Source organism: Phodopus roborovskii, unplaced genomic scaffold, assembly GCF_943737965.1.
Source record: "Phodopus roborovskii unplaced genomic scaffold, PHOROB, whole genome shotgun sequence".
In the NCBI taxonomy this organism is placed as follows: Eukaryota; Metazoa; Chordata; class Mammalia; order Rodentia; family Cricetidae; genus Phodopus; species Phodopus roborovskii.
The window spans coordinates 42,541,085-42,685,263 of NW_026126418.1; the positions used below are offsets into that span (position 1 = coordinate 42,541,085).

The 144,179-nt window shown below is 38.0% G+C and overlaps 1 protein-coding gene and 1 pseudogene across 3 annotated transcripts; one reads left to right on the top strand and one right to left on the bottom strand.

Moving 5' to 3' along the window:
- Positions 1 to 23: 23 nt before the first annotated feature.
- LOC127222108 (60S ribosomal protein L22-like 1) lies at positions 24 to 422 on the top strand (annotated as a pseudogene).
- Positions 423 to 23,415: 22,993 nt separating this feature from the next.
- Positions 23,416 to 95,689, bottom strand: Tank (TRAF family member associated NFKB activator). 3 transcript variants are annotated; one of them, XM_051184587.1, is made up of 8 exons: positions 95,554 to 95,689; positions 67,366 to 67,513; positions 50,872 to 50,977; positions 49,110 to 49,222; positions 33,334 to 33,404; positions 32,651 to 32,766; positions 26,961 to 27,514; positions 23,416 to 23,895 (listed from the first exon to the last, which is right to left on the bottom strand). In XM_051184587.1, the coding sequence occupies exons 2-8, from the start codon at positions 67,462 to 67,464 to the stop codon at positions 23,719 to 23,721; spliced, it is 1,236 nt and encodes a 411-aa protein (XP_051040544.1). In that variant the 5' UTR covers positions 67,465 to 67,513; positions 95,554 to 95,689; the 3' UTR covers positions 23,416 to 23,718. The 3 variants fall into 3 exon arrangements, with proteins under 3 accessions (XP_051040544.1, XP_051040543.1, XP_051040542.1); XM_051184586.1 differs by lacking the exon at positions 95,554 to 95,689 and adding an exon at positions 85,400 to 85,552; XM_051184585.1 differs by lacking the exon at positions 95,554 to 95,689 and adding an exon at positions 84,381 to 84,542.
- Between the last annotated feature and the right edge of the window lie 48,490 nt (positions 95,690 to 144,179).

The following is a 144,179-nucleotide window of genomic DNA, read 5'->3' on the forward strand; positions in this document are numbered from 1 at the left end:
CAAAAAACTAAAAGAAGCTCTTCCAACGGCCGCGGGATAAAATGGCGCCGCAGAAAGACAAGAAGCCTAAAAAGTCAACTTGAAGGTTTCATTTGGACCTTACTCATTCAGTAGAAGATGGAATTTTTGATTCTGGAAATTTTGAACAGTTTCTGCGGGAGAAGGTTAAAGTCAATGGAAAAACTGGAAATCTTGGAAATGTTCACATTGAACACTTGAAGAATAAAATCACAGTTGTTTCTGAGAAACAGTTCTCTAAAATGTACTTGAAATATCTTACCAAGAAATACCTTAAGAAGAATAATCTCCGTGATTGGCTTCGTGTGGTTGCATCTGACAAGGAGACTTATGAATTTTATTACTTCCAGATTAGTCAAGGTGAAGATGGGTCAGAGTCTGAGGACTAGTTGGCCTTTTTAATGCTTAAAGATATTTTTTGATAATACTTTGGAAATAATACATACAAAGTAGCATTTATTTTCCTTTCCCCCTACTCTTATCCCTATCTACCTTTATCCTTTCTTTCTTCATTCTTTCTTCCCCCCTCTGTCTCTGTCTCTTTCTTTCTTCCTTTGATGTTATGAAACATAGTTTTGCTGTGTGGCCCAGGACAGTCTTGAATTCCTCATCTTCTTGCTTCTGAGTGCTAGGATTACAGGTGTGCACAATCCTAGTCCATGACTAAGATTACAGACATCCTCTAACACAGTACATAAAAATTCAATCTATTAAGGAAGTAATAATGTACCAGATGTAAAAATATTCATTGTAAATATAATATTCAGTGTAAAAAATATTCATAGTAAAAGTTGGAAATAACTTAAGTGTTATTCATCAGGAGACTGATCAGTTGGTATGGTGGCATACATTTGAAATTCCAGTATTTGGGAGGCGATGTAGGTACATAATCCAATTAGAGAACAACCTTGATTACACAGTAAATACCTGGACAGTTTAGAACATAGCAAAATTTGTTTCAAAACAAGACAATGTCACCAACAAAGGGGAAAAATATCAACACAAATCAAGCCAGAAGATTAATCAATAAAGTATAGAACATCCATAAAACAAACAAACAAACAAAACACTAGTACTAGCCATAAAGAATTATGAAGATTAGGGGCTGTTAAGTGGAAATCCTAATGGATTTGCAGGGAATAGGGTAAGCTGTTGGTTAGGAGGAAGCCACTTAGTTAGGGTTTCTATTGTTGTGATAAGATGCCCTGGTCAAGGCAATTTATAAAATAAAGCATTTCATTTGAGGTTTACAGTTCCAGAGGGTTAGAGTCTATGACCCATCATGGTAGGCAGGAGGCAGGCAGGCAGGCACGGTGCTGAAGTAATGGGTGAAATCTTACATATCGATCTACCAGCCTGAGCTGACTGGAAATGGTGTGGCTGTTCGAAGCATCAAAGCCTGTTTCTAGTGACACAGCTCTTCCAACAAGGCCACACTTCCTAATCCTTCCCAAATAGTTTCACCAAATAGGGACGGAGTATTCAAATATATGATTCTACAGGGGCCATTGTCATTCAAACCACACCCCCTCTAAACAAGAAGACATTTGCAAGGGCTGTTGTCTACTAGGACTAAATGATAAGACTCTACTGCTGAAGACACTGCACACAATGGTAACAAGACTTAATGGAATCAGCTGGAACTGACATAGAAACCCCTTACATGCTGGCTAGCCCTTGTAGTGCTAGGGGATACAATACAGACTGCAGGGGGAAAATTATTGACAAATTTTACTCAGTTTTATACCCTGTGTGATAGCCTACTGTCTAGCCAGTGAAGAAGTGTCCCTTGGTCAGTCAGTCAGTAGTGGGGATACCAACTACTCTGACTAGGTTTGAGACCCACTCCACAGGAGGTAAGCCATGTCTGATACTGTACATCTGGCCCAAAGCCTGTGACTGGGACACTCATAGTCCCTAGTAGGAAAATGACCACGACTGTTTTGTTAGGTGATCATGATATGCCCAACAAATTTCCGTTTAACTAATTGTGCTTATACCTGTAGATTAATGTTACTATCGGTTTTGGCCAGAAAAAGCTGCTTGGGCAGTAGACAGCAGTAACCACAGTGACCAATAGTTGCTTAAAGTGCTGAAAATAAGGAGCTATTTATTGAATGTTCAGCCATAAATGGAACTTGTTTGTCACTGTCTCAGAGGCTCAAGGAACAGTGCAGAGGACAAGGTGGCAAAAATGTAAGAGCTGAGGGAAGGAGTGGATAAGGTTAGAACTCTGTCTTTGAAACACAACATTGTTATTGAGCCCTTAATCTCACAGTTGTGATTACTGGCACAAGACCTGCAAAAAGTTGGGCCTGTCAATATCATAGGAGAGTAGCTCAAACACTCACCCTCATTCTAGGCAAATAACGGAAGGAGCTTAGGAGGCTTAACCCCTCCATGATATCCCCTACGTAGGTAATGATCATTGAAGGGTGGGATTTCAGGGTTGTCATAGTTGAGGTTTCTATTGCTGTGAAGAGACACCAGGACCACAGCAACTCTTATAAAGGAAAGCATTTAGTTAGCGCTGGCTTACAGTTCAGAGGTGCAGTCCATTATCATCATGGCTGGGAGCATGGTGACATGCAGGCAGACATGGTGCTGGAGAAGTAGCTCAGAGTCTTACATCTTGCAGGCAACAGGAAAGTATCTCAGTGTCACTCTGGGGGGAAGCTTGAGCAAAAGAGACTTCAAAGCCTGTCCCCCCACAACAATGACAGACTTTCTCCAACAAGGCTGCACCTACCCCAACAAAGCCACCAATTGTGTCACTCTCTTTGGGGTCCATTTTCTTTCAAACCACCACAAGGATATAACCACTGGCAAAGAGGAAGCTTGTGCTCTTATAAACAGTCAAAAAATAAAGATAAAAAAAATGAAAAGGAAGGAAGGAAGGAAATAGGTAAGACAATAGGGACCAGAAGTAGGAAGAGGAGGGGGTCAGTGGGAGAGGAATATGATCAAAATGCATTTCATACACTATGAAAAAAACATAATGAAATCTACTGCTAGAAATAGGGAATTATGAAGGTCTATATTTGCAGACACTGAAAGAGTAAGAGTAATTATATATCAAGAGACAAAGGAATCTACAAAACTATGCATTCTTTCATTTTTCCAAGAATGTAAAATATGTACTAATAGTTTTGTTAATTAATTTATTTTATGTATAGGAGTGTTTTGCCTCTATATATGACTGTGTACCACTTTTGTGCTGGTGTCTGATCTGATGATACCCTGGGACTTATAAACAGTTATAAACAGTTGTGCACTGCTGTAGGGGTGATGGAAATTAAACAGAGATCCTTTGGTGGAGGAGCCAGTATGTTTGCCCCTCTGGACCATTTCTCCAGTCTCTATAAGTAATTCTCAAAGAATGGGCCACATGTGACCTGTAGTGGTTTGTTGCTATTTATACTAAAAAGGACAAGTTACATGATTGATCTTCATATAAGAACACACAATGGTGTTATCTAGAATTTGGGAGGCTAAGGAAGAACAGTGAGAAGTTCTAGGCTAGGCCAGACCATATAGTGAGGCATTTCCTAAAAGGAAGAAAGGAAGGAAGGAAGAAACAAGGAAGGAAGCAAGGAGGAAGGAAAAAAGGAAGGAAGGAAGGAAGGAAAAATGGGCTGGAGAGATGGCTCGGAGGTTAAGAGCACTGGCTACTCTTCCTAGAGGTCCCGAGTTCAATTCTCAGCAACCACATGATGGCTCATAGCCACCTATAAAGAAATCTGGTGCTCTCTTCTGGTATGCAGGCACATATGGAGACAGAATGTTGTATACATAATAAATAAATAAAAATCTAAAAAAAAGGAAAGAAAAAGTTATTTGAGGGCTGGAGAGATGGCTCAGTGATTAAAAGCATTGATAATTGCTCTTCCAGAGGACCTGGGTTTGAATCCTAACACCCACATGGAGTTTCATAACCATCTGTAACTCCAGTCCTCTGGGCTCTGATGCCCTCTCTACCCTCTATAGGTAGGGTATCCATGTTGTGCATGGATGTACATGCAGGCAAAATAGCCGCACACACAAAGTGAAGGTCAAAAAATATTTGGATGCTTTTTGTGATTAGGACACATTTATAGTTAGAGATGGTAGCAATAAAATACTTGTTTTTGAAAATAAAAAATAACCATATAAAAGAAATATCATCCATAAATATGAGAAAAGTCTGCAGGCTTCAAAATAGGTCATATCTGTTATTTTCTTTTCTGGGTTCTCATAAATAATTCATGGGAATCCCATATATACTAATTTTTTCTTCATTTCTTCCTTTAGAATATAACAGGTATTATTTCTTAGCCCAGAATATTCCTTGTAATAACTATTTTCTCAAGCCACATTTATACAATTAAAAGTTTACCTCTAAAGGAAAAGTTATATTGACTAAACTTAGAATATTTCTATAGAAATAAGTCATTTTACCTTAAACTTGAACTGACATTACTTTCAGGTTGTTTTTAAAAATTAAAAGTTCAAAACATGTAAACATAAATAGTTTACTTAGAGTATATATAGATTAAGAAATGAGAAAATTGTTTTTCATTAAGCAAGTTAGTTCACAAAGGACTATATGTCTCCTGTTTCTAGATATCAAACTGCAGCTGCAGATACAACACAGAGATAAACTTATAAACTACAGAACTCATATAGGACCTACATGAAGAAAGTCTCATGCCTTTACTTAAGACCATACATTAAAAAAAAAAAATCTTTTCAAAGCAATTTTATTTGTTTATGTGTGTGGAAGTTTGGTCTGCATGTAAGTTCGTGCACCACCTATGTGCAGTGCCCATGGAAGCCAGGAGGGGGCATTGAAGCCCAGGGACCGGAGTTACAGATAGTTGTGAGCTGTCTATGGTGCTGGGAATTGAATTCAGATCCTCTGGAAGAGCAACCAGTGTCTTTAACTGCTGAGCCATCTCTCCAGCCCCAAAGACCGTGTGTGTGTGTGTGTGTGTGTGTGTGTGTGTGTGTGTGTGTGTGTGTGTGTGTGTGTGTGTGTGTGTGTGTGTGGTTGTTGTTGTTGTTGCTATGCTGTGTGATACATATGAGTATGCAAGTGCACATGTCCATGACAGCCCCCTCAGAGACTTGAGAAGGGCATATGATGTATCCCTTTACTGTTCTTTGCTTTATTGCCTTAAGGAAGTCATCTTTGCTGAAATGGAAACACTGGGTGATGCGGTGGAGGTGAGTTCTTAGGATCCACCTGTCTCTTTCTAACTTGTGGTGGGGTTATAGGCACGCATACCTATGTTCAGATTTACATGGGTGATAGAGAGCTGATTTCAGGTCTTCAAGCTTGCACTGTAGGCTTTCTCACCCACTGAGTCATCCCCCTATCCCCAAGACATGAAATGGATTTATTATGAAGATAATACAGACTTTCTTTTTTGAGACAGGGTTTCTCTGGACTGCTTTGGAGCCTGTTCTGGAACTAGCTCTGTAGACCAGGCTGGCCTTGAACAGAGATCCACCTGCCTCTGCCTCCCAAGGGCTGGGATTAAAGGCGTGTGCCACCAATGCCTGGCCCGATAATACAGACTTCTAATGAAAACTTCAGGCCATGAAGAAATTAAATGAGAAACATTATCCTAAACTATATCCTCCCTCTTCAGTTCACCTCCTCCCCAGAGAGATATGTAATTAGAGATATGTAATTAATTGTGGTAAATTATGTAGAATTTACTGCTTTAGTCATTTTAATTACACAGTTCAGTGCTATTCACACTGTGCATTTCCAGAACTTTTTCATTTTCTACAGCTGATACTTGGCACCTGCTGGACAAAGCTCTCCATTCTCCTTTCACCCCAACCCCCCAAACCCTAGAAACTGGCTTATTCTAGATTACTCAGATGAATCAGAGTGTGTAGCACTTACCCTTTTGTGCAGACAGTGTCTCATGTGACCCAGGCTGGCTTCAAGTTTTCTGGGTGTCAAAATACAACCTTGAATGTCAGATCCTTCTGCCTCTGTGTGCTGAGCATTGGGATCACCTGTATGTGTCACTCTTCTGGCTTTGTGTGATCTGGGGATTGAGCAGAAGGCTTCTTGTTCATGGAGGAAGTGTTTTACCAACTGAGCTACATTCTCAGCCCCAGATTTATTTTATTTGTTTGCTTGTTTTTTGAGGCAGAGTCTCACTATATAGCTCTGGCTGTTCTAGAACTGGCTAGGTAGACCAGGGTGATCTCAAACACAAAGAGATGCTCCTGCCCATGCCTCTGCTGGGATTAAAGGCCTGTACCACTATACCTGGCCCTCCACTCCAGCTAATTTTCTTTTTTCTTTTTTAGAGACAAAGTTTCTCTGGCTGTCCTGGAATTCTCTAGGTAGACCAGGCTGGCCTTGAACTCAGAGATCTGCCCAGCTTTCTGAGTGCTGGGACTAAAGGCATTCACCACAACACCCAGCAAGCTTTGACTTTTAAAATATCTGTTAAAGCTTGTAAAAATAATGCTTTATCATGGCAGAAAATTTAAAGTGTGTAAAGATACTTTATAATAAAAAGCAAAAGTTCCTCTTCTCCACATAATATTCATTCCCATTGACCACAGGTAAACATTGCTATTAATATTTTTGGTCATTTCCCCAAAACTTCTGTAGGCATCCATAAGGCACATGCTCACATGGCACACAGGAACGAACACTCTCTGCTTTTTCTGCCTCTTTTACATTATGAGAGATGATGTTATACATACTGTTCTTCACTTAATATATCTTGGGCATTTTTCCATAACAAAACATATGTTCTCAAGCGAATCTTTTTAACTCAGTAAAGCAATTCTGCAATGCATGAAAGAATAGTCAAGAGTGACAAATTCTGAAAAGCTGCTTAAGAAGGACTCTCAATATTAGATGGAGGAGTGGGTAATTAAAAGATTGTGACAGCGGTGGAGGGCTAGAAGGTGGGACAGAAGTTAATCTCGGGAGGAGATCCTGAACCATAAAAGCTTTTGGTTGGATTGTGAAGTCTTTTAAAATCAGTTGGCAAAGAAGATTACCATTCAAAACCCCACACAGAAATACTAGATTAACAACTGAAAAGATAAACTCTCACTTGATGTAATAAACCAAAATTAGTGTCATATTTGTTTAAAAAAAGTCACTATTACCAATCTTTCTCTCTCTCTCTCTCTCTCTCTCTACACACACACACGCGTAGAGAGGAGAAAATATAAAGTGAATAACCATTCATGAGGACATTTTCTAAATGTAGAAGCCAGGTAGAAATGAAAACAATTGAGAAATTGACAATTTAAAAATAAAAGAGTTAATAACAAAGTATTATAAGGCAAAGATTTAAAAGACACTTATAAAATGCATTTCACTATGTTAAATAACAAATAGTGTAATGTGGTTTTCTCACTGTTCTCATATGATAGCTCTCATAATTAAAAATAATAACACCCAGTAGAAAAAAAAATGGATGACATACAGGAATAATGAAGTTACAGAGCAGAGAAGGAAATGGTCAAGGCACTTGAAGCACTTGCTTTTTTATTTTAATATCTATATATTTTTAACAAAATGAAAAAGAATACCCTATTTTTAGGTATCAGTTTGCATAAGGCTAACCCCAGTGAGGTTCAGTGCTGTTGAAGATATGAATACATGGACATTCACATATGTTTCTGTTTTTGGAAGACTTTTCGGTTTATGTACTGAAGCAGGTAAAACAGAAAAATGATTTAAACTTTGAAATTCCAATTTTAGAAAATTGTGTAAGAGAGATAAATTACAGATATATCTAAGTATTTGCTTACAAACAGCTTATCATAGCTCTGTTTACAGCATAAAAAAATTAAATGGGCTGTGTGTTTGATGGTGGTGGCAGGCCACTTGCCTAGCATGTTTAGGTCCCAAGTCCTCAACATACAGATACATGCACACAATAAAAAAAGATAACATACAACATAGATGAACTTTATTAACCATAGTTTAAAAAAGATAATGTGTGATTATTGTTTTTTTTATTTTTAAATTTGTAACTTACATGTAAGTATCATACATATTTATGAGGTATCAAGTTTTTGTTTTTGTTTTGGTATGTTTTATAACTTGTTATTTTATTAAATTCCACAATGAACATGTACTACTTTTGTAATAAAAACGTAAAAACAAAAAATTTAAACCATGTGGCATAGACATTGAGATGTATGCTTTTCCTTCCAGTGACTGGTTGCTTTGCCGTATGTTGGCAGAGCCCCAGCTGAGCATCTAGGCACTTAATTTTAAAAAAATGAAACAAATAAAACACCAGATTAATAACTATATGTTGACTTTACAAAAACTAGTACTAGTACTAGTATTCCTTCATTTGAAAAAAGTTACAAATATAAAATAAATGGTATTTTCATTTAAGAAATGATGCCAATGGCTGTTATAATGAAAACAATTCAATTAGCTTTAAATGCCTTTCAGTAGAGATTAGTTATCCTATACCTACCAGATTATAAATAATAATCTAGTTTCATTTTAAACAAAGCCTACAAATAAATAGAATTTTATAATTTAACAATGAACAACAGATTATTTACATATTTATTTAATCTTTTGAGACAGTGGCTCATGTAGCCCAAGTTGCGCTTGAACCTGCTATATAGCAAGGATGACCCTGAACTCCTGATCCTCCTGCTTTCGCTCCCCAAGGGCAGGGATTATAGATATGTGCTACTGTGCCAGGTTTTGCTTCTTTAAAATGAAAAAAATCTAAATATTTTCCTCCATTATTATGCTAGGGACAGGAAACAAAGTGCATGATAAAGAATGACAAATAATCTCCTAGGAAATGTTTCATATGTAATTTCTAGAAAATGCTGACTTAATAATTTAAAACATATATACTTGTTAAAATATAATACAATGATCGATTCTGTGAACTTAATAAAATATTGAGTTTGTCAAGTGCAAAACCTCTAGCAAAAATTACTCACTCTTGATTATACATCTTCATATCCCTCTTACATTAACAGCAAAATCAATTTTATACAGTTCTCACATGATTAATTAATAGCTTTAAAAGTCTCTTAAATAGCGAATATTGGATTCTGGTCTTAGATACAAGTGGTTTGGCTGTCAGTGTAGTGTCATCAATAACTTCCATGCCATGTAAACAGGAGTAGTAAACCCCAAACTGTCTGAATAACAAGTGTAACTCATCAGTTTCCTATGAGCCCGCCTTTCAATCTCATGAAAGCCTTCTCAAAGACCAGGTGTTTGTTCCCAGAGGAGAAAACACTGCCCTCCAGTGGCCTCCAGTGGGGAGATAGAGAGTCAGGTACCATGACTGCAGGCATTTATGTGAAATGTAGTGTATTAATCTAGTCTCACTTCTGGCTATATTTATTCTCTACAACCAAGCCTAAGGACAGACTCTCCTAAATGAATTTTAATATGCCTATAGTTTTTCCAGTAGCGTAGCTGCATTCACTACTGTTAAGTAGACGTATTGCAGGCTTTTTGACCCCCAAGGCTGACCACATAGCTGACTATCACAATTAGATTGTGCTAGCCCCCTATAGTTTCTCACTTCCCAGCGAAGTAAGAAGAGATTTCATCTCGATGTTTCCCTTGTTGGCCAATTTTTTAGCTAAAAGACATTTAAAATTGTACAGCAGGCAGAACCCCAGGGGACTGAACAGTGTTCCAACATCCTTAAAGGCTTCCCATCACTTGAAAAACCAAATTCTTCCTCCTGTTTCTTAAACTAACCAAAGTAGGCAAAAGCAATCGTAAAAGTCTTTGTGTCTAGCATTGGAGCTTTCTCATATTTCACACCATTATATAAATGTCACTCTAACCTATATGTATCACAAATGCTACGCTAAATTAGGGCCAAATTTGCAACCTAGTTTAACTGGGTTTCCTCTTTTTGCAAATGCAGTTTTTGTGTCTGCATTTAGCAATGCATACAAAACTGTCCTCGTAGCTAACTGCTTCGAATTGCTAAATCTGAGGATGGATGTGTAGATCGCTCGTCTTCATGCATGTGCCAAAGCTGTGCTGTTTCTCATCATAGGAATATTTCCTGATCAAATGGACCTTGACTGTGGTACGAATTCATGGACCGGGAAAAGAGTTTTCAAACCTTCTCCATCCTCTGCACTTCAGTGACCACCATGGAACTGTGGCACATAAAGTCTTAGGGGCTCATTCCTCACTAGCTTGGCTCCCCCCTCCCCAACAAAACAAAGGTGGTAATGCTGGTCTCCTAAGGTGGCTGTTAAAATGGAATTAGGGAATGTAGGTGAAGTGTCTACCACAGAGAAAGACTTCTGAGACATTATTTGTAAGGTCATCTCTTAGGCTAATAGTCTACTATTAAGTTTCCTAGGGGTATGATTTCTCTAAGCTAATCCCCCTTTATCATATTAAGTAATGGATCTTAATTTCCTTTACTGTCTAGCAGTAATGTTATGAGTCCTGCAGATATATTCTTTAAAACAAAAACTTGTGCAGAAGAAAATATTTTTAACACCATATTGTTCAACTATAGCACCTTTAAATAGGAACCGTTTTGTTTTTGTTTTTGTTTTTTTTTTCTTTCTCCCTTTCACTCACACAGAAGGTCGTATCCATTATATATTCACCTGCATTCACAGAGCCCGTCAGAAGTTTTGAAATAACAAACAGAAAAATTATAACTACTGTGAAGGTACTATAATAATTAGGCTTATTTAGTACAGTGCAGTGGGTTATATAGTTTCTGTACTTGAGAGTACAAGATGTCAACACTACACCTGTTCTCATTACTTCTACATACAGAATATATATTTCAGAAAGAAAACTGGCTTGTTGCAGATTAACTCACTATCCTTTGAAATGATGGAGAAATTGTACATTTTTGAAGAGACATCTTCTTTTCATTAGCTGTGACAATGGCTGTTTCCTGAGCCATGGTCCTGTAACAGAACCTCCTCCCTCTTCAGCATCAGAAGGTGACAGTGGTATCTTTCTTTTTTTGATACATTCCCTGAATGTTGTCTTCACCAATTGTGACATCTCACCAATAATATCATTGTGATGCTTGATGTTAAACAACAGACACTTTGACCACTCAAAGTGTCTGGCCCGGAACTCTGGTTCCTCCCACCTCTCTCTCCAGTACTGACATGGGTGCATGCTGCCATATCCAATCCCCAAAGAGGATCTTATAACTTAGAGTCAAATTGCCTATTATTTACAACACCAAGATATACTGGTGAATTGTATGCAATAATGATCTGAATTCTTTTAGCTGCAGAATGTTAAGTATTATTGGAGGACAAACCAATGGAAGTACAGGTAGACAGTGCTACATTGAAGCCTATATACTGACATTTTCATATGTCCTTAAATGTGAAGGACGCTGGGGAAACAGCTCAGCTCAGTGTCAGGCACATGGTATGTGTGAAGCCATGAGTTCAATCAAGCACCCAAAAAATGGGAGGGAGAGAGGGAATAACTTCACTATGGCTAATCTAAATTACTGCCAACAATCTGATAATTAAACCTATGAATTTATGATAAACATTCTGAATTTTAAAAAGTATATCATAATTGCAACAGCATCAAAACAATCTAAAGTCAGACACTTTTTCTGTATATAATTATATTATTGTAATTCGCTACCTTGACAGATGACAATTTTAGAACATTCTAAATACAACTTCTAGTATATGCACTAAAATAAAATGTAGCAGATAGACAACTCACCATAATATAAGTAACACATTCAAATTTAGTAATTTATTTTCCAGGTGGAAACCAGGCTTCTTGGAAGACTTCACACTATGCCAAATGGTCTGATTTCACCATAGAGGTAGGCACAAGGGGACTAAATTTACCTCTGTGTAATTTTTGTTAACTACATTTTACATGCAAATGTATATACAGCCATGCTAATGAAGTTATAGAGAAAGTTGGCAATCCCATTTTTCTGTTTTATTCAAAAGCAACTTTTCAATGACTTTCTCGCTTTTCAAACCTTTCTTCATTTAATCACAAGAAAACTGAAAAGCCTAACAATGCCTTTAAATTGGATCATAAATTAAGAAAAACAATAATGATGCATAAAATTTAAGCTCAGTAATATAATTTTTTCCCTATACAGTTTAGTTTTCTGGACATAGAATGCTTCAGCTGAGATCAGAGAAAGGTAGTCAGATCTAAAACCCTGCAATGGACTGGTTCATAGACTGATTCCCTTCAGAGGGACAAAAAAGGTCTGTGTCCCACACTACTTTCAATGCTTATTTAATCATTATCCCAAATATTTTTCTAGAAAATGTAAATAAATATATTTAAATTTTACATGAATATTTCCTATGAAAACATTAGCTTTTAGGTTTAAAGCCTGTATTAGCAATGAAAGTGTACAGTATCCTTTCAATTGGAACATTAGTAACCCAAAATTTGTCTCATATTAGAAGTGTCCAAAAAAATGCAAGAAGATAAAGCTTTGTGAACTAAACACATTTCATTTGCAATAAAGTAGAGCGCAGAAGTACAGGTGCTCAAAGGAGAGGAAGAAATTATACTTTTGAGGCTGCTTTGCATGCTACAGTCAGGTGAGGACACATTCTCACCTCCTAACAGCCAGGAAAATGGAGAAAGAGAAAACTTTCTCTCCTAAGGGCGATCAGGATTTTGACTTGAGTTCTAAACTTCCAGAACTTGGACACACCAAAGGCCCAGAACAACTCAGCAACAAGGAGACCTTCAGCCATAGAAGTGTTAGAATCCAAAAGATATGGGGATGTGGTTCTTGGGTGTTGTACTTGGCTCACATGCCTGAAACCCTGCAGAGACATTTGCTGGTCACTCCACTCTCACACTAGGAGAGAGTCAGAATGAAGAAAAAGCATGAAATGAAAACTAAGTTCTGGGGAAAAGCCTGCTGTAAGGAGTGGTAGGCCCTCCTAAGGGGCTTAGGTTGCAGACCCACTTCTAGTCATAATTACTGTATCATTTTATCAGGGAAAACAATGTACTTTCTCTCTCTCTCTCTCTCTCTCTCTCTCTCTCTCTCTCTCTCTGTGTGTGTGTGTGTGTGTGTGAGAGAGAGAGAGAGAGAGAGAGAGAGAGAGAGAGAGAGAGAGAGAATTGCATTGGGGTGGGGTGGGGGAACAAGGGTGATACAAAATTTAACAAATTGGTTTTTTAAAGAAACATTGAGTGTTGTGTTTATGCATGCTGGGCAACAGAACCCATAAACCTTGCTGGATTGCTGCAAACTGCTGTGGGAAGCATACAAATGGCACTGCTGTCAATGGGAGGAAGAGACAGACAGAAATCAAGGGAGGCAAGCAGCACCCCAGGATGTGAAGTTTGTTCCCACTGCAAGCTGTAGGGGAAGAAGCTAACACCAGGAACAAAATGTCACTTCACAAGGGTGGATGCAGAAAGCCCTTGCTTTGTGATGGCTGTGTATTGGAAGAACGGTCAATGGGAATGACTTAACGTCCTTCCTTCCCTGCAATCAAATGTATAAGGTCTTTTTCAAAGTTATTTTTAAACTTCTTGTTTTAGAGCTCATTGTGTTTCACGAAGCAGGCAAAACTCAGGAGCGACAACAAAGACTTGATAGAGAGAAGAGAAGGCAATAAAGAGCCAGCCCTCTCCAGAGGGTAATTAATCCTTAGTCATTCATCTTAGAAGTCCCAGTTACAGGGAAGGTTAATGTGCAGGTAACTCTCTCTATTTTCTTTAAAATTTTTTTAAACATTTTTTTTTTTTTTGCAGAATGTTATACTATTAATTGCCAATTTGCATATGTGTGCAGCTGCTGTTTTGGCTCTGAACTCAATCCGATAAGCTAGCTGGAGGTATCGCAGAGCACTTGGCAGCTTTCCTATTTGAAAAGAAAGCCTCTCCCACCACAGAACAGCTGATCGTCTATCAGCGATAGACCCTGATGGCGTGAATTACAATTACACTACTTTTCACACTAAATCTGGGTGATAGCTACTTGGAAAGAAGTTTCATCATTTTTTACCACAAACTGGAAAAAGAATTACATGGTCATGCTGTGCTTTTAAAGGCAGTTTGGTTCACTTTTGTCTATTTAACACCTAATTCCAAGAAGTCCATAGGCATCCAGAGATCTGAATGGTGTGTAATGAATTCACTGTTTAGATGGAAGATTTTTAAAATCTACCTCAAATTACATTTATTAACAAGGCGACCAGGAAGTGTTAAAGTTGTTAGACGCTTCATTTATTAAATAATTTGTGGGTATTTTCAGTTGTCATATCTAGAGTCATGGGGTTTGCTTATTTTTTTTTTTTTAATTAGCAATCCAAAACAATGCTTCTGCGATTTAACAATTCATCACACAGTCTCGGGCTCATCAGTTCAGCTGTTAATATTAGATAATTCGGATAGTTATTTTGATTTGTTTGTAAATGACTTGGGTTGCATTGTGCTGTGAGGAAGACTGTAGCAGCCCAGGCAGACCCTGAGCTTTCCAGTCTTGCCAAAGACAGCCAAGCGCCTCCCAGACAACGATTTGGTGTGTTCAGTTTGGTGAACTAGGGCGAGGGGCAGGGACACAATGATAACTTGACTTCTCATGGTTTAGTTTACTTCATTATCAATGTACATTTCCTTCTCTTTGGAAAGCTGCGGGAGGCTCTCACTGTAAGAGTGTATTTTATTAGACCCCGACATCGCTCTCATTTTCTGGGACTTTAGAAAAAAACTGACTGTTCCTCCCGCAAAACCCCACCAATCTCAGAATCTGTGATAGTCCCGGGGCCTCCTTGCCTCAACTCCCCCTTGACTCTCCTCCCTCCCATCTTGACATTCAAATTAAATTAAAAGTTAAACCCACCTCAAGCGGGCGGAAGTGGAGCACACTAATCCTGACGTAGTTAACCTAAGAGAAAAATAGATCTGGTTTTTCTTTTTTTAGTCGGTAGCTTTATTAGATTTCGCACTCTCACAGATTATCCGAAGACTACCCATTGATTGATCGCCCGTAGAGCTGCATTTGGTGTAAAGAAAAAACTCACAGCTTTATTGGCTCCCAGGAGACAAAACAAACAGAACAAGATATTCATATTAATGCAAACAATGCAACAAATGAGGGAAAGAATTGCGGTGCAGCAGCCTGGACAAGCCAGGCTACAAGGGCCCGGGCACCTCGGCTCCAGTCCAGGTCCTTGGCATCTGAGCTTCACCCACCGAAGGGCAGCCGGCCTAGAGATAGTCTCCAGCTCAGGCCTCGGGAAGGCCTATTAGACCCTCAACCCTGCAGTGACAAACTGGATAGGACTTTAGGTCTTCTTCTTGGCTTCCTGCTTTGTTCTCTCCACAGACCCAGCTCCTCAGCCTCAGCTTTGCTTTCCAGCTGGTTCAGAAGTGAGAGTCAAGAATGCTTGGGTGTCCCTCCCAACCACCTGAGGCCACAGGAAAACAGACTGGAAAGATGCTAAGAGCTCTGAAAGCAAGTGTTGGGGTACACCCTTCTCAGAGCTCACCTTCCCGTGGAGAAGATTATTTAAACTCTTATAGAAACAACGCAGAGCTTTGTTTGATCAAAAGCAAGAGGAATAGTGTGTACAGCACATCTGTACGGGAGAGGTCTGGCTGTCTGGTAAAATTTTAGATTGCACATCTATTTCCCCAGACCCTCAGGGAAGACTATCTTAAGACCTGGTTGGAGGTCTTTATAATCCATGTGATATTAAAATAGAGTTGCCAAATAGCTTGGGGCATACTTGCCCATGTGTGTGTGTGTGTGTGTGTGTGTATTTCATTGAGCAGTCTGTATTTTTATTGGCTAAATCTACACAACTCCTTTATTGAAGAAACCATCCTGGTAGGTATCAAGGATTGTTCTGGGATGCAATCCTGACATTGTGTACCCCTTTACCAGCTCTTTCCTTTGAAAATTAGTTGCCTTTATCCCATAGTTGTCCAAGTAGAGAAGATGATGGCAGCTCTGATGGGCAGCTTGGAGAAAGCAGAGTCACTGTCGCCTCTTTATAAAGAAAGGGACTAGGATCCCTTCCCTGTGGCTGTCGGTTCTTACCACATCTGTGGCCATTACAACAGAACCCTTGTCAGCACCACATGCAATTTCCTAACCCTTTGTACAGAGCATCATTACCTTTTAGCGTTTATTGTGAAAGAACACAAAGTTGGGGCTTGGAAACCTGCTTTTAAAGTTAGATCTAAGGTTCTAATCTAGAAATAAAACTCATTTAGAAAGGCTTTCAAAATGCCTGTAGTAAATCCTCATGGAAAAGGATGTCAAACAGCAGAGAGGCTTTGTGTGTGTGTGTGTGTTGCTGTAGGGAGGAAGCCTACTGCTTGCTACTTACATTTCTTTCCCAGCCCCTGGTTAGGAAGAGCTTTCCCAAGCAAGCTTTGTCACCCTTCTGGCTTCTTTGGTTTCCCAGTGAGCTAGCCTGCCTTTTAAGCCAATTGCTCAAAGTTATATGAATACACCCACACAGGATGCCCCTTTCTCACCGACACTTAGTGCTATTTAACAACTGCAAATGGAGAAACTATTTGTCTAATGAGATCTGTTTTCAGAGGGAAGATAATGTAAGGTGGAGACCTCCCCCTGAGCTGCAGGGCCATCAAAGACTGGGAAGGCCAAGTGGAGCCAAGTGCAACCTTTAGCTGGAGAGCACATTTGGTTTCAGAATATGCCTAACTTTGAGCTCATACAGCTTTGCTTTCTTGTCTTTCTTAAGGGGACTATAACCCCTGGATCAGAATTCAGATTATCGGAAGTTAGCATTATGGCTTGGGAGTTATGGTGTGGGTTAACTGAGTATTTTAGAGGCACAAACCCTTTGTATGTTTTTTTCTTCCTGAAGCATCTCAAATGGCAAAAGTTCAATCCAATACTTTCTCTTTTCTCATCCGAGCCAGCCTGAGAAATGCTCAACACTGAGCAATGAAGGTGCCTCTTCTTCCAACAGAGATGCACTGAGGCACTTGTAGGATGGTGGCTAACTCACAATACCTGGACAGCAAACCTCACTCTGCTGCTGGTTCCCCACCCTACCCCTTACATTTAGCTTAATTGTTGGTGCCTTTGAATCAAAAGGCTTTGGGATGGAGTTAATTTCTTTATGAAGCCCAGTGTAAAGTCAGGGGGAAAGTACACTTTGGGTATGTTTGTGTGTGTACATGTGAGAGGGATTTTATAGAAAAGGCATAGCTTGTTGGTCTAGAGAGCCTTGGTTGAGTTCTAGCTGACTCAAATGCTGTGAGAGACTCCTTTATTGTCTTTGGAGAAAGTGTTGCCTCTACCCCAACATGGAGAAAAACGAATTGGGCCATCTTATAGGCGTTTTTAATGTGAAAACAACTATTCTTTGAATTGAGTGATAACATCTTTTATATACTCTTTCCAAACAAAGAATATCAGTATACCAGTAAGTTAATTTTCCAGTGTATTCATTATAGAGCCCTAAATAAGAAAGGACACACACTCACTCCAGATTATACAGGTTTTCTAGACATCCAGGGGGCATATTCAAATGGTAGTGATGTGTGTGTGTGTGTGTGTGTGTGTGTGTGCATGAGTGTGCACATGGCACTGGTTACCTATGAAGGGATTCCATAGTGAGGTGCTGAGTCTCTGCAGAGGTATGACTGACTTAAAGACTTCCGCTGCCTTTCACAAATAGACATGCCCCAGATTCTCACCTCTATCCTAGCTTTAATCTGAGGCCAGTTGAAGAAAACTATAAAGCAACAAGAGCTGAAGCTAGGTAGTAAATAGACACGGCACCATCATTCTGAACATCGGGGCACCTTGAAGTGTATGAATTCATCTAAGAAGTGTTCTGAGGCTGGAGGAAGTAGGCACTAAGTGCTCTTTGTTGCAAGTAGTTGCGGATGTGAGCTAGAAAGCTAGCCCTTGCACATGGTATTGATGGTGTTAGGTGATGTCTCTTCATTTGAGGCCTTTCTTGAACAATAATCTCCAATAGTCTTTCCCTAAACAGACTTCATTCACATTCTGAATCTGGTTTTTGTCTCACACATACTAAATTTTACAAAACAGAAAGAAACAATAGAGCTTATTAGGAAAAACTTGTCTTGAATAGTAAATTAAGCATAATGGAAACAGGCACATGTTGTAGCACAGTTCCCCCCTTTCTTACCAATCGAACATTTACATCTTTTTCAGTGCTGTGATTTTCCCCTTAAGTCTTAAGCTGGCACCACACTTGCAGCAAATGAGACTTACATCATTTGTATCTACAGAGAGAAAAATCTTTGTAAGACTGACTGCATCCCAAGTGCAGGGCCTTCCAAAAAGAGTTTTCTGCACTTATCCCTACCCTGTGTTAGTCATCCTGATTGTGGCATTCTAAGAACTTACAGAACTAACTCATTTTGAACACTGCAGATCAGCTGTCAGTGACAAGTGGTTTTAAAGTATGCCTTGCTGGCCAACGCATGTAAATTCCGAGGTACACCTGACTACATGCTTTGTTATTAAAAGATATGCCCCAGGTGGAGGCATTTTCAAAACCAATATATTTGCTTTATAACTGGTGTCAAATTGATGTATATATTAAAAAAAATCTTGGAAAATGATCTCAAAAAGGAAGTAACAGCCCAATGAGCCATATGTTCAGGGAAGCTATCAGGTTTCCATTGGGACCAAATTTCACTTCACCTTTTTGTCCTTATGTGCAAATAAAAACTTATCTGTAAATATGCCATTCAAACAGCCATGGGAATTTGTGAGGTCTAGGGGCTGAGAGGAAACTATCCTAGGTCCATAAAACCCAAGCCCATGGAAGGTAAACAATTTTGTTGGCTATTTGATATGCATAAGGCAATGGGATCAAACTACATTAATTCACACTTTCTAATACAATGCTTCTATAGAATTAGTTATCGAAGAAAAGGTTGATAAATAGTTAATAAATAAATTGTGATGTCGATGGAACGGCTGAGCCTTGGTTTACATTAATGGATGTAACTTTTCTCCTTGCTGTTTGATGGATTGCTATTTTAACAGATTCACGGATTTTTCCCCCAAATGCAGGCTAGCAGTATAGCACCAAAAAGCCTGTGATGGGCTAAGGGCAGAGGTCTGTTCCATGGTTATCCAGAGGAGAAACCAAAAGTATTTCTACTCACTAACACTTTATAACACTGTATAACTCTTTTCAGGGATTTTCAATTTTAAAACTTTTCAACATTTTAGTTGATCCTAATTAATAATTTTGCATCTATTAATTTTTTTGCTAAGCTTGGGCATATTCTAAAGGAAAAATGACTTACATTAAGCACTTGTGTAGCTTTCCATATACTAGGAAAACACGAAGCTTCACTCAAGCCACTTGATTTTATATTTATGTTCTTTTACTATAAGTCATTCCAACTGAAGGGGAAAGGCAATAATATAAATGAAACCTTGTGAATGCAATAAACCTCTGCGCAACTACTTGCATCGAGTTACATCAGGGTAAAAGTTAGTAGAAAAATAAAGTTACACTGTGTGGATTATCTTTCAGAGCTTTACTTTTACTTACCATCTATGGTTAGAAGAAAGTTTTATCATGTTAATTTAGGCACCTGGTTTGCAAACTAGCACAGCGCCTTAGGTGACACTGCCTTCTCATCCAGCTCTTTTGTTTCTAGGTTCCGGCTAAGCTACTTTAGCCAGAGTGACTTCAATGTGTTTAATTCTAAAAACAGTTGATGAAATGGTAGCTCATGTGTTTTTCTGCTCAGCCATCAACTCTGCGGGTCAAAGGGTCCGCTATGAAACCTCTGCAGGCTTCCCAGCGGGCCTCAACAGGTATGGCTGATTTCAGCCGGGATTCAGTTTATGGTGGATTCTTAAGAGCTGCTGTTTTTGCCCAGATTCTCACAGGCCAGAATACTGGGCCAACCGACCACGGAGGGACGCCGTGTTCAGGCCCCCGATATCTGCTGCCGCCGGAGGTTGAGGGAAGGTTGTCCCCCTTTGAATGGCGTGCGCCGTACCCACTGTGGTCCTAGGTGTTTCTCTCCGTGGTATATGGTGCAGAAGCCCATTTTAGCCTAGTCTTGGGGTCAGGAGGTCAGGCCTTGGAAGTACAACTCATCCTTAAGGCCCTCTCCGGCTTATTAAAGCGCACGCTCGCAGTCGTGCGCAGGGCCGGGTGTTGGGGTGCGAGGGTCACAGCCCGCAGCCTTTGGGGGGCTTGACCTCTCCAACAGCTCAGGCGAGCGGGACGCAGCAGCTCGCACCAGGGCTGGAAACCTATAGGGTGAATGTTCAGCTCCGGCCAGGGAACCGGGGGAGGGGTGCGGCTGCCCTGGGTCTGGCTTTGCTTTTCCGGCTCTTTCTTGCACCCGGTGGTGTCCCTGGGTCTCGGACCTCCCTCCGGCCTCCTCGCTGTCCCGCGCGAGCGTTCCCCGGCAGGCCGGCCCGGCAGGCGTGCGCCGCGAACTTGGGTCCCCGGCGCCCCATGCGGGCTGCGCTCGGCCGGCCAACCCGGGTGAGGCTCGCCAGCGGCGGGGAGGACGCGCGGGAAAGCCAGGGAGCGGGAAGCGGGCGGCGGCGGGCCCGCTGGAAAGGAGGGAGCGCCGCAGGCGGGAGGACGTCGCGCGGAGGAGGGAGCGGGAGGAAGGAGGGAGCGCGGCAGGCAGGCGGAGGGAGGGCTGATTAGCATGCAGCAGCGCTCGCGCGCCGGGCTCCATTGTTTTAACACCTCCCCTCTCCTCCGCGCCAATCTGTCACCGTTCAGCAGGCGAACGCTGCTGCCTCAAATGCTGCTCTTCTCAAATGAGACGGATAATTAGTTGCCCCGCACGAATGCCGCACTCTTCTCACCCCTGATTGCTATCACCTTCTTGCTCCTGGCAGTTTTGACACCTCGTAATCAGCCTGCTGCTTTTCTCTTTTCTTCCCGACTTCTGCTTCCCTCCCCCCTTCCTTCCTAGTTGATTTATTTATTTATTATTATCATTTTAAATGCAATCTCGGTGCCTATTTGGACGAATGCTTCGCCGAGTTAACCTTGCATATACGTGTGTGCCTATATATGCATATGTAAACTAGGGTGTGTGTGTGTGTGTGTGTGTGTATGTGTGTGTGTGTGGTGTGCGTGAGCAGGGGGCGGGCTGGCAGTTTTGCGGGAAACACTGCTTCCACGCGGAGAGAATTTTCTCCTAAAGATATTTTTGGGACGGGAGGAGTTGGGAAGAGGGACGGGAGGGAAGAGTTGGGGAGACCTCAATTAATGCTTTAAAGATCTCTTAGAAATTAACAAACTGGGGAGTCTCGGAATCTGCTGTCAGAAGCGTGTTTTCCCCTCTCTCCTCTAACAAGCACTGACAGTCTAATTACTGTAGCTACAAGCAGCTGTCGAGGCAGCAGCCCGGGAGCGAAGGCGCCACGGGATGAGCGCTCACCACCGGCCCCAGGGCCCAGCCGAACCCGCCGAACCGCGCGGTCCGATTCCGGAGGACGGAGGGAAGAGCGAAGCGGGCACCCCGCAGCCCCGCCGGTGCTGCCAGCCCAAGGCCGGCCTGCGAGCCAGCCAGCAGACTCCCTTATTGTTTCATATTTATAAAGTCTTTACCTTGAAGGTTAAAAGATGTGAAGAAGAAAGGAGGGGACTGAGGTGGGGGGGGGAGTGGGAAGAAAATCTTTTAAGCTTCCATCCATCCCTTTTTACCTCCTCAAGCTCTCCCTCCCCCGGTGTTGGTAAAATAACCACGCAACCCGGGGCTGAGGGGGCGGGGTGAACCAGGCTGGAGTGTAAGAAAGCAGATGTCCCCGCTGGCAGCAGCCTCAGCCTCCGGGGAAAGCTGCACCGGGTGGGGGGGGGGGCATCCCGAGGACATTCACCTCCCACTCCTCAGGCTTCCCGCTCACAACTGCCTCGCCTCGGCAGGGGTAGTTTTCTTTTTTCTTTCTTTCTTTTCTTTTTTTTTCCTTCAGACTCAGCGTTTTGAGCTTTCTTACCTGGGAGCTGTTCTTACCCGACCAGACTTAGCAGAAGCCTAAAGGCAGCCTGGGCACCAGCTCAGTGATAAAAAAGAGGGACAGACTTGGCTATTCTACCTTTCGAGCTGAGGCTCCTGCCAACCTCTACAGAGCAGGGCAGAAGCCCCCTCTCTGGCGGCCAAATAGGGTCTCCGCCCTAATAACTTGGAGCTTAGTTACTGTTGGATAGCCAGAGAAGAGGATAGTGGACCACTCTGAATCACTTTCTGGGCGCTAAGAACCACTTACAGAGGTTCTTTTGGTTGTCAGCAAGCCAGGGAGATGTCAACTGTGTGAGAGCAGAGGGAAAAAAATCCTTTCTGAGAGGCAGTGGGGTATATCCTGACTGGTACATACTGGGAAGTTCTGATGTGTGTGTGTGTGTGTGTGTGTGTGTGTGTGTGTGTGTGTGTGTGTGTGAAGAGGGAAGAAAGGAGTCTTTGGATAATTGTCTAGGCATTTCCATGCAGCCTGGTGGCAACAGAAAAGATGTACATGCCTCAGAACCCTTCGCAGTGAATACCTAATAACCGCTGTGTCACCTTGGTGAGGAAGATGTCAATGTGATGTGCTTGGCACCTTGAGAAGTCGAGGTCCCTGCCACTCTCATTCTTCCACTGGGTACTACTGGGTACAGAGGCCTGCTCAAATTCCCCCTCGCCAAGCCTCCACTATGACACATTGCTCAAGGACAGTTACATTTCTGTTGAAAGCTACAAGTCGATGCTTATTCATAAAATGCAAGCCGTGTCTCACCCATTTCTAAAAACTGGGGTTGGTGGGTGGTAGGAGAAGCCCAAATGGCAAGAATCATGAAGAATGAAAGGGAAGTCTCATTTTGAACAGTTTTGCGTCGATGCACACTTGGTATCCTCTCTCAGATGTCTGGAGACCAGTGGCCATCAATCAGGCTGCTAACAATGAATAGCAAATTTCTCAACACGAATTTGAACATTTCTAATCTAAATTAATAAATATGGATTCCCCTTTCAGGCTTTTGCATTTGTTCTCAATAAAATGAAAAAATTTTGGAATGCCTAGTTTGAAAGATCATTTTAAAATTTAAAGCGACCTATTTATTAATGTGTAATACATACTGAGACATGAATTTTATGAACATTCCCCAAATGTCACTTATCTACCTCAGAAAAAGAGAACACTTTTAATGATCACAACATAAATTTTAATATTTAACCCATTTAATCATGCATCTATACACACAGTAAAAATTAAAACCATGTGTATTATTTTAAAAAAGATCTACAATGTTTAAATAATTTTCATTGGGCAACTAATGTCTGATTTGGCATTTACTTAGGTGATTATATTTTCTGCTATTCTCTGTAAATTATATTATGTATTTTAAAAGAACATTATCTATAGCATAAATAATTTAAAAATTCAAGTGAAATCCTATACACAATACCCTATAAACATTTGGCACTACCAAATTTAATAGATCTCATGAGTCAAACAATAATAGGTATTTGAGACATAAATTATGATTATGTAACTAAGTCACATGCATAATTTTGAATTATTGTAACAATAGTATAAACATGAATAAAATGAATTAATTTTACACAAAATGATCTCAAAAGCTAAAGTAACAGGTTTAGAAAAAAATTCAAATAGCTGTGACCCTGAATTTCTTATATAAACGAGCAAGCATTCTCTAGCATTACAAATCCAGAATCATCCCAGAGAACATGATATATCTGTTTTCAGATGTGACTCAAGTCTCCCCATTAAAGTGTGAATTAAGATGCCGGAGGAAATCCTCCCTGGATGTAATGGACGGTGGGAAAAGCTTTTGACAGAATTCGCACACTTGAGCTTTAAGGCATTCCGAGTCTGCACCAGTTAGTACCACTAAGTCACTGTCTTGGTTAAGAAAGGGCTTCCAAATGGGCTGCAGGAAACAAACAAAAACATCTTTTGTTACTTGTATTTAAAATCAACTTGCATCGAATTTCAAATCCAAATATTTGAATGCCTTTTGTATGAGCTTATATCTGAAATTATCTAATGTTAAAGCAGACTTCTTTTTCAGAATGGGCACAAATGAACTACATACTCCTGAATTTTATCTTTACGTGTTTAAAATTACTGCAGTTTAACACCAGCAGTCATACTCAGTTATCTCAAAGACAACAGTTTTGAAACAATGGCCAGTACTTTAGACTTTATGAAGTTCTGTATTTTCTACTTCACAACAGGAACCTTAAACATGTACAAGGTGATCCAAAATACAAATAAACAAATCACATATAATCAGCATTCTGATTTTTTTTTTCAGAAAAGTTTCTTTTAAACTACTATACAAATTCTATTTGTCAGTTGAAAGTGAATTCAAATATTAAATCACTCTACAATATTTAACCTGAGACACATTCTCTTGATTGCTTATTTTGCCTGTTTTATAGTTTGGCCTCACTATTTCTTACAGATGAATAAAATAAATACCCATCAATAGTTGTCCAATTAAAGAACTATGGAAAGTTGTAATTAAACAGGACCAGCTCCAGTGTACTTATTGGCAAATAAAAACTTGTAAATACCCTTTGAAGAAGTCTAGAATACTACTACATAGGAATTAGTTTAAGAGTAGCTATTTAAAAATGATGTTGGCAAAAATACCTAACTTTTCTAAACTGTATAAGCTGGATTAATAAAAACTTATTCTTACTTTGTTTGAAACAGGTAAATTACCCTGACATAGCTAAATTAAGAGAATCACCCCATAAAACCACTTAAAGAGATTCCTTTGTGCTCCAATTGCTAATGTTTTTAATGAAACACAGCTTAGTTCGGCACCTGACAGTGTTTATGCCTTTAACTTCATTCTACTCAGCTAAGTATTTACATAAACAGTATTAATTGAAGTATCTGGTTTCAAGGCATCTTTGTCTAATAGTGAGCACCACAGGACAGCTGTGTTCAGCAGTTTTAATATATAGATTCTGTTTAGGTAGCAAGACACATCAAAGCGTTAGTACAGACACCTTAGAATATGGGCTTAATTTTTCATGGGAAATGATTGTTGCCACAAAACTAAAAATATTTAAACTAAATGTCATAAAATTTGGGGCAAAGTACTTTTTTGTTGAAAAATTTCCCTGATGAGAGAAGAGCAGTAATAATTATAAATGGAAATTAGTTAAGAGTTAATTAGATTCAAATGTTACTGGCTGTAGTTTAATGAAAAAGTAAAAAACACTCTAATGCAAAGCTGTCGTGGCTAGTAATGAAATGATTACTTTAAAGGTATTTTTATTAAAATTTATAAACCAGCAAGAAATTAGCTTAAAAGTGAACCAGTCCCTAAATTTGGTAAGTCAGTCTTTCAGTGACAATTTACTTTTCAAATCTGACAGTAGCTTTTGGTTCAGATTTGATCTGTTCTTGGAATTTAATTAGAACCTTGATTACTGACTCAGCAAAAGTAAAAAAAAAAAAAAAAAAAAAAAAAAAGGAAATCCACACTGAACAAAATAGGCTGATATAGATTTTAGTCTTTGCTATGAAAGCTGAAGCGAAAGATATGTAATTGGTAGTGATGATTAATATAAAGTTAAAAACAAAGTATGCAACCAAAACTTCCTTTCTTACTATCTGTGGGATCACTCAAGAATTGTACCCATGGGCTTCGTTAATACAAAAGGGTAATGTTCAAAAAGACTCATTTAAATAAATATTTTTGCAAACTACAATTGTAATGTGGCCTTTAAACCAAACCAATTTCTTTGCTTTTTCCGCCACAACCTTATGCCCCATGTCTTGTGACAGCTCAACACCAATTCCCTTGCATTTTTAAAGCTGAATACTTTTCCATCAAGTTGTAATCACATACCAGCTGTTTCCCTTGCTGCACTACAGCAAGTAAACGTACAATGCAGGGTGCCATCTACTGAAACATGAGTGCACAGACTGACTAGGAAAAGGACCAGCAAGAGACACAATGGAGGGAGAGTAGCAAGAATTAGAACTGATGCAGTTCACAGCTCCACAGGAACTCTACTAGCAATAAATGAAACTGTTTAATTGTTTCATTTGCTAGCAACTGTAGCTGGTATCATGATGTGAAATAAGGTACAGGGTAGAACACAGAGAGTTAATAATTAAGACTTGTCAGAACCCCTAGTTTTACCTACTATTGAAACATACTCCAGTCTGACTGTTCCTCCCTTACACACTGTTTAAAGGCTTACAGCTGCTAAGAATACTTTAAGCCAAAGGAATTTTTCTATATGAAAGAAAATCAAGTATTCATAAGCTCTAATGAGGACCCCACCACCCCACAAGCTTTTGTTTACTTTCATTTATCTTCAGGAATTAAACAAAATTTATTTTTCTCCCTAACAAAAAATCTTTCTGTGAAAAAAACCTGAAAGATAGGGTGTTAGGATTAGACTCATGGACTATAAAGCCTTCATGCTTCACAAATAGTAAATAGACATTTGATTAACTCATTCATATGAAGCATTTCAAGTAACTCACTATTTGGAAAAAATGTATGTCTGTTTAGTGTCAGGCACACTAAACCTTACATTAGTGTGTACTACCCTAACTGAGAATGTAACAAGTAGGCTGAATGACAGTTTATTTTTAATATTTGGTGCAATTATCTACTTATGGGAAATTACACTGTTATGTGTACATGTACAAGTTTTTAATATTTGTTTCACATTATCAAATTTAATAATCCATCCACTAGAATGCTGATATAGACAAGCTGTGACTGAAGGACTAAGCATGTAAAGCCATGCCATAAATCATGACAGATATTTATCATATTCATATTCAAAATTCATATCCTTTATTACAGAGCTTACATCTTTTACTGAAAGCCTCAACTATGGATAGTCATTAATTTAAAGTGGATGTCTGGAAACTTAAAAGAGATTCGTATCTGTGCATGTATGACAAAATGTGTGTTCACACATAATAAAATATTTGTTAATGCAAAACAGTTACCTGCTGTGGTCCTCGGACAGCTTTTCCTGGGGAATCCAGTGAGGGAAGAGGTGCGTCAGGCGGGTCCTGAAGTGGGAATGTATTTACATAGAACATATTATGGTCTCCAGCTGGCAAACACGGAGCTCTAAGATTTGAGGGTTTTGTTTTGTCAGTTATTTTAAGGTTTTGTATAGTTGAAGTTATGGGGTCAATTCCCCGAATTTCAAATAAAGTTTCTTCTGTTTTACCAAAGTTTCCTGGGTTGTCTCTGACTTCCATATTAAATTTGCCCTGGCACACTGCCTCAGATGTGGCAGGAGTATGGATGTTCGGTGTCTCTGGAGTGCTATGTAAGAAAGTAGAGTCATTGTCCATAGGTGGAAACTTGACATTGAACTTAGAAAGTGATTCCAAAGAGGTGTCTTCCTCATCTCGGCCCAGTCCTCTTGGTGTAACAACAGACACGATACATGACGTACCTCTGTTTGTAGCATCTTTAGCCTGGGGCTTAAACAGCGCTTCTTGTTTTTCTGTTTTATCAGTACACTGTACAGGCACAGAGCACTGTGTGTCTGCAGGAAAAAGGATACAGAAGGGAAACAGTCACGCTCAAATCATTGAAAAAAAAAAAAAAAAGCTGAAACAGCTTTAGGCAGAGGACTATTGTTTTATATACCAACTGAAGACAACTGGTATTTTTATGTTTGCTCCCATCTTCTACAAGGATAATAGCAGTCCCCTGCAGGTGAACCAAACAGCATAAAGGCTGCAACTTAATTGCTTTGTTTTCTCCTAGGTCTTCCACTATATGCTTTGCATCTTGTTCTTAGTTACACTGCTTTACATTTACAAAAATGCTTGTAGCTTATATATTTTGTAACAAGCCACAATTGTAAGTTTAAATACATATATGAATAATTAGAACATTTATTTACTACATGAATAGGTTAATACTTTCCCATAATATCAATGTGTTACTAGGTATAAGTCTAATCAGCTTAGTCACTGTCTACACTTAATGGTGTCAGAATCAGGAAAGAAGAAGAGTGGAGGCAAAAAGAGGTTGGCATCTTGGGATGCGCTTTAAGGAATTACATGTGAATATGGCTGGGCATGGTATTGCACACCTTTAGTCCCAGCACTTAGAAGGCAGAAGCAGGTGGATTTCTGTTGAATTTCAGGCCAGCCTGATCTACATAACAAGTTCAAGGATATATGATAAGACCCTGTCTCAAAAAAAAAAAAAAAAAAAAAAAAAAGAAGACAAGAAAAGCTATGTGTATATGTCATTTTCTTATATTTAGAAAGGCTCTTTAACTAACAAGCAGATGTGAGTGAGGAAGGCACCAGAGCTGCTTTAACCCATTCATCTAGAAGCTTTTCTTCAACAAGATCTCTAGGCTATCGTCAGGTGCTGACAAGAACTTCTGAGGAGTCAGAGTGACACGGATCACAGCAAATTAAATGGAGATATGAGCTGCTAAGGAAAGACAAGAAGTCAGCAAATGCTGGCAGTATGGGAGGAGACCAGTAAAACAAAAAGGCAGGCTTATGAATTCAGAAAACACTGTAGTATTGAGCTGAAAGGATGGCTTGGTGCTAAGAGTACACAATGCCCTTCCAGGAGATGGGAGTTCAGTTCCCAGAACTCACACTGGTGGTTCACAACCATCTATAACTCCAGTTCCAGTGGATCCTATATGTCTGGCCTTCACAGGTACTCACAGGGGTACCCATGTCCATACCCACATACCCATGGTTAAAATTAAATCCTTAAAAAAAAGAAAAACAGAAAACAAACTAATAACAAAGGCTATATTTCACAGTACCAAAACAAACAAACACCCAACAATTATCGAAGCACAGTCCATATTTATGACCCTGAGATACTGGATAAAACAAAGTTAGGTTCCACAATGCCACTTCAAGAAGCCAATGTGATTTACAGTGTGTCTGGTTGTTTGTTTTTGTCTTTGAGATGGGGGTCTCATGAGCTCAGGGTGGCCTGGAATTTCCAATGTAGATGAGGTTAGTACTGGACTTCTGACCCTCCTACTTCACCACCCAAGGGTTGGAATTACAAATGTGCAGTACTATGCGTGCAGCAATGCATTTTATTCAATGGGTTAATAGTCATTAGTGAAGTCATACATTCACAAATGAAGACTTTACCCATGAAGCAGGCCTAAGAGCACAGGGTACACATAGCACTTTCCATAGTCTGTTTATGTTAGCAGCATTCAACAAATGCCAACTTCTTCATATTCTTTTCATCTTTAGGGTCATATGGCACTTCTCTGTCGCCACAGCACATTGTTTGGATATGGCGTGTATGTAGTGCAGTGCCTCCGCCTTCTTGAGTTCACTCTGTAGCATTACATACACATCTACATCTCTCTCCCCTTCTTTCCCTCACACTGCCTCATTATGGCACCCAGGTTTACCCCAAAGCTCTCAGTACTCCAGCCCTGGCCTTGCTAGTGCTGTGGTTATAGGCATTACCATGTGTAGCTCTTTGCCTAACTCTTACTTGTCCTTCTCACCTTGACCTAGACATTGATTGTCTGGATGGCTCTCCCATGATGCGTACGTACTCTGAGGACTGAACAGCCTTATATATGTGAATAGACTTCCCTTCCCCCATTAAAGCAGGTTTCTATGACACCCGAAACCATGTTCTGCTCCCCATTTTACTCAGATATCCCACCTACTGCCTGGCACACTTATGATATTGTATTCTTTTCCTCACAGGACCTAGAATTATAACCCACACTTACTAGATTTTCTGGCTGTGACTAGAAATAGTAAAGGGACTGAGACCAAACTCAATTGTTTTGCTAGATTTCTTTGACCTCTGAGGTTGACAAAGTCCATTCACCCTCAAGTAGTCACTTTTCTTGGAAGTACAGTTGAGGGTGGCAGAGAATGCTAGGAAACGGGAGTAAAGCTCTGCAATACCTGAGAAGGAATATCTTCTCAACTCATTCTCAGGAGAACAAGGTAAATGTTTTAGAATCTGCAGCTGCTGCTAATGGCAACGGCTATTAACACTGATAGCACTTCCATGTGCCATGCACTAACTGTGGTATGTACATTAATTCACTTAATACTCAAAGTAACGCCAACTCAGGCACTATTATTATCTCTAATTTACATGTGAAGGAATGGATATGGAGAGGTTAACTCCATGGCTACTTCCAAGGCTGTGCAGCTACTGATGCTAAATCTGGCACTTAAGCCCAGGTAGTCAACTCCAGAGTGTTGTCAGAGCCGTTATGCTAAACTGAACACGCTGCCTTCTACACGGAGAGAATCAAGCTGGCAGAGCTGTGCTTGGAGTGACTTTCTTAACAGCTGACCTAATCCCCCTTCAAAGCAAACAGGGAAATATCAGTCAGCTGTTTGAAGTAGGCTGATATCTTTTTTTGGAATAGCTAGCTGGTATATGAGCTTAACCACATTAAAGTAATTTGAGTTAATCTGTACCTGTGGTAAGAGTAATAATCAAAGATTCCTACTAGAAGTCTGAGCTTAGATAAAATCAAACAACGTCCATGAAACACTTGTTACCCCAATACCACACTGAGAGACACAAGCCAGTGAGCACGTAGCTTTTATACTTTGTTTCAATAACACTTATTTTTTGCAAGGAAATTGAGTAAAATGAAAAAAAAAAATTAGATTTCCGAATTTATATACAGTCTGTTTAGACTCCTTTGGCAAATTATCATGAATACTGACAAAAGAGCTAATGATTGTCTATAGCCTAATTCTAAATTCTTCTTGTCTGATAGCCAATGAAATAGGACCTGGAGTTTAGACTAGTAACTCTCCCCTAGGAGATACTAGCTTAAACATACAGTTCTACCTTTATCCTTTCCCAGAGTTCCTGCCCCGAGTGAACGACCAGAAGAGACATGGTAACGACACATGTATCTGGAAACCCTGCACAGGTATATGTTTCTAAACTGTGTCTTTATTCTTTCCCCTAATATACAGCAGTAGATAGCATAGACCTATACTGTCAGGGCATAATATTTAACATCTTGTGTTCTGTTTGGACCAAGCAAAGCTTTATTCAATTTAATACAGATCTAAAATATTGCAAGAATAATGTTTTACTTATTTGTGACACAGTTAACATAAAGCATAAGAATAATGTTAACCAGCTTCTGTGAGGAAGAAATTGAAGTTAAACACTCAGTGTTCAGGTTGACAGATACATAGTAAGAGTTAGACTTATGCAATTTAAAAATGGTCAAAGTATTAAATAATTGATAATGGGTTATGTTCTCTGCATAACAAAGAGTGCACCACTATTACAATGTCGTGATAAGATGCTGATGTTCCAAGAGCATGCTTCTGAATTCTAGACACACACAGCTAGCCTATTTTAAGTGAAACTGCTTATTTCTACTATCTTTAGTCTCTGTGGAGGAGCAATTGCTCATGGGCATTACAGAGATTAAGATGGAAAAATTAAGAGTTCTTTTTGAGAAGATTGGAAAAAAGCAAGCAGGGACATACAAATTATATCTATAAACAAAGGTTGTTTTCCTCTCCCCTCACCGTTTATTGGAAATAAATGCTGGTAGTGGCAAAAAGAGAACTTACACTATCAATGATTTTTAATGCTACAATGTGAAGGCCACAGAAAAATAGGAATCTTCAATTAAGGACATGCTAGTCATCATTATTGCAACATCTCCCAGAGTGAAAACTGTTAATCATACTGCTAGGGAACTGCCTGTAGAATATCCCAAATCATGGATAAAAAGAGAATCTATCATTCTAAATGATCGTTTTGACTATCCTTTTGTTTACTGAAGTGTCTGGATGCTAGATTTAATTTCTGTCATTGTGTTATTAACATTTAACTACTGAATCAACTACCAAAATGTGAGTTAAAAATACCCCAAGAGCCAACACACACACACACACACACACAGACGCACACACACACACAGACGCACACACACACACACACACACACACACACACACACACACGCACGGAGGCATATGGCTCAGGCCTACAATTCTAACTCACTGTCAGGTGGATTGCTGCAAGTTTGAGGCCAGCCCAGTTGACATAGCAAGTTCCATGCCAGCCAGACAGCAGGCTGAGACCCTACCTCAATAAAAACAAAAACCCAACATGTGTGCAAAACAGATGTTCCTGAGTGATATTTTATACTCGATTTTTACTTTGTGCTGCCAAGAGAACAGGTTCTAAGTAAATGTGCACTCCACATTTTTATTCTTGAACTAGCTTATCAGAAACTATAACTAGTGTTTAATGACATTTCAGGCAGAATTTAGTCATAAACAAATGTAATGTTATAATTTTAGCTCATATTTAGTTGTGTTGCTTTAAGGTTACTTAATGACATGTGAGTTAATGTTTAATATGACCCCCAAATAAAAAAAAAAAAGAGATGTATCCTATATTTTCAAGATGTTATTTCTTACTAACATGATTGATAATTAGGTTATTCAATTAAATCTATATAGCACCATATACAATGAAAACAGTGAAAAAGCAAGAATTCTGTAATTATAGCATAGAATTTAATAGCATATATTTGTTCAACCACAAGGGGCAAGATGCAGATTATTCACTTTTCATAAGCATTTGGAAGTATTTTTACATCAAAAATTAAATTAATTTCAACCAGCATAATTAGTACAAGATAAATTAAATCTTACCAGTTGCAATATCTGGTATATTAAGTTTGCTTAAGTGGTCTTTCTGTGCCTTTGCTAGTAAGCATATCCTATGAAATTCTTCCTTAAGGTCCCAGAAAGTCTTCTCTATATTATCCCTAAAAACAAATCAGTATTTTAAAATGTAAGGTTATAACTTCAAATGATTTTTATTGTAATTAAATATATATACAGCATAGTTTTTATGAATCACAGAAATATAGAAAAGTTAAATGTTAAAAATAAAATTTAAATTTATAGAAAATGTCCTAAAGACAATTCTAATATTTGAAAAGCTAAGGACAAAGCAAATGAAAGGTCTAGTTCATAAATGCACTGCGTGTTAGTGTATCTACTTATTCATATGTCACACTGATGTTCTCTGTAAACATCATAAATAGAGTATTAATTACTCTTCACTCCGGTTCATACCAGGATTCATCCATGTCAAACAATATGGCCACACTACAGGGCTTGTTGAAACAGGGGACTCTTGAGAATTTGGTTTCTTAGGTCTAGTTTTGTTTGTAACTGTGATGTAGTTAGGCCATTTTCATATGTGGGTCCACTTCAGTGCTTAACAGTCAACTATTCTTTTACAACTGTTAAAAAATGTAAAATATACAAAATTCTGCATATTTTAATATTCTTAAGTCTTGAGTTGGCAGAGAGGGATCTAGAACCACCTTTCGTGATGTACAGGGAGGCTGAGGTCTTTTGAGGGTTCTTTTCCAGAAGATACTTCTTGTCTTCTCACCTGAAGATGAAAAGAAATGACCACACTTTACATGTTTCCAAATTCAAATGAGAAAACACAGTACAACATTCACCTAATGAAAACCAATCACATCAATGTTTGTGTGCTCTCTCATACACAGTACAAGCGGTTTCATACACATAAAAATATAATAGGTCTTTTTTTCTCTAACCAAGATCAAGAAAAATGAAAATAAAAGAATAAAGTATTTTCAGTAATTTCTTTGATTACTGTCTATACTAATGGCAATTAAAGGACTTTTTCATATCGAGCTAATCAAAATTATTACTCTGATCACTAAGCACCTCTATACCTAGAAACTTAGGAGCAAAATATTTCTGACACTTTTGTCCTTTGATACTAATAATGGCCTATATATGTAAATCAATGCTTTCGTCTTTTGTTATAGATTTTTTTTAAAAAATAAGAAATGCAACCGTAACGTGAGAAGTAACCAAACTACAGCTCCTGCTTGTTTAATAAGCATCTAAAAGGTTTATAAAGATAATGAATTATGTATTTGGGCTGCATGGATACAAGTCCTTGCCTTTCACTCCCACCTTGTGGCTTATACTGGAATTACACATATTCTGACACTGAAAACTGATATCCATAGAACATATTGTAGCCATGTATTCTGTGGCTCAGAGTTAAAAATACACAAAAATCTCATATCTGGTAAGCTCTTTGTGCTTTCTGAAGCCATAAGCCAACAAATTCTGAAATCTGAAGAAGTCCTAATATTATATGCTTATACATTATAATTTAGCCCAAACTGTATAATTCTTAAATTCAAATTCAAGTCATTTTTACATTTATTTATTTTGTGTGTGCATGCAGGAACAACTGGCAGGGGTCTGTTCCCTCTCTGCCATCTGGGTCCTGGGAAATGAATTCAGGTCTGCATGTTTAGCAGCAAGTGCGTGTACTCACTGAGCCATCCTGCCAGCCCAGTCTTAAGTAATTTTTGGTTTTATTCAATTAATGTCACCACTAGCTTTTAGTGAAATATTCACTTTTATTATTTTTAGTTATGTGTAGGTGTGTGTGTATCTGTGCGCATAAAGGCAGTTGTCCATGGAGGCCAGATGCCTCAGAGCTCCTGAAGACGAGCAAGTGCACTTAACAGTTGGGCCATCTCCTCAGCCCCCATACCAAAACTTGTACGGTATTATCAAATGTACAGTAAAAAGTCAAAGGAGATGTACACTATGATAACAACATGCTTGATCATTTAATATTAAATTATTATAAAAAGGGATTATCATGAATGGAACAACTTCCTTTTAAAAATTGCCACTACAAATTTGCACTAACTATTTTACTAGGTACTAAAAAGAACCCCAAACAATGTTTAACCTAAAACTGAAAGTAAATACAGAAAGTGGTAATGACAATATCCTACTTTCCAAACCCCGATTTTTACATAACCAAGAGTGGCTGTTTCTGAGGTTAAAAGAATATTAAAAACCACTGGGACTGACAGGGAAGGGGTGAAAGAAAAGGTTATTAAAGAATGATAAAATTTTGTTTAGCTTTTTACTGGTGCCAACCTTCCCTGATGTCTAGGTTTGATAACATGAAAAAAAAAAAAAAATCACTGGGTGTACTGGCAGGGGCAAGGGAGAGACTCAGGTAACTAAGGGATTTCTATTACATATATAACAATGAAAATCTTTTAGTTTGGGATTAAAAAATACAGCTTTTCCTAGTTTAGTTATTATTATTGTTAAAGAAAAAGCATTACCATATCAATAGTATCCTGCAGTTTCTACCATTCATACTACATCTGTTAATACGTGGAAAGTGAACATCTTTCTCCTTGAAAAAGGCCTGGAACTCACTGTGTAGTCTGTGCGATCAGCCCGTGTTAGCCTCCAGAGGGATGGGGTTACAGTTGTGTGCCACTATCTCCACCCCTCATCTGAAAACTTTAGAATCCCCAGCATTCAATGAAGAATTTAAAAAAGGAACCTTAACATTAACTAGAAGATAAAAACACGCATGGTTGTTGAAGATGCTCTGAGGTAGGGTAAAGTTAGAATGGGCACAACATGCTAATGCCATTTTCCACTAGAACAATATGACACAACTTTCTGGAGACAATCATTTATTTTTGAAAGGATTTAGGACTAATGTAGTTGATGGCAACTTCAACACTTTCCTCAATACAGACTTTCTTTTTAATGTTTTCCCTCCTGCTACTTCCCTCTCCCTCTCTCTCTCTCTCTCTCTGATGGGGTTGTCTTACACACTTAGGTTGCCTCACCTCCCAACTACAGGGTTATATGTATGCATGCACCAGCACATCTTGCCTTCATGTTATCCTCCTTAATGATGGATAGTGTTTGCTGTATATACTAAAGAGGAACTTAACACCAGAAACATGTAACTTGTATTTTTCCTTTGAGTCTCAAATATTACTAAGAGGATTTTCCACTGCAGGAAGCTGAAATTATCTTAATTTCAAGTAAGAAAGCAAGAGAAATATGAACATTTCAAGAGATTTTATGTGTCAAGTCATTCAACAAACGAATTTATTTTGAGACGTAAAAAATACAACAGCATGAACTATTTCAAGCTCTATGCAACCAGTGTATGTAACTAGTGAAGTGAATGCTAAAGGAAGGCTTATGTGTCATATTCACTCTACATAGAGGTAAGCCCTCATACGGAACCCATTAAAATTAAACCCATGATCCTGAAATGCCCTTGTGTGTGGACTGGGATAACCTTAGTGTTAACCAATTAGTTTTTCATAGGTGGGGATCATATAAACATGTATGTCAGAGCCAGAGTATTTGGTAACACTTAATGAGGAAAAAGAAAACATCAGCTACTATTCCATTAGTCTAAAATCCAGTTTATTCTTCTTGTAAACATAGTGGAAAATTAGGCTAGGTATATGGCTCAATGATAGAGCAATTACCTAGCATGCTCAGAACCTGAGTTGTGTCCCTAACACTGTAAAAAAGACAATAAAGGTAACTGAAAATGTGTTTCAGAAAGTACTAGATATCAGCCCTCTAAGGAAGAAATGTAAACTGAGCCACGTCTGTAATCCTAGTACTTGGAAAGCTGAGGTAGGAGGATCTTGATTCAAAGCTAAGCCAGGCCATATATAAAGAGATGCCAGAGTAACATGACAGGCATTGCTAAGTATGTCACTGGGACTTATCCTCCTACCTCAGCTTCCCAAGCGCTAGAATTATAGGTATGGCTCAGTTTACATTTTGAGACAAATCTTACCTTTGTTATAGTTGGCATAAAAAGAAAGTATTTGTATATTTTCTCATATTTAAGTAACCAAAACCTTAAAAGGCTAATTTTATTTTCACTTATTTATTGTTGGGGATTGAGCCAATGACCTCAAAGTATTCTAGGCAAGTACTTTACCACCAGTGAGCTCTATCTCCAGCCCTAGAAAACTACTTTTAAATACAGGAGATAAGTTCTCTGTGATATACATAGCAATGACTGTTACATTATGCAAGTTTTGCATGAAGTATTTCCTCTGAACTTTAGTTGGGGTCCATGCATGCAAAAAAAAAAAAAAAAAAAGTTTACTTTTAGGAGCTTGGGCAACTCAGTGGAGTCAATACTAATTCATATCGTTTCTGAATTATGTTCAAGAAGATTGTTCTTTTAAAACAGAAAGAAGAAAACTACTTTTTTGAGGGGTAGGGTGGGGTGGTTTTTCAAGATAGGGTTTCTCTGTGTAACAGTCCTGGCTGTCCTGGAACTAGCTCTGTAGACCAGGCTGGCCTTGAACTCACAGAGATTTATCTGCCTCTGCTTCCTGTGTGCTGGGATTAAAGGCATGAGCTACCATGCCTGACCTTTCTCTCTCTCTTTCTTTTTCTTCTTTATCTTCTTTTTTTTTTTTTTTTTTTTTAAGAGAAAGTCTAACTAGGAGTTGGCTGTATAGACCAAGCTGGTCTTCAATTCCCAGCCAGGGTCTCTTCTGCCTTAGCATCCTTAGTACAGGGATTCAGGGATTACAGTTCCATGCTACAGATCTACTTTCACTTTGAGCAATGTAAGTTAAAACACATGCCAAAGGCAAAGGGAGGGTTTGATAAAGGATGTTAAACTATGAGGCTATAAATGTGAACTGGGTAAAACTCAGCATGGGAAAAAGGAAACATGAGTTGGAAAAAGAAACAGAAAACAAGGCACTTTCATAGAGATTTTTTTTTAAATTTAAAGAAATATTAAAAAGACCAACTGAGGGTGGGATATTTCCATGTTTTTCAGATATAGTGAAACAAAATTCATGGCGATGTCAATTATCAGATTTAACTGAACTAAGGAGAAAGCGAAACAAGAGAATTAAGACCCAGAAAATAGAACCAGAAAAAAAAAATACATAAAATGCAGAAAGCAATGAGGTAATGAAAGCATAAAAATCAGGGAATTGTAATTAATCTGCACAAATTCATGCACATGGAGAATCTATGCCTCTTGTCCCCTCACTAACATCCCTGAAAATACAGCACAGAAGAGGAGCAAAATACCAAGAGCTTGGTCTGTTGCACACTAGACAGTGCAGTGTGCTAGGCAAACCCATTGCCAGTGTGGGAACAATTCCAGGGCAGAATGGGACTCATCCCAGTGTTCTGAAGGAAATGGCAGGAAAATAAATAATATAAAAATAAAATTAAACACCCTAATTACTTCCAAGTTCTTTACAGGGTTCTGGTTTAATATAAATCCACCAAAAAATATCTATCAATTCAATGCTAAAAAAAAAAAAAAAGCTTTTAAAAAGTTAAAAATATTTCATCTGTATATAACTAGTATGATTTCAGATCTACTAACATCACCTTGAAGATTAATACTTTTCTATTACCCCATCTTTTAAGTCCTTCACTTTCCATTACATATTTTATACATCTTTCTGAACTAATTTTGTTTAAAAATATTTTATTATTTTATGTGTATGGGTGTTTTGCCTATATGTGTGTCTGTGCACTACATCCTGGAGCCTTTGGGGGCAAGAAGAGAGCACTGGATTTCCTGGAACTAGAATTACAAGTGAGTTGTGAGCTGTCACGTGGGTGCTGGGGATCAGATCCAGGGCCCTCAAGTGCATAGCCATCTATCTCCCCAGCCCCTTAATTTACCTTCTTAAGGAGTACAAATATTTATTCCTGGGGGGTGAATTCTCATGCAAAATAGAGACTACGAAATTAAGTAAACACTTTAAATAAGATTTCTCATACCCCTCTCCCAGATGCTCCCTTTAAGTTATCTGGGAAAACCCTTTAGCTATAATTTAATGTACACAGTACTGTGATGATTCATCTTCAATATCAATTTGATTGGAAACACAATTCTGAATGTGTCGACAAGGGTGTTTCCAGAGAAAGTAAGGAGAGACTCACCTTAAATGTGCCCTCCCATCTCACAGGCTGAGCTCAGAAACTGAATACATGGGAAGAAGAACAAAGTACCAGCTTTCACTGCTCCTTGTTTCCTGAGTACAGATGCAGTGTGACTGGTACCAGGCATGTATGTGGTCCACATGCAGGCAAGACACACACACACATAATAAAAACCAATGAGTTTCAGAGGCCTGACTATTATTTTGTGAATTAACTTTAAAAAAAAAAAGTGAAATGATTTCAATTATGTTGATGCAGAAGAAATAAAAAACCCAGGGTTGATGCTTTATTCTATTGTTAATGGAAAATGTACATTAGATGTTAATATTTCTATATTTCTTTTTTTATTTGGACAATTAAAAACGGTGACCTAATAATAAAAGATGCCAACTCTTTTGGTGGCAAAAATATTCATTTTTGCATTTTACATTTAATAAAACCATGCTCAAAATACAAAATAAAAATATTTAAAAATTTACAAAGAATATGGAAATATGACTAATGGCAAAGAAAAGAATCTTTCAGTGAGAGTCTGCTGTCATAACATAAACTAGTAAAGCAGGAGAGTCAGAGTGTAATGCATTAGGTACAAACAAAAACTTAGGTGAACCTTCAAATTTTAGAAACATCATTGAAAGGATTACAAAGCCCTTAAAAAAAATGTCAAAATACCACATTAGGAAAAGTGCTGGAGACCCTTTCGTTAACCAAAGCTAAGTGACTCTTTGCTATTCATTTCTGATATACATACATTCTCCTTTAAAAATTTTATTACATTAATTTATATATTGTGTGTGGTGAGACATGTGCATGCATGCCAGGGCAATCCTCTCCTTTCACTAAGTGGGTCCCTAGAATCAAACTCAAGTCATCAGATTTGGTGGAAGTATCTTTACCCACTGAGCACCTTGCTGTCCCATTACATACACTTCTAAATCCAGGACTGTGTCCGCTGAGCATGTATGTAGCTCTACCCTTGAGCTACACACCCCTAGTCTCCATACTTCTACTAGATTACAGGAAAAAAAAATCATCATGTGCTATGTACTTACTACAATGGGTACAGAGATGTAACTGGAAATAACTAATAAGTATCATTTAATGTATAAAAATTATCCAATAAATGTGAAAAGGAACAATGAGAATACATTGTGACCTTCATGAATTCTTAAAGTTGATGAAATACTAGAATATTCTTAGTATTTCTCTTACTGAGGAAAAGGTAAAAGTGATTTTCTAACAGGAAATTACAATCTGTTTTAGCCAGTGAGTCTCAACATAGAATTCAGGACCCCTGTGAGTCCCAAGATCCTTTCAAGGACCTGTAATTGGAGAGAGATATCTGACACAGGCCTTGGGCATCCTTGCACATGTCAAGAAGAAAAGGCTCCGACAATTCTTTATTTGGACATTTTTTAGGATCATGTTTACAGAGAACTAATTTGAAAGACCAGATAGCTTCCCAAAGATCCAGCTGAATTGGAGCATGTTATAAAGTGCTGACTCCCTAAGCTAAACATTCCTTTCTACTAACGTGGTCCCAGGCATCCATCCATCTGGGTTCTCCTATGTATACCTCCTCCTGCCCAGGTGGGAACAAGGCAGACATATTCTTGCTTGCTATTTTACAGCTAATAAAGACATTTTTTCTCTGACATGGTCTACGTTTTCTCTTGGCATCTGCAAAATGGTTAATGATTAGACTTGCATAATGCCATCCATTAGCTAAACTACTCTCACAACAGCATTGAGATGGCATTTGCAGTGTTTACTGTATTGGCATTTATACTGATGGTACAAAAGCAGCTGTGATTGAAACTGCTGATGTTATCTTGAAGTGCAGGGGTTGTCTTGGGGAAAAACTTGTGTAATGTTTGAGTTGCAAGCTGAACTAGTCACTTTTTTTTTTTTTAATAGAATGCTATTTTCACTTCAAAGAATGAATGACACGCAGGCTATGGTTATTCAGACATTTTCTCAAAAGCAAATGAAGCTAGCCTGTCACTTTAAGGAAAACAAGTGACAAGACTTGTTGCCAATAATAAAATTTGAGCTTTCAAGTGAGAATTAAAATTTGGAAAAGTTGTACCTGTTATAGTAAGCTTGACAGCTGCCCAATAGTTAAAAGGCTTTTGTGGTGAGCTTGACGATTACATTAAATTTGATTTTTTAATATTATCTAATAAGTCAACACTTGGAAGATCTATACAGTTCAGTAAACCCATAATCTCCAAATGGCTAGCTCATTATGTTATAAAACAACACGAGTAAAAAGACAGTCAAAATGAAAGACAGACCACTGGGTTTTAAGTAGGTGAGGAGTTCACTGGCTTCAGATAAGTTTAAGAACCTGGGTCAGTGAGATGGCTCCAGAGGTAAAGGCACCTGCCACCAAACCTGACTACTGGAGTTTGATCCAGACTCCTCCTGCAAGTTGTTCTCTGACCTCGAGATGTGTGTGAACACAGATACTGACGAATTAAAAAAAAAAAAAAAGAAAAAGAAAAGGAACTGCCTCTTATCAAATAGTGGTGTATTACAAAGAACAATACCCACAACTGTTAAAAGCTGTCCTTTTTCAGCCATGCTGTATATGTGAGGCTGGATTCCTAGCATATAACTCAAGGAAGAAAATATAAAACAAAACCAAAATATAACAAACTGAATGTAGGTGTATTCTATAACACTGAAAAATAATACATTCAAACTAAATGTGGAGAGCTTTTAGGATGACAGATTTTAAAACAACAGAAAGAGAAACTAGATTGCTTTGCAGGGAGAGGGGGTGGCTGTTTGTTACCTATTGAGGTTGTGAGAAAAAAAAAAAAAAACCCAGCCTTTTCATTATTTAGCATGAGAAACCAAGACTGGAAAGAATATGCCAATTCCATTTTGCAGGCTTCAAATTAAAAAGGGGAGGGGGAGATGTGAAAAAAAGAACAGTTTGGGGATATAAGGGGAGAAAAGACAGCCACACTAAGCATACTCAAATTTACCTGAAAGTTAGGGAAGATGCCACTTCTCATTTTCTTTTTCTAAAAATTGTGTGTGTGTGTGTGTGTGTACGTGTGTATAGTTGCATATATGTATTATACTAATTTAAATTTTTAAATTTAAGGAATTTATTAAAAAGCTTTACATTTTAACATTTTTCTTAGAATTTGTGATATTTAATTCTGTAACTCTGGAAAAACTTTGAACATTAATGACTGAGTAAAAATAAAACTGGTTCTACCCTTAGAATGGGACATTTGCTTATATTGAAAAGGCAAGGCCTATCTAAATCAGAGAAATCTGTCTCCCCTTCATGATGAACTACAACTGGAAGATGAAATAAATCCCTCCCTCCTCATGTTGCTTTTGGTCATGGTATTTATCATGGCAAAAGAATGCAAACTAATAGAGAAATGGCACCAGGACCATAGATAGGGTACTGCTGTGACAGACCTGACCATGTTATTTTGGTTAGAATTGTGGTAGCATTTGGAACTCTATGCTGTAAAAACTACCGAGTACTCATAGCTTAAAAGGAACCTAAGTTCAACGTATGTGCACACAATGGGGATGGGGGAGGAGCAGGATGCATTTTCACATCATTTCATTTCTTGTTTATAAGTTTGTCAACTTTTAAAACTGCTTATAAAAAAATCAGTAACAACATGCATTGTTTTTTTTTTTTTTTCATTCTCCAAGCACTGCCCATTAACATTCTCTTAAAAGTCTATATTCGTGTAACAATTTTTCAAATTCTTAAAATCGTGGTATTTCTTCCCATTTGACTGGGGGACTAACCCTCTCCCCTACCCCCACCATTGACATTTTCCTTTATAGATTGTAACCTACAATGCTTGTGATACTTAGAAGGGAATACTGTGGAAGTAAAGGTATGTGACTAGTGACTAGGTCACAGAAGGCACTTTGCACTCTACTCTTGGATCCCTTACTTGGAGGAAAGCTAGCTGCCAGGCTATGAGTAGACACCCATATGGCAAAGCCTCCTGCCAAAAGTTGTGTGAGTGAGCCATCTTGGAAATGTATCCTCCAACAAGAGAAGCTTTCAGCCTGCAACCCTTGCCTACTCTTGATTTCAACACATGAGAAATCATGAGCCACAACTACCTAGCTAAGTCACTCCTAAGTTTCTGATACACAGAAATTGAAAAAATAACTTATTTTTATGTTATTAAGTTATTAGTAAGTTTAGGGTAACTAATTATATGACAGACATTGTAAAAGATATGTAACTAATGTGATGGACAAGAGGTGAAACCCAGTTACTAAATTATATTAGGCACATTCTTTCAACTCTAAGTAGAATACTGAATGTTATTTAATGATAGGGCCTTGTTGCTTTGACCTTTTAATGACATTTTTAGAAGAGAATGGACTCCTGCACAGTCTCTGTATAGGAATAGCATGAATACAGGCTATAAATACTATTTCTGTTGATTGGTTGAGTGATCACAGTCCTGGAGACTGAACCCACGATGCATGCATACTAGCCAAGCACTCAACCATAGAGCTAAACCCCTAACTCAATTTTAAATTTTCTTAGTCAAACATTCTAAAAAGGTCTTTCCCCATGTATCTCTCATTCCTTTGCTTCATGTCTCATTTCTCTAGCTGTCTACACAGGTGCCACTTGCCAAAGTGTCCAACAGCCTTTCCCCGCTGCACATTCTCACAGAAATAGTTCAAAGGAAACAAATCTTCAAGTCATCTATCAAAAGAAGGACAAAAGGACTCTAGGTGGTTAGTAGTAAATCCTTTTCTTACCGTTTAAAGTCATTTTTGTTAACTTACTAATTCATACAGAAACAAGGCCAACTGATTAGGAGTGTAACTTCTAGAAATAATATTAGTTTAATTTAAGTATTTAATTTAATTTAAGTATCAACATATACATCCTACCCATTCCTCTATGCTTTCCTAGTCTCATCATACAGATGTGTACTTTTATGAAATAGCAACTAAATGTGGACTGATTTCATTTTGAATAAGAAAAAACCTAATATAACAAAATATTTCAAAATCTATTCCTAGGAAATATTTTCTCATCTGTATTATCTAAATGTGAATATAATTATAACTTCTTAAGTACAGATCAATACTTACGCAAATGCAAAAGGTTTTAATTTCAATTGCTTGATTAGCTAATATTTTATTAACCACTAATAGTTAAGACTATTTTATAGAGTCAGCTTTCAAATATGTAATAAGTCTAAGTTATCCTTAAAAGCACATGGTAGAGCTACAGTAATAAAAACAAATGATACTGGCACATAAACAGACATGGAAACCAATAGAATAAAACAGAGACCCAAACATGAGTACTCTTAACTACAGTCATATGATATTTGGCAAAAGCAAAAAAACATACACGAAAAAAGACAGCATCTTTAGCTGGGCGGTGGTGGCACTTGCCTTTAATCCCAGCACTTGGGAGGCAGAGGTAGGTGGATCTCTGTGAGTTCCAGGGCAGCCAGGGCTACACAAAAAAACTCTGTCTCAAAACACAAAACAAAACAAAAAGACAGCATCTTTAACAAATGGTGCTGGGAAAAACTGATGTCCACATGCAGAAGAATGAAATTAGATATCTATCATCCTGAAAAACAAAAACAAAACCCCAAATAGATCAAAGACCTCAAATCTGAAACTTGAAACACTAAAACTGCTGGAAGAAAGTATAGGTGGTAGCCTATAAGGTATAGGTATAGGAAAGGACTTTCTGAGTTGAACTCAACTTGCTCAGAAATTATGGCCAACAATTGACAAGTGGGAACTCATAAAATTAAAAAGCTTCTGCATAGCTAAGAAAACAATCAAACAATCAAGTAAGAGATGAAATCCACAGAATGGGAGAGTATTCTTGCCAGTATATATCTGACAGAAGATTAAATCAAGAATATATAAAGAGCTGGAGAAAAAGAAAAACAGGAAAAAAAAAAAAAAAGTCAAGGGAACAAATGACCCAGTGGACTAGTGATCTAAACAGTTTCCACTAGAAGAGATAATAACGCCTAAGAATATTTCAAAAGGTACTTGTTACCCTTGGTGATCAGGGAAGTGTAAAATGAAATTACTTTGAGATTTCATCTTCCCCAGTCAGAATGGCTAAGAGCAGCAAAACAACTGACAAAAAATGCTGGTGAAGTTGTAGTGAAAGGAGAGGCCTCACTCGCTGTTGGCAGAAAGGCAATTGGTGCAGCCATTCTGGAAACTAGTATGGAGAATTCTCAAAGAACTAAAAATAAGCCTACCATATGTTCTGCTTAACTACTGCTTGGCACATACCCAGAGGACCTGACATCACAGATACTTGCTCAGGTACGTTCACAGCCACCCTATTCACAAAGCCAGAAAATGGAAACAACTTAAATAACCTTTAACAACATAGATAATGAAAACATGGTACATATACACCATAGAATACTGCTCATCTATAGGAAAAATTAAATCATGAAATTTTCAGGTAAATGAAAAGTCCTAGGAAAGATTACACTGAGAAAGATAACTAAGACCCAGAAAGACAAACACCATGTTCTCACTCATCTTTGGTCCCTAGCTTCAAATCCTGAGAAGGGAGTATACAACGTGGAGTAACCACAGAAACCAAAAAGTACAAAGGAATCATTGTGTGTGTGGGGAGGCAGTGGGTAGAAGAATACAGGTGATATGAAATGGCAAAAGGAGTAACAGGGAGGGGAGCACAACAGAGGGAGGAGAATTGCGGACAAATAACACCAAGACTGTTTGAGACAGCATCAAGGAATCATAATATTTTATATTTACCTAAAATTTATATGGTATATAAGTATATATGCATACATAATAATATTCATACATACTGAAGGAAGGTAAGCCATGTGGGCTGACAATGCTTCCCTCAAGAGCCACAAACTAAGAAAACCCCAGCACCAGCTATAAGAAACCCTCCTTTTGAAAGGTTGGTTAGGATAGTCCAAGTGACTCCCCAAACAATACAGATGAAGCCCTTGGTTTTCTCTCAGGAGTTGAAGGTGGGTTGGAGACACCTCACACTTAGGACACTGGACCTGGAATTCAAGCTGGATCGCACCTGAAGGCCTCTTTCCTCTGGTCTCACTTCCCTGGCTCCAGAATACACAAGATGTCAAGGGAGGGATGCAATTAGATAGCTGTAATACCTATGAACCATGACAATTACCATCATGGCAAGATATACATAGAGGTTCAATAAGGGGCATTTACATGTCAGTGGCAATCAACAGTTGTATAATAGGACTTAAGGCCTAAGAAAATCATGCCTGGTACTGGAAATCTAGCCAGCTTCCTGGGGCTAGTGAGGTCATGGACCTCAGACCACAATAATTCCTTACTACATTCTAAGTCTTATCCTTATACCCACAGGTAAGTAAGTGTAGGTACCATAAATCAAAGAAGCTTCTCTCTACAGCAAATGGAAACCATCACAGCAAACCACAACATAGTAGGGATCCCAGCCCTGACAGATTCCTCTACATCACTATTCCTGCATCTATGGGAGAACATAATGGAAGAGGGGGTGGAAAAACTGTAAGAACCAGAATAGCAGAGAGTCAGCTGTGAAACATCTCTCCTACAAATGGATGCATAAATAAGACCAGAACAATGGCAGACCAACCTACATGTTAACTTGTGAAGGAAAATAGTGTGGGGTCCCACCCCTACACAAAGAACTAGAGACAACTAATGACTGACGAAAGAGGGAGAAATAGCCTTGAGCTCTCAGGGATGAGTTCTGTTATTGGTTGTCCAACTCAGAATGGTCAGCTCTGAAACCATATACACACAAAAATAAAAATAGGTTCAGCATGCTGTGTATGTATGTATATCTGTATGTATGTGTATATATAGTCAAGGAATGTATATATGTATATGTATGCATATATATATATATATATATATATATATGTAGTATATAATAGTAATCAAGGAAAAAAAGCTATCAGCTTAAGAAAGGGGGTTCACAAGAGTGGTCAAGAGAGGATAGCTAAGAAGGGCTGGAAGGAGGAAAGTGATGTAATTAGTTTTAATTAGAAACATTTTGAAAAGAAAAATAAATATGAATATAAAAAAGAATAGATTTCTTGTTTATGTATTCAGTGTTCATTAGCCCGTTGGATTAAGATACATAAGATAAATTTAAAATACAGCCTGATTTTATTTACATTAAATGGTTACAGCACAAGAAAATGAAATTCATGAGCTATTCAAAGAATTAAAATATGTACATCACATATGTCTCTTGTATTAACAAGGATAATGATGATAAATCACTTTGCTCCTTACCCAGAGCTTATTTCTTTGGGCCTTTCCCATGGTCTGTCCACAAATACAGTGTAACTGGCACAGAATTATTAATTCTTTGGAAATAAGCTAGCCAAACAAAGGAAGTTGATGAAAAAAGTAGAAAACAATTTAAATCTAAGATCATTTGTCTGATGGGAGATGTCATTCTGTAAATATGTTTTTCTTATTGGTTAATGAATGAAGCCCTGTTGGCCAATAGGAAAGTAAGATAGGTGGGACTAGGAGACAAGGAGGATTTGGGGAGAGGTATGAGGAGAGTCAACATGTAGGACCAAGAGCGCAGAGGTCCGAATCCTCTCTCTGGTAAGACCATGTGGAAACACTTAGATTGATAGAAATGGGTTAATATTTAAGACAGAGCTAGCCAATAAGAAATGCTAGTAACAGGTCAACAGCTGTATCTAATACAGCATCTATGTGTGTTATTTGGAGCTGACATGGCTGTGGGACCAGGCTGGCAAGAAAACTACTCATAACATTTGTCTCACCGTCCACCTCAGTTTAAAGTTTTATTGCTTTGTTAAAACTTCACTTCATTAAATGGTCATGATACAAGGGGATGGGGAATCACTAGGGAGCCTAGAGAGATGGCTCAGTAGAGTGCGCAGGTGCAATCATGAGAACTGGAGGTCTGCTGCTAGTACTCAAAGAACAAGCACAGTACCTGCAACCCTAGTACCAAGGGAGGTGGAAGGTGGCCTCTGGGTCTTTTTGGCTTCCAGCCTAGCAGAAAATGCAAGCCCCAGATTCAGGGAAACACCACTCTCCCCCTGCCTCTGGAGCTGGGGAGATGGTTCGGTGGTTAAGATCATTTGTTGCTGTTTCAGAAACCCAAGTTTGATACCCAGGACCTATACATAGTGGTTCACAACCATCCTTAACTCCAGTTCAGGGGATCTGATGATCTCTTCTGACTTCAATGGGTACCAGGCATGCATGTGGTATATACAAAGGCATGCAGGCAAAATATTCACACACATAAAACACAAATAACCTTAATAGTGGCAAGGAGTTAATAGTGTAGAATACTTGGTACTCTCTTCTAGCTCTTGTATGTGTGTAACAGGCACACACACCCATACACAATAAGGGCATACTAACGTGCAGACATACACAAACAAATCTTTAAGAAAAACACTAGGAAATATGAAGCTTAAGCTTTATTTTAAATTAAGTAATTCTACACAGGAGGATATGTCATGTTTACAGACATAGAAAATTGTTTAGAATTTTAGTGGGAAGGGACTGGAGAGAAATGGTTCATCAGTACATAGTATGTACTACTCTTACAGAGGACCTGAGTTTGGTTCCTAGCACCTACTTCATATAGCTCACAACTGTAACTCCAGAGCAAGGAGATTTAATGCATCCAGCCTCCATGGGCATCTATAATCATGTGCATGTATCCACATACAGATACCCACTTAAAATTAAAAACAGTAACATAGGGACTAGAGAGAGCTAGCTCATTGGTTAAGAGCACTACTGCTTTTACAGTGAATCTTGGTTTAGTTCCCTGTACCCAAACAGTGGCTCACAACCATCTATAATTAGTTCCAGGAGATCTGATACTTCTTCTGACCTCTGAAGGCATGGATATGGTGCACACATATATACACATAAAATTAATTAAAAATTTTTTCTTAAAAAAAGATTTCAGTGGCAGGTCACTGCCTAAGAAAGATGAAACAAGGAAGATATACTGTATATCAACATTTAATGCTGATTTCTACAGAAGCAATGTTAGGGCAAAAAAAAAAAAAAAAAAAAAAAAAAACCAAAAACCAAAAAACAACAAAAAACAAAAAAACTAAAAAACAAAACAAAACAAAACAAAAAACCAAAAAACAAAACAAAAAAAAAACTATCTACCTACTTTCTTCCTATAGTCTGCCCACTCAAATTGTGAGAGCATTCAGCCTAAATAACCTGTACGTCTGTGTAGCCTAACTCTCTTAATAATGAGTCTGACAGTACTTCCTACCTTTGACTGCTTATTTCTCAGTGTTCCTAGCTTCACTTTATCATGTGGTTCATCAAGAGTCAAATTATTCTTCCTTCTTTCACTGTCTTCAAGCAAATAGCCATAACTGTTATCTGCAAGACAAAATACTTGTACATCAGTTCAAAGTCCTGAAAAGGTAATTATAATAAAAAAATGAAACCAGGCATAGTGTCGCCTGCCTTTAATACCAGTCCTAGGGAGGCAGAGGCAGGTGGATTTCTGTGAGTTTAAGGCCAACCTGGTCTACAAAATGAGTTCTAGGACAGTCAAGAGTTACACAGTGAGACCTTGTCTCAAAAAACCCACAACCAAACAATGACAAACCAACAAACCAATCAAACAAATAAACAAAAATAATCAAACAAAACCAAATCTCAATAATTTTAAAAGAATAAATTATAAGCTCTAGTTTTATAATATTCAATGTTTATATAATATTTACCTTGGCAAGAAGTTGTTCATTTAGAGTTTTTCCTTCCCACTAAACACTTATTTTCCCATGAGTCAATGGTAAAAATATACAGAATTCAGAAGATTAGAATTAATTAAGCTCCTTACATTTTACTTTATCAAAAGTTAAACATTTTTAGGGCCTTTTTTTTTTTTTGAGGAGTGGAATGGTGCCCAAGATGCATTAGCTAAGTGTCCCACCACAGCTACACTCCCAGGCCAATTAAACTTTTATACTTTTTGGTATGCATTTCTTATTTGAGACAATTATACTTAAAAAACAAAACAAAACAAAACAAAACAAAAAAAACCTCTTGCTTATAGAACATTAGAAAGGAAGCTATGACAAAAAGAAAAAGGAACTGGAGGCTGAAGAGAGCGCAGTGGTTGAGAGCACCTGACGCTCTTCTGGAGGACGTGGGTTTGCTTACTAGAACCCCCATGGTGGTTCATGACCATCTATTAACTCCAACACCCTCTTCTGGTCTTGGTGGGTACAGGGCACACACACGTGACATAGACACATAAACAGGCAGACAGGCATAAATAAATAAAAAAAAATTTTAAATTATTAAAAAAAAAACAAAAAAGCTATCTAATTTTTATCACGTGTGAACTACTCTTATTGACATTGTGGTTTATATTTTATATTTTTTTATTCTACATATAAACTCAAACAATGCTTTTCTGTACACATGAAATACTTTATATATATTTTGTATCTTACTGTCTTTACTTTGCTGCATATCATGAACATATTTCCTGTTGGTAAGTTAACAACTATTATCACTGCGTTCCTTGGCTATACAGTTGTTCACTATAACTTAACTTTTGGATACTGTACCTTTTTGGATTATTGATTGGTTCATTCAAAGGGCATTTAAAGGGAGAGATGCACAGGGCAAGGAATATGGAAGGGCACAAAGCTTCTGTACCTTTCTGGGCACAGTACATGATCAGATATCTGGAAGCTCAGATGTCTTAGATACTCTTAGGGCTTCTATTTTCATCTCAAAGGCACAAACTTTTTAAAAAGCTTTTTGTTATTCATTGGCAAAGTGCCTTCAAGGAAGTTTTCTCAATCAGGGTTTCAGCCTATAGAATATGTGAGTGCCCACTTCCCCATGTCTTACAAGTTTCAATTAAATAAACATGATATATAGCTGTACTATGCTTCTTGCATCAGAACCACTTTAAAAACCAAAACAAAACAGAAAAACTTAAATTGTACCTTTTCTCTAAAAAGTTTCCAGAAATACATTTTAAAAGGAAGAAAGGAAGATAGAAATACCTCGACAAGAATCCTTAAGTAGCTGTGATTTTAGGTTGTTAATAAGAGTTTGTTGAGATGACAGCTGTTCTTGTTGCTCACGTATTCTTTGTTCATAGGTCTCGGTCTAAAGAAAAAAAAACCCAGTTAGCCTGAGAAACCATTTCCTGTCTATTGATAACTTACCAGTTACTGACTGGCTCCAGGGATTTACTTGGGATCATTATCATATCATATCATATCATATCATATCATATCATATCAGTAGAATACAACTTTTAAAAATTACCTTATTTAAAGATTTTAGTCTAGAGTTTTCTTGATCTTTCAGTAAAGACAAATATTATAATTTGAAATTCAATACTTGTAAATGAGAAAAAAGCATGAATGGTTAAGTAGATGCCACATTAAAATTACACTTTTAAAATACATACCAGTCTTAAACTTTTATGTCTTTAAAATAAGCACTGAAATTAATTTTTAGAGTACAAAATCACAAAAAGAAGTAGCTAGAAGTAAATATAATGAAAAGCAAAGGAACGAATATAAATTCTAAGAACGAATATAAATTCTAAAAGAATAGTAGCCAGAAACAAGAACACAAGAGTTCATTTTTATTATATAAAACTATTATTTATAGATTTTAAGTGATAGAATCCCCTTGTATTTTATAATATTGGCTGTGAAAACAACAATGAAAATGACATATGTATTAGAAGTATACACATATAGATGTGCCAACCTTCAAGAGAAATCTGAAATTGTTGTATCACAATTAACTCATTAGTAAATTCTTAAAAGCTATCTTAAGAAAGCATAATATAAAAGTCTTTGCTGCTTTCTACCACTGGAGGAACAAGTGACTAAATATAAATTTCTTAAAATATGAAAAGGGTTCTAATAATTACAGCAACCTTTGGTATATATTAGATATTTAATTTCTTTTATTGACTAAATCACAAGTTCACAATTAATGAAGTTATATTATTTTCAGATCCCAAGTAAGACTAAAGTTCTTTATAAATAAAGATCTGTTCCTTAAGTCTCAAATACAACTTTAAGAAATTAAAGAAAAGTAACACACTCAAATAAAAGATGGACTTTTATACACAGGACACTTTAAATATGAATAACTGACAGGGCAGGCAAGTAACCACACTGGCATGTTAGTTTTCTCTGTTGTGTGGGGGGAGTCTTACATAACTTGACATTCCCCCCACAGGACTCCCCAAATGTTGTTAAATATATGCTGATTATTATAAGCAGAAGAAGGAACCAATGATGAGTCTAAGCCTTATAGAATTCAAGCCCTAAATATCAAACCCTAGACATTCAGAACCAAGCATCCTGGAATAAGACATCTTATTCTTTACATACATTGGCACCAAAGTTGCTGGAATGAGTGTGGTAAACTGACTACAAAAATGATACCAACATTACAGTTAATTCTTGATACCTTAAAATTATCTGGGCTATGTACTCTTCCTGAGGTGGGAGAGTCAGCAATATGTTAAGGTCATCTAAATATACTTTATGCATTTAGGATACTTTTATTTCAAAGAACTCAAAATTCTTCATAAACATCAGTAAGTAATTTCTTTTTTTTTTTTGACATCAACCAAAAAACATTTATTGCATGAAACCAATAAAGTATTATCCAAGTTAGATAAGTAGCTATGTATAATAAACTAAGAGAAGTAAGTATTGATTCTGTATTTGTAGTGAAAGTAAATACAGGGAGGATGTCACAGTTTCCATGGTGTAAATTACCAAGAGGCTATATGGATAATGGTCTAAATATGATCCTTGAAAGAGAAATAGAAAAGGTGAAATACCAAAGATATTTAGGTGTGTGGGAGCACACATAGCTACACTTTAACTTTCTGCATGTGAAAGATGATAAATAATATTAAAAATGCACAATAATGTAACATAAACATTACAACACACCTAATATTGTCCTGTTTATTGTTTGTATTTCAAATGATATCTCTGAAAAAAGTCCATTCTACTCTTTTATGTAGTATTCATCTGTATAGGGAGTGTGGTTTTTCTGCCCGCTGCCTGGTCTTGTCCCGCCACCGCGCCAGCCCCAAATAATGCACAGAGACTCTGTATTTGATACAATGCTATTGGCCAGGTGCTAGTTTCTTATCGGCTAGCTCTGTCTTAATTATTAACCCATTTCTATGTATTTCCACGTGGTCTTACCGAGAGCAGAGGAATGGCGGTTCTGTTCTCTCCAGGCTCTCCATCCTGACTCCTTTACTACTTCCTATTTCCTCCTTGTCTCCTAGTCCCTCCTATCTTCCTTTCCTATTGGCCAACAGTGTTTTATTCATTAACCAGTATGAGAAACATATACAGAATGACATCTCCCATCACATCTGGACCTCAATTTATATTAAATTTATTGATGAGATACTAAGAATCAATTTAGGCTAAGAAACAATACTAAAACCAATGTGAAGAGAAACTTAAACAGTACTCTCCCTGTTCTTTTCACAAGGGTTTATTGCTTCTGAGGAAAAGCATGACTAGAGCTGGAAAATGGAAAAATTCACTGTATTCAATGATTATAAGTAATTTCAATAATTGCCTCATTTTCACTATTATCACAATGGTTATATAAATCCTATTGCTGTTTAGTGAGCAAGTAACAACTTTTTAAAAACCTAGTTAATTAGAGATAGGCTGAGAATAAATGTCTAAATTATTCAAGTCTCAGCCCATTCTTCATCTATTATGCTCCCTCCCAAATTTTAGTGAAGAAACCAAAAGACCATGTATGTTCATTTGGAATCAACTCAGAACACTTCTGCCAATTAATTTTCATCTTCCTCTCTCTAGCTTAAAGACACACTTCAGCACATCTGCTTATAACATATTATAATAAATAATGTATTCAATAGCTGGGAAAGTTAATATGTCAATGGCTATTTCACACAGAAGTCTTGAACTATTTCTTAAATCAGATGAAAATGTATTTTAATGCCAAATCTGCTTAAGTGTAACTGAACAAATAGAGCATGTCCTGTACTTTTCATTTAGTTAAGGTGTTTATAGTATTCTAGTCTGTCTACATATCTGATGGGAAGAGAATATTTGTTACTGTAATCTCTAGTATCACATAGTGTCTGGCATATACTGAGATGCTCCATACATATTAACTGAATAACAAGCTAATTAAATTGTTAATGAGTTATCTGAGAAATAGATATGCCTTCAAAAATGACCTGAAGGAATGGAGAGACAATGACCTGGCTTTTGATGCTTGAAAAGTAAGTAAAACAAGTTTACTTACATTAAAAAAAAAAAAACAATCAAATTATGAATAAACAAATAGCATAAAATTTTTCTAAAAGATCAGAAAAATAAAACAATGCACAGTCACAGTATTCAAAAATATACAATTACAAAGCAAGTGGATTCCAATACTATCAAAGACCCTGCAAACAGAAAACTCACTAACAACCACATTGAAAATGTACAACAGTAATGTCTTGTCAACACTTCTGTACAGAGCACAGACATGACAGCTAAAACAGACAGAAGAGAAGATGCTTTTGACAGCCAGTGTGTGTGAAGGATTCTTTGAGTCAGATGGCAGCAACAAGTTACCAACTAGGAGATCTGCATGACAACTAACCATCCATCTGTACCAAACACCATCTGGCCAAGATGACTCTGGCTTCTGTGTACTTGACACTCCTTCTAATTCCAAAGTCTAGCAAAACAAGTGGTTGATCAGAATCTAAGAAGTAAACAGGTATACAGGTATGTCATAAAGGATTGTGTATGCCTTCTTAGTGTTCAACGGCAAACCAGCATGACAGAGATCAAATGAGTAAAATTATATGTCATCAATTTATCAAAAAGTGTTATTCAAGCATACTCTAGAGTATCATTAATAAAGCAAAAACCTCATCTTAAGAATTATTCTGATCCTGGAGAGCTGGTTCAGTAGTTAAAAGCAAAGCTGCTTTTTCAGAGGACTTGGGTAAGGATCCCAGCATTTACATGGCAGTTCATCACTAGTTCCAGGAAATCCAATGCCCTCTTCTGGTCTTTGCAGGCATCAGGCATGTGTGTGATGCATAGCTATATATGCAGGCAAAGCATCAACATGAAAAATAAAGTCTAAAACATTAAATAAAAAAGACTTGTTCTTTTATTAATGAAAAACATTCAGCCTTTCCTCTTCAAAACTAAGATACCATATTTCCAATAATTTTGGACATACAGCTGTTCAAGTTTTCATAAGTTTCATAAATATTAAGATAGAGTTCTGTTAACTTAATTTGTCCTATGACAGACATTGGATGCTCTAATTTGTCATCTTTCCCAAGATGTTTACTTCCTATATTGGGAGAAGACCTTCAATGTTCTTAAGCCATCTATAATATTTTACATTGGTTAAGTATTGTTTCTTCTCATCTTCAAGAATTAATCCCAATAGTCTGAAAAAGCACTATGGCTTTCTTCTAATGATTTTTACTACGGAATTAATAAGAGTAGAGTGGGTAAAACAGTCTCAATTAAAAAAAAAATTTAAATTGCTCTAAGATTAATGGATAGGAAAGCTTTATTGAAGGCTGTTTGCATAAAAAGCTCTCAATAGAGAGTGCCCCAGTTCATATAGGAAAATAAATATTACTTATACCAATATATAGCAGTTTAGACAAAAGCTAGTAATTTATACACAATCTATTTTTAAAATCTATCATACAAAATTTAGTAAACTGAGTATAAATTTTACTTTTTTTTTTAAGCATTCAAGAGCATATAATTTGGCTTGCTGTAGCTCTTTCTTTGACCATTTTTTTTTTTTTTTTGGTGTCCTATTTTAATAAACTCCCTACCCCACCACCCATTAGATAGTAGGACTTATCTAGAAAAAGTTAGACAGGTCAGGTTATCAATTTGGTTATTTATAACTAGTACTGTCATCCATTTCTCAGTATGATAAGTGGTAAACTATGAAAAACTATTTTAAGGTTTTGGTTCCAGAGTGGGAGTGTTCCTGCCAGGAGCTGGAAGTACAGACATCCCCCTGGCCACTTTGGGCTTCTGATATCCTTAAGCCATCAGGCTAAGAAAGGACTAACAATGATAGGTAGGTAATTGATTCAGATTATCAAGGTGGAAATTGGACTACTTCTCCACAATGGAGGTACAGGGGATCCTTTAGGGTGTCTCTTGGTGCTTACCTTGTCCTGTGATTAAAGTCAATGGGAAACTACAACAACCCCTTTAGGAATGAAAGTATTGGTCACTCCTCCAGGAAAAGAGCTAAGACCTGCTGAAGTGCTTGCCAAGAATGGAGGAAATACAGAATGGGTATTAGAGGAATATAGTTATAAATAGCAGCTAAGGCCATGTGACCAGTTGTAGGATGAGGATTATAATAGAAACGAGTGGTTCTGTCATATTTTATAAAGAATGCATTTGTACAGATATTTATGTTTCCTTTACTCAGTTTTTCAATTATGTTATGCTACATCAATTAAGAAAATATCAATGGTTACATGTAAATTTGAGATACTAAAAGAATGTCCCTCAAGGGGACATTATAATGTATTTGTGGTTGTATGAGGGACAGTTGTGTCATGTTAGGTATAATTATTATCTGGTTATTGTTTTCATTTGGGAATTAGTCATAACGTAAGGAGATACGATTGCATGTCAAGTTGACAAGTAGACTTGTGATGGCTATTCTGGGTTGTCAACTTGACTACATCTGTGCCCTGGCCCATGGGGTCAGTCGACGGGGATCCCGAGGGAGGGGGTGAAATTAAGAGACAAGGGACGTGAGAGATGGAGACAAGACAGTAAGTATTCTGATCAAATCTCTTTTAATGAATATAATACCAGGGTATAAGTAATGGAGAAATGAGGGAATGGACCAAAGGGAGGATGTGAGAGAGGCAGGATGCCCTTCCAAGCAGAATGCAGCTGATCTGCTATAAGATAAAATGCTATATGATAAGCCTGCAGCTGGAACTCTTTCAGGATCAGGCTGCACCATGTTTAAGGAGAGAACAGTCATAGGAGAATGGAAAATTACCAGTATGTTAGTATCTAAGAGAGTAGTAGGAAGGATGGCTGTTAAGATGCTAACTTTGCTCTGGGGTTCTCCACAACACCTGACTAAAAAACACACATCTGTAAGTAACTAAACACAAAAATGTAAGGGCACACTTCTAATCTGGATTTTTGAGGTGGGAAGACTCACCTTTAATCCTGCCAGATCTTTTGAGGTGGGAAGATCCATTTCTAAATCTGGGGCATACCTTTGCTGGAAGCCTATGTAAGGACACAAAATAAGGAAGCTTTTGCTTTTTGCCTGCTTGCTCTCACCTTACTTTGAAGCCCATTCCTTCATTGGCATTAGAGTCTACTTCTTCAGAATGCCAGTGTACACTGAAAAGCAGCTGAGATATCTGCCTTGTGGACTGAACAACTACTGGATTCTTAGATATTCTGTTTATAGGCAGCTATTGCTGAATTAGCTGGACCAAAGCCTCTACGTCATTCTATGTATTTATTCCATAAATTCAGTTACTCTAGAGAACACTGACTATTACATTTTATAATCCAATTTTGAGCCCCCACCTCACACACACTTTAAGATCTTAGCTTTGATTAGAAATAAAAATAAGCCAGATATGGTGGTTGAGAATTTAATCTCAACACTGGGGAGACAAAGGCAGGCAGATCTGAGTTCAAGGTCTACATAATGAGTTCCAGGGCAGCCAGGGCTACTTAGCGAGACCCCCATCTCAAAAATAAACAAAAATAATTTTTACTGGAGTGATAGAAATGGCAAATATAAAATCCTGTTAAACATTAACCTCTTTGTAAATGTCAAGCGAAGTCTCTCCATATTATTTAGAATTGTGGGAGCTGTACTAGTGAATCTCCACTAGGGGGATGGGTTTGGGTCACCATACAGTGGAATTGTCAGGGTAGAGGATCCACTCAGACTCCAGACTGGGAAAGTGTGTAACATTAGCCTGGGAGAATAAAGGTATGTCATCTAAATCAGGAGATCTGTAGACAGAAAAATGGTACAGGATTGCCTAGAGTCTTCAGGGTCCAACCTCCATCCCAGGATATATAGAAGACAAGACACGAAGATTCTCATGCCTCATGATTTAGTCTTTGCCCTGATGTGTTTTAGATTTAATCAGAACCTGTTATCCCCTTTTAGAATGGGAATGTCTATCCTATACTTGCTTTTACCACTGAATATTTTAAAATTTTTGTTTAATGTGTAAAGGTGTTTTGCCTGCCATGTATTTCTGTGTATCATGTGCATGCAGTGTCATGAGGGCCAGAAGAAGGCATCAGATCCTCTGGAAGAACAGCAAGTGTTCTTAGCTACTAACCCACATCTTCAGCTCCCAATCATCATCATATTTTAAGTATATAATTAGTTTCATTTTATAGGCTTACAGCTGGTAAGGGATGTGTTACAGGATGAACTATACCATGAGTCTCATCTATATCTGATTTAGATATTTAAGCAAGATTTTGCATGTAAGATTTTTAAAGCTGTTGTTAGCATGCATTAAGCCTTTGGGGAATGAAGATACATGTTAGATACATGAATTTTGGAGTGGGGATAACAGGGGCAGAATGGCATGTTTTGAGTGTGTCCCTGCAAAATTCATGTTGAGGAGGTTAATGGGCCACAAAAGGTTGTCAGTAATGGTATAAAGTCCTTTAAAAGAGCTTAAAATATAGTTCAGCTCGTTTACCCTTCAGTAACTTCAGCTTGGGTTTATCCCTCAGGGAGGATACAGATAATAGGAGCTACCTTCAAAATGGCCAATGGGCCCTCACAAGACACTTAGAGATGTCTAAAAGTTTTGACAAGATATTTCTGAGGACTGAAATATGTGAGGAAAATGTGCAGATATTTTAAATTATAAGGAACAGAAAATTATTTTATGCCTCAGAATTGACAATGTCTATAGAAGCAAGACTTACAGCAGATACCACCAGTAGCTTCAGTAGAAAAAACACAATAAAATGTTTTATCTGCTCTACATAGAGAATGTGTTGAGGGCTAAAAGAAAAAAAAAAGTAGCGTGTTAAATAATGAGGGTATTTACATCTTAAGTGAAAGTACTTTTCTGTTATAAACCTTTCAGTGCTCTTAATTGCATATGTACTTAACATTTAACAGAAGTACTTCAAAATATGTTTTTATTTTATATTTGTGAATATTTTGCCTTCATATATGTATGTGTACCATAAGCATGCCTGGAACCTGCAAAGGCCAGAGAGGGTATCAGATCCCCTGAAAGTGGAGTCACAGAAGCTGTAAGTTGCTATTTCTGGGAATTGAACCTTGGATACCCTGCAAGAGCCATAAATGCTTCTTAATTTTAAATCTTGAAACAAGGTCTCTAGCCTAGGTTGTTGTAAACCCACTATGTACCCAAGGATAACCTAGAACTGATCCCTGGTTTCTACCTCCTGAGAGCTGAGATTACAAGCATGCACCACCACAGCTTGTTTATGTATACACAGGATATAAGTGTGTAGAAAAACTATTCTACCACCTAAGCTACATCATCAGCCCATGGGGGTCTTCTGTAAAAAGTAGTACCCACAACAAAGTTCTTTCATGCGCCAGATGAATTAGCATTGGCCTTTATGAAATACTGCTTATTGTTGTATATTAGTTACCAGAGAGCATGGCAGAGTCCCTGAGATAAAAAAGAAACATGGCCAAATTTAGTCTTACTTGTAGTCTTTAAGCTCCTTGCTTAACAAATTGGATGACTTTAAATTCACCTTTCCTATACTATAAAGAAAAACCAACTCATGAAATAGCACCTGGACAATTTTTGAATTAAAAAGACTATTTCCTTTCTATGGAAGCCTGTTATTATTTTTTTTTTCTTTAACCAACACTGAGCAAGAAGAGACAAATTTTACTTCACATATTTCTTTTCAACAAAGATATTATTTATCTTCTGATCAGATAATGAAAAGAATCTTGGAACATGTAGTAGAGGTCCACTGTAGGACACTTTCTATAACCCAGTATTTATGATTTATAAATGGCAATCAGCTTTAAAAAATACAAATGTTTTGTTTTATTCCTGATTCTTCTGGAAAGATGGTCAAGAAAATTTACTTTAATCTTTCTTGAATATATTTAGTTTCTCATACAAAAACAGCAGAAATCGGTGACAGGCAACTTGGTATGCATAATAAAATGATTTAATTTCACATGTTATGGAATACTATAGTGTTTAAAACTCTGTATATAACATCATCATAGCCACTGATGTGCAAGGACTGCTCATTATTCTCCATATCTCCTCTCACTCCTCCTTTTTGAAATACAGTATTTTAGCTGGCCACATGGCCACTATGCTAAAGGATGACTTAGTAGCCTTTATTACTATTGGGTGTGACCATATCACCAAAATCTATGCTCTGCTATGTTTCTTCTCCACTAGGAAAAGAACCAATTCCAAACACACCATGCTATGCTAGGATGGTAGCAGCACAAAGGCAAGAAAAATGCTACAAAACGCCCTGTCATTCTGAATATGACCTTACTTTAGAAGTCATAAACTTGATTGCTGTAGACACTGATTTGTCCAGCTCTTACAACTTATTTTGGGTCTGTCTTTATATATTTGATTCTTTCGTGTGGGAATGTAGGCCTAAAACTTCCCAGCTTCTCATCTTGTGAATGTCTCTCAACAGGTCAAATCTGTAAGCACAAAATTAGAAAGGGCAGCTGGGTTCATTCACTTCTCTGAATCATTGGTTCTACTTTTTCTCTTACTCTGTAACCATTAAAACACCACCTTTTATCACATCAAAGTCACCTCTTTGTAGACGAGCACTGATTTGCATTCCTAAGTGTAACTTTACTTCAAAAGCCCATTTTCAGCTGCTTGCTGAGAATCTTCCCTAGCTCATCTGCTACTACTTAAGCTCCATAAGCTAAACAAATAAAACAACAACCCCCTTACCACTATCAACAGAAATATAGTATTTTGTATTTCTGAGGACACACATTCCATCTTCAAACTGCCAAGACTGAAAATCTTGGAAGTGGTAGATCATTTTTAAGACCCTAAGTTTGACTTCAAAGTTTTTGCTCTTATTTCAGTATTGAAGTTAGAAAACACATACCAATTTTATTACTATAAATTCTAAATGAGCTTGTTTTATCTAAAAAAATTCAATATTACATCTTAAAGTATATAGAAGACAGAAAATTAGTGAGTTAGACTTGGCAATTTATAAAACAAATGATCACATATTCCCCATGGAGGGATACTCTCTTAGCCTAGATACATGGGGGAGGGCCAACCTGCCCCAAATGAAGAAATAGACTTTGATGATCCACAATGGAGAGCCTCACCCTCCCTGGGGAGTGGATGGGGAATGGGATGGGGGAGTTGATCAGGGGCATAGGAGGATGGAGGGGGAGGAAACTGGGATTAATATGCAAAATATGATTGTTTCTAATTTAAATTATATGTCTTATGTATGTATGTATGTATAAAGAAAATCTCCAAAATGCTAAAACATACATGTCAGCAACAGCTTTTGTCTGAGAAACACATTTTTTGCATCTAAGAGCACACTGATTCTTGGCATGCTAAGTCAGAGGGAAATGAACTGCACAACAGCTATATCTACCTCAAGGGTATGGAGTGTGCTTTTTCTTAAGACATAAAGCTTGTTCTATCCCCATATATTTTTCTAGGTATATTTCTCTTTCTTACCCCTGGTGATTTATTGAAGAAAACATTGTATTCCCTTACAAACATGGTTTAATGACTGTAGTATCTTTACATACAATTGCTTCTAATAAAAATCTCAGTAATGGGGATACTTTGCATCCTTCAAACTTCTTGGAAGCTCTTTGGGTTCTCTTGCACCCCCCCCCCCACTTCAGCTGCTAAAAATTCACATTGTAGACTTTCTTGTTTCATGGGCTGAGCTCTGCTATCCGTGGTACATACGTATTTCCCCAAAGACTGTTACAGGAAAAGTTAAGTTTAAAAAAAAATAAACAAGGTCAAATATGAAATCCAATGCCAGAATGGCTGTTTTATTATACTACAGATGATTTAATGGCTAATATATTTCAATTTTATCAGCTGACATATCACTTCAAAATGAGGACAACTGGATTGTTTTTCAATGATACAAACACCTCAAATGAACCTGCATAAATCCACAAGATTGATCAATAAAGTAGGATATGGGACAACAAAAGGACAAATGTTATCCTAGCCTATCATTTTCAGTTCTGGACCATCCACTTACATGAAACACAAGGCATTTAGTTATATCACTGTCATTCTCGCATATTCAACAGCTTTGGTTGCACACAGCTTCTCTAAATCCCATTAGTCTTACCATCACTTTAGGAAGTGTTCTACTTCCTCAACCCATGCTAGCATCTACTTTTATGACTTGAGAAGACAGGGGATCTGAACCATCAATATGTGCTAAACTGGTAATACAGTCTTTTCACTCTCACAAATAACCTCAGCCATCAACCGCTTTCTTGTTCTTAGTAGCGCCTTTGTAGTTTTAGCCCATGTCTCAGAGTACATTTATATCACTTCTGTTTGTACTTACACTCCTTTTACTCTCGATTCTGAATTAGCACCTTAATATATAAGCACACCACTTAACTCTGGATCTTATCTACAGCTGCTGAAAAACAATCAGCAAATATATAAACTGTTATTACTAAAAACTCAAACTAATTTGAAGGTAACATCATTTTTCTTATTTCTTACTCTTAGATCAATTTATCTAGAAGCTGACATAGGAAAAAAACCACTCTTATATTACAATCCCTCTTTTCTCTACCACTTCCTCCAACACCTACATTTATTTTCGCGTGTGCGCGTGTGTGTATGTGTGTGTGTGTGTGTTTCTTTCTCTGTTGTTCCCTCCAATCCTAAGAGATTTGTTTTCTATTCCTGGTTGGTCTCTAACCTAAGCTCTGCATTTTCAAAAACAATCCAACTAGCTGCCTTCCTCTTACCTTCTTTCTTGTACTTTAAATATCTGATGCCCTGCATCAGCCTCTTATACCTCACAGGGACTTCGCTTTGTTAGTTGACAATTAGTAAAAATAAGAACAACAAAAACCTTACAAAAAAAAAAAAAAAACCAATTTGATATAATACGAAAGTAATACATGCTTCCTGAAATAAATAAGCAAACAGAACTTGAAGAGAGGCAGAGGCTACTTTTAAATTTAAGACGATCCAGAAATTCCTTGAGGAGGTGGCATCTGAAGAGAGATCTAAAATCAGTAAGGAAGGAAACCACCTTAGGAATAGCAAATGTAAAGGCCCTAAGGAAAGAATATGATTTGAAAAGCTTCAGAAAACGTATGGTAGGAAGACTGTTAGGGAATATAGTGGCAAGAGAAAAAGTATCTTTTGGGGGCTAAATGTGTCTCTGTACTGACAGGCAACAGCGGGGGCTTTTGAATTTTGAATTTATAGAAATAATTGCAAACTTTTGAGGTGGAGTATAATATAAATGCAATTTAAACAATCTTTTTCAAAGGATCATTCAGACTGTTGTACAAGGAACTGAATATAGGACAGCAATTATTCTACCTCTCTCATTCAATCTCTGTCTCTCTTCATTGATCTTACCCTAAAAAGCAAAAACCAAAACTACTTCTCTAGCCTTCACAAACTTTTGCATCATGTAGTTTTATGTCTTTTCCTTTCATTTTCCAGTTCTCAGTTTACTATGTTCCCCTCTCCACTAACAGCCCCATTTCAATAACCTCTCTATATAGCCAAACACAATGCCACCTTCTGATGTTCTCTTACCAGGTCTCTTGGCTTCCTAGTTGTTACTAACTACTGTACCCTTCCTGAGACCCCTTTCCAGTAGCTTCTATTACATTGTTCTTAAGTCTCTTTAATGGGCTCCGTTTTATGTTTCCCCTTTAAAATCCTGGTGTTTAATGCATCCCTGTGTCTCTGAAATTGTTTAAACTACATCCTAATTGTCAAGTCTTGCTTCTCTCCCTTTCACTCTAACCTACTTCTGTTCTTTAAATATTCCTTCAAGCTATACATTCTAACTGAGAAATGCCTTTTAAAACTACACAATCTCCTTCTAGCTATAGCCTCTGTCTTAGTCACTGCTATATTACTATGAAGCAACACTATGATCAAGGCAACTATTATAAGAGAAAGCACTTAACAAGGGGCTTGCTTACAGTTTGAGAGGGTTAATCCATTATCATCACTGCATGAAGCATGGCAGCACGCAGGCAGGTACTGGAGCAGTAGCTGAGAACTATATTCTGATCTACAAGCGGAGAGAAAGAGAGAGAAGCAGGGGAGAGAGAAAGAAGGAGTGAGGGAGAGAGAGACTGACTCACTGACTCTGGGCTTGGCATGGGCTTTTGAGACCTCAAGCTACCCCTACACACTTCCTCCAACAAGGCTACCCCCTTAATTCTTCTAATACTTTCAAATAGTGCCACTTCCTGGTGACTATGCCTTCAAATATATGAGCTTGTGGGGACCATTCTTATTCAAACCACCACAGTCTCCAACACAGAACTCCTTGTAGGCCTACCCATCAGTGGTTCAACCATATGTTCCACAGGTCTAAACCTAAGCATCAGAACTAAATTACACACCTCATTTTCCAATAACCAAACTCTACTTTCTTTATCATCCTTGATTTTAGTATCAGCATTAAACTAGACATTCTAGGGTCAATAAGTGACCCACATTCGGTGCCACCTGCTTTCCATTTTATCTCCTAAACAAATTTTAGATTGCTAGTGGTGCACATCTTTAATCCTGGCACTTGGGAGGCAGAGGCAGGAGGATCTTTGTGAGTTTTGAGGCTAGCCTGGTCTACAGAGTGAGTTCCAGGACAGCTAAGACTGCTGGCTGTTACACAGAGAAGCCCTGTCTCGAAAAACCAAATAAGTAAACTGAGAACTGGGAAATGAAGGAAAAAGACATTAAAAAAAAAAAAAAAAAAAAAAAAAAAGAAATTTTAGGTCTTTTTAAAATTCATCCATAACTGCTAATTCAGACCTTCGTTTTGAATTCTTAAAATGAGTACTATTCATTGCTAAACTAAGGTACAATAAATGTACATACTTACTATCCAATATTAGTAAGTGTTTAATATATTACACAGTTATTAATATGTGCATTAATGTACATTCTGGAATTTATAAAGCATGACTAGATAGATGACTGCCACATTTTATATAACTTGCACTTAGAATGTATTTAACATGTCTTCAGTATGTTTGCTGAGCTCTTTGTCAGTGTTAAGACTTTTCTAAAGCATTTAATTCTTCAGTAACTTTTGACTGAATAAAGATACAATACATACTACTTAGGCATATTCCTCATGATGAGGCTGTTATCTTTGCAGCTTCTTTTCCCATAATAGCTCATCATCTCATCATTCTTAATGGAGTCATAGGACCACCCTGTAGGACATGCAAGGTACCAAACACTCCCTCACTTCTGTTTTACATAGACACACAGATACAGATAGAAGAAATGTGTGTGACCCCTATCTCCTAGCTTACTATGCTCATCCTAATCTTAGCCCATATGTGAACTCATATTGTGCTGACCTGACTCAGAAAGGAAGAAATAGATGCCTCTTCTCTGGGCCACACACTACCTGCTTGATCTTTTTTGTAATAACCGAAAAGTCAGATAATAGCCAGTGAGCCTCTTCTGTTTTTTAAATTATATAAGAAATAAGCATTCTATTTATTACCCATTTGAACTTTTAAAAGTTCCTAAAGACAGTGTTTTATTTATTTTAGTATTCTCAAAACTTCATCATATTCTTCCATAGTTCTAAGATACCCTAGAACACAGATAGACCTGTTAAGTCTCTTAATGATCCTAATTGTAAAGTAGAAAGAATAAAATTTGGGTGTTTTTGTTTACTTTTTTGCTAATTTAAATATTTTTGAAGACCCCATCATAACATGCTCGCCTTCCTTCTAGCTATTTAAAATGAGGAGTCTAGAGTCTTTAGTTTACTCAATAACAGTATTCTTTAGCAAACTAAGAGAAGATTCACCAAGAATAAAAATGGCTTTTGTAGAATTCATGGAGGTATATATAGAAATGTTTAATAGTAGCTGACTACCTAGAAAGAAAGAAATTTTGTAAATGACAAACTGTATTTATTGAACGAACAAAGGACTTCATGGCTAGCATATTTCTTTATACTTCAAAATTTTACGGAATAACATTTTCTTCATATGAATCTGTGTGTGTGCATGTGGAGGCCTGAGATAGATGCTCAGAGTTTCTTCAATCACTTTCTACCTTATTCACTGAGGCAGGGTCTCTCCACTGAACCTAAGAGCTTGCCAATGTGTCTAGTCTGACTTTCAAGAGCTGGAATTATGGGCAGATCACTATGCTCACCTAATAGCTACATGGGTTCTGGGAATCAAATCTGGCCCTCACGCTTTCATGGCAAGTGCTTTAAACCACTGAGCCATCTCTCTAGCTCCTCAAGGAAAATTTTAAGCACAGGAATCAATATAAGATCCCTTATCTTTGACTGGCAGTGGAGGAATAAGTTAACATTCCTCCTAGTAGATCGTTTGGCTGTTATTTTCATAAAGGCCCACTTGCAAAATTGGTCCTCTTATATTTGGGAAAATGGATTTTAAAAACATTCCTATGTGGTTAAGACTGTAACTGCTGAGTCAGTCTATTTAGACAGCATAATAACATTTATGGTAGATCTAATTTCCTTGAGTTTGGACTTTTGGATGACACAGTGTATTATGAAGCCAGCTCTGAATTAAAAAATAACAACAAAACCCAAATAACTGTGAATCGCAGGTGGAATTTCTTATGCTTTACACACACGTGACAGAACTTGGGAAGCTGGAGGGAAAGTGCATGGTGGAAGACTGAACACAGATTCCTCTAGACCCTTTTACGTATCTTTTCTATGAATCCTCTGGTTATGGGCTTATGCCACATCACTGTAAAAAACAGTTAACTGTCATAAAGAATGGAAGATGATAAATTAATAACAAATTTAGTTCCAGGATATGTTAAAACTTAAGTCCTCCTGTTACCCAAATGACAATCTGAAAAAATGCAAAGAAACAATGCAAAACTGAAAAGCAGCGATAAAGATCTTTCAGTAATAAAATGACTTTATAGTTATTATTTTCAAATATAAAAGTAATAGTGACATTTAAAAGTTATATATGGAGAAACAATATTCTATCTTACTTAATCATAATCATTTTAAAATAAATCCATCAAACCAACCTCTCACATAAGACACAAAATGTTTTTAAAAGATAACAAATAAAAATCTCAATGTCCATTCATTAACTACACTCTTGTGTTTTAATAATTATAGTTCTCCAAATAGTTTCCAACAATCTAACATTCTCAGTTGTCACCCTCAATTTACCATAAAAAATAATCAATTCTTAAGTCCCAAACCACACACCTTTTGCTGTAGTTCTCTTACTGCTGAATCTCTGTCCATACACGCTTGTCGGAAGGCTTCGTATGCTCTATTGAGTTGCTCTCCAATGTTTTTGTCCATTCCTCCTTGTCCTGTAGCATCACTATAAAGGATGGTATGAATGCCAGCCCTGGAAAATAGCACAACTTAGATATTAAAGCTATACACATTTTTAAAATGTTTCCTAAAAAGAGTCCTATAAACATAACACTAGGTGATATCAAGGTTTATAAAAACAAGTTTTACCTGAAACATGACATAAAATATGAAACCTATGATGTAAAGTAAAATATTCTTTACTAATATTAGTTCCTAAATCATGGTCCAGTTCATAAAAATTCTGCTTTGGAAACAGGAACCTGTAAATATCATCTATAAATGGTACAAATGGAGAAATATAAAAGAGCATTTAATTATTAATACTTTAATATAAAAATGTACAACATGATTAGTAATGCGAGAAGGGACTTCTTTTTACTAAATGGATTGTTACTTCTACTTATAAGGTGAATTCTTGCTACACTGATTTAGAGCAAAACTAAATAGATAATAAATGTTTGTGGATGGAGTTCACACTGTTGTTATCACAGAGCAATTAAAATGTGTGAAAATGCTCTTATTTTAGAACGCAATCTAGGGAGCGCGGCTGTTGGATTGTACATTAAAAAAAGAAAGCTCACATCCCTTCAGTCTCAGCTCTACTACCTATTAGTTCCCTAACTTGCCTGCTGCTTCTGAACTACAGATGATTTTCTCTGAGGAGGTGATTTGGTTTTATCATCTCCGTTTGCCTAACAACTCTAATACAATCCTTGGCACTGAGAACAGAGCTCCTTAATGATTCTGACTTTTCCTGTGCAGTTATAAAAAATACAACCCAGAACCTTTCTTTCAGGATTTTCTAAAAGCCACATAATTCTCTATTGGTTTTAAGGATAGCCTGCTTTTTTTGGGGGAGGGGAATCTTTATAGTCTTGAAATGTTAAAACATTTATTTTATGCATGTCTATGTGCATGTGTTCACACACAGGTGTCACAACACAGCATATATGTATAGGTTAGTGGACAACTTGCAGGAGTCTGTTCTCTCTCTCTCTCTCTCTCTTTTTTTTTTTTTGCTATGTGGGTTCTGAGGATTGAATATTTAATCATTATTTAAATATAATTCATATAAAACAAAATCTAATATTTTCAAGTACATACCAGGGCATTTTACTATGTGGTACAACTGGTACAATTTTATGAATTTTTATCCTTGACAGAAATACTGGATCTATTAAAAGTTAACATCAATTCCCAACCACTCCCTCTCCTAGCAAATAATTGGTTTATTTGAATGTATTTGCCTCTTTATAACATTTTATATAAATGAAATGATAATGGATGGGGGTTAATCTAACATGTTCAAGATCCTAGCTTAGCCAATAATTATACAGATAGATAAATAAATGTAATATAAAACACAATATTTAATGTGTGCCTTTTTTCACATAAGATATTATTTCTGAGGTTCATCCATGTTATAGAATACAACAGCAAATTTGTTCTTTTATACAGCTGAATATATTCCAAATATTGTATATTCACTGAATGGATATAAAACATTTTATTTATCCATTCCTCAGTTGCTGGATAATCAGATTCTTTATACTTTTAGGCTACCATGAATAAAGCTACTACGAATATTTGTATATACATTAAAATTTTTAAAATTTATTATTTTATGCTTAAGTGTTTTTTCTGCATGTATGTCTGTATAACACATACATGCTCAGTGTTCAGAGGGCAGAAGAGGTCATCAAATTCCCTGGAGCTGGAATTACAGGTGGTTGTAAGCCAGAAGGTGGGTGCTGGGAATAGAACCTAGGTCCTCTGGAAGTGCAGTCAGTGCAGTGGTCTTAACTAAGGAGCAACCATTATGCTCCAGCCCCCTGTGGAGGGGAATTCTAGGTCAAATGACAATTCTAAGTTTAACTTTTTGGGGATTGCCAAATTGTTTCCATAATGGCTGTGCAATTTTACACTTCCGCTAACAATGCACAAAGGTCCCAATTTTTCTACATCCTCACAACACTTCTTATAGTCTATTTTAAAAAATGTAGTTTGTCATGACATCTGTGAACCACAACAATGACCACCATGGCAATAATGGCACTCATATGTTGGAATTAATGAACAATTGCCTAATTGGTATTAGAAACCTAACCAGCTTCCCTAGGTTAGTGAGGTCATGGATCTTAGAGGAGAACATCCTACCACCACTTTACTAGGCCAGCATAATTCCCAACTACATTCTAAATATTATCCTTATACTCACAGTTGAGTGTAGGACCCACCCTCATCAGGGAAGCTTCAGCAAATGGAGACCATCACAGAAAATCACAAGTGGACACAGAAATTAACAGACAATTGGGGATCACTGGTGGATATATGTACAGCACAACTCCTGAACCTAAGGCTCAAAGATCATCTTGAAAGACAGGACAGAAAGATGGTAAAAGCCAGATGAGTAGGAAGTCTGCTGTGAGACTGTGCCTCCTAGAAATAGCAGCCTAAACTAAGATCTGAACAACAACAGAATCAATAGACATGCTTATGCAGAAGGGGGAAAATCTCCCAGAGGTGGTGTGTGTGGGGTTTTCTGTACAACCCCTAGGCAAAGAGTTACATGCAATTAATGATTGCTGAGAAACTGGGGAGAGTCAATACACACATCTAGTCTGTGACAGACAAAAATATGGATACCATCAAGGTTCTTCAACTTGGTAAATCAATGAGTTCTACTGTGGTTACTTACAGGAATACGGGTGAGGGGTTACTTAAAGGCATAGAAATGACTCAATGACACCAAAGCCTATCCCAGCATGGATGATAACTCACAAAAGCTAGAAACCTGGTGCATACTGTATAGCCTATAGGAAGCTCACCAGGTTGGAAGGCGTCCCCTCCAGGTGGCTCAGCTGGTCTGTGAGAGAGCAAAGCAAACACCATGACAGGCTCCTAATAAGCAGTTTTTAAGAAAGCCACCAACAAAAACCAATCACTCAATAATGCCCCTGACAACAGGGATGAGGGGGACTGCAGTACTAAGCCTGAGAAAGTCGCCTGAAGTATCTCATGGCAATGACAAATAGGAACAGATCGTGGGAATTGTCCAAACATGCTCTCAGATGGAAGAATTGTAGCCCTAGCCATTCAGAAATGTACTAATATAACTGCCACTTGCTTAGGCCAATCATAGATAGGAGCCTGTGTGCACCACTCAGGGGCATCACCATTTTGTATAGGTAAATGGTACCAGATTGCTTGGCTGGTCCTGGCTTCTTCTAGGCGTTAAGACTTGTCAGAGTCTCTTTTGAAGCTTGGCTAGTCTAAAAGTGACTTAAGCAGGCTACTGTTTACACATTCTTGGAAGGAGAAGGATTCTGGTCAGTTTCAGGGACTTCCTGTATCTATTTTGAGTTGTTTACTCCTGGTCATAATGGAGCTTCTTTACAGGATGGAGTGTTTGACCTCCTCTTAGAAACCGTTTGTTTCATTTCCTTGTAAACAATCTGTCCTAAATAAACTGTTGCTTTATTTTCTTTTATAGCCTATGCCTTAACAAGTTTCCTTCCAAGATTAACCTCAGAGGTTAGAGCTCCATAAGTTATCCAATACTAAGTGGTCACATAAATAACAAAAATAGACTTAGTAGGTTGTATATTAATGCATGCATTATTATTGATATATATACATATATATATGTATATATATGAATAACAATCAAAGAAAAAGAAAATGAGGGATGGAACATTGGAAAGGAGGACATGGGAGGGATTGGAGGGAAGGAAAAGGGTTGGTGATATAACTATATTTTAATTAAAATATATTTTTTAAAATGGATGGCACATTAGCCTGGTTAAAAAATTATAGTTGTCCTATGGGGGTATGAAGCAGTATCGAATTGTAGTTTTGGTCTTCCTTTCCCTTGTGTTTAATGATAACAAACTTTCTTCCATGTGCTTTTTGGCCACTAATCTTTGGAAAGAATTTCCATTCAAATCCTTTGCCAATCTTCTACAAACCTTATTTTCCTTTATAAGCTAACACAGAACAGTGGAACAACCAACAAACAAAACATTCACTGTGTATAGCTTATGACCCTGGTGCTTTTATAGCATCCTGAGTTTTTCATATACATGAGGAGGAACACTGGGACTCTGCTCTGCTTTTGGGGTTTCCTGTTTGTGTTTCCTCTTCTCTTCTGGAGATGAACAAAGACTGCCTATGAGAGGAATGATCTCAGGCAAAAACTATCACTGATGAAAAAAAGCTCCATTCTTTTTAACTGTGTTCTTTGGCACATGGCATTTTTAACCTGAATGAATTTTAATGTACCTAATACATTTCTTCTATTGCTTGGAATTTCTTTTGGTGCTATATCTAAAGAACTGTTGCCTAATCAATAACTTGCACATTTTTTATTTGTATGTTTCCTTAGAAGTGTTTTTATAATTTTAGTGTTTATATTTGTTCTTTGATATATACATTAATTTTATATATGATATAAGATGGAGTTCACATTCAATTTTTATTGTGAGGATATATAGGTGTCCTGACATATTATTTATTGAATGAGTTATTCTTGTTGGGCATTGGTGGCACATGCCTTTAAACCTAGCACATGGGAGGCAAAAGCAGGAGAATCTCTGTGTTCAAGGTCAGCCTGATCTAATGTCATTGTGACATTATTGCATCATTAAGAGGAGTTGCTAAGTAAACTCCACAAGGGCACACACTACTCCTTGAAATAAGAATATATGCTGAGGCCGGGTGGGGCACGCCTTTAATCCCAGCACTCAGGAGGCAGAGGCAAGAGGGTCTCTGTGAGTTCAAGATCAGCCTGGTCTACAAGAACTAGTTCCAGGACACCTCCAGGACAAAAACCAAAATAAATAAATAAAAATAAATAAATAAATAAATAAATAAAAGGAATGTATGCTAAGGAATTAAGTTCTGGTTGATACAAATAAGTAAATGTTACATTTTATTCAACCAAGAAAGGAAATGTGTGTTAGATTAGTGACACGAACCAGAGGAAAAGGAAAGTCTCTGTGGGTAGTAACACATCAATTATATTTTAGTGTGCTTTTTGAAAAAAATATCACTTTTCAGGAAAACACTTTTTATTTGAAGTAAACATGCTCAAATTCAAACCTGATGACCAATCCTCTCTTTTCTTAAATTATAAGCTCTTTTAATTTTTAGTAGGTATTGATGAGGGGCACTATATTCTGGACATGGACAAATGGCTATAAGTATCAAAAAGCTGTCTTTTTCATTTATCTCAATTTCCAGCTGGATGGAATGCTGTAGTGGTAAGGCTCCCAGAAAAGGCAGAACAATAATGAAGCAGCTCAGGTCTTGACACTGAAGTTGCTAGATCAGGTCTGGACATCCCATACTTCAATTGTTTTATGAAGAAGAAACTACTGTTCTGTAGGTTTCTAAAGGAGATGAGCTATATTCAATTCAGGATAATATTCAAGACAGGTTCAGTGTTGAACACATAGTATATGATGCTAGACAGGTTCAGTGTTGAACACATAGTATATGATGCTTTTTCTCAGGAGACAAATAGTCATGGAGTTTACCCTTTCTTTGCCCCATTAAAACTTAAAATTTAGTGAGGTAGACATATAAGAAAATAACCAACCTAAGAAGTTAGTTAAATGTTACATAAAAGGTATGCTCATATTTGATAGAAATTTGTCTAGCAAAAGAATTAAGTATTTGCAAGACTTCATCCCAGACCAGCCAGTATTATATAGTAATATCCTATCTCCAAAAAAAAAAAAAAAAAAAAAAAGCAGGTAAGCAAATAAACTGAATAACCCACAAATAGTCTGTCATATGAAACACAGCAGAGGCCACAGTCACCAGGAACACAGGAACATTTCTGACGTGTCTTCAGCAGCATCTCTGTGCCTCCCAAACAGTACAGGAAACCTCCTTAACTAGTTCCACCATTCATTGTAAGATGGCTATAGAACTGATTTCATAAAGCATGGAAATACCCCTGCACTCTGATTCAGAGTTACCACCAAGGTTTATATAAACCGAAAAAGATAGGCCTACTTATTTATCGATAAGATGCTAGAAGGAAATCTAGGAAATGAATAAAACTTGCATAGCAACATAATTCTATGATTTTCTAAAAAAGAGATTATTAACAAAATAGGTAGTAATACAGGTCTGTTAACCTTTACACATAGTTAAACAACACGAAAAATAAATCTCTGGCAGAGTGTTTGAGCACATGACTTACTTTATTTTTTACGCTTGTGTACGAGCATGTGCAGGTGGCCATGTACAGACTGGAGGGAAATGTTGGATGCCTGCTTAATTGTGCTCCTACTTTATCCCCTTGACACTGAACTATTTCATCTAGTTAGTCTAACAATGCTCCTAAAGGGAAGTATGCCTGGTCTTTTCACATGAGTGCAGGGGACTAGCACAGGTCCTTGTGATTGCTCAATGAGTACTCTTACCCACTGACCCATCTCCTTAGCCCTTGAATGCACGTCTTTTAAAAATATCTTTCTATTCTATCAAATTTATGACCGTAAATTATAACTATAAGGTTTCCCCCCTCCCCCAAAAGTGGTACCTTGTATCTATCTTAAGATTTTTAAGACAGGCATGGTAGCATATACCTTTAATCCCAGCACTCGGGAAGCAGAACCAGGCAGACAGATCTCTGTGAGTTCCAGACAGCCTGGTCTGCAGAGCAGACCAGGACAGCCTGTGCTACACAGAGAACCCTTTCTCAAAAAACCAAAACAAAATAAACAAGCAAAAAAAAAAAAAAAAAAAAAAAAAAAAAAATCAAAACGATGAAAACTTTGAAAAATATTTTTCAGTAATCTTTTAAAAGATCCTCCAAACATAGAACAATATAAAAAATGTCATAGGCTGTACAAGATTAAGAAAGGAAAACTGTTTCTAAAATTTCAAAATCTTAGGAGTCAGCAGATCAGCCTCCCTTTCCAGCATCCTGAATCTCTTACTGCAGCAGAACAAAAGGAAGATTATGAAGAGAGCGAGTTCTATAGAAAGGGAGTGAAATTTCAGGAAATAGAGTTTTCTCAAAAAGGCCCATTTCCCCTTTAAATCACAAGTTTATAACTGCTGAGCAGCATTTAGCCTTGAGAATATCACATCGATAAATAGGAAGAGGCAAAGGCCTCATAATTATAAAGCCGTAACCTGCATGCTCTTAACCACTGGCATAGCTCTTCATACCTCACTGTTTAATTTCCCTGAGGACACCAAGAGGCTGTTGGGCAAATGGTTGCAAGTCATAACTTGTTTTATTAGAAGCAAGTGTGAGAATTCCAATGAGAAAGTAAATAAGGTTTCAGAGCTCTCCAAATCTCTATTTCCAGTCACTCCCAAGATGTTTAGGGTGTGACTTTAAATATATAATGTGCATTTAAATCTAGATTCAATATTTTTATGCTGTGTAACATACTCTCATTACAACTGCTGAATATTCCTGATAAGTCCCATCTGTCCCAAATCCTTGAGTAACCTGACAATTTTCCAGATGTCCATCTATGCCACATTTACCTAACTGTTCACCCTTTCTTTAGATCCACATCAGCTTTCCTTAAATATGAAGTTCAGATGTAATAAATTTTAGCATTTTTTTTTGTGCCACCTTACTGTGGTGAAGAGAGAGTTGACTATCTTCTACATCAATTTCATTTATACCTAAAAAAAAAAAGCTAAATGATATAAAACTGATTACTAGCAAGGTTAGATTATATATAATGTGCATAAAACATACTGTATCTGAGATAGTTTGTATGTTTAAGATTAGCTCTCTATGGACCTTTCTGTGGCCCTCATTCATCTGCCCATTTAAAAATGTTTGGGATATGGTTATGATATAGGCTATTTCTGGGTAATACATTAGAATCATCAAGCAACACAATGAGCAAATTGTATGTAAGACTTCATAGATGATAATTCTGTGTACGGGGAAAATGTGACACATTTTAACTCACTGTCATTAGTCATATCATAGCTGGGATAATACTTAAAACACTACATAAACATGCACCAGTGGAGGGAAATGAATCTCATAAAATGTACCTCTATACCATGATCTGCTTTCTGAACCATTACTGAATAATTCAGAATATGGAAGCTAATACAGAAGTTGCTAAGTAGAAGATATTTTTCTGATTAAAAAAACAAAACAAAACAAAAAACAAGTATATTGATGCTTTGGCTGATGGCTTAGAACAGCAGCACTTTACTGATCCTGGTTCTATGAAACTTTCATGTTTCATTACAATGGCATTCTTGTGGAGAAAGTTGAGTGTGATGATGATGCTTCCTTCACCAAGCAACAATGGTCCTTTTGACTTGAGGTTTCCCTTATCAATACATAATCATTCTAAACCCAATTAAATCCAAACTGAGGGCATGACCCCCAATGGCATGTCTTTAAAATCTAAGACACACAGGTGTGAACCAGGGCAATTTCTTGATTGGCATCACAACAATGAAGGAAGTAAAAAGTAATACTCTAAACATAAGACAATGGCATAAGAAATGTCAGGCTGCACAAGTGTTTCCTGTCCTTCATGGGACACTGCAAGGACTAGAGTGAACATATATTTGCCAGATGCTTCCTATAAATCACCTGTCTTACTAGCTTTCTGCCACAGGAACACAGGTATTCTGGTACTCTGGTACTTCAAATGGATAAATTGTTATGTAAGGTCACAGATTTAGAAAACGAAAGAACTGAATAAACCCAGGTTTCAACTGTGAAAACACAATCTTTAGTTCTTCGCTCTTAATTTAGTTTTGGCTGTTCTGGAAATGGTCTGTAGACTGGCCTTGAACTTAGAAACCTACCTGCCTCTGTCTCCTGAGTGCTGGGATTAAGGACATGCACCACCACCACCTGGCCTAATTTAGTCTTTCTTTTATCAAAGCAATACATATTTATATCCTACTGAGTCAAATAGTTCTACAAGGTTTAAAACAACAATTGTTCCAGTTCCCTGCTTCTTCTACTTCATCTTGGCAACAACTCTTTTTGTATGATTATCATTTTCTATCTCTGAATCTCTAAATAATATGCAATAATGTCACAACGATTTTTCATTTTGCTTGTCATCCCAATATGCAAAATAAGAATTCTGTCTTTACATACTCTCTACTTACTCTCCCCAATTTTCCTATTTTTGTTAGATTGGCATTCAGCACTTACTGTATTTTATTATAATACTATTTATTGCTGAACTGTATGAAATTCGATGGTTGCTTTCATTTCCCGAAAAACATTTCTTTAAAACACTTACTTTTCACTTCATCTTACTTCCTATTACTGTATCAAAATTATTCAATTGTTTTTTCTTTTATTCTCAGTTTCCTGAAACTTATATCAATCACAAATTGAGACTTGATAAAGTCATTTAATCTAGAAATCCATCCTCCAGTTCTTGAATTTTCTTGAATTCATTTTCAATTTTCTTACTTTTGTATTCTTTTCTGAGACTCCTAATACATGGATGAAGGATCCTCGGAACTGGACTCTAATGTTCCCCACACTACTATTCTTCTTTCTCTCTGTGTTTTGGCTTTGGTTTGTTTGTTTTGAAACTGGGTCTCACTATGTATGTAGTTCTTGCTGGTCCAAGAACTTACCATGTAGATAGCTGTCGTCAAATTCAGAGGTCTGTCTGCCTTTGCCTCCTGAGTGCTGAGATTAAGAGCATATGCCACAATGCCTGGCCTACCCCTCCCCACATCGCATTGCACCCCCCACTTTTTTTAACCTTTCCTTTCCTAGAAGACGGGGTCTTGTTATATAGCTCAGGCTGGCCTCAAACCCTTAGAATGACATCACCTTTCTTTAGCTTCCCAGGCTTCTAGCCTTTTAAAATAAACTTTTCTTATTTTCAGACACAATAAAACTGTCTGCTTTCTCTGCTGCTGAAAAAAAAACAAAACAAAACAGCCAACCCTGGAAAAGAAAGTAAAAACCAAGAGTAAGTAATGGTGCTTCAGGAGCTTGTTAAGACTTGGGGGATATAGGTGCTAAACAATTTTATACCTCCAATATCCAGTTCAACCACACCAACTGAAAAATCATGGGCTTAATGGTAAAAATTCTAGCATATCAACCCTAAAGTGATATATAATTTTTAAAAGTCTGCTACTTTGTTCTTTTGTGGGGTGAGAGACTAATGTGGGAGAGTTAGAGGTAGGGAAGGCCCCCAGCTGGGTTTCCCCAACTGCTGAGACTATTGAACTTCTGGGTAAACATTCTGTTGGGGTTCACACTTGTGGTGAGAGGCCAATTAAACCTAATGCAGTTTCAGGATGGGGAAAGGAAATCATCTTAAAGACATCAACATCTTTTACTTTGCCCTAGAGGAGAAGGGCACCTGTCTTCCCCAATCCCCTTTGGGTATGGATAAAAAGAATTCACACTCTATTTCAGAAAAGTTGCTACCTGAGCAAAGTAAAAGGTGAATACATGAAGGAAACATTTTATCCTTTCTGTATCTGAATTATAATTCCTCTAATTTTAGCATCTGGAGCAAACCCAGAAAAATCTGTCAATAACAGTACATACACATAAGTGAGCCATTCTCAATTTTTAGTCTTGGACGGGTTAGCAGACTTTTCAAGACACTCATGTTTTCCAGAAAATGGTAGGCAGAGCTAGTTTGAGGACACCTAGAGCTACACATAGAAACCCTGTTCCAAAATGAAAAAGGGGAGGGGGAAAAAAAAAAGAAAGAAAGAAAGGGAAATGGTAGAGAACTGTCATTCCTAATATTAATGATCATTTACCACTTCTAGAACTATATGAGGCAATCAGTCATTTCACAATGACAGTTTGCATTCTAGTCTTACTTGTCATGTCATAAACTTTGGTTATGGATATACTCATAGCATGCCACACTAAACAATTTCTATATTCCAATTAGGCAGCTAATACGAAACAAATTTTATTATAGCTTCAACAGTGTCAGAAATTTGTGTTCTGCGTTTTTTCTACAATCTGATTAACTAAAATTATCAGGATAAACAAAATGGGACAACGGGACAACTGGTACGCTGAACCAAAGAACTCCTGAGTAACACTTTGCTGAAGCTAGAACCTGGTGAAATGTATCTTCCAAGAAGGAAATATTTTATAGGACCACACCCATGAGTTTCAGTTTTGCTTCCTTGTTTTCTCCATAGTACATGGGGATATATTCTAAAAAATGTGCTAGGGGATTTTGTTACCATGTAAACACCATACTGTTACTTAGACAAACCTAAATAGTATAGCCTACTACACAACCAGGCTGTATGGCATAGTTATCAACATATGTATGGTTCCTCTAACCGACCAGACTATGACTACTTTCTTCTCCTGGACTCCTTACCAAATGCCAGAGCCTCAAGGGTATAATTAGAGAACAGAACATCAGAAGAAAACCAGGGCATATGATTTTCTATCTCTGGGCTAAATATAATTATGGCACTACTCAGTAAGCTGTGCTCAGGCACATGGGTGATTATTCTGTTGTGGGGTTTGTGGGAGTAGGGGGAAAGTGAGAAAGAGAAGGGGAGACAGGGCATGGGGGAGAAGAGAGAAAAGAAAGATAGACAGAAACACCCCCCATGTGGTTTAAGTTGGTTTTTAATTTGTGATTCTCCTGCCTCAGCCTGCCAGGTGGTAGGATTACAGGCAATGTGCCATGATGACAAACATCCCAAGTAACATTTAAGGGGTCTCAGTAGGGACCAAGTTAGAATCTAGAGAGAGGGAAGTGAGGACATGAAATTTCATATGGTTCATACTAGACTGCGCTCATAAGTGAAATAAATCAGGAACATTCATAGATGAGAAAAGTACAGAGAATGCTTATACCCAGCATATCATGTGTAGAGGATGAGTACAACTATGTGGGGAAGCACAGTATAAATTATTACCTATAATTTGTGAGATTTTATCTGAAAGAAATGGTTTTTTTCTTTTAATTAATTATTTAATTTCCAGACTGATCAAAGTTTCCCCTCCCTCCCTGCCTTCCTCCCTGCCTCCCATGCCACCCCTCTCTCCCAACCACTCCTCTCCCTTCTCTTCAGAAAAGGGCAGGCCTCACATGTGTATTAGCTAGCCAAGGTAAATCAAGTTGCAGTAAGATTAGACACCTCTTCTCTTATTAAGGCTAGATAAGGCAACCCAGCAGGAGGAAAGTGTCCCTAAAGCAAGTAGTTCCCACTGTTACGGGTCTCACAAAAAGATCAGCTACACAACTATAGAGGGCCTAGGTCAGTCCCATGCAAACTCTCTGACTGGCATTTCAATCTCTGTGAGCTCCTATGAGCCCAGGTTAGTTGTTTCTGTGGGTTGAAAGAAATAACTTTAAAATGCTGAGAAATGTCCATATCAAAACCTAGAAACATTTCTAGTTTAGATTAAGCAAATATATGAGGTCATGAAGTTATGATATAAAAAAAAAAAAAAAGGTATGTAGTAAACAGTCACTAAGAGTAAACTATTTAGCCTAGTGTGGTGTATGACTTTAATCCCAGCACTTGGGAGACAGATGCAGGTAGATCTCTAAGACCAAGACCAGCCTGGTCTACAGAGTGAGTTCCAGGACAGCCAGGGCAACACACAGAAACCCTGTCTCAAAACAGACAAACAAACAAAAAAGAACTATTTAACCATCCCATAGCAATAGCAGATTTGCTGACAGATTCAAATAACTTTTCTCCAAGCAATATAAAGCAATAGGTCCTTCAACTGAAAAGATCAAAGTCTTTGATTTCTATTTCCAAGTAAATCTGCAGCAAAATTACTTAACTGTATGTGGTTCGTTGCTCAATAAACGATTTTTCGTACTTTATTCTACTGCAAATATTTCAAGAACTCATAATTTTAACTTAAAATACATTTTTATTAGTTTTCTTAGTCTAATCAATTTCAAGCAAATTCCCTACTTTAATGACTTAAAAATTAGACTTTATTTTTACTGTTAACACACGTGTATGTGTGTGTGTGTGTGTGTGTGTGTGTGTAGGAAAAATATTGGTGGTAAGTAAAAGTTATTATAGAGTATTAACACTTAAAACTACTGACATTCATTACATATTAACTGCCATTATCATTATGGAAATTTTATCTTTGAAAGAAGGAAAGTCAAGTTCCTGTCCAGGCTATTTTTCTGTGAGAAAATTAGCAATACCCCCCCAATTTCTTTCCCTTAAAAATAAGAAACAAAAATTCAAAAAGTTCCTTTAAAACTACCACTGTTCTGAGCCTTTGGTAAAGGTTTGTAATCCTAGCCAGCAGGAAGGTTGAGGCAGAAGGATCTTTTTTTTAAATGTTTTTCGAGATAGGGTTTCTCTGTGTGGCTTTGTAGATCAGGCTCGCCTCTAACTCACAGAGATCTGCCTGCCTCTGCCTCCCAAGTGCTGGGATTAAAGGCGTGTGCCACCACTACCAGAAAGGTAGGACGATCTTAAATTCAAGACCTGCCTGGCCTACAGTGTGAGATCAAGGCCAGAAGTTAAAAACAAAAACTCCTGGAATAATCCCAAATAAATGAAAGGACTTCAGTCATAATAAGAGCAAAGAACTGATTTCCTAATCCTGGTCAAACAACAACACTGCACACAAAACAAAAAATGAAGTAGCTAGAAGAATTATATTTGAGCAAAACACATTGCTTTTTTTTTATCCCCTTCCTCAATTCTGCTGTAAAGCAAAAGGTGTTGCTTCTTCTGTACATCAAGTTCTATATCCTGAAGGGAACTCAGCTTCACTGGATTGTCTTTAGCTTCCCCATTTTGCTGGGAAACTTATTTAATGATAATAACAAGTTGTTATTGTGCTGTAGCCAGATCACACAGGCAGTTTCAAAAGAAGTATATGAGGAAATACATACTATTTACTATGGCGTGAAAAGCACCAGGACAGTTCAGGGTAAAGGTGGTGTGCTGTACATGCACGGAGCAGAGCTTTAAGCATTGATTACAAGCCAACCATCATCAAAAGCTATCCTAGTTAGGATTTCTATTGCTGTGATAAAGCACCATGACCAGAAACAACTTGAGGAGGAAAGGGTTTAATTCCACATCATGACAGTCTATTATCAAAGGTCAGGACAGGAACTCAGTCAAGCAGGGCAGGAACCTGGAGGCAGGAGCTGATGCAGAGGCCATGGAGGAGTGCAGTTTACTGGCTTACTCCTCAATGGCTTCTTTGGTCTGTTTTCATACAGCACCAACCCAGAGGTGGCATCACCCACAATGGGCTATGCCTTCCTACATTAATCACTAATCTAAACATGCACCACAGGCCACAGTGCTGGCATTTTCTCAACTGGTATTTCTTCTTCCCAAATGACTCCAGCTTGTTTTGTATAGGCTGGTGAGATGGCTCACTGTGTAAACCACACAGAAAGCCAAGTGAAGTAGAATGCTATCTATGTCCTAGCATTCTATGGTGAAATGGGAGGCACACGGAGAAATGACCTGAAGTTGGGGCAGCAAGCATGGAGTACATATGGCTCAGCAGGAAAAAGAGACACACATTCTTTTGAAACCTCCTCTGCTGCTCCACCCCCCCCCCCCACACACACACGAGCTCATGCAAACACAAATAAAAATGAATTCTTAAAAAAAATGGCATTTTAGGGTTTACCATATAATAAAAGTTTTTAAAAATCATACTCAGATGTAAAGGTAAGTTGCAAATAAAAATCACCTGCTGATACAAAACTACTATTCTCATGATTATAGTTTGTTTCTAACATTTTAAAGGCATTGGGTGATTTTAACTCATTTGTGTTCAGTTATGTCAAATGAAGTTTGTGCTTTCATCTTCTGTCTCTAGTTACTGTTCTATCGCCATGAAGAGACATCTTATTAAAGACAGCTTATTTAAAAAAAAAAAAAAAAAAAAAAAAAAAAACATTTTATTGGGTTCAGAGGGTGAGTCCATGCCATGACTGTTACAGCTTTTGGAAGCAGTAGCTGAGAGTTTTAAATCGTGATCCTCCGGCAGCAAGACAGAGGGAAATTCTGAGCCTTTTGAAATCTCAAAGCCCATCCCCACTGACACCTTCTAGTTCTGCCTAAACAGTTCACCAAACTGGGGACTAAGCATGCAAATACACTAGCCTGTGGAGGCTAGCCTCATTTAATCCACATTTCCTTTAGAACTTACACTGCCGATTTCCCTCTGTTTGCTGTGATGACTTTCAGTTAAAGAAAAAGAGGTAAGAAAAGTGTCTTTCAAAATCAAGATTATGAACTATATTCAGAAAGGGATAGCCAGGACTACCTTTGGTGGATGACTAATGCAGCCTTTTGAACTAGTGTGTATTTAACAGATGTCCCAATAAACTGAGGGGTGTTAGAAAGGCAAGAGCGCCCGGTTCTAAGCAACTGAAAAATACCCTTTCAGACTGTTGTAGCCTGTGGGTCACATTTTTCAATCCTTAATCTTTAAAATGATTAAAACAAAACAAAACTCATAAACCCGTGATTGACAGAATATACACAGCACAACATTGATCACTGTAAAATTTCCTTTTTTTTTTTTTTTTTTTTTTTTTTTAAAGTTTTAGAACAGACTGGCCTGGAACTTGCTATGTAGACCAGACTGACCTTGAACTCAACAGAGCTCCTGCCTCTGCCTTCCAGTAATGGGGATTAAAGGTGTGTGCTACCATGTCTGGAGTTTCTTTTTCTTTTCAGACAAGGTCTCATGTGTCCCAATATTCTTACCTTAAAAAAATAAAAGAAATTTCAGTCAGTTGGAAAAAAAAAACTGATTAATTTGTCTACATTTCTCTCTCTCTCCCCCCTCTCTCTTTATGTGTGTGTGTGTGAGAGAGAGAGAGGGAGAGAGAGAGAGAGAGAGTACAACTTTGGGGAGTTAGTTATCTTTCTCTACCACGATGTCCTGAGGACAGAGTTCAGATGCCAGGCTTTGTGGCAAGTACCTTTACTTGCTAAGTCATCTCATCCACTTAAAACCGATTGTAAGAAATTATTTTGGGGAAAAAATGGCTACCTTCTTGTTGTAGCTTGGTTTTTGTTATGATAAATACTATGACCATTAGCAACTTGAGGACAAGGAGTTTATTTCACTGTATAACTCCTAGTTCATAATCCATAACTGGGGTAGAGGGAGTAGGGGCAGGACCCTTAAGCAGGAAGCTGGGGGCAAAGCTTCTGGAGGGACCCTGCTTACTAGCTTGTTTCCCCTGGTTTGCTCTGCTTGCTTTCTTACAAAGTTCTGACCTACCTACCCAGAGATGACAGTGCTCAGAGTGGGCCAGACCCTCCCACATGAAATAGCAATCGAGAAAATGCCACACAGACATGTCCACAGGCCAGTCTGATAGAGGCAACATCTCAAATAAGAATCTCTTCTCAGCTATGTCTAGGTTCTTATCATTAACAAAAACTTTAACACTACTCAGGAAAAAATTATCTACAGTGTACAAAAATAATTTTAGATGTTTAAATGAGTAAAGTACTAAAAAGAGATAACAGAAAATGATTCCAATAATTTGTGAAAGGACAATAATTTTGGATTTTACAAAACACAGGCATTTAAAGCCAAATGACAAGTATCTGGCATATACTGTATTTGTATCTTCCTGAGTGCTGCGATTAAGAGCATTGGCCACCATGCTTGGCAACAAATGTATCTCCAAAACAACAACAACAACAAAAACAAACAAAAACAAACCAACCAAGAAACAAACTTGAGAAAGATAAAGTAAACAATGGTAAATCTAGAGCAATGTCATCATGACAAAACACATACATATTTTACCTACTATCCATTTTTCAAAAGTCTAAAACAGCAAGTCACAGAGAACAGGATGCATGATCTCATTTTCATAGGAAAGCAAAATAACAAGATTATGTGCCTTTAAGAGATGTGGAAGGCTTTGTCTTACATGATTGGAAATTATTATTTGAGGGTTCACGGTCCCTCTCAACGCGGGGCAAAATAACTTTTCGCAAGAAAGTGGTGCCTGTGTTTCTGCTCCAAGTCGCAAACTGCGGGGCATTATTTTCCCTTCACCTTCGCATCACTTCATTTCTTTTATGATAACTTCTCAAAAGCATCTATGAGAGAAAAGACACCCAGGAAGGCTGCTCAGTGCAGCCAGCCTAACAATGAGAAAACCCAGTAATTAATCAGGGGCACAAATTCTTCCCTCTTGTTCACCGCTGGGTTTGTGTGTGTGTGTGTGTGTGTGTGTGTGTGTGTGTGTGTGTGTGTGTGTCTCAACTTGTTGCCTCTGTGTGTGTGTGTGTGTGTGTGAGAGAGAGAGAGAGAGAGAGAGAGAGAGAGAGAGAGAGAGAGAGAGAGAGAGAGAGAGAGAGAGAGAACTGTTGCCAGCAGTCTATAGCGCGGTGGGGGCTGTCTGAATGACTAGCATACATGGATGACTACTTCTGCTCTTTGCACCTCAAGCCACCCATTCTCCGGGACCCGTGGGGGAAATTACTCAACTTCTCATTGACAAGACTCTGATGACACCTCCACAGGAAAGCCGAGAGGGGAATTGTGCAACTCCCGGGATAAACAGAAAGAACCTAGTAAGTAAGTGTTCGAGAGCATAAGCGCAAGAGCAGCCAGCCACTTCTGGCAAGTCAGCCAGTCTCCCGCAGGAGTCCGGGGTCCGCACCCCAGCACCACAGGCCGTGTGGCGCTCATTCCCAGCTCTGGCCGCGGCGGGGGACAGTCGTCGCGAAGCCGAGGTCACCGGCCGGGAAAGCCCCACGGGGTCAGCCTGGGGGCAGGACCTGCCCTGTCCCTCGACCCAGATCACACCTCCCAACTCGCAGCGGCCGCAGCTCCGCTCCTCCGAGGCGACCCCGCTGCAGCGAGTCCTCCCGCTCACCCACCCCAGTCCTGCGTCCTCGGCCTCGGCCGACCCAGACACCAAAAGTCTCAGTTTCTACTCACAGTTGAGGGTTTCCGCGGCGCTCTCCCACGCTACAGGTCGCCGGTGCCCGGCCGAATGACTACAGCCGGAAGTTGCTTTCCGTTCCAGTTCAGAGGGCAGCGTCTGCGCGCCGAGTCATTAACGCTTCACCTTCCAGCTGCAGGGCCAGGCCCCGCCCCCGCCCCACCCCCGCGATGGCCCCGCCCACAAAGCCCTCGCCAAGCTCCACCCCAGCCAGGGGCCGCATAGGAAACACTGTATTGTATTTAAAGGCCATCTCAGTGACTTAACTAGAATTTTGAGCAAACCATGAATGACTTCTCATATCACCCTATATGTAGGTTAGAGAACCACTCAGAAAAACTTGAGATATTGTGAAATTCCTGTAGGCCCAGGTACCTACATTTTTCCTTATGTGACTGTAATTAAGTGAATCAGATATTCACTTAATTATGTGTATTGATACACATAGACAACACGTCGGTGTTTTCCCCATTAGTAATACTTTACAAAGAATGTACTTGCTAAACAAAGCTCAATTGTTGATAGATGAGAGTAGAAATTTATTTAAACATTTTCTATGGATTAAAAGTTTCTCATTGTTCTATTTGCAGCCATGCTCGAATGGTCTAAGAGAGGCATCTCAGGTGAACACAGTGAGGAAAAGCATCTTTTCTCTTTTAGAACAAGAGGCTAGGTTTCTGATTGTCCTCTTTTTTTTTCTTTTTTTTTTTCTTTCTCTTCCTCTGGCACTCACATGTGCTTTATTTAGCTCAGTAAGTCCAAGGTTCAACCATTTGTCAAGTTCCAGCGGTGAGCTTGAGTATTTGGGGCAACTAAAAAGTCAAAGCATAGTTTAAAAGGGTTTTAAAACTCACATCAGCTGTGGTGGCTTGCACAGAACGTGCTGCGAAATCAAGTCAACCAACTTTCTAGCACCAGGAAGCAGCACAGACCTGGGCCCCTAACTGAGGGGTTCTGGGCAGTGGACTGTGGGGAGATGGGAACAGTTTTCTTTAAGGTGTGACCCATTCTACTTTGCATGACCCTTTATGCATGAATATAAGCAGGCAACACAAACTGGACTTGGTGGTCACTTGAAAAAAAAAAGGACATAAAGATCAAGTGATTTTTTTTTTTTTGTAATAGGTAATCATGTTAAATGTGATACAGCACTGCTTACATTAAATGTCTTGCTTCTTCTAGAGCAGGCTTAGGAGCAAAACAAAATTGACAGGGAGGTCTAGAAATTTGGAATATGCCCCTCATCTCCACGTGTATAAATTTGTACAAGGTCAATATCCTCAGTGTTGAGCCCGAAAAAAACCTGCTATAAACAACAAAGTGCTAGTTTTTATTAGGAAAAAATAAATTATCAACTACTTAAGGTAAATGCAAAGGATAGGAGAGATGGCAGCTGTATACTGTTTTGTTAGGGAACTGCCAAACTACTTGCACTCCATTATGGGAAAAGGAAGTTTCTGTCCCTGCCAACTCTTGCCAGCATTTAGTGTTCTCAGGGTTCTAGAGTTTGGTCATTCTAATAGGCAATGGGGTCTGATTGCTTTAATCGATGGCTTCTGGGTGGAGGAAAAGTGGCTATGGCCCTGTGACATGTGAACTTTATATGCTTACTTGTCATCTGTAGTTTTTTTTTTAAACATGGTCTTACCCTGTCACTATAGATGGCCAGGAAAACTCTATGTAACCACACTGACCTTGAACTCACAGACATCTGCTTGCTTCTGTTTCCTGGGTACTAGGATTAAAGGTGCCATCCTCCATAGCCATCTGATAATGTCTTTTGAAGAGCAGAAATTTCAAATTTTAATGAAGTCTAGCTCATCCACCATTGATTTTGAATGTATTTGAAGCTGCTTTGGGATTCTTGTTGAAAACTAGGGAATTAATAATACAGTCAGAACACAAGGCTGAAGGCATAGGCAGTTTGCAATATGCCTGTGCTACAAAATTTGAATAAAGAAAAATACACACTTCTTAAATATGTATTTTTCTTTTTCTGTTCCCATGATGTTTAGTCTTGGAAAGAAGTGACTGTACATGTGAAATGAGCATGGATGCTCATAGAATAATTTGAAATAGATGATTTTTTAAAAATCAAAACAGTGGCATGTATTTTCCTCCTGTAATAATTATGATGTTCATCAGAATTGACACAGTATATTCACTGAAGATTTAAAATATAGTGTTATGGACATCCGTAGGTAGAAGAATGAAACTAGATCCATATCTCTTGCCTGCACAAAAATAATTAACTTTAAAGAATCAAAGATGTTAATGTAAGACCAGAAACCCTAAAATTGTTAGAGAAAAATGTAGGGGAGATACTTTCAGTTCTAGACATAGTCAAGAACTTTCAACAGGACACAAGTTACTTTGGGAAATAAGGCTAACAATTGACAAGTGGGACCTCATGTTAAATAAGTAAAGAGATGGCCTACAGAACGGGAGAAAGTCTTTGCAAGCTTTACATTTGACAGTGGATTAATATCTAGAATATACAAAAAACTAAGTAAATTAAACAGGGAAACAGCCCAATCAATAAATAAGCCAGTGAAATGGACAGTGCCCAAAAGATGAAATACAAATGGCCAACAAACATAAAAGTGTTAAATGTCACCAACTTTAAGAAATAAAAATAACTATATTAACATTCCATCTTACCCTACTCGATATAGCAGCTTTTATTTAAGCAAATAAAACAAAATGCTTGGGGGCAGGAGTTGGACAAAAGGGAACCATTATATACTGTAAATAGGAATGTGAATTAGTTAAGTCATGACAGAAGTAAATATGAAGGTTTCTCAGAAAACCAAAAGTAGATATGACCCAGCTATGACATTCCTGCATTCCTGGGTATTTACCTGAAAGACTCCAAGATGACTTATTATAGAGATATTTGCATGTCAATATTTATTGTAGCACTATTATTCACAATATCTGTTTCGAAGCCTAACAAGGTATCCAACAGAGAAATGTATAAGTAAAATGGATATTTTAGTTTTAGCTTTCATTTGTAGTTCCTAGATTTAAAATAAATGCATAAAACCACACACACACACACACACACACACACACACACACACACACGTAGAAGTGAAACTAGGGGAACAAACAGGACAAGAGAGGAGTGAGAAAGGAGGATGGAAGGGTGTGTGAGGAAGGCTCGATGTACAATATATGCTTCATGAAAACTTTAAAAACTATATTGAACTAACACTGGTAGAATTATTTTTGTGTGTATGTATATGCAGGTATACATGTGTTGCTAATGTGTATGTGTATGCATGGGCACATGAGAGCATTGTTGAACATTCTATATCCAAGTATGTAAAACCAATAGTGACAGGGAATGAGTACTCTGAGCTGGAACTTTAAGTCTCTGTTGGAGATCAGAAAATAAATAAAAAATTTTAAAGACTCAGTAAAATAAAAAAAAATCAAGATTAGTTATAATCATGCTAATATAGACATCAATAACAGAGAACATTGACTTGGAAGGGAGGAAGCAAGGGAATTTATAGTTCTTGCTTTATTCTTTCTAAATCTAAAGTTGTTGTGAAATAATTTGATTGACTTAAGTTGCTTTATGATTAAAAGAAAAATTGCTGTTAAAAACTGTAAGGTAGAGTGCATACCGAGCTTGTGTAAAGTCCTGGGGTCAATCCTCAGCAGGCCCCATGTCTACCTCATGCACACCTCCAAAGCCAAACCAAAATAGCCCTCCTAATACTATAAAGTTATGCTAATGTGAGTGACATATGAACAGTGATTAGGTGCTAAAAGTTCCCTAGCCTTAAATATTATTAGAAAACAATAAAGGCTTTAAAAATACATAATGAAACCCTCAATCAGGAACTGAGAAAAGTTAAATAATGTTTAAAATATCAGGAAAATATTAACAAAAATAAAACCAGAAGGTTTTTTTTAAAAAAATAAAGCTAAGTATAAAATGTTACATCCAAGGGATTAGTTCTGTGATGTGACCAATTGAAAAAAAAATGAGAGAGAAAATAGGAACAAGATGAGCACTAAAGAAGGTTATGAAAATGGCTGAGAATAAATGTGTAGGATAATATCATGTTTGTCAATACATTTGAAAAAAATTATCAGAAGAATTGTCTTAAAAATTATTGTTTTCAAAAGCCTGCACAGGCTCAAGCCAGACTCCCAGCACTGAGAGGACCAAGTGGACATCAGCTCCCACTCCTAACAAGAAGCTGTCTGCAGTTGACAACCAAGGCAAAAGAAAATCAGTTTTCTACAATGGGTCTCACTGGTTTTATTAACTACACCTTCCCACATGCCCCATGTCCAGGAGCCCCTGGCTCACAAAACAAACTCAATAGTATTTTTATAGACTTTTGTATCATTTCTGCTTTGTTTGAACTTTTTTTTGTTTTGTTTTATTGGTATTTTTGCTTATTTATTTTGATTTCCATTTGTGTGTGTGTGTGTTTCATGGGTTGTTGTTGTGTGTGTGTGTGAGAGAGAGATATGGAGGGAGAGAGAGAGAGAGAGAGAAGAAGAACATAGGTTGTGTGAATAGAGAAGTGGAAAGGATCTGTGAAGAATTGGGGGAGGGGATCCATGATCAAAATACATTGTATTAAAAAATGTTTTCAACAAAAGATTACTTTTCAAAAAAAATATCTTCTAACAAAACCTAAATGGTGTGTGTGTGTGGGGGGGGAACTGCACTAAATTTGCAAAGATCAAAGGCAAGAGAAGACATTGGAAAAGGTTATAAAGAATGACTTGCAGAGATTCAAAATGTAGGACTGAGAGATAAGAATGCTGGGCCCTCTCTCTGATAAGATAAGACCACTTGGAAATACTTAGATTAATAGAAATTGGTTAATATTTAAGACAGACCTAGCCAATAAGAAATGCTAGTAACAGGCCAACAGAATTATATCTAATATAGTGTCTCTGTGTGTTATTTGGGGCTGGTGCTGCTGAGGCCAAGGGAAAAACATACTGGTAACAAAATGGCACCTTCAAAGTGGCTAATAAGAATTTCTACTTAAAACTTAACAAAAGCTTAAGGAAGGGTTTTAGAAACAAAAGAACAAAGATAAACAAGGTTTCTTGGTAGCATCATTTTTCACAGTTGGGTGTTTTGCTAGAGACAAACAGAGACTTGTCCGGCTCCTTTAAGGGAGGTTTCCTGACTCAGCATAGCAGTAAAAAAAAAAACAAAAAAAAAAAAAAAAACAAAGCTTTTAAAGAGCTCTGCTAACAACTGAATGGTGTGTACCAGAGCTGGCAATGGAAGTGACCACATCTCCAAGCTGGCAGCATGCTGCCGGATAGTAGCATAGACTAAGGCAGTGAGCACAGCTCAGTTCTGGCAGTAAACTTACCCCCCCACCCCACCCCTGCCATCTTGGATAGACCATGGCTAAAACAGCTATGGATTTCATTTTAGCAATGTTGTTGTTTACCAGATAAAAGACTCATGGCCACAAAAAGATAAAGATTTGAAAAAAATCCAATAATAATAATAATAATAATAATAATAATATAAAATATAAAAACTGAAGATTTACAATAAAGGCAGATTCAGATTAAGAAAAACCTCTAAGGTTTACAGTGTGTTTTAAAATACATGTAGGCTTGGGATAGAAAAATAAACAGGATACCATGTTTTAAAAAAGAATAATAAAAAGAGAGTAGCTGAGTGGTGTGGCACACACCTTTAATTCCAGCACTCAGGAGGCAGAGGCAAGCGACCTCTGTGATTTCAATCAAAGTAAACCTGGTGTACAGAGTGGAGTGAATTCCAAGGTAGCCAAAGTTACACAGAGAAACCCTGTCTCAAAAAATGAAAAATAAAAAATAAAAAATAGAAATAAAGCCACGTAAAGATGTAAGCCACAAAAAGATTCTGGATACTGTATGCTATTGTATTGTCTTTAAATTGTTAGACTGCTGAGGAAATAGCAATAACTGTTAAAAACAAATGGTGCTGGATTAATCCAATTTATATATTTTAAAAATGCTTTGACTTCAAATTTTAAGTCTAAGGACAGGTTACTGGGGAAAAGGATTCCTATTTTTGTTTCCACAGAAAATAAGCTGTGGATTCCTTCCAGACTAACATGGTTTGATCAAGCAACACCCGCCTGAAGCAGTGTCCCAAGTGATCCACCATTCAAAACAGCTGGGATAAGACAGCCTTGCAGACCACTATAGCCAGGATTTCTGCGTCTTCTTAGGATCCCCATGACAGAACCCCCACCAGCAGGAAGCAGTTTGTAAAGAACAATGCCCATATTCCAAAATATTGTTTATAAATGTTTTTCATTTAAATGTGATTAGTTATAAATGGTTAGTGACCACAACCAATCTTTTTAAAGGTAAAAAAAGGGGATTATGGTATAGAAATGTATACTTTGTTTTGGAATGGATTTTCATTTATTGATACAAATTTAAGGTCAATTTTGTGATATATATTTCTCCTCTTGTTTAGGCATTGTTTATATAGCTCATTTAGAAATATAATATATAATTTAGTACAGATTATAGTTACCTATGATAGTCAAAACTTAGAATTAAGTTAGTTAGGTTTTCAAGATGTACTTGAGATAGATAGGCATTCTTCAAACCTTTCAAAGACCTACAGAATATGGCATTTAAAATGGTTTAGTGTTTTTCTTAATAGTGACTCAAAGCTGCTCCTGGCAACACCACCTGTGTCAGAAAGGAAGATGGACATCTAAGAAAACATGTTATGGAGTTTGCTTTCAATATGGCAAGACTAGCCATTTGGGTAAGATACTGCTCTTGTCTAGACTGTTTAACTTTATGCTGTATAAACTGGACATGCAAGACCCACAGGAAAATGACTGCTGATACAAGATGGACATATGTACAGGGTTCCTGCTTCTTGGAAGAGTCTGCCAGACAGTCTGCAGGATACAAAGAAAAGTGACTGACAAACTACCAATACAGGGGGACAGTTTAAAGTTTCCTGCTTTGCCGAGGAGTCTGCCAGACAAACTATGGCCTATAGGCTGAAGATGGAACATTACAGAAGAACTTAAGGTGACTGATCAGGTAGCAAGATGTCTCTGCCATTTCTAGAATTTATATATTATTCTTCTATGGTCTTTGATGGAGTTGAAAACAGATAGTTATGGTTATAGTTTTCCTCAGTTAGGATTAAAGATAAGTTACATATAAGACTTTAGACTCACAAAGATAGGATAGATGATAGAATATTTTCTTTAAATCTTGCTAAATGTTAATGGACTACATATTGTTAACGTGGTTCTTATTTGATAAATGTTTTGTTATATATTTTACTATGTTAAGATTAAAACCCTTTTTATTTTAGACAGAAAAGAGGAGATGATGGGAGATAACATTTTGTAAATATGTTTCTCATATTGGTTAATGAATAAAGCACTGTTGGTCAATAGAAATGCAAGATAGGAAGGACTAGGAGACAAGGAGGATTCAGGAAGTAGTAGAGGAGGAGATTCAAAATGTAGAACCGAGAGAGAAGAATGCCAGGCCCTCTCTCCGGTAAATAAGACCACTTGGAACTAATTAGATTAATAGAAATGGGTTAATATTTAAGCAGAGCTAGCCAATAAGAAATTCTAGTAACAGGCCAACAGAATTATATCTAGGAAGAAGAAGAAAAAAAGAATGACTTGCAAGCAGGAATGCCAAGGTCTATATTTTGGATTTATTCCTTAAACGTTTCAAGGAACAGACCATGTTCAGGAAACTCTTGTTAGAATATGGAGCGTTTTGGCATTTTTTTCTCACTTTACTTTCTGAAAGTAAACTTTAGTGTAGAAACTCATCACTGATAGGTTCCATAAAATGAAAATATAGATGAATTTGTCTTATGAATATGAATGCGAAAATTCTCACTAAATCACAAACATTTGCTTTCCAGTATGTATTTTCCTAATGTAAACTAGATACAAGATAATCAATTTGGACACATATTTTGCATACCCTCTTTGGATGTAACTTTCGAAAGCTGTTTGCAGGAAGCATATGAACAGCTGCTTTGTTTATAGATCTGGTTGCTCTGCCTGGATAGGGCTCCTTGGCTTACAACAACATTGTTTTCATTCTTTTCTGTTAGTTTGAGCTGTGAACCGAATTGTGAAGCCAAAATGATAAAAGAGAGGCGTCTAAGCATGTGGATTGAAGAGAAAAAGGAAATGTGTAGGCTTGATTTGGTTTGATCAACCACTTTATTATTCTAATCTGAGAAATAACAAAATACAGTTTCTAATTATAAACCAGCTCAGTCACAGAAACACAGCAGCGACCTGATTTCTGCTAAGTCTTTTTAAAAAAGCAGGTCACTGCCTCATTAGAAATGCTAAAATCATACAGTTGTCTGTAATGTTACCAAAGACACTGAATATTGCTTAACATTTATATTTTTTTTATTAAATGCACCCTTAATAAGGCAGGATATATTTTTTAATGATAAAGCATTTCCCTCAAGCCAACAGCCAATCTCATTTTTCATATTAGCCACTAGGGAAGTTCCCCTGAGATCAGAAATAACAGTTGACTGCTTTCTCCTCTGTTATAAAGCCCTGATCCAGAAATTCTAGTTGCTGTGGCGAGAAAACAAGAAGGAGGAAGCATGTCCAAGTATTCTTTTTGATCTAGAAATCACATGTAAATTATGTAATTTAGAAAAAAATAAGAGATTGATAAAAATGACTAGATAAAATTATGAAATCAAGATGTTACTAGTAGTTAAAACACACAGGGATAATTCCCCTATTGTGCACATAAAGGAGACAAAGCAAACTGCTTGGAATAGATTCTACTATTTATATCTACAATGTTTAATGCAAAGGACTCTATGTTTACTGATGCCTCGATAAGCAGGAAGAGAGGATGTTCACAAATAGGAAGGTTTTATACTGCACGGACAATCATTTCCCTTAAATTAGTGTACATTATTTTCTAAAATTCCAACCAGATGTTTTCCCCAGGGGAATTTAAGAGATTTGTTTTGAGTCATCCTGGTAGCCATAATCAAAAAATGTTTAAGAGGAATAATTGGACATTGCTCTAGAACCCCCGTTGGCTTCTGGGCATACATTTAGGCACAATGAGTTGACATACAGGTCCATGTCCCCCGGAGGCAGACTAGTATGCTAGTTATGTCCTTACACATGCAACTGTATTCCTAGGGGAAACAAAGGGATGACAGGGGAAACAGTTTCCAGGAATGACTTGATCATTTTGTGACTTGGATGAAGTCATTTTTCTTTCTTCCCCATCCTACTGCAGCTTGGGTAAAACATTCCAAACATAGTTTGAATCTTGTCAGAGGGTGTCAAAAAGCCAGGGAAAATGAACTGGTACGAATTTATGTCTAAGTCTTGTCTAACTATGTCACTGAATGACTACCACTGAAAATATGGGATCATTTTCTTCTAGCAGACACTTACTGTCTAAAAACTATTAATATGACAATACTCATAACAGTCCTTGATATTCAGTCTAGGGTTATCCTTAAGAAAATATTATGTAGTCTTCAGTATTAATTGTGGTGATGAAAATAAAAGGGTTTGTTGGTAACAAAGTGAGACTTGATTACTATAATTAGAATATCTTATAAGGCTAGTAGTTGATGTCATAAAATATTTATCATCATGCATTTCTTATTAGAATAAAAGTAAGCTAATCTAATATTCAAATAGACATATTTGGTCATGCTGGAATTGATTTTTTTTTAAAGAAATATAAGCAAAAAACATGACTACATATACTTTTAATTTACTTACAACTTAGTAAGCTAACTTAGGCCAAAATACCTCTCAGTCTTATGGTATTTAAAAAAAAAATCACTTCCTGAGAAAACTTACATATCAGATACAAACTTTTAAAATTCATTTCAATTAAAGACATTAAAAAGATTCTATCTTAAAAGTTAGGGGGAAAGAAAAAGGGTCACGGTGTTTTAAATTTTCCTTGGGTCTTGGCTTTTTTAAAGGCCAGATTTCTAACTGTGACAGTGATGACAGAGACACCACTGACTCGTGTCTGGAGCTGCATAGCTGGCTGACACAGAAGGGGAACAGATCTTACCATACTTAAGGCATCCCAACTATCTTGCTCTGCTAAGAATTAATAGGAATTAGAAAGATTTGATTACCTTTTTTCCAGGTTACACGACTCCCTTCATAGGCTACTTTTCCTTAAAGATGTAGGCAGGTGCAAATTCTGGAAACTGTTTCCACAGGCTCTACAATGCTGCCCAGACTGCCCTGAGCTCTCCCTTGTGTTGGACTGGGGACTTCCACTGAAAAATCCCCTGACTTGAAGACTTCCTTATTTGTAGCTATCAACAGCCAATCATGGCAAGATATTGAAATGAAGCAAAAACTACCAGAAAATATTCTGAAACCACCCGTGACTATAACTCTGACTTCCTTTTGAAGCAATGATATTTTACCTGAATAGTTAAGGCATGAAAGAAATTTAGAAATGTTTTGGAAGAAGTATTTTCCATGTAAAAGGTTTTAAATGTAAGCTTATTTGAAAATGCTATTTTAGTCATTGACTCACATTTGACTCCAAAGCATTGTATTTATAAATAACAGGCAAAACCCAAATTTGAATATATTGTTCTTTGTTTTCTGGTTTACAGAGGCCACTTGGATGAAGCCTAGTGGAAAAAAAAAAAAATAAGGTATACCTTCAGATTCCAGAGTTTGACTATAGATACTGGTAAGAAAGGTGAAGCAAAGAAGACAGAGTTTCTAGTTCTAGACTTAAGTCACTATTTACATAGATGAGCATACGTTCCAACACATCAGGGGAGTGATTTCTCTCAGACCACGAGGAACTAAACTGTTAGTTCTACATGCAAATGGAAGGCAGCAGTATTTGGACATTTTTCTTTGCTATAAAATGTTATAGCTGGAAATTTAGAAAGCTTCTGTTCCATTTCCCTTTTCTTACAGATGAGTAAACACGGTAAATGCTCAGTGCTAACAAAGTTAGAAGCAACAGCTGCTCTAAGTGACCTGAATCCAAGCACAACTTCATACTTAACTGCATTATGCTCTCCCCTGGCAAGTTCAGGAGCTGGAACAGGGCTGGATCCAGTGGGCAGTCGCCCTGCTGAGTTAGGAAGTCTGTGGAGGCATCCCCCAGAATTCCAGTTAATAAAAACTAAAAAATTTACACTTTCTGATTCGTGGTCTAGTTTCTTTGCCAATTTAAAGCACTACCATCTCATTACATACTTCAAACACATTGGAGGTAATGCTGCATATGGTGGAATTATTCGCTAAAAATATTTTTAAGTTTCTGAAGTGCCTATTAAGAGTGTGTTTAAAACTATTCTATTTACCTGTAAAATACACAGTGAAGCATTTCTTTCAGCATTATGTCCTTATAACAATCTTACTGATGAAATATGGAATGTTAAACATGCTTTTGTGCAATGGAAAACTAAAATCTAACAACATAAATACAACAAAGCGAAATATAAAAATCTTAAGAAAGTATTGGTGTGAGGAAATCTATTCCTTAAGAATTTACAGTTGTGATGAAGCAAGCTTTTAAAAGTGCAGGTGTTTGCGAAAGTGTGCTCCCATATTGCTTGGAAATACCTCCCATTTTTTGTTCTTTCCATTCTGTGCCCTCTCCCTCTATTATTTACTTTGGCCATTGACTTTGGCTGAGACCCAGAACTTCTGGAAACTGGCTATTCCTGGAATATTGGCCACAACCAGGAGGGGCATTCAGAGAGGCTTCTGAGATTGTGATGCAGAAGCTAAATTCAAACACTGTTTGAAGAAATAATGGGTAAGTGTGTGAAATTAAAAGCCCATGAGACCATTGACTAATTTAGACTCTTGGCAAGGTAACTGAATTTTTCGCCTTGTTGTCCTTATGTCCTTTGCCCATTCCTGCCCCCTATTCTACCTTTTTATCCTCTCAGAGAAATCCCAGTAGGAAAGGAAGGAACATGTGGGTATAGGTGGTAGGGGGAAATGAGTGTCAAGCCCAAATTAGGAGTGCGGGGAAAACTTAGGTTCAGATAGTAAAACAGCCAGGATGTTGGGTAACCAATAAACGCCGCAGCACCATGGGTAGGATGGTTCTCAATGTAAGTCTGTGTAGAAGGTCTCCCCATGAAAAATCCTCTATAGCGGTTCTTTCTTGCTACCTCTCAGATTGGAAAAGGCAAGTTCCATTAGCTGCTAACTAACATTCATTCAGTTCTGTTAACTGCTAAGATTTGGTTCTGAGAACTGTTAACTAAGATTCCATTCTGTTAACTGCTGAGATCAAGGAGATTCAGGTACCTGTGAATTCTACCAAGAAGTTGGTTGGATAGCTACATGGCACAGGACTAGGTGTTTAATTCAGAAACTTCACTTAGGCTATTATACCAGACATCAGGAAGATGAATGCTCCTGGTATGGCTCCCATCAAGTAGAGACACTTTCCTGGCTCTACTTGTCGACAGGTGAAAGCTTTAAGATTTTTTTTTTTGGTCTATGGCTACAGTAGGACTGATTCTGGTATGTAAATTACCATAAAAACCCCTTACTTCCACAATTTCTATAAACTATGTGCAGAGGAGAGTAGATGATCATGTGAGTTTACAACTTAATATAAATTTATGCCAATTTTTTTTCTTAGTGGTGATATTTACATTTGGTATCTGAAGAGACTCTAGCTGGTCCAACCATGGCAAACATGGCTCTGGCAGGCCCCATCCCCTCTGCCTTACTAAAAGCCATTAGATTACATTCCTAAAGCTAGACACCAAGGTGTATTCCCTTATTTGGCCACTTCCCCTTCCTGAAGCTGACTACCAAAATCCAGCAATCAGAAGCCCCCTTTGGCCCACCTAATTAGCATGCTCAATTAAAATTAAACACCTCATCTTAACATGGGATTTTCCCTTTTAACTTTATAAACCCCCATTTTCCTGTGTGCCATGTCTGTCTCCTCTCTACCTAGATGTAGTCCTTTGTCATTCATCCCCATCTGCATTCTCTCCTACCTGAACAAATATGTCTGTCCCCTCTCCCTCATTCCCTTCCCTGCTCCTCATCTTGTATCTCCTGTCTTTGTCTCTTATCTGCCCTTTGTCACCCTTCGGCAAATAGATCTCCTTTGTGCTGAGAACTTGGTCTTGGGGTGTCCTTTCAGGGTCCACATTCAGTAGAATTTGGGACTAGTGTGGATGTATGGTGAATATGAGGAGGGTGGCTAGATAAGGAACTAACTTTACTTGATATATATATATATATATATATATATATATATATATATATATCATTCTTTGGAAGTCTCATACATGTATGTCCTTGTAACAAGCCATTAGCCTGTTTTATGTCCCCAGTACTACCAAAACCTTTCCTAAGAAGCCCATCTCTTACCTTCATGTCTTTGCTCTGTGTGTATGTCTCACTAGGGTCACCTGTGTGAGCATGGGTGGGAAATTCTTTACTGAAGCACAGGCACCTTGTCAGTGGCTACATCCCCAAAGAAAGTGACACACCTTCCACTGGCCACCACTAACTGCCAATAGTCCCTTAGGAAGGGACAGGGTCTCATTAACCCTCCCCCTCTTTCATAAGGAAATGCTGGCAGGCCAAATCTTGTATAAGCCTTGTGCAGGTAATCACAGCTCCAGTGAGTTCCTGAATGCATCAGACATATCGCATCTGGAAGATCCTTTCTCAGAACTCTCCTCCAACCTCCTGCTCTTATATCCCTTCTACCCTCTTCTGAGATATCCCCTGAAATTTTGGTAATAGGAAGGAGTGTAATAATCTTATATTTAAGCTGTAATCCAAGTTAATGATTGGCTTTATTATCAGCTTGTTTAATAAACATGTATTGCCTATTCCTTGAATGCAGGTTAACAGGTTTTGGAAGCAAGTACCTTTACACACTGAGCTATCTAGACATCAGCCTGAGTTCATGAGCTCAAGAATGCAAACAAATGACAATTTCTCAGCTCACTGAGAAAGATGGAAACAGGATGTATTAGTCACTTTTTTTTTTTTTTATCATTGTGACAAAACATTTGAGAACGCGGCTTGAGGGAGGAAGGATTTCTGTACACTCATGATTTCAGAGGCTTCACTCCATGGTTACTTGTTTCTATTTCTCCTGGGTGCTTGTATGGTGAGGTAAAACATCATTGCAGACAGTCTAAAATGTCACATAGGAGATAGAGTGATACTAACAAGAGCCAGGCAGGGACAAGGTACATCTTTTAAAGACACACAGTGACTTATTCTTTTCTAAGCAGGCTCACCTCTCAATAATGCACCACTGAGCTACAAATTCATCAGTGGATTAATCTGTTGAGGAAATTAAAACCCTTATAATCCAATCACTTTTCAAATGCTCATGGTCTGTCGATCAAGCTCTTAACACAGGTCTTTTGTGTGGGATCATGGAGGATACTTCAGAGTAAAATAGCAGTTTGTGGTTAAAGAGATAGTTCCTAGGCAGGAGCTACGCATGAAGAATAGGCATTGAAGAAGTAAAGAATAATGGTCAAAATTTTATTTCATATTTTTTCTATAATCTCAACTAATTTACTGTTTCTTTTCTGTTTAATTTATGGCTTTTGTTTATTCTTACTGCTTTTTAAGTAGATTAAAAAACTTCATTTGCCTTTTAATATTATAGAAGAGTATTTGCAGTTTTGATGACAGACATGATTATAATATCCTTGGCACTTCTTAAAATAGTTTTTGAGGTACACAAACTGAGTGGCTAAGAGGTACTTTAGGCATGCTATTTTGAGAATGGCAATAAAAGTAAGCTCTAAGGTTCCTTAGTATTCAGCAATCCTCATTATTTATTTGACAACTAGTATTATTGGCTATCCAAAGGGAAAAAAAGATGCTGTAATATATATTGAGTCAAAGACTGATAGAATCAAAATCTAGAAATAGCTGGACAAACTTTAGTAACTAACTGATTTCAACATGAAGTTTAATAGGAACATATACAACGTTTCTCGTTACTGATTTCTACCATCCTACAAACAGAAACAAAAGAAAAAGTTGCTTGTGCCTAGGAAGATTTGCTGAGACTCAGTTTAGGGGCAGCCATACAAAATTGACTTGAGTTATACTCAAGAAGGCATATGGAGGGTCAGGAGGGGCTGGCAGGCAGAGAGGGAAAAGGGGAGTCAGTGAGCCAGTGTGGGGGAATGTGTGTGAGAGGGTGGGGGATGGAGGGTGGGAGTGGGGGGGGGTTGCGGCCAGCCAGACATGGAGGAAGCAGGAAAGTAGAATGGACAGTATGTAGATTAGAGGGGGTAAGCAAACTTCAGGGCAGCATATAGATTCATAGATATGGGTTAATTTAAGTTAAAAAAAGGCTGGGTAGAAACAAGCCTAAGATAAGGCTGACCATTCATCAATAATAATAAGTCTCCTGTCATTAATTTGCAGCTGGCAGTCCAAGAAAGCTGGCTACACTATTCTCTATTTACAAGTTTGGTCTTGGGATAAGCATGTGATCATAGTACAGTTGGATAAAACAAGAGAATGGTGAGGGGGGGAAGGAGGGTGATGCAGAAAGAATGCCCTGGTTAAGAACTGGGGGAGCAAATTAAGCTCTTCGCAAATGCCAGTTTAGGCAAACTGAACTGCCTTGGAGAATACAATGCCCATTACTTAAGGAAAATGGTAATGCGCGTTTTGATTTTTCTGATTTATTTGTTCGCTGTTTTCTTTTTTTTATATTTCTGATATCTGACAGCTTAATCTATAGATTACATGATGAACTGCTTATGTTTTCATTAAAAATCTGTAAGCTGACAAACTCCCATCAGAAAATGAGGCATTTTGTTCTAGAAGGGTCCATTTGAAGCATTAAATGGCTGGCTTTCTCTTTCAGTACCTAAAGCATCAGCCCAAAATAATGCTCTTATTTTGATCAGTGCCCTGGAATTCCTGTTTGATGATAGTGAAAACCACCAACTGAATATGCCTCATAGGCAGTTTCTTTCTAAACCGAGAAACCTAGGAAGGGGTTTAAATAATCAGGATAAAATAGAAATCACTGGCTCCTATTAAAGAATTCAGAATTTATAAATGATAGAAAACAAATATGTATGCCTCAAATACATTTCTCTTAGACTGATAAATTGATGAAACTGACATTGCTGAGAGATACCTAAGGTTATTGATAATTTTCCATTTGAATACATGAAGCATGGTGATTTAGAACATATATAATGTCTAATATTAGCAAGATTCATAGTTCATGCTTGTAATTCTCTGTAAACGAGGAGATAAAAAATATTTTAGCTTGTCCATAACCTCACAACACCAGTGAGAGAGAAATCAGATGCAGAGAAAGGCTGCTGAGACAGGAAAATCCGTGGTTCTGGTTTTTCAATGACATTAATAAAACAAATCAGGCTCACTGTGAGGTCTAACCTTTGAAAACTATTTAGCTTGATGCCACAATGATGCTGGAAGGATCAATTGGCTGAAACTTACAGAGTGATTTCAAGGTTCTTTAGTAGATCAGTTAAAGGTGCCTGACCAGAATAGAAGAGTAAATAAACATAGTTTTGATGCGTGAGCCACAAATATATATATATATATATATATATATATATATATATATATATATATTGTATACACACACACACACATACATACATTTGGTACCAAAGGACCTGGTGATCAACCACATGCCACTTCACACCATCTGACCTGGTCTGTACAACCCAAGAGAGCAAGAGATGCGACCTTGTCCTCTGCTTTTAAGTTGTAATGTCCATAGCCGAGAAGCTACTCCCTGAGGCTGGTACACCAAGGCTATTGAGTTCCCACAACCCTTCTCTCTTTTGTCTAAATAAGAAGGTTCTAAACCTAATACAAAACTATATAAAATAAGAACAATTATCAAGTATTATTCAGGAGAAAGAAAAGGTAATAACAAAAATGGAACTACAATCAACAAGAACGACATCAGGCAAGAAACACATACTTAAGGTTCAGGCTGTAGATAAATGGCAAATAACAGAGATTATTTCAATATTTGTCCTATCCCGAAGTCTGTAAGTCTTGTACCTATTATGCCTTAGCTAATATATAAGAAGATAGTAACTGTGACTATATAGTTTTTAACCCCATCAAAGACCTTAGAAGGAAAATAATATTATCTGAGTAAGAATGAAGTACAAGCAAGCAACTTCCAAATGATGCAAGAAATGACAGGAACAGCTACCTGTACAGTTACTTAAAGTCTCGCTGCAACATTGGGGCAACCAACTTTGTCTATAGGCCTAGAATATCTGACAGACCATTTTCAGAAGCAGGGAAATTTATAAGACTGACCTACCTTGTCTTGGCAAGGTTTAGCAGTTGCTTTTTTATGTAACCTGCTTGTCATTTGGGCAGAGTGCTTACTGTTAGCACTTGAGGCAAGGCTTGCTCAATAGGCTAGTTTTGCCAAGAAGAAAACAAACTCTATATGGAGTGTCTTTGGTGCCATCATTTTCTTGGGAGTAGATTTGTGCTGACAGGGGCAGTTATGTCTCATATCAACGGAATTCTAAAATATTGAAACATTTAAATTCCATATTCTGTAGGTCTTTGAACTGTTTAAAGATTACTTAGCTGTGTGGAGTATATCTCTACATCTAGTGAACCTAACTAAAGTAACTAAAAGTATGACTAACACAGGTAATTATTAACTTGTAATTCTAAATAACCTATGTAGCTTAAAGACTAAAACATCACATGATAAAAATAAACAATCATCAAACATATGTACAACTTGAGGACAATGATCTCATAATTGTAACAATATATAAAAATATCTTTTTTATAGTTGTCTTTTTTTATTTAAATTAAAAACAATCTTACAAACCAATCCCAGTTATCTCTCCCTCCTGTCCTTCCATTTCCCCCCAGTAATTCCCCCATTCCATCCCCACACACTCCTCAGAGAGGGTGAGGCCTCCCATTGAGGAACATCAAAATCTGTCACATCATTTGGGCAAGACCAAGAATCTCCTCCCTGTGTCTAGGCTGAGAGAGTATCCCTCCATAGAGAATGGGCTCCCAAAACCCATTCATGCACTAGAGATAAATACTGATTCCATTGCCAGAAGCCCCATAGACTGCCCAGGCCTCCCAATTGACACCCATGTTCATGAGTTCATGGGTGTCATGGGGTTCAGTCTTATTCAGGTTCACCAGCTGTCAGTCTGGAGTCCATGAGCTCCCACTTGCTCAGGACAGCTGTTTCTGTGGGTTTCCTCAGAGTGGTCTTGGCCCCTTAGCTCTAAAACTGGATTCCAGGAGTTCAGCTCAGTGCTTAGCTGTGGGTGCCTGCTTCTGCTTCCATTACCTACTAGATTAAGGCTCTAGGATGGCATATAAGGTAGTCATCATTCTCATTATAGGGGAAGGGCATCAAAGGTGGTCTCTCCATTATTGCTTAGATTCTTAGTTGGGGTCATCCTTGCGGATTCCTGGGAATCCACAGGTTTCTCGTTAAGCCCACAATGACTCTCTCTATCAAGGTATCTCTTTCCTTGTTCTTCTCTGTTCTTCCCCTAACTCGACCTTCCTGATCCCTCATATCCTCCTCCCCACTCCCCTTCTCCCCTCTTCTTTCTTCCACCTCCCATCCCCTTCCCCCATGCTCTCAATTTACTCAGGAGATCTTGTCCCTTTCTCCTTCATGGGGGGACACAAGTATGTCTCTCTTAGAGTCCTTCTTGTTTCCTAGTTTCTCTGAAGTTGTGGATTGCAGGCTGGTTATCCTTTGTTCTATGTCTAATATCCAATTATAAGTACATACCATGTTTGTCTTTCTGTGTCTGGGTTACCTTACTCAGGATGGTTTCTTCTAGCCATTTGCTTTCGAATTTCAAGATGTCATTTTTTTTTTTTAACCCCTGAGTGGTACTCCATTGTGTAAATGTACCACATTTTCTTTGTCTGTTGTTTGGTTGAGAGGCATCTAGGTTGCTTCCAGGTTCTGGCTATTACAAATAATGCTGCTATGATGATAGTTGAACAAATGTGCTTATGGTATGAATGTTACTCTTTTGAGTATATTCCTAAGAGTGGAATTTCTGGGTCTTGAGGTAGATGGATTCTCATATATAAAAATATCTTAATCAGAGGTAGAAATGTGTAGTGCAATATGACAAAAATAACCCTTATTTTGTATCAATATACAAAATATCTTAAGCAGAGGTTGAAACATACATACAGTATGACAAAAATAATTTTACATTTGTGTAAAAAATACTGTAAACAGAAATAGGAACATGCACAATATATATGACAAATATAGTTTTGAATTTGTATCCATATACAAATTATCTTAGACAGGAAAATGAAAATAGTTTTACATATATATCAATATACAAGAATCTATAGCAATGTAAGTTGTCTAAAACTAATAGTTGCTAAAATAGTTTAAAAGTAGATACATTAATCTACCTCATTATCCTATATATTCCCCCCTTTTCTATACCAAACAAGATTCCTGAGGCTAATTATTATTATTCCACCCCAACCCTATAATAATGTATAACCAACCCTGAGAGGAAAACCAGAAACCACCCATCATATCTACTGGGAGAGGGAACATCATTTTCTTAGGATTACTTCCAGCTGTCTTGGGGTTGGTGATATCTCCATGAGATCCTGTAAAAAACTAAAACAATGGTTAAGTCTCAAGAGGACTAGTTGTAATATTTTTAGTCAGTCCCTGAGTAGTGGGTAAGGCTTATGTGAAGTTCTTATCTGAAGTTCTAGCTAGAGTGTTGTAAGAAGGTGTACCATCTCAGCTAGCCACCTTGAATTGTCTTGAGTAGTTTGTAGTACAAAACCAATCTGAGAGTGGTGTTTACCGGCTCAATGGCATCATTATGAACCAGCTAAAATCATTATTATGGGGCCCCATCATCCTTCTGGAGACTTCAGAGATCGCTGTTAGGAGAATTTATTGTTCACTGTGGAGAAGTTAAATATTATTAATATCAAAATGGAAAGTTTAAATTTTGAGATAGATATTTATCCAAAGAAAGGTACTAAAGAGTGAAAAATAAGTATGAGGAGAAATAGAATTTTAGGGAGATAACAGATTTTTGACAGCAATACTTCCTAAATGTTGGAGTTTTTTTTTTTTTTTCTGTTCCACACCAGGTGGCTCTTCTGATATGAGACAGAAACTCTGAATTTTTCTTTTAACAGCATGCTTGGATTTAGAGAAGGAGAGAAAGCCACACTCCAACTCTAAAGCCAGCTTTGATTTTTAATTGAGTCAGGACTATAACTTTTCTGAGAACTGAAAAGATATAAATGTTTTGGTAGTGATTTTTCACCCTGCAGAGAATATTGGTACCATTGGTCAGATTTTTCTTTGCTTGGTTACTTTCTTTTCTGGATAGCTTTCCCTTTTTCTTTCTACATTAGATGTCCACGGTCTTTTGATTTCTTGAAGGTGGGTATTTCTATTTTCCTGTGAAGAGCCAGAACCCCTTTATTTGTTGAGTTTTCCTTTTAACATGTCACATCAGTTGACAAACTATCACTTCTCCCTATTAAGAAGTCTCTCCTGGGGAGGACCTAGTCCCTACTCCAAATGACTTGACAGATTTAGATGACCCCTCCAGGAAGGCATCACCCTACATGTGAAGCGTGTGTAGGGGAATGGGATGGGAGGGTGGTCGGGGGGAGGACATGGGAAGGTGGAAGAGAGGAAGGGAGGGATGGAGAGGGAACTGGGATCCATATGTAAAATAAGAAAAACAAACAAACAAATAAATAAAGAGATCTCTCCTGTTCAAATTGAATCTTTATTAATTTTAATGGTATCCATAACTCTTCTCTTGTGGAAGCAAAAGGGAAACTCCTTCCCCAACATAACACATATCCTAGTTTCCATTCTGAGATCAATGCATCTTTAGAGTAGTTCTTTTCTTTTGTCCAATGTTTCTCCATAGCTGTTGTTCCTTTCTCATTAGCATTAAGAAAATTCAATGTTAATCAGGCATTATGCAACCTGTCTCGGGGGTGGGAGTGGAGGGGTGGGGGGGTGTATTAGTTCCCCCGACCTGTTTATTAAGCATTTCTTTAAAAGTTTGATTAGATTTTTGTACAACACTTTGTCATGTGGTATATCTGTAATATGCTTTATATTATAATATGCAAAAAACTGTTTCATTTTACTAGAAACATATGCTGGAGCATTGTCAGTCTTAATTTGTGCAGGTATTCCCATGACTGCCATGACTTCTAATAGGTGTGTAATTACAGAATCAGCCTTTTCAGAATGCAAAGCAATTGCTCATTGAAATCCTGAAAACGTGTCTATTGAATGGTGTACATATTTTCATTTTCCAAATTCTGCAAAATGAAACACATCCATTTGCCAAATTTCATTTCTTTGCATACCTTTAGGGTTACTTCCTACAGGTAAAGGAGTTTGGAGTTGGTAGAGAAGGAACAAGTAGAACTTTTTTTAAAATGATTTCTTTGGCTTATTGCCAAGTGATGAAAAAAAATCCTTTTTAAGCCTTTGTTATTGATATGGTGTGTTTTTTTCTTTTTTTATGAAATTCTGAGGCCTCCAGCACACTTCCTACTAATAACTGATCAATTTCATCATTACTTTGTGCTAGAGAATCTGACAGACCCATATGGGATCTGATGTGTGTTATATATATATGGGATGATTCCTATTCCTGATTATTTCCTATAATTGTATAAATATCAAAGTTAATTCTGTTTTGTCAGGAATAAATTTGGCAGTTTCAATATATAAAACAATATTTCTGCATATTGAGAGTCAATTAACTGTACTGAGAGGTTCTGTAAAATCCATTAGTATCCTAAGAATGGCATACAATTCTGACTTTTGTAAAGAATCATAAGGGCTTTGAGCCACTTTACTTAAATTTTCTAATTTATGACCTGCCTTTCCTGATTTATTTGCATCAGTATAGAATATAGGGCCTTCATAAATTGGTGTTATCCATACACAGCTGGTTCTTTTTACAAATTTAATTCTCTCACTTTTGGGATAGCTGTTGTTAATCTTTCCCAAAAATTTAGTGCAAAGAAGCCACACCCTAAGGCTGGTACCCCAAAGTTTTTGGTGGAATGAATTCCAACAACATAGGTTCTAAGGAAAATCACAAGTTACTGTTACTCGAGAAAGGTTCAAATAGAGCTAAACACACAGGGCAATTCATGTGGGGCGTGCTGCTTCTCTCGGTAACCTGTCTGAATTCATTCATTTCAAAGAAGAAACCAGACAGGAAAAGACAAATTGATTTTCCCAATATCGAACAGCTGACTGATGGTGTTGACAGATTTGTAGGGGCATTAAAGATCTAAGCTCCCAAGTGCCTGACCATTTGTGACTTTGTAATCTAAAAGATGCTGGGAGCTGCACATACATGTGAAACATACATGCACACACACACACACACACACTCATACTCATACACTTTACAAATAATAATTCTCTTATTAGTAGTATTGCTAATACTACTAATAGCAAAATTTAAAGGAAGATGCTGTTATAGTTTGGAGACAGAAAGATCTTGCTAGCAAGCCAGCAAAATGGTGAGTTCAGGAAGATATTTAGGAATAGCAACACTAACACGTGGTAGTTGATCAAGGCCCTCAGATTTGAAGTTTGCTTCTGAGTTTTGTTTTACTTTGAGGATTTAATGCAATGGTCTTCCTAAAATTTTAATTATAACTAGTTTTGTTTCACTTATTATCATCAAGATGATAGGTCATTTCAAATAGATAACGGGCAGAGCATCAAAATATCTCTGATTCTTTATACACTTGGGGATTTAAGTAAACATTTAAAAATCTGCTCTTCTACAATAAAGACCTCCTCCACCCCCTGACATCAGTCAGTGTCCAACTAGGAGATGGAAACCAACTGGTAATTTGAATGGGAAATTTTAATATGGCACATTATGCCAGGTGGCACTCTCCTGAGAGATGGCAATAACTCATTTACACCAAGCCTCTGAGACAAAGAAGACAGGTTCAGAAGAGACTTCCTCCCCAAGACTGAGGTCCATGCTACCCTGAAGATGTATTTCTAGGTCAATAGGTCCCAGGAAGTTTTCTTGGCTGTTCTCACCAGGAATGGTCTACATTTGCTGGGTAAACAGTGGTTACTTCCCAAGTGCAGATGGACTCAGTCTGGCAAGTCGACTTTAGGAATACCTCTGAGGTTCATTGGGAAGCTGTCAACAGGCACAGTGCTGACATAGAGACACTACAAGTTGGGGTAGATGCCACTAGGCAAACCCTACATGTCCAGGGGCCAGCCATGAGATAAGGAAAAGAAGCAAAGAAATAGAGGAGAAAAAGAAAGAAAAGCTTTATTCCATTAGAAAAGTGTCTCTGCAGCTCCCATACTGAAGAAGTATTTCAGGGGCTGAAGAGATGGCTCAGTGGTTAATAGCACCAGCTACTCTTCCAGAGGACCCAGGTTCAATTCCCGGCACCCACATGGCAGCTCACAACTGTCTGTGATCTTGGCACCTTTGCATAGACATACATGCAGGCAAAAATGTCAATGCACATAAAAATAAATAAATTAAGAAAAAGAAGAAGCATTTCAATTTCTCAGTCCCACCCACACCCCATTTGAAGAGCAAACAGTAGAAGAGCAGTAGGACTGTTGGAAGGTTTTGATGACTGGTAGAGGTTGCAGTCTCTCCATGGCCTGGCAACTTATCTCAATAGCTCCACAACATGGAACTCCCTCCCCTCCAGCAGAACTTCCTGCCTCTACCTGCCCTTATCTGGAGAATGCCCCTGGGTCTGGAGGACTGACCTTATCTGAAAGCTGTCTCCAAACCAGATGCCTGATTTATCTTTAGCTTGACCCGTGACAGATTTCTGTTAAGAAGACTTGTGCTAAGAGCCTTGTGATAGGAGCCTGCCACTTAATGCAAATTAGGGTTTGTTCCCAGGCTCCCTAACCCTATATATTCCTTATACTCTGGAATAAAGTTGAGCTGATTTATGGAAGTCTGTCTCTCCGAGGGCTGTCTCTGTTCGTGCTTATGGGCCACATACCAAGCTTTCTGTCACTGCTTCTGCCTCTTTCCCCCCTTGGACTGATGGTCAACAGGCCAAGAGGGAAAGAAAACCCCCCCACAGAGGATAATACATATTCATCTGGCACACTTTTGTATAGAGGGGTATTAGTTTTTATGACATCCCGCTATGCCAGCATTTAACAATACCACTTATTTAAGTATATTAGCTATATTAGTTGGAGAAACAAACATTAACTATATATTTTTCCAGGTATAGTCCTACAAAAGTCTGTTGCTTCCCAAATCATCATGGTCTGATGCTTGAAATAGGTTAGCTCTTATTTTATAATGCAAGAAAAATCCTGCTTGTATTGCTGTACACATCTATAATCTATTCAGAGTCTGGCTATGTGGACAGATAAAACAAGATAGTTTGGTGCATAGACATATTTTCTTAAGGAATTACTGAACATCATGTGGTTGGACCAGTTTGAGGTACAGGGTGGTTCCAACAGGCTTGGAAACAGAGCAGATAAATGGTGATCTTTTGCAGGCTAAGGTGGACATGGAATTAATAAAAGATATATTGAAGGTTTCCTTCCCGAGAAAGTCTGACACAGGGGTTTTGCAAAGCGTTTTTTTCCTTCTTGTCTTTTGTGTTCTTCATTTTTAAAATAATGACCCAATTCGGATCTACTGTGTTCCTGATTTGACACAGTCACCACACCTTCATCGCCTATGTTCCTGAACCATTTCTGCATTACACATGAATTCAATGAATGTTCTCAACCCTGAATGTACAATCTGAGGCCGATTTCTGCTCCTCCCTTGCTTGAATTCTGTTATCTGTGGCCTTGCCTTTACTCAACTGTGTGATCCCAATGCCTGCACTCAGCAGGAAGGACTCTGCCTCTGCCTTCACAGCTCGCCTACTTGCAAACAGTCCAGAAGTCGAGATTTCATATTTAAGAGCCTTCATGTCTTTTGTTTCCTTCACTGAATTGATGCCAGTTTTGCTTCCTCTATCAAGCTATTTCCTTCTATCTTTAGATTTCATATTTATTTATTTATTTGTGTTTGTGGAGGTGTGCGCCCCATGAGTGTGTCTTTGGATCCCTTGTAGTTGAAGTTACATGTGGTCTGAGTGGGTGCTAGGAAGCAAACTCTGGCCTTGCACAAAAGTGGCAAGTGGTCTTAAAACTAGGCCTCCTCTCCATCCTGGTCAATGCTAACTCTTAAAAGATGGCAGAGTTAAGTCCTGACAGATTCAGGATCTTGCTCCTTCTCTAGGTACTCACACTGTATTGGTTGCTCATATATGCAGCCTGCACTGTATAAAGCTGTCTGTGGCAATGTGATAGTGACGTGAGGTTCACATCCCAGAAAAACTGAAAAAATATGCACCTCTTTCCCCTACCCCCTTTTTTGGCTCTGAGTTTGACATTTCTTCAATTGTCAGGAGAGAGGATTGCCATAACTTGCATATACCAGAACCTATGGATATGGATGTTCAGGTAACAAAAGGAAGAGGGAATGGGGTAAATAGACAGGGGAACTGGACTCCTGGGACACCTGGCTGTCTACTGTACAGAGCATTCATAGATATGGTTGAGGTTGGTTTTCAAGCTTGGTGCTGTGGTTTGGATCTTAAATAATGCGTGTTGTGTCTCCCCACCCCACCCCACCCTGCCTAAGCCCACACATTAAGAAGATGCTTAGTTCCAAGCTTGGCACGAACAGAAAGGCAGGTGGGATTTGGGATGTATGGTCAGTGTAGGAGACTGGACCTTGGTCTTTTCTTCTCTCTTTTGCTTCCTGGATGTGAGGTGACAATTTTGCTTTGCCACATGATCCAAACTGATGTGCTGTCCCAGCTATCAGCATTGAAAATACTACCCCAGTTGGTTGTTATATGAAGCTAGCATTGCAAACTCTGTGAGATTTCATGTCTTTAAAAGACCTAAAAGTCCATGTGGTGAAGTGGCAGAACCAGTTCCACAAGACTGCCTTCATACCTGTACATGAGCTCTCTGGAACGCATGTGTGTACCCATATACACACAATAGAGTAAGTAAAATAAAAAAAAAAATAAAGTCTTGAAGCATAAAAGTATTTATAGCCCACAAAACTGCTCTACTGCAGCACAAATAAATGCTACATAAATGAACATGAAATTATATCAAATATTTAATTAGAAATATTTTATGTATATTTGAGTATTTCTAGATATTCTACTTATACTAGAAATTAGGATGAGGGGAAGCATAAATTCAAACTATCTCCCTATCTATTTTTAGAACTACAAATAAAATATTGTGTTGTCATCATATTTAAATTTCTGGTAGCAAACAGACTCAGTACTATAAATTGGGAGTAAGACTCGGGAGGCCTGGATATACCCTGTGACCTCACACTAGTGATTAACTGCTGTTGGAGCTGATGGCTGTGTGGGTGAAGGTGAAGATGGGTGTTAATTAGATTGCCTTGAAATGGAGCAGCTCCACAAAAGGCTAATCTTGGAAACCGTGGAGGTTCTTTTTATTACCTTAACACCTAGTTTGCAAATTTCAATGAAAGAAAGGGGCAGGAAGCTGACTTATATTGTGTACCTCTTCCAGGCTGGACTACTTTCATAATTATTCTGTAAATTTGATATTTTTCAGGTGACAAGGTAGATCCAGAGACAAGTAAGTTGGTAACAGTAAATAGCAGCTGTATTAGATATCATTTGTGTTAGTTGAGGCTCTTTAGGGGAGCAGAACTGATAGAATGAATGAATCTTACAATGGAGACCTGTTAGACAGGCTTACATGATGTGACCGGCTGCATGACACCAGGTCTGAAGGTGTGTAGGACCCTTAGAGAGCTGCTGGTTTTCAGTCCACACAGTTCTTCTTTTTAAAAATAACTCAGTCCTTTCTGTGTTTGGGTGACCACAGGGAGGTGCTGCTTGCCATGGGGGCAAAGTTCCTGCCCACCTTCTTCAGTTAAGCCTCTCAGGAAATGCCTTTACAGACTGCCCCAAAGGCTGTCTCTTAGTAGATCCCAGATCCAATCGAGTTGACAACAACAACGAAAGTTAACTACCGCATCAGGTATATCTGTCTGGGAGTCTGTGGTCTTCATATGTGTGCTGTGTTTCTCAGAGCAGATGGGACTTTTAGCACCCTTGCTTATATCCATAAAGATTCATTCTACACAAAAAGATGGATGACAATTATTTAAGAATGGACAAATGAGTATTATTTTGTTTGTTTTGGTTTTTGGTTTTCTGAGACAGGGTTTCTCTGTGTGGCCCTAGCTGTCCTGGAACTAGCTCTTGTAGACCAGGCTGGCCTTGAACTCACAGAGATCCACCTGCCTCTGCCTTCTGAGTGCTGGGATTAAAGGCATGTACCACCATCAACCAACTACAAACAAATATTTTTAACACACACACACACACACACACACACACACACACACACCAAAATCTAAGCCAAAACAAAAGCCCCACAAATGAACAAATACATATGAAACACATATTTATCTTGCATCATGGCAGTGGGCCATGCTCCCTGTTTCCCCTCATTTCTCACTATCCTCTGCCCTTTGTGTCCTTTGGGTATGTATATCTGGCAATACATTACTTCTTTCCCTGTGTAGGTGAGGAGCCAAAAACTGGCCCAGCTGCCAGGTAACCCAAAAGCCTTTTAGCTGCAACTCCTGGCCTGGTGGTTTTAGAAGTTTAGGCAGAGGGCCAGATTATCTTAATTCTGAAGATGGCTAACAGAACTCAGTGAGATTTATTGTGTTTGACCCTGTTTAAATCCAGTTATGTAGGACTGGAAGAAAACTGTAGGTTCTGCTGAGGCTTAGAAAGAAGAAAACAAACAAACAAACAACAACAACAAACAAAACCTAAAATAGGGCATCTAGGAAAAGGGGAAAACAGCAGAGGTAGGCAGCTTGCTTTCTTCCCCAGACAAGCAGTATCAATAGAACACATTTCTAATTAAAAGAGGGAATTTACTAGATTGGTTTACTGTGACTGTGATGGTTTAGATGAGAATGGCCACATGGGCTCAGATGTTTGAACTTGGCTCCAGTTTGTGCAATTGTTGGGGAACAATTCTTGTGTGTGGCCTTGGAGGAGGTCCGTCACTGAGGGCAGGCTCTGAGATTTCAAAAGATGTGTACAATTTCCAGTGCTCTCTCTGCTCCCAGTTGTGGATCAAGATGTGAGCGCTCAGCTATTCCTTTGTTCTGCCGTCATGGACTCTAACCCTTAAAGTATAAGCTCAAATAAAATGCTTTCTTTGGTTAAGTTGCTTTTGTCATGGTGTTTTTATCACTATAGAAAAGTCACTAAGACAATGAACAAAGGCTGAACAGTCGCACAATGGCTGTAGGCCTGAGAACTAGGAGAACTGAATAGTTCCTCAGTCCTAGAACTGGCAGTATCAGAATGAAAAGAAGCAGTGACACATAGTAGGTGCAAATTAGCCTTCAGAGGCTGAAGAATCTGGTTAAGTGGACTCTGGAGGCAGTAGCCAAAAAAATCATCTATCTAGTAAGAGTTGAGTAGTGATGGTCTTGTAGGAGCCTCTCACCTCTTGATTTCTGTTCCATTCTGGAACCTCCAACCTAATGATGAATGTTGCTCATATTTAGACAAACACTCTTCACTTTGTTCTCTGACCTACCTGCCAATCATCTCTGGAAACATGCTCACAGACACATCTATAACTTGCCTTATGAATTTCTAGTTACTTTTCAACTTTTCCAGCCACCTTCTACCTTTCTCCTCAGAGATTTGCCCATAAAAGCATCCTCCACTCCATCTTACATAAAGGTGGGTCATAAGTCACTTACTGCATAGGCATTCTGCTTTCTATACAAAAAGGAGAGAGAGAGAAAGAGGCCAAGGAAAATCCAAACAAAGGTGTTTCTGAGCTCTCTGTACCTGGTTATTTCCTTTACATCAGATCTTTTGTCCTCTAATCTTATTTCTGCACAACTGCATAAAAAAGAAATGGTTTTTGCCTGTTCTTCCTTTCTGTAGCTCATGTCACACAGAACTTATTAAATGAATTTGCATAATTTTCCCTTGTTAATCTGCCTTCTGCTGTAGAGCTGTCGGCCACAATCTTGTGATGGATGGGAAGCATAATCACTCTATCTCGGTAGCTCTCATGTCTAAGTCAGATTTGCTCAGACTTAACTCTCAGAGTTAACACTATAGTTTCCTGAGACTGTATTTCTGAATTTTCTAAGGTACCAAGTACAACAGATCATTCCTAAGTGTTTATTCTGGGGATTCTTACCCCTATAATGCACTTAAGACTAATTGAATCAATAAAGCAGCTCTTATATTTTTGGTTGTGAGCCTAGCCTTTAATGGCTGAGCCATCTCTCCAGCCCTAAAACAGCTCTTAAAGAGAAATTTGGCAGAAATGCTACAAAATGGATGTTTGAATATCAATCTCTAAAATGAAAGCTGTAGGTTTGATTTGTCTGGACTAGAAAAAGTACTAAAACAAACAATTTTATAAAATATCACTGATTAAATGATTGATGAGTTGAAGATGGGACAGTGATAAAGACAATGTTTACTGGTGTAGAAAGCTTAATGGGCATGTGATACTCATAGGTCATGCTTTTATTACTGAAAGTGGTGGGTACAGTCATTATTTTCAGTAAGAGCTAGCTAAATGGAAAATATAACTTTGTGATTAATATTGACATTAACTCACACATTACTGTGGGAACTCCCTCTTCTAACTTAATCCTCAACTGACTTCCTCTGTCTTTAGACTTTTATATGAGAGAAACAATGATGATAGTGCTAATGTTCATGATTTATTAGACACATATGTGTTCTATGTATTGCATTAGGTACTTGTATAAATTAACTCAGGCTCAAAGCACATTAAAAGGATCTATTGTGTCTACATGCTACCTACTTTCATATTTTACTCCTTATACTAAAGGAACTATGCTGTTTCCAGAAACACTGACATCATTATTACTAAATTTCCCTGGAGCTGTAGTTGTGCATGGCAGATGCTAGAGTTACCTGTAAGCAGGGAAATACAAGCCATGCTCTCTTCAGCAGACTGTGCACTGAAGAAATAAAGTCCTAGGGGCGGTCTTGGCAGGGCCTGAGCTAGCTCCTTTGTTTGTAAGTATGTAAAAAACAAAAAGCACCAAAAAGAGGGAATGATTTTGTATTCAAAGATCTCTGGTTATATTGAAGGCTCAGACAGGCATTTTTGATAGGGTGAAAAAAATCAATCAAGGAGCTTTCATGACAGACATATTGCAGATTTTTTTTCTTCCAATAAGGGATTGCATACTCCCTTCCAGGTGTTACATCAACAAAGGAACAGATCTGGTGAGCGCAATTCCGGCTGGTTATTAGCTGGCTGCCACTCAACCTTTGCCTCAACTTTTGTGATATATATATATATATATATATATATTTATATATTTATATATCTTGAGCAGCATTTTATGGAATTCTTGATATAAGGTATAGCACTGTTTTGTGCGTTCACAGCTAATAAGTAGGAGAGGGAAAAGAAATTTTCTTTTCCTAACTAGAAACTCTAAAAAGAATAGCAACAACCAAATATAACTCCAATTTTGATAGGTCAGTGACCTTTGCATTGCAGAACCAATTTTACTATGAATTCTAAGGTTGGGCCACAAGGTCTGTAGGTTTTCGGAGAAAGAAAGTAAAGGTACTTTCTGGAAAATGGATTACTGAGATTTCACTTGACCAACAGTGAATAACTGGCAGGTGCAAATATTTGAGGCCAGTAGTAGAGAGAGAGAGAGGGGATAGTATCTATATCTTATACCTACAAGTATCTTTAGGTCTTGGTAATAAGTGGCTGGATATTAGTGGGAAGAAAATGGGACATGTGCATATTTTAAAATATTTGTATATTAATATATGCCCAATCAGAAGTCAATGTGAACAGAACCAGTCACCATCAGCCATTGTTTCACAGCCTGCAGTTAGAATTCCCAAACTTAGTCATGTTCTTCTGCTTAAATTATACAAGTGGTGTGTGTGTGTGTGTGTGTGTGTGTGTATGAGAGAGAGAGAGAGAGAGAGAGAGAGAGAGAGAGAGAGAGAATGTTTTCTAGACAGTGTTTCTCTGTGTAACCCTAGCTGACCTGGAATTCGCTCTATAGACCAGTCTGCTTCAACTCAGAGATCTGCCTGGCTCTACCTCTAGAGTGCTGGGATTAAAGGCACGTTGCCAACACCCAACACTCCCACCTGGCTTGCAGATATATTCTTTGAAAAAAAAAATAAGGAAGGAGAATTAGCTTATAATCTTACAATTTTGACCTTTTCTCTTTCAGCTTTTTCCAAATAAATGAAGTATTTAGTATCATGTCATTTTGTGTTCTACATTTTTGTTAATTTTCCATATAATATTTATAATAACTGAAAAATAGTCATTGAATCATACTACACTGTAACAGCCTTCCCATTGTTGAATTATTTTTAGCCCATTGTCCTTTTAAAAAAGATAACCTAGGTGTGTCATCAAGATATATTTGGCCTTTTTTATTTTATTAAAAGCAGTTTCTTTCTGTCTCATTTTTCCTTTTAATGATCAGCCTATGCTTGCATTCTATATTCTAAAATTTGTAAGGTTAACATAATTATTGGAATTGTATTAGTTACTATTTTAATGAGCAGTACTCAAACCCTAAGACTTTCAGAATCACCTACATTATTTATCTCTTGGCTCCACCATCAGATATTCTAATCAGGTTGATCTGGGGCGTGGGAGAGGCATTCTCATATTGAGGAATTGAGACTCGTGTGGGTAAACACTTTCTAGGGAAATGTAGGCTCTCTCAACTGTTAGCAGGGTTAACCACAGAACGCTGGAGGTCTGCATTCAGATAAAAATATAAAAGCAGCTGGTGCCATCCCAAGATTCTTGTAACTGTAAGTTTAAAGTCTAGTTTGGCTTTAATCCCACACTAACCAGACAGTGGAGAGAATGTTAAGACAGAAAGAATGAAGATAGCATCTAGTTCTGAGCTGGTAGACAGAAGGGAGAGGCACAAGGAAGAAGCTGTAGGGAGGACTTGGAGAGCATGAGGGTCATGTGATCTCAGGGACCACTTGGTGATTTCAATAATAACAGAGTACTCAATATATATATATATATATATATATATATCTGATTGACATTATAATTTGATGAATCCAAAGGCTTAAACTTTTGCTCAACAGTTATGCCCCCCTCAAAGAAAATCAACTTTCTACCTTATCAAAATAAAATACCTGTATGCTTATCACACTTTCCCCACCTGAGAGCATCAGAGAGTAAAAGTGTGATTAGAACTCCATATGTTTGTATATACTGTTCTTCTATTTGAAAGTGTCCATCATGAAACCCAAAGTATTTGTCAAACTGTTCTTTTCCCTTTATTTCTCAAAATAAGCAGTGAGTGGGTAGATATCATTTCTGTTTTATAATCACAGAGAAAGGAATGCTGAAAAGTGAAGTTCTTTGCTTGTAGTCTCACAACAGCTAATTGAGCACTTTTATGGAATTCTTGAAGGGCTGAGGTCAAGCCTTTTTTAGTCTTTGTAAATGTTATGGTAGGGTTAGCAGTGCTGGGAGACAAATTTTCTGTGGGCTTCTGACATTTCTGCATGCCTTAGGAACAGAGGTAAAGTCTGGTATTGTTGGAAGCTTTCTCAAAATGGCTTGTACAGCAAACAGGCTTTGAAGGCAGGGTTAAAAATCTCAAGAGCCTAAAACAAGCATGCTTGCTGTACAATAGAAAAGATCAGAACTCCTGAAGTTCAGCATTGCTTTCTTGAAATGCAGCCCCATGTGCAACCATATATAGGATTCAAGGGCAGGAAAGAGCTGACCAAACAAACATACCCACACAAACCATGCTTCTTATGAAGTTTCCTGACTATCAGTATAAAAGTTGTTTCTTTGACCTAAGACATCATCTGTCAGCAACATCCATGAACTTGTAGCAGGCTAACTACTAGAGCCTGTTTTTTGGATTGAAAAGTGGAGTTCAATTAAAATTTGTGGAAATGAAGGGTGGTCAAATAATAACCCACACATTCTAGGTCTTCATACTCCAAAATTATGGCATGTGGAAGAAATAAGAGAAGCCACATATTCCCTAGGATAGAAAGAGAAACATTTTATTTTGTTGTTTTGTTTTGAGTAGAATAACTGTTAACAAAGATGATAAACTTTTCTTGATATTTCAAGTTATTGAGTTTGGAATTACAAACTCATGTCAATAAGAATTGTTATATTGTAGATCAATACTGGGCTGGCAGGCACTCAAATCATTGTCCATATTACTTCTTTTTATTTCTCTACAGAGGTTTAAATTTTACCCAAGAAATGGGAACAGAGTCAGTTTGGCTTATTATGCTCACTTCTGGAATGTCTTGGGTCTAAGTCACTGCTGTCCCCTTGATGTAGCCAGCCAAACTGCTTCTGTGATTATCTTGGTCATGAGCACCCTGGGTGAGGGTCTACCCAGGGAGGGTGGTACAAGTCTTAGGCACCCTGCTTCTGTTTCCAGGTTAGAGAGAATCTTTTCTTTGGTTAGGCCTATTTCTTTTTTAATCATCACCATAGAATAATATCTTTGAGGAGCTCATAATTTTTAGAAAACAAAGTCAGGTAGGAAACACTCTGAAGCAAAGGAGTCCAACATAATATAATTTGAATATTTTAAGCAGTGTCTCATGTAGCATAGGTTGGCCTTGGATGTTCTAAATAGCCAAGGATGACCTTTAACCTCTGATCTTCTCACCCCCACCCCCAGTGGATTACAGGAGTGCACCACCATGCTGTAGATGTCTCTTATTCTGAAAAGAGACTAAAGAGGAAAAAAATAAATAATTTGAGAACAAAGCACAATTTATTATTTCAACAACGAATATGACCACACTGGGTTTTGTACCTTGTTCTTTATATTCTCTTTGAATCATTTCTGCTTAATAAAAATAGGTGCCCATGTTCAGTGTGCTGCACAAAGCATTTTAAGGTTACATGTTCCAGGGCAGTAGCTTGACATGGAGTTTAAGGAAAGAAGTAGTGAGGGAAAATAAATAAATAAATAAATAAAGTGCCTGCAGAGAGCAAGCAAAACAAAAGGGTACCTATGCGCTTTATGCTTATGCTTTCTTTGTTTTCTTTCCACTAGCCATCCTCATCCCTGTCTCAGGCTCTCAAGGTAAAACCAGCCAGCAAATGCTTGCTTAACCGACACTTTCACATTCCGAGACTATGTAAATGACAATAAAACACTGGCAGTATGTGCAGATCCTCTTGCATACTAGATTCAGAAAAGAAAATATGGTCTGTCTTGACTCTCACTGCTGTCAAGTGTTTAAATTGTCCTTCCAGCATATATTTAAAACACATTGTCATCGCAATGTTACCAAACAGTGAGCAAGTCAATGTATCTGAGACCACACAATGATTGACATTTTATAAGTCAAACAGAGAGATATGGAACCTCATTCTGTGACTGCTGTTTCCAGCTCCGAGGACTGCTGGTACAGTTTTTGACAGTGTGGAGGGATGTGTAATGTTGGTTCGTAACCACAAGCTGTGGAGTCAGAAGGTAGCCTTAACTTGGTGGCTTGGCACACGTTGCTTTCTGAAATGGGAGAGCAGTGAGGCTAAGAACAACAATGTCACCAACACATTTTCGTGCAGTTGTTCTTCGCTGCGAACGTGTGTGTGTGTGTGTGTGTGTGTGTGTGTGTGTGTGTGTGTGTGGTGTGTGGGGAGTGTGTTCTGATTTTACAATTCACCAGCTTTCAAACCTTATTTAGAAAAGCGAGGCATATCTTAGAAACATACTTAGGCAGGCACACTGGCAGGTTACAAAGCAATGCTAGGGGAAGCCAAAGGCCTGTGTGCTTACGCTGTCACTCATGGGTGAGCAAGGTTCTTGCCCTTCATTAAAACCCTTTACCAAGGTTTGTTTGTTTGTTTACAAATGGTCGACTTCACCTAAGATTCAAATTTTTAAAAAAAATTAAATTTGCACCTGAAATAAAATGACAGGCTGATCTTAGAGTTAGGTTCTATCCAAATTGCTGTCCCATTCGTGTCTCAAATGAATTAGGGTGGAACATTTTCTTCATGCCTAGATTGTGAGCCAGTATAAGAAGCAAAAACTGCATTTTTTATCCTATGTTTTCTAAGTGTAGTTCAGTGCCCCTCAAAATATGTGTGGATAACCTTTTTATCAAATGAGAAGAATGAATGAATGTCAACAGTTTAATAACAGTGGGACTACTAAGGAGTGTTTCAGGTTCCCTGGGTCTTGTCTTCAGAGGTTACTCTTTCTATTGACATATTTTCAGCTCCAATGATTATATCTCATTTTATACATCTTTTCCCTCCTAATTAATCTTACCACAGTTCACAAATCCTCATAAAATAGTAAGGTTATTTACCAAAGAGTGTTTCCCTGACCCTCACTCCCTTAATAAGCAACCCTGGCAATGATTTTTAACTTCCCCAAGGAGTTGTTATATAGATTTTCTATGAGTTAGATGGAGAAAGAAGAGGACAACATGATCCATGGAATTAAAGCTTTTGCATAATTAAGGGAAAAGCACCTTTTGCCTGGCACAACTTCAATCTTCTTTCCCACCAGCTGCTAAGTCATTTTCATATCCCTGGCTGCTTTCTCCAAGCACAAACACACCTGTTCTCCCAGCTCAGTATCCATTTTACACTGGAGCCTTGCGAGCAGGAGATGGGAGTGGGTTTGACTTGCATCAGAGAGCTGAATAATCATCTTGGTTCTGAGATGGCAGTAGTCCACTTTGGCAGAGGTAGGCAGCTGAGTACTGGCCAACTTCAGGATTTTTCTCCTGAGACTTAGAGCAGGACAGGCCACTTAGCAAACCATTTGTAGGATCATTACACATTAGCATTTCTTCTCTGGTCCACTTATTGCTTTATTAATCTGTAAAACTGCCTCTGGCCTGCTTGTGTCTTATGCAATGGCCAGAATTTAGGGTTTCGTGGCTAGATCACAACCAATCAGTCACATGCTTTTAAGTTCATTGTAGATGACATTGCCAACAGATTGGGTGACTGGTAGCCAACATAACAACTCTTGCCCTGGCACTCAAGGAAGAAACTCGATCTAATGTATAGTCTGCACAGTGCACACATGAATGTGAGAAAAATAAAGGCAAGTGGAAGAGCTTAAGATGAAGAGAGGCCAATGTCAGAGTAATTGGCATACTGGCTGGCAGTATTTGGCAAAAGTAAGGACTATTCACTCTCCTGCTGGGATTTTAGGCTTCCATTAGGTAGGGATGAATATTCAATTCAAAGCTCTCATTAATATGCCTCCCCAGGAGTGACTTTTTTTTTTTTTTTTAATAGAAGTTGCTTGTAGTCTCTACTCAAAGCTGATTTACAATAGTTTCCAAAATAATGGTGTCATTCTGAGGATTTCTTTTCATTGTTCTAATCTGTATTCCTTCCATCTGGCTAGTACATCACTCATCTTAATTAGTAAAATGCCATGCTGTCTGGTTCTCCTTTGCCAGCAAGTCATTCAAGTCTGAAATAACTTCTTCACCTCCATCGTGTAGTTTAGTGTTTGCAACAGGAAAACAGTAACCTAGCACATTCTTCCCTTAACAGGGAAAAAACCGAAATTGTCTACAGTGATGCTAATTAAGTGGAGTTTAACATTAGCTTTAATTTAAATCACCTCTCCTGAGACTTCCTAGCATGTACCCGGGGTGTCATGAAATATGAAGCCACACTCTCTCTCAATTAGCATCCATTTATTTGGGAACAACACCAAGCAGCAATAAACAGGCACAACCTGTTCTTTTTCCTCTCATGTTCTGCCCAGCAGCAGCCTACTCATTGGATGGCTTCAGAAGCAGCAGCTTCCCCTCTGTGACTGTGTTAATCCAAACAGGTCAAGGTAGATAGTTCCTTCCCAGGCATTTCCCCCTGTCAAATCTAAGGTGCATTTTTTTTTTTTTTCCAGTGCAGAGCTCTATCACAGCAGTGAGTTGGCTGCAGAAATAATCGACATCAAAAGGGAGAATAAGTCACCCTTGCAGTAAAATGGCTTTGACCAGAGGTGACTGTACCCAGGAAGCAAGCTGGTAGTGGATGATGCGAGGCATGACCTGAGCCATTTTTATCTCTGCTGTAATACTTTCACCTCCCAGCTCTAAGCCCGCCCAATATCTATTGTTGGTTGGTCAGTGCTCCTGCCCCTGAGCCTTCCTGGTCTCCTCCTTCATTGCTTTGAATTGCTGGTACCTAACTGGTAATTATACTCTACTTCTTCATCGATGGTGTCCACTTAGCATCCCAGGGAAACATAAATCATAGGTGAAACTTTAATACTGTGTTTCTCTATTTTCATTTCACAAATATTAAGCACCACTAGAGAACTATTTTTTTTTAACTGATAGTTTTAAACTATGTTTCTTATATACAACATGATATCTTGGAGTACATGCACACAGAGCAGTTAAATCTAGGTAATTAACAAATGTGTCACCTCACACAGTTATTTTTGCAATAAGAATACTTAACACTCCTTATATTTGCATTTTTAAGAATATATAATAACATAGAATCATCAACTATAGTACCATACTTGTGATTTTCCTCCCAATTCTGCTTGTATAACTTCCAATCAATTCCTTGCCTTCCTCCAAATACTTTAGCCCCTTGTAGCCATTATTCTACTGTCATTTCTGTTGAGTCTTTTTTTTTTTTTTTTGAGATTTCATAAATGAGATCCCTGGATATTTGTTTATATGTGTTTATCTTAATTTTCTCATCATTAACATTGTCTAGGTATACTCATCACAAATGGCAGGATTTCATTCATTGTGGCTGAAGAGTGTGGCACATAAACATTTTCTTTATTTATTCTTTCCTTAGTAGACAATGAAGTTGATTTCTTTATCTTGGCTATTGTGAATCCTGTTACAACAAATATGGGAGTGCAGGCATCTCATCTGTATACGGACTGCATTTGCTTTAATGTAGATCCAGCAGTGAGACTCTGGATCACATGGTAGTTCTATTGTAAATATTTTGAGGAATCACTGTAAAGACTGCACTAATTTACCTTCCTACCAGCAACGTGTGAGTCTTTGCTTTCTCTTCCTATTCTCTGTCAACTATAAAGAGCAGTGTCTTTTAAACAAAGAAAATAGCTGACAATCCATCTATTTAAGTGCAACAAGTCCTAATGGGACAGCAATACAACTGTGCAGATCATTTCCAAATGACACAAGCCACCCACTTTATACTGTCTTGATAAGGCCATCTTGGCAAATTCAGCTCAAATACAGAAACCCCCTGTTTTTTCTTATTATGCACATCAGAGCTAGACTTTTAATAAATGATAAATGAGATGGATGGGAAGAAGAAAATATTCAAAGGAAATATCAACAACATTAAGCATCTTCCAGGTCCCATCTGCTGCACTGAATAAAACCCTAATAAGAGCACTTAAAATTTTAAATGGCAACTTTCACAGAAGGAGCTTCTCCATCACTAACCTTATCTCTCTTTACATCATTCTTTTAGGATGAACATTTGAGATAGGTATTATTATATGTGTATTACAGACAAAAAACACCTCAACAAAGAATTTAGTAATGAAACAAATGCAGATTCAGCCAGGGCAGGGATAGGTGTGTATACCCTATGCTGTGCTATGGAATTCTCTGGTTATACTGTAAACCAAAGATCTCAGGGAATCTAGATTGTCTTGGTCAAGTTTTCTATAGCTGGGAAGATAACACCATGATCATGGAATTTTATGAAGGGAAACATTAAATTGAGATGGTAGCTTAGAGTTTCAGAGGTTTAGTCCATTATTATCATGGCAGGGAGCATGGCAGCATGCAGGCAGACATGGTGCTGATGAGGAGCTGAGAATTCTGCATGTTTGATCCTCAGGCAACAGGAAGTGGTTTGAGATACTGGATGGGATTTTGAGCATAGGAGATCTCAAACCTGCCTCTACAGTAACACACTTCCTCCAACAAGATCACACCCTTGTTAGTGTCACTCCCTTTGGGGGCCATTTTCGTTCACACCACTAGAATGATCTAGTAAGTGCTGAACATAACCTTGTGGGGGAATGATTAGATCCTCTGTCTAAGAGTGTGCTGGCTAAATGTACAGTGGTATGTTCTTTGTTAGTGCCTTAATAAAAATACTTTGTTTTAGTGAAAGCACTTACAGGTTTTCTTCTAGTTGACCCCTTTGATGAAAATATGCTCATCATTGTTATGAGTAAGGTTTTTTCCGCCTGCCAGTCTGGTCCCACCGCCAAGCCAGCCCCAAATAACACACAGAGACGCTGTATTAGATATAAAGCTGTTGGCCAGTTACTAGTTTCTTATCGGCTAGCTCTGTCTTAACTATTAACCCATTTCTATTAACCTAAGTATTTCCACATGGTCTCATCTTACCGGAGAGAGGGGCTGGTGTTCTACTCTCTCTGTCTTCCATCTTGACTCCTCCCTACTACTTCCTCTCTCCTCCTTGTCTCCTAGTCCCGCCTATCTTGCTTTCCTATTGGCCAACAGTGCTTTATTCATTAACCAATAAGAGAAACATATTTATAGAATGACATCTCCCATCACATCATAGCCAGCCCATTCTCCTGTATGGGTGTGTACATATATATGTATGTATGCGCGCGCGCGCACACACACACACACACACACACACACATGCATGTGTGTTTGCTCACACATGTGTATATGTGTGTAGACATTTAGGTATGAAACTTTTTGATAAGCTGATCAAATCAGAAGCTAAATTAGTTATCAGAACAAACTTGGGCAAAATGCAGTAGTGAATTTCAGAGACAAATATGTGGTCAAGTTCTGTTAACCTTTGGTATTCTCCTTGAAGTCTGTGTCATTTTCTGCTAGTGGGAACTACTCCAAGTGGAGAAATTTTTGAGAGGTGATATTGAAGAGGAAGCTTAAAGCCACTGTATTAATGTATCTGTGCTATTTATGTGTCCTTAGTTTCTGTTGGATACTCAGTGTTACCAAGTAAACAGTGTCTTTCACATACAGCAAACATTAGGTCTTTAGGGAAGATGGCTTTTAAACTTTCTGATCTCAGGACACCTTTAAATTTTGTTTCAATTTTCAAATTTACAAACTGCTTGGCTGTGTATCTCAGGTTAGCCTTGAGCTCATAATCTGTAAGGATTGACTATACTGCCTCAGTCTCTCAGGTTGCTGGGATCATAGGCATGTATCATCAACCTTGGCACCCTAATGCTCTTGATAATTGTGGAGGAGCCCTCCAAGTCTGAGATTTATATTTTATGTTAATATTTACCACAGTAAAAGTTACAAAAATTTAAGCAAATTTATTAATTTATTGAAAAACAACACTTGATAGGTTGACAGTAACATAATTATATAGTATGCAAATATATATATATATATATATATATTATTTTTAAAAACAAAAAAATAATATGGAGAGTGGCATCGTTTTACATCTTTGCAAAGTTCTTTAATGTCTGGCTCACTAGAAGACAGCTGGATTCTTGTGTCTGTTCCTGCATTCAATCTGTTGTGAAATGTTGTTTTGGTTGAAGTGTATATTTTTAAAATCCAGCCTCACACAGCTATGCAGTTGGAAAAGGGAGGGCCTCACATTCCTTCTGAGAACCCTCTGTCATGGAGTTTCTTCTGGCTCAATGTGCATATACTGTAACTCCAGGAAAAGTGAAAGATATTCACAAGATGACTTTTATCATCTCCACATACATTACTTTCAAGCAGATTTCTTCCCTTGTTGTTATAGACATGCTCTGGGTTAGACTCAGCTAGCACCCAAACTTAAAACATGACTTCCTTATCTGTGCAATTTTCAGTGACTTTTACATCTCAGAACATGGACAATGTAGCAGGTAATAGAACCAAGATTCACGTTTTCACTTTCTTTTTTACAATTGATTCCCAGGTAGTCAGGAGACATCCTTCTGAGGGCAGAATGTGCTCGCTATGCCAATAGCATACACCTTTATGTCAATAGATCCAAAGTAGTCTCCTCAGTAATTATTCAACCTTTCCTATGCAGTCCTCTGATGGTGTCAAACGGATAAATCTCTCAAGAGCTGGACAACCAAAACTATGAGCTATCTTCTATGTTCCAGTCGCAGGTTGGCTGTGGGGAACATGGTGCAGGCCAGAATTGCTTTTTATAAGTGATTTTGTTTTTCTTTCTAAGACTTTGTGCCCCTGGCTGGCCTGGAACTCACAGAGAACTTCCTAGGCTCCATAGGTGAATTGTTGAGAAGATTGTGCATCTATAAATCTCAACATAAGGGAAACCATAGTCTATTTCTAATGCTTCATTTGACATGATACTTTCAAGTTTCATCCATATTTTCTCCTTTTTTTAGATTGAGTGATAAGCCATTGTGTTTTATATATATATATATATATACATATATATATATATGTATATATATATATTCTTTTTTTCCTGGCCCATGGGTACACATTTGCTTCTGTCCCCTGAGTTACATGATTGCCACTGTGAACACAGTCTACAAATTTCTCCTTAAAATTACTTTTAATTCTTCCAGATATCCATACTGAGAACTGAGGATTCTTGGTTCATATGGTAGTTCTATTTTTAATTTTTAAAGGCACTGTTATGAAAGCGGCACCATTTTATAATCCTACCATCCCATCGGAGTGCAAAAAGCATCTCATTTCTCCACATTCCCACCATCGAGTTATCCTACCCCTCCCCTCCCCCATAGCGCCAATGGATGAGGCAATAGCTCATTGTGGTTTTGGTTTGCATTTCACTGAAGATTTGTGATACTGAGCATCATTTTAGATCCTTAATGACCATTTGTGTATCTCTTTTGCGGGAAATCTATACAAATCCCTTGCCTGGTGTTCTCTTTTTCTTTTGATGACATTTGTTCATACCTGTGGGAGGTCTCCCTGTGTTGGCTCAGAACATTTCTATAGTTGTAGCCTTATTTGCCCTGCCCTGTGGGTTTTTATAAATCCTTGTACCACTGGCATTTTGGAAGTTCAGTTTCATGAAGAAATCCTAGAATATGCAAAAACAGCAACATATTTTAAACTATTATCTTCCTAGTTATTGACTTTAAAAGTAAGGGTTTTCCTAGGTTAAGATTCTTTATCTAGTGAGATCCCCTCAAAGCAGTATATGAGTCCAATAAAGGATGCTTTAGTTATGTCCATTTCCACTCTACTCTGTTCCACTTAACTTCCATTTCCTTTCTGTATTTCTACTTTAAGACCTGGGCATTTTAATTTGAGAGAGAGAGAGAGAGCTCCGCACCCAGCCCGATCACATGAACTCTACAAATAAATTTGTTATTTGGTCTCCTTGTGGTCTGGTAATAATCCTTTCAAGCCATTCTGTTATCTGTTAGTGAAATATTATTTTTAAAATATGGTTTTAAGAATCATTTACTGTTAAAACTTCTTGATGGTTCTTGCCTACAATAAAAAATCTACTTTCCTTGGTGCAATGCATAACAATATTTATCATCAGAACCCTGACAGCTGTCTTGTGTCTTTACTGTCCTCTGAATAACTATATTTTTCATTCATTTGTTCATTTTTAACCATAAAATTTAACCATAACCATAAAAATTCTCCTTTCTTTTCCATGGTAAATCTCTTAAGAGAAGTGTTCTGTACTATGGTCTTCTGAAGGTTAATCAATAAAGCTTATATAAATATTCAAAAAACTCTCAAAACCCTTCTGAAACCTGAAGGGTTTCTGGTCACAAGCATTTCAGATATGGGTTACTGAACATGTACTCCAGTTTACATCTTTGTAATTCACACTGTTTATAACATAAAACAGGCTTGATAGACATTTGTTCAATAAGGGTCAATAATCACACTTTGAATAGATTTTAATATCTTTACTTTTATTATGTTGGCTTTTCCTTAATATATAGTTGATATTTAAATTTGGTTTTCCTAAAGCAGGGCTATGTGTGTATGAATTCATACACATATATGTGTAGCTTTGTCTAGCCTGGGGTTCCCTATCATACCAGGCATGTCTCGAACTCACAGAGATCCATCTGCTTCTGCCTCCTGAGCACTGGGATTGAAGCTGAGTGCCACCAGGCCTGACTCATTGTCTTCTTGTTGTTTCAAATTGATAATCCCAGGATTTAATCCCTAAAAGGCATTAACATCTTGGCATAGAAGAGGCTGTTTCACCTCATTTTATCATGACTTAACTTTGCCTGCTGAACCAAATGTGACCAAAACAACTAACTCTGCACTGTCTTTTCAAAGTTATTTCTTTAAAATGGGGTATCTGCGTGGGGACCCCACTCCCACTCTGATGGCAACTGGTCATCAGGAAACATTCTGGTTGCCAAGGTTCAGAAATCCTTCATATCTACCTCCACGGGATGTTCCAGAGATCGGTTCCTCAGTAGGGATCAGTTTAGCAAGGAACAGCACCACTTTTCTTTTCCCTAGCTATGCCAGGGCTGCTCAGCTGGCCTCATTTTCCTGTTGGCTGCCCTGCACCTGTGTCTTTAACAGCCAGTTCCTGATGGGCCTGGGGATTGTTTGCAGATGCTTATGCCCCAGCCCTACCTTAACACTCAGTTCTCAGGTTTATCTCCTCTCCTGCTTCTCTTCTTGTCTGGGGATGTGTTTCCTACAATCACAGTTTGGTTCTTGTTGGGTAAGTTTTCTTCCTCTTTCCGGCTTTCTCTTAGATGCTGTAAACCAGAAAATTGAAGATCTCAGGGCTTGAGTATTGGCATCAGATTAGGAGATTTGGTTGTCTGAGTAGGTGTTGATTCTAAATGAGTAAATCATTTGACAGGAGTCTGCTTCTTTGCCATTTGGGTATGTTACTATCTGACACCTGATTTATTTACCATTGCAGGTTATTTGTGAGTGAAAACTCTGGAAGATATAAAGTACCCAACGATGCCTACTTGGTATATTATATCATATTAGCTGTGAGTTTTAAATTTCTGTGGTCAGTTATGTGGATGAATTTTTGCTATGTTTTAACGATCATCACTTCAACTGGGTCAGCCAAGCATCTGGCCAAATCCGTTCTAATTACATTCTTTTCTACTGAAGATTAGTAGGCCTGTATGAGATCCAAAACAGCCTGTAAGCTAACTTTGCTATTTCATGAGGAAGTTTCCTGTCTGTCTTGTTGGTGGCACCTGTATGATTAATTTTGAGCCAGATGTTGTTCATCATTGTCATAATGTGTCATTTCTGCACATCAGCTCCCTTCTCACAGTTTTGGAAGCAAAATCTATTTCATCCCATCACGGGGATGTTGTTGATGACAGCTGTAATACCTAAATAGGTATCTTTAGATTTCATAAGGACATAGGGATGGACAGATTTCTCCACATTGAACCAGGACAGTATGAAAATGTGGCAGGAAGAGTGAGGAGTTAAGCCTACTTGGAATAACAACTGCCCCCATCCCCTGAGTTTTGATAAGACTCTGTAACATACCCCAGGACTGAGAGGCAGATAACTCTTTCCCATCCCTAGTAAGAACACACACATTTGCCTGGGGAAAGAACTTTCTTACACTTACATATCAACCAAGAAAACTGTGAGCTCTTAACTTATTAGATATAATAAGGAAATAGTATGCCAGCTGCTCACCAGATATTTTTACCTGAATAGATGAGGGGCTCCCATTCAACCCCGTTCCTTGGCCCTTCTAATTCAGTGAGAGAGAGAGAGAAATAGGACACAAGCTTCTAATTTTTTAAAAGTCCTTTTGGTGTTTTTGATTTGCAAAAAGCTAACCCCCCCCCCCAGAAAATTTGTCAGGAAATCTAATTATCTAATGGATGATTGTTCTAGAATTTATGGATTTGAAAGCCTCTGCCAGTACTGAGTTTGTGTGAGTGGATAAAGATGGCTTTAACTTTGACGTCCAAAATCTGAAGTGCATACAGGGACTAATAAACAAGGGGAATGTGGGAAGTGACCTGTGAAGGTTAGTGGACAGTGGCAAGGACTGTTTCAAATTGGAAGATGAAGATCTCTTGAAGGCTACTCCCATTTATCAGAAATGTAGCTGTTGCTTGGTAAAGGGGTACATACTGTAATCTCAGCACTGGTTGGTAGGAAAGGATAGAGAGTGAGTAGGAAATCCATCTCTCTACAATAGCCTGATCCAAATGACACTCTGTTCTAAAAGCAAAACCAATGACAAGCAAACAGAAACCATCACTGATGAACACCCATCCGTAGGCAGATTTAGCCTTTGTTGTCAATTTTTGTAAAAGACAAAAAGGTGAGAGATTTCAGTCTTGTTTTTCATCAGAATCTCCAGATGAAATACCCATTGGTATTTGACGTTGATTATGAAACAATTTTAAAACATTACACGTATTATGGAGCCTGTCTGTTCGTCACCTTTCATAAAGATGAAGAGGAGGGGGATGACTGAAACCTCTGTTTCCTTCTCTCTTTGTCCCTGATCTCACCTGTCTGGTGTCTGGGAAGGTTGAGGATGAGCAAGAAGAACTCGTTTAGCATCCATCCTCTTTCCTCCTACCTTTGGATCTGTGCCTAATCCTGGAGAAGAGTGCTAAGAAAATGTCAAGGAAATGAGAGATACTCAGGAAGGAGGGCCTACGGAGAAGATGGAAGAAAAAGTTAGAAGTATTTTAGGGACATCTGCTGAAAATAGTTTTTAACTGTGGTACTCTTAATTTTTTTTTCTTCACTTTAGGGCAATGCAGTTTTATGAGTCACTAAATACATATTTTGACATCTGGCATCACTTTTTTTAATTATGTAAATTCTCATCATAAAAGTTGCCTCCTGTCAGTCTTCTGATAGTGCATTCTGATAGTGCATTTTCATGGCAATTTATAGATGTCAGGGTCTAATTGTCTTAAGCTTCAGTTCCCTATTAATTCTCTATCTGGGGTGAGGCATGAGGGCAAAAAATGAAAATGTTAGTTTTTGTGTGACAGCACACTAAGTTTTGGCTTTCCTTTATTTTGTAAGTTTTATCCTTTGCCCATTTCATTTGGTGCTGCAGAAATTCTTATATTTAGCAATATTTAGATGTGATTTCTTAACAGATTCAAAGATTTTTCTTGACTTAAAAATTCATTCTGACATCTCTGCTCTCAACCTTGGCTATCAGTTTTGGGACCCACATCCAAGTGAAATTCTGAGACATTTTATTTTGAATTTGTTGATTTTCTTTTCTTTTGCAGAGGAACACATTTCACACTGGCATAAGATAATTACTGCTCTTTTTTGTGAATAAAATTTAAAAAACTCTAAACTAGATATTTATGATCATAAAAATATTAAAGGATTGATCATTCTGATGGCTGTGTGATGAAGATGTCTATAATCCCACATTGTTTATCATTAACTCACAGGTAAGAAGGGCACTAGGGTATAATTCTCTGTTTTGGATCATGCCCCCCCTCACCACTTTCTTTGTGGCTGTTTTACCTGACTCTTGGATCCATGTTCTTTTATTGAAGACTTGGTTCTTTGCCTGTGCTTTGGCTGTTACAATAAGAGCATCAGCAAAAGGAGGACATTACTATCCTCAGTACCACAGGCAGGCTGGTAACCTAGAATACCTGAATCTTTTTAAAAATTATTTTAATATTTTTAATTATAAGTATGTGTGTGTCCGTGCATGTGAGTGCCAGTACTCAGACATCAAAGGCTTCAGATTCCCCTGCAGCTGGAGTGATAGGTAATTACCAGCCATCTCACAAGAGTACTGAAAATCAAACTCCTGTCCACTGAAAGAGCAGTACAAGTTCTTAACTACTGAAACATCTCTCCAGCCCTATCTCTTTCTCTTATTTCGTTTTCTTTAAAAATGATTTTATTTAGCCAGGCAGTGGTGGCACATGCCTTTAATCCCAGCACTCTGGAGGCAGAGGCAGAGGCAGAGGCAGAGGCAGAGGCAGAGGCAGAGGCAGAGGCAGAGGCAGAGGCAGAGGCAGAGGCAGAGGCAGAGGCAGAGGCAGAGGCAGAGGCAGAGGCAGGCATATCTCTGTGAGTTCAAGACCAGTCTGGTCAACAAGTCTAGTTCCAGAACAGGCTCCAAAGCTACAGAGAGAAACCCTGTCTCAAAACCCACCACCCCTAAAACAACAACAAGAACAACAAAAATATTTTATTTAATTTTGTGTGCATTGGTGTTTTGCCTGCATGTATGTCTATGTGAGGGTATCAGATCTGGAACTGGAGTTACAGATAGTTGTGAGCTGCCTTATGGATGTTGTGAATTGAATCTGGAAGAGCAGCCTGTGTTCTCATCCTATGAATCATCTGCTCCCGTCCCTCTCATATCTCTCTTTTCTCAAATTATATAGATAACTCTAGTTGTATTTTCACTGAAACCTGGTCATCATCCATGGGAGAAGGACTTATGAAAGAGAAAGCATAGCACTATCAGACAAGAAGGTGCTGGGGTGAGTTTGCAATCACATAACTAAGATCTTAAGATCTCTAAAAACTACTTTAACTAGTGAGGCAAGAGGAATGTATTAGGATCCCTGCATACATATGTGTGCGTTTAAGAATCGAGCTTTAAAGGCTGTTAGGCACACTTTGACAGCTAAAATGCTGATGGAGTCTTACCTAGCTGAGTTATCCCTTAGCTGACACTGTCTAAATTCAGGCATCATTGCCTAAGTAGGAAAGAGTGTGCTTGGGGTGACTTACTTCTTTGTTTTAACAGGCACACCCTGGGAGTACCTATGGGAACAAGAGTTAATTACTGAAACAAACTGGGAAGAACTCTGACAGACGTGGCAAACAACCATAAACTGCTAATATTTCCCAACAATCGATTTTCTAGTGTAGAACAAGTAAGATACATTTTATCATAGCTCATTCATTCATTCATTCACTCATTCATTTTGTATGTGTACATGCACGTTCATTTTGTATGTGTGCACGTGGAGGCTAGAGGACAAGTTTGGGAGTTGCATCTCTTCTTCTGTCATGTGGGTCCAGGCATCAAACTCAGGTACTCAGGTTTGGCTGCAAGTATCTTTTTACCCTTTGAGTCATCTGGCTAGCCCCTAAGTTTCACTGTAGAGGGAGTAAGGTGATATTTCACTTTTGTTCTCTTCTCCTTCACTGATGACTTTTGGAATTGGTGAGGAAGGCTTCAACAGCCAGACAAGGCCAGTCTCTTAATACTTTGGACTCCTAATAACTTTGAGTGGGAAATTCAGTTTGTTTCTCTGAGCGTTAAGGACACTTGTTTCCTGAGTTCTCTAATGAGAATCTCTTCCACAGTTGGCCTGGCTTTGGCTGGAGGTAGAAGTTAGGAAGGAGGCACCACTTTGAAGGGCAATGCGTAAGTGAATCAGAGTGCCTTTGGGGTTTTATTTTCAAGACTGGTTCTGTGCCAGTTAGAGATTGTCATACTCCCTAACATCAGTCTATTATCAGTCCTAGAAATTTGATTAAGATATTAGAATAGGTTTTACTTTATTTCTTGCATCTGGACATCACCTATGCAGGAAGTCTCTTCAGAAGGAACACTGTATTGATTCATTCTGGCAACACCCCACAGCAATTACTGGCTCTTCCTTAAATTAGGTAGAACTTACCATGTAGCTGAAAAAAAAAATTAATAGGAGCAGAAACAGCAAATGGAAAAAAAAAGGGAAGGCCAACTTGAAATTTTGATTTAAATGTCTAGTATATTGAAATTGAGGAGAAGATGTAAAATTAAGAAAGTTACAAGCAGGAAATGGCAAACACCAGCTGAGGCGACAGGGAATGCCATATGTTATATGCTCTTCATGCTTTTTTCCCCCTTCTGCTTTTTTTCAAAAAAAGACTATATATAAAATACACACATTATATATATACATGCATACATTACCCTGGCACATGTACCATTAAGGATCTCCTTGGAAAGACAAGTTGATATATTTATTTTTTGGAAACAAAAATTCAGAGTTATTTTCTGCAGCATCAGGTTTGCATTTATACCAGTAATCCCATGACTCTATTCATTGTTGAAGATTTAAAATTCCAGTCAGTTTTCTTTTAGATTTTCTGTTGGATTTCATCTATCCAAGTGCTGAGCTCTGCTGTCTCTCTGTGTTTCTGTTGATGAACATCCAAGGAATAGTTCTGAAGCCTGTTCCAATCCATTCTTCCCACAATATTTGTTTAACACCGGATAAACAATTGATCACAAAGAATAAACAATGATAGGCTGTTCTTAATGCCATTGTATTGGGGCCATGCGGATCTGGGCAGGCTTTGGTATGCAGAGGCAAGTGTGAATTTCGAGGCTTCCATAATGTGGAGTTAGGTTTTGGATGTCAAAACTCACTTACTATTATTCTAGTTTAGACTTATTTTTAAAAATTGACACCCCCCCAACAACTCGCTGTTCAAAAACCTTCTGCCAAGTTATAGCCTGTCGTCGTTTGCTGCCATAAATAATAATCAATAAAGTATTTGATGAAAAGCCTGAAGTTGCTGGTTGTTAAAAAGTCAACAGCTTTGGGAAAAGGAGCAGCAAACCATCCTGTCAGCGCATCTACATTTCTCCAGGCCTTAGATGTCTTTGACCTCCCTAGTTTGCTTTCCATATGGCAGAAGCAACTAAAATTTCTCTGCATGTTCAGCATTCTCAACTTTTCTGAGCTCTTTTGGAATAAATAAATAAATAAATAAATAAATAAATAAATAAATAAATAAATGCCCTTTGGTCTTAACAATCATCTAACCAACTTACATAATCCACAACAAAGAATTCTTCTTTCTGTCATAGAGCAAACAGCCTAATGACAGACAGCCTTCTTCTGCATCTTAGTTCTCTGCCACTTTGCAGAGTACAACCTGCAGGGACTTCCCCTGGCAGATGACAGAAGAGGACTCAAGTAAACCAAAGAATTACAGTTCTTCACTGTCAAATACATCAGTCTGGGTGTGATGTTCTGAAAGACCTCCCCCCACCCCTTTTTTTCTTTTTCTTTTCTTTTTTTTTTTTTTTAAGAAGGAAAGGTTTTTCTAGTCATTAAGAAATGAACAGTGCTCTCTTGTGTTAATATAAGCTAAATGTAGACTTCAACAAAAGCTCTAATTAAATAGTTTCTGGAGCAAACCCTGGGAATCTGGAAATCATAAGGAGTAAGACCCATAAAAATCTATTTCTGCAAAGTCATTGATCTTTCAATTACTTTACAAAGTCTAGAGTTAAAGCGCCTTTTAAGAAAGTGTCACCTCTTCTTCCTTTCTTTTGTTGCTTTGTTTTTGTTTTGTATTGAACAATGAGCTTGGAGTTGCCTGTTAGCCTGCCTGGTGCTGGGATTGTGTGTGTGTGTGTGTGTGTGTGTGTGTGTGTATACCATCATGCCTGGCTTCTTTTTCTCAATTAAGTAAATCATGTTGCTTGTCTATTGTGCTCCATAAGTAATAAGGGTAGATTAGGAAAATGAAAACATGAAATAGGGCAATAATAGCTTTTTAAGTGAAGTATCTATAAATGCAAAATCCCAGGGCAGTTTGACTGACAGGTATACCAGACCTAGCTAACTCTTTGTCTCAGGCTTCACAAAGAGATGCAGAACAGCTGCCAGGGATCGATGTGTTCAGTGTGTTTCTCAGAGGAGAAAAAGGGAAAGCTAGACAAACAAAGGACCATGCCAGGGCAAATGATAAAGCAATTAGAACATGGCAAAACTTGAAAGTCCTGTATTACCAGAACAATTAAATAAGACAAAAACAAAACAAAACAAAACAAACAAACAAAAAATTGCTGAGCATAAAGCAAAGGATGGGCCCTGTAAAGACTTAGATGTGTCTTAGGAAGAAAACAGACATTCTGCAGTCTCACCTAAGATAACAGGTGAAGTGCACTTGAATTCCTTTATGTCACCTTCTCTCCTCCATTCCTTTCCCCTCCCACACATCATGCTAAAAGCTGGTAGGTAGAGTCCTTGGGCCTCAAAAATGTAAAATGTTTGTAAATACCAGTGTATGGTAAGTGTTCCTGTGCCCATTTTACCATGTTGCTGCCACTTAAGGTGACATTTAGGTACTGGGCATTCCAAAGGATAAAGAAAGACAAGGGCAAGAGAAAGGGAGGAGAAAAATTTTTACAATTTTGCTATGTTTCCAAGGTGTAGTACCTACATTTTGTTTGCTTTACTTTTTCCTGTTACACATGTGCTTCTAAATGAAGTTATCCCAAGGAGTGAACATCTGTTTTTATGTCACTGAAAATCTTATTTTTAATTTTAAATATTATTTGTGTGTGTGTGTGTGTGTGTGTGTGTGTATGTGTGTGTGTGCGTGCGTGCGTGTGCACATACATGTGTGCCACCGTGCCCATGTAGGATCAGAGGACAACTTGTGGGAATTGGTTCTCTTCTTCCATCCTGTGAACCCCAGGGGTCAAATTCAGGTCACCAGAGGTACAGTAAGCCCTTTTATCTGCTGAGCCATCTTGCTAGCCTGAGTCTTAGAATTTTTTGTTCATGGTAGTTAGTTTTTCTCTCTTTTAGTCTTCATTAATTGGTATTAATTTCTTCAGGTCTTTAAGAATGTCATTGAAATGTGAAGTGTACAGCAAGGCGGCACATTGAGCTTCCATCATTCTGGACCAATGTGGATGATTTAGTGAGCTAACCCCTACTTGAATGCAGCATAAACTCTGGGTGAGTGTGAGAGAAGGAATAGATGAGTAAGGAATTGAATGAAGAAGGAATAGCTATGGCCCACAGTGAGAAATTGTTCAATAGCTGGAGAGTATTATGACTTGTATGAGAACTAGTTACTAGATGGGTAGAACTTCCATTCTATAATTGAACAGATGACTTCCTTAAAATGTCTGCATTAGGGGGGCAGGCTGCAGATTTTTGTGCCACTCATCATCTTACTAAGAATCATATAAAAGCAGGTTTACTTTCTATTTTAAAACAAAGGAAACAGAGGGCTTTGACAGAAGTACACTGTAATTGTGACCATGTGTGGAGCCCAAATATAGTCCATAACAATATTTCTACCTGCCCCTGCAAGAAGTAAGACATTTGGTGAACTACTTTCTAAAATTTCAAATAAATTTTTAAAATTCAGAAAACACATGAAAGAAAGAAGGCAAAGGGCTCTTATCTTACAAACATGTCTGCTGGCAATGTTTTAGAGTATTCATATCTAGTCCTTTTTCTTTTAATATAGTAAAGTTTCAAAATATCTTAGTTTGAAGAAAAAGGTCATTGAAGAAAGTTTAGGCAGTTCAGAAAACATAAAGAAAAAGTCTTCCCAAGTCTCACTAACATAAGAGATGGTTACTATGAACATTTGGGTGTATTTTCCTTCTGTATTTGAACAACAACAACCAACAACAAGGAGAAGATTATGGAATGTTCTCACAAAGGTCATGAAAAGTTCATTATCAAGAAGTCATGCTTGTTTTCTCTGCAATGACTTTGGGAGAGAATAGAGAGGTACTACAAGACATCTACAGACTTTCAATTTTGGCCTCAGTACAGGTGAGGACAGAAATATTTCCCATGTGAAATAACTTCTTTCTTGCCATCTTACAGCAAATATTTTCCTTTAAAGAAGAATACCAGGCCAGAAGGGGAATTAGGGAAACAAAACAAGCACTCTGTCTTCAGCAGAGGCCTGAAACATCAAGATACTGAAATCTTACTTGGTATTGCAGGCTTTAGGGATCAAGGTACAGCAGAGGTGTTTGACCTATATCTTCTATTTCTCTGTAATGAGAAAATCCAAGGGAAATGGAGAGTGGAGAGGAAGCCTTGCTTGGGAGCTTATAATAGCATGAGCACCTGCAGGTTCCAGTTTCACTCCTGAAATCTGTGTCAACTGGCCTTGTCATATGGACTTAACTACAACTATCACACGGATGTGCCACTTGTTCCTACTCTGAATTTCTTGCTATTTTTATTGCAATTTGTAGAATGACTTTCAATATGGGTCTCAATATGGGAAATCAGTGAAATTTTCCAACCACACTTTACAAATCTTTATTTTTTTTTAATGACATTACAATTTCTGGTTAGTAAAACAACTAACTTAGCCTAATTGCTGCACAAGCTAGCCATTGGGGAGAGAACTTCCTAATAGAGAGTCCTATACATCAGAGCATCATAGTTGTGTTTGGGAGATTAGCTACATCTTTCATTCCAACTCACTTTATTCTATTCTGAATCTTTAGGAAATTCTTCAACTATCTACGTTGATCCATACTTTTTGGGAGCAAGAAAACAACCCAGGTTTATTGCATGGGAGGTAAAAATAGCAATGCAGTTTTTCTTAATCCTATGCCTCCTGGGTGGCATATGCCCTGGGTGCTTGTTTCTGCTCCTGTCCATGTGAGCTACCTACCAGCTTTACTGGGCCAGGAGCAATAAACTTGGATTCCCCTGCTGCATAAGAGCTTCGTAAGAGCTGATTTCAACACTATCTCATTTGTTAGGAGTTGGAGTAGCAACTGTTTCATAGGCTTGGATAGCCCAGTAAATAATCATCCAGGCTCAATTTTGAGTCCCAGCTATACTGTTTGTGTAGCAGAAACCATAAAATGGAAGAAACTAAAGAATCCATTGTTAAAGTTCAACAGTCAAGATCACTTTGTCAGTGGTTGTCATTTCCTATGTCATTTTTTGCTGAATGCCTGAGGCAAAATATTATGCAATACGATACTAAAGTTCATTGTGGGGGAAAAGTCAATTGTGAAACAGAAGAGCAATAAAAAAGTGGTGGTCACAAATGGAGAACATCCAGATTAAAAATAAAACTATACAATTACATAACAAACATTTTGAAACTTTTCAGATCAGTGAAACAGAGAGCATATAAATAAACCAAGCATGCAAGGAACTTTGCATGTTGACATTTTAAGTTAGAGGAGCAAATAGCTATTGTTCAGCAAAGACAATGAGGGCTCTGGCTAGGCATTTGAAAAATACAAAGCTAGGATCTGGTTCTGGAGAAGGCATCTCAGGTATTGTGTTAGGCTGTGACGGTGGCAAGAAGCAGACCAGAAGCAAGCCAAGGAAATGAATAGGAAGAGAAGGTGTTCAAGCAGAACCAAGACGCCAGAAGAAACCCCAAGTTAGTAAGAGAAGGCAGAGGAAAGGGGCCCTGTCCACAGGTGAAATTAGAAATCAAACACAAAGTAGCTGTTCCTGGCACCCAGGATGATGGTGGCTCTTTCCATTTGAACATCTGGGTCTCCTGTTGTAATATCCCTTGACCTATAGGTAGTATAGAGTGTTGCATTAGAGCCAATTGTATATAATAATAATAAACTTTTGCTAAGATAGGTAATGAACTTTCATCATAGCCTAAATAGACTTCAGACAAATCAAATATTGTTCCAGAAAAAAAATAACAAAAGTCACAGACAAAAACCATGGATAAAAATTGCAAAGTCTTAGGATGTGGGAGGCTTTTCAATGACACAGTCTCAAAGCCATAAAGGAAATGACTTAGATATTAGAGTAAGAAGAACATACAACTTTCAATATTAAAGAAGTTTAAAAAGTTAAAAGACAAATGCTAGAAAAGAGTGATTCTAACAAATGTGACAAAAAAAACTTTTTTAATATGCAAAGGGTGCTTATAAAAAACATAGAAAATGGACAAATAGATTCATGGATAGAAAGCTATGTAACAGAGGAACTGAGTCACCTGACCTTGCATGAGTAGAAGAAAAGTGTATGGAAAAAGACTTTGAATTAAGGAAGTAGAATCTAAGGTGAGGAATTGTATGAGGAATAGCAGAGTTGATCTTGGGAGACAACTAAGTAATACTTGGGAGCCAGCTAGTGTAGTCTGTCACCATTCAGGGAACACTGCCCATACCCTGCAGTGGGACACCTCATGGTTTTATGTATATTTTTAGTTGTTATTGCAGTCAATGTTGCCTACACCTGGCTCACAAATTGTTCAGCAGAGGTGATCTTCTTGCAGTGACCCAACACCTTGACCAACCCCATCTTGTTGCCCATGTGATTACCCACCTTCTTAAAAACATAGCTCAGGGTCCTTGGTGGCTAGAAGTAAGGAAGGGAAAAGCTTAGTATGCATACATAGGGAGGCTTAGCCAGCATTTACCACCTCTTTCTTACAGCCATGCTATTATCTGACTTACCTGGGGAGACAAAACAAGATGTCTACATACTTAACGTAGAGAGGGCACAAAACATAAGAAAAGATCTAAGTCCAGCTTGGTGATCCAATGAGTTTATTCAAATTACTTACAGGAGCATGGACAGCTCCAGTGCAAACTATTGGGAAATCCTCTGTGCAGTTCATAGGAGCAACACCACTGAGGAGTCTTCTGTCGTCTTCCCCTGTCCCTCTTCCTACCACTGATCAATTGTGTAACCATTAAACTCTCTCCAGGAGAGAAGGGTCCTTGTAGGAATGTCATGAAGGCTTGTAGTCCCTCCAGAGGGAGTGTCAATAGGCTGGAAGACCTCATGCTAATGAACTTAGCTGCTTTGTTTCAGGACAGTAATGGTTATAACCAATAAGGAAACACCTGCCTCACACACTTTCTGGAAGGATGTGTAGAAAGGGAACCAAAGCAGAGGAAATAAGCTAAGGAACTGGTATGACAATGAAGGTTATCTGTGTAGCAGATGAGAGTAACTGTTTATGTGACTTGAAGTCTTAGAGATACTTCAAGTTGCAAACTACTATATGGGTTTCAGAAGACTGAAGTCATAATTCCTCACACTGGTGAAATGGTTATACAGCCTTCAAGAGCAGTTACATGTATGGTAGATAAAGCTTATTGTCTTGCTGATATTTCTTCCTCTTACATGTTGCTTAATTCTGTGACCTAACCATATTTTTCAGCCTTCCTCACCTACTAAGGGGAATCATAAGAATACTTGGAGTAGCTATGTGGCTTAATTTGAGTTAATTTAGGTAAGCATTCTGAAGCTGCAAATTGATAGTTAACCAATGATCATTAATAATATAACAATAATGGTGTGGGACCACATATATGGAAATCTTTGTTAGCCAGTGCTATTGTGAGGGAGGTTGTACTGGTTCATCACATGACCTATATGAATTAGTTCAAGGAAGGCTCTCTGCTTAGACGATGCCCAGAATGAGTCAAATCCAAGGCAGACAGGGCAAATATCAGGGGTAATTATCCAATCTTGGGAGCTAGAGTTTGGATTTAGGTTGAAGTTATGTAATCAATAATTTGGGGACCAAGGTGAGAAGAGGTCAAAGTGAAGGTAGATGGGCAAAGCAGCACAGAAAGAATGGGTGGAGGTGGTTGCCTTCCTCAGTAGGAAGTTTCCACTGCTTGTCAAGGGATTGGCTCACGCAACCAGGGACTGGTATCTGAGATACTTATGTTTTTATGTCTTTAGATGTCTGGGGATGCATTTGTCTCAAACAAGGCACTCGTTCTGGAGGGGTGGTTTGGCTGAGTTGAGATTCTGTGGAAAGTACTTCAAATGTCACTTAAGGCATGAGCTCTAGACTGTGTGGACATGGCGATGGCTTGGTTATGCAAGCCTTAGAGTCTTTGTAGCCCAACAGCATAAGAATTCTGGGCTAGGGCTCTAGCTTAGTCATAGAGTGACCTAGTAAGCACAAGGGCCTAGATTTGATTCCATAAACAACAAGACTCATGAACACACACGCATAACACACAAACACACACATGCATGTATGCACACACGTGCACATTCAAATTTACTTAAAGTCACTTTGTTTTGTTTATAATCCAACCAGAAAACTGATATGTGACTGAAGTTTTGTGCCCTGAGAATCTGAGCAAAGACCCCAGAAGTCAAAAGAGCCTATGGTCTTGGCACTAATGGTGTTAGGCAGTCCTTAAGGCTCTATTCTATACACACACACTCACACCACTGTTACACTACTTATGGTGTTTCCTGCTGTGTTCCTGGGTTCACTGAGAGTTTCAGCACCTGAGACCTGTGTATCCACACTGAATTTGTCAGTCTTAGGGCCATATTTAGTTCTGTTCCCTGACCACCCTGTTGGCAAGAGTTTGGAAGGTGTACATCCTCCTTCTAGGTCAAGGAAACAATCAGAAAGAAAATATCCCACATAATCACGATGCTGTTGCAAAGCAACCATCATTTTAAAGCATAAAAAGTAAAAGCTGACACCGCCTATGCTATACAACTGTAAGACTTAGACACAGGTCTGTGTGGAAGTGGTTCCAAAGTTACACCACTTCCCAACTCTGAGTGGATAGAGTATGGGGGCTACTGCAGGGGTGTGAGTCTTCTAGGGAACTCCATTGCTGATGTTGAATGTCTGCCCCAGTTTGTTTTCAGAAAGTGTTGATCATTATGGAGCCATTTGCTAAAAGCATAGCCCTTTTCTAATCTTAATTTTGTTGGGAATGTAGAGAAATCTACTTGCCTAACTGCCTGCTCTACAACACTGTTGAGGACTGGCCCCTGTACAGACTGCTGCTACAGACCCTATGCTGCTGGCATACCATTATAGGTGATCAATTAGTCATACTGCTAGAGTTTTCTTATAGAGGAAATTCCATGTGATACCTGTAAAGAGAGGACTGAGGGCAGTATTACCCAAAGTGGAAGTGTCTTGTTATCACTGTCCTTGAAGGTGTGACTTACAGTGCCAGCATTTCCTGCCAATGTGTTGTTGAGTGCAAAGCTGCACGATTTCTCTTATATTGTTCTTTTCTTGAAAGCAAAGATTTACCTGTAATCACAAGCCGATTGGAGGAAGAAAAAACTAACCCGAAGAATTCAAACACCAGTAGTTCTTTTGAAGACAAATGTCTGATTGAACTTTCTATTTTTTCATTTGATCGGCAGTAAATACTCAATTTACACTGTTACTGCATATAGCTTTAAAAATCTTGTTGCTTGACTCTACATGTGAACAAGCATTTGAAGCATTTGGTCTTAAAATATGAACTTAAAATATTAAACACTACACATTTAAGGTTTAAATACTACAAAGTGGCTTCTCTTAATCTTCACCCTCTCCTGAGGAGATTCAGCTGGACGTAAAACACAGTAGGGTAGACTTGTTGCATTTCCTCCCATTGGACAGAAGGAGTCTTGCTTGTTGGCTTAGTAGGTCTGCAGCAATTCCATATTTTCATTTCTCATTTCTTCCCTGGTAATTAGCATCTTTTTCCTTAGAGAGCATATGGCATCCTTAATTGTAAACAAACCCTGCAAACCTCCCTCCACGTTGTGATCTGAACTGAGCTGTAATTTTTATCCAGTCATAATCATGAGAGCACAGACAGTCTCAGCAATGACTAGATTTAACACACAGGAGCAGCAGATAAATTGTCAGAACTGGAATAATGTGGTCTTACCACTTCAGATGATTCAGTGCATCGGTACTATGTACAATTAAGAAAAGAAGGAAGGTGATCCAACTGTGAGAAGTCCAGCCTGCAAGCAGAGAGAAGAGAGAGAAGGAGGAAGAGAGAGAGAGAGAGAGAGAGAGAGAGAGAGAGAGAGAGAGAGAGAGAGAGAGAGAGAGAGAGAGAGAAAAGAGATAACTGCTGAATTTGAACTACAAATCTGGGTTTGGTGGCTTGGGTTGAGGGAACTATAGTTGTTCTCTTAATAAATTTAGAAATGTTAAAATTTCTATTGTTAGAGCT

Coding starts and splice junctions, on each gene's coding strand:
- Tank (XM_051184585.1), bottom strand. Junction 50,978..67,365: donor TAAGAGAACTACAGCAAAAG/GTGTGTGGTTTG, acceptor TTTTTTCTTTAG/ACCGAGACCTATGAACAAAG. Junction 33,405..49,109: donor TGAGAAATAAGCAGTCAAAG/GTAGGAAGTACT, acceptor TTTCATCTTCAG/GTGAGAAGACAAGAAGTATC.